The sequence below is a fragment of the Peromyscus maniculatus genome, chromosome 2, assembly GCF_049852395.1.
Source record: "Peromyscus maniculatus bairdii isolate BWxNUB_F1_BW_parent chromosome 2, HU_Pman_BW_mat_3.1, whole genome shotgun sequence".
Taxonomy (NCBI): Eukaryota; Metazoa; Chordata; class Mammalia; order Rodentia; family Cricetidae; genus Peromyscus; species Peromyscus maniculatus.
In genome coordinates this window covers 52,769,767-52,913,945 of record NC_134853.1, presented here as the reverse complement: position 1 = coordinate 52,913,945, position 144,179 = coordinate 52,769,767, and positions in this window count along the sequence as shown.

Below are 144,179 nucleotides of genomic sequence, written 5' to 3'. Positions count from 1 at the left end.
GCTCAATCTGAAAGCATTAGGACCTGTGTTTGAATCCCTAGGACTCATCAAAAGCTGTTTGTGGCTGTATGAGCTCATGATATCAGCACTGGGGACTAGAGATAGGCAAATCACAATAATTTGCTGACTAGTCTTCCAAGTTGAAATTGGTGAGCGTTTGTTCACTAAGAGTCACTGTCACAAGGCAGTAAGGCAGAGAGAGTTAGATCAAGATACCAGATATACTGCTATGTTCTTTGCATGTGTGAGCATGGGTGAATATACTTATGCACTCAAGTGTAGATAGCATACACACCTACCTCATGTAGCACCTATCACAAAACACACAACATGCACACATTAAAAAAAATGAAGATTTTTTGTGAAATGTTTTTAAATATTCAAATATCTGTAAGTGTAGCTTAGTCATAGGGTAATTTCCTAGGACAGGAGTATTTACAATAACATGAGCTTAATTGGCAGCACAAAATAAAATAATAAGTAAAATTGTAGAAGTATCTTTTAATTACTATAAATTATTTTTGATATAGTGCAGAAAGTCCTTTCCAGTGTTACTTTTATTGTCATCTTCATAATTCCTGTGGAAATCTTCTATATAGCTTTAAGTATTGGCTTATGTTCCTTCACTTATAAATCTTTTTCTGAATCAGATTAGTTTTTGTCAATACAAATGTTCTTAATGGTGAATCGTTTATCTAGGCTGTTAATAGGATTCTCAATCTACTAAGTCTTTTTCTATGTTGTTGTGTAAAGCTTTCAACTTCTTATGCTTTTTCTCATTTCATCTTAGATTTTATCATTTATTTTGGAGGCATTGTGACGGAAAACTTTTTCCATTATGTGTTCTTACTGGTGACTGATGGTGTATGGGGAAGATAATATGTTTTATATGATGGTCTTGTACTGAGAAATTTTTCTGATTTCTTCCATTGTTCTCTTGGGTAGCTATTTAGGTGATAGTATCTTCTATAAATAATGGCAGTTTTATCTCTTCTCTTATGTTTGTATACTTCCAATTTTGTTTGTTCTGAACATTAGCTGAGACTTTACTCCATTTTCTTAACCTTCTACTGTGTAATTTTAACAGCCTTGAGACAGAATACATTAAAAACATACAAACCAATGTTCTGAATGTTGATTTGTTGAAAATAAGGATTAAGGTGATAAAATTATAAAAGTTTTACTACCCCACTAGGCATTTTGTGCCCAGTATTGCACCCTTGTGAGGGTCATCCACTGATTTCATTACCACAACGTATCAGCCAAACTTGCCCTATTTTAGAATTTTTTAATTTGCTTGTACTTATGTGCACATTTTTATTTGTGCATACAGGAGGGCATCAGGTACCCTGAATCTAGAGTTGCAGTCAGTAGAGACCTGCCTGTTGTCTCAATCCTAGGAACCAAACTGAGGTCCTCTGGAAGAACAGTGGGTGGTCTCGCCACTAAGCCATCCTCTTCTGTTTCATTTTTGAGTATAAATAGCATTTCTTTTAAGTTCTAAAAATGTCTTTTTGTTTGAATTTACCAAACAATTTAAAATTAGGAACCTAGTTTCAGTTTCCTCCTTTTTCCACAGTCTCTTGAAATAACAATATTTTTTCACTGAATATACAAAATTTCACAAATGGTTTGGGTTAACTTATATTTGATCTGCCACCCCAACTTTGGGTAAACTTATACATAAAGAATCTAAAACAATCTGTTCTATTTTAATTTCTCACATGACTGCATGAAAAATAGCTTCGTATAGCAATAATTATTTCTCATTTTGCATGATTTTTGTTGAATAAAAAGCAGATTAACATCTCTGATAGTACATTCTAGCTCATGATAATAGCTACATATGGTGGTGATCAGGTCTCCACCAGGCCTGGGTGGTGATCTTCAAATCATCCTCTTCATGTGGTTCCTATCCAGTGGCAATGACAACCATTCCCTTACTCTTTGGTCATTTCGTGAAGATGTCTTGTCTTGTACCAATTCACAGTGTGGAGATTGCAATGTACAGAATGATGGGTGCAGAGAAGCTTCTAACAGGGGTGTTTCTGTGGACTAGCTTTGGAAGTCATTTACATCCACTTCTGAATTAAAAGTGCTTTCCAATTCATTTTATAAATCATTTAGCATTTTCATGTGTCCTTACTTTGGCTTATTTTTTATATCTTATATAGAGTGCCTGACTAAAGATAGTTTTATTATTTGACTTTATTTAATTTGTTGGTAATGAGGGTATAGGGTTAGAGTCACCTGTTTGATATTTGAATATTTTTATGCCCCAGGACATTTCTGAAATGCTTTCCCTTGAAATCACAAGGTAATTCATTTATATAACTTTTGACTCAGCTGTAAGGGAGGTATAGTTATGGAATAAAATAAGAGTTTGAGGAAAGAAAGGTTATTTCATTGTGTACTTGAATGAAATTACCTAATACAATGAACGATTAAGAAAGAACTCACTTCATGCCACATGTTAAAATTGTTCTTTTGCATTACTGGTATTTGCTGATTTAGCTTTTATAGATTTTGCTGCCTGCATGAACTTGCTCTTATTCCCATGCCCATCCAAACAGGATGTTTTCACTATCTTCCTTTGTAACAGTGATTTGATATGGGACAAGGTGAGGTGAGTGTGATTGCTTTATTGCTGTGATTATTTGATTATTCCAATTTAGGCTCAATTTATTTTTCATTTTATGACTTCCTAGGACTTTAGTTTTTCTTGAATTGAATTTAATTAGGTTTTTTTCACTCACTTCCAGACGATTTTCCTTGTGTGTGTGAGCTTGTAAAATTATACTTATCTTATTTTTAAGTTCATTGAGTCAGTATACATTTATATTTTTCTTCTATCATTAACCTAGTTTTTTCTTGTATCATTTATTTACAGTTTAAAAATACTCCCTTCATTCATTTTTTCTTTTATTTCATTGCTAATATTTATTTACCTTTCAATTTTTACAAGTGTGTTTTTCTCTAATAAAAGTTTTTGGTGCACACATTTGATCCCTTTCCTGAAAATTCTCTTATCTGGTATTCTCAATAGTTGGCCTACATTAATTTGTATTCAAATTAACCAGTTATTTTCTATAAGGTATAGTTTACTATTCTTTTATGGTTAATAACCATACCTTTTAAATTAGTGTGTAGTTCAGTTTTCCAATGTCTGTTTTCTTCTTTTTAGTACATTTACTTTTCTCATTGAGTATTCACATCCATTCATTAACTTATAATATCTTTAACTTATTGAAATACTAGATTAATTGTACTAATACCCTTTCTTACTTGAGTTTATTTCCATTTATTTCCTCATTTATCAGGTTTATGAGTTATTTCTTTACATGTAAAGTAGTTTGATTTTTCAGCAGAAATTATTTATAAGTATGCATTGCACTTTCTGAACTTGCTATATTCTCCATTTGATTATTATTTCTAATAGGTAAGAGATATTAGCTGATCCACTCAATATGGTGTATGACTTGTTCTCTACTTGCTTAGTAATGTCATCCTACAGCATTGAAATAATTTATTATGTGTGGAACACAAGCTTCATGGAAGAGACTGCTGTGTTTATCAGATGCCAGCATCTCAACAAATTTCAAATTAAAATTTAAGTCTCTCTAGTACTGAGAATTAACTTGCATCACTGTTCAGAAATATCTGTGTGGGGGTGAAGCATTTGTTAAATCCTTAAGTGCTGCACACAGGAAACTGACCGAAGTTCAGTCTAAGATATGTGTACATAGCAAATATAGAAATTAAGAAATAAAAATATGAGTCAGTTTCATTTCCAGAAATGGTATACTCTGTTTTTCATTACCTTGAAAGTTATGGTCCCAGAGGAAGCTTTTATTGTTTGTTTGTATGTTTATTTGGTTTTATTTTTGTTGGAAGTTTTTTTTGTTTTTTATTTTATTTTACAATACTATTCAGTTCTACATAACAGCCACAGATTTCCTTGTTCTCCCCCTTCCTGCCCCCCTCCCCTTCCCCCCAGCCCACCCCGCTTTCCCACCACCTCCAGAGCAAGGCCTCCCCCAGGACTGAGATTCACCTGACAGAATCAGTCCAGGCAGGTCCAGTCCCCTCCTCCCAGATTGAGCCAAGCATCCCTGTATAAGTCTCAGGTTTCAAACAGCTATCTCATGCAGCGAGCCCAGGACCTGGTACCACTGCCTAGATGCCTCCCAAACAGATCAAGCCAATCAACTGTCTCACCTATTCAGAGGGCTTGATCCAGTTGGGGGCCCCTCAGCCTTTGGTTCATAGTTCATGTGTCTCCATTCGTTTGGCTATTTGTCCCTGTGCTTTATCCAACCTTGGTCTCAACAATTCTCGATCATATAAACCCTCCTCTTTCTCTCTAATTAGACTCCCAGCGCTCCAGCCGGGGCCTAGCCATGGATGTCTGCATCCAGATTCCTCAGTACTTGGATGAGGTTTCTGGCACAACTATTAGTGTGTTTGACCATCCCATCACCAGAGTAGGTCAGTCCCGCTGTCTCTCGACCATTGCCAGCAGTCTTTTGTGGGGGTATATTTGTGGATTTCTGTGGGCTTCTCTAGCACTTTGTTTCTTCCTTTTCTCATGTGGTCTTCATTTACCATGGTCTCCTATTCCTTGTTCTCCCTCTCTGTTCTTGATCCAGCTGGGATCTCCCGCTCTCTTTCCCTCGACCCTCGCCGTTCATTGCTCCCACTCAGTAGCACAGGCATTGAGAGAAACAATCAATCAATGGGACCTCTTGAAACTGAGAAGATTTTGTAGAGCAAAGGATACGGTCAACAAGGCAAAGCGACAGCCTACCGAATGGGAAAAGATCTTCACCAACCCCACATCTGACAGAGGACTGATATCCAGAATATATAAGGAACTCAAGAAATTAGACATCAAAATGACCAACAGTCCAATTAAGAAATGGGCTCTAGAACTAAACAGAATTCTCAACAGAGGAAACTCAAATGGCTGAAAGACATTTAAGAAATTGCTCAACATCCCTAATCATCAGGGAAATGCAAATCAAAACAACTCTGAGATACCACCTAAGATCAAAAACACTGAGGACACTTTATGCTGGAGAGGATGTGGAACTAGGGGAACTCTCCTCCACTGCTGGTGGGAATGCAAGCTTGTACAACCACTTTGGAAATCAATATGGCACTTTCTTAGAAAATTGGGAATCAATCTCCCCCAAGATCCAGCTATACCACTCTTGAGCATTTACCCAAGGAGTGCTAAATCATACCACAAGGGTACTTGCTCAGCTATGTTCATATCAGCATTGTTTGTAATAGCCAGAACCTGGAAACAACCTAGATGCACTTCAACTGAAGAATGGATAAATTGTGGCACATATACACAATGGAATACTACTCAGCAGAGAAAAACAATGACATCATGAAGTTTGCAGGCAAATGGATGGATCTAGAAAAAATCATCCTGAGTGAGGTAACCCAGACTCAGAAAGACAAATATGGTATGTACTCACTCATAGGAGGATACTAGATGTGGAACAAGGATGACTAGACTGCTACTCACATCACCAGTGAGGCTACCTGGAAAACAGGACCCCAAGAAAGACACAGGGATCACCCAGTGATGGAGAAATGGATGAGATCTACATGAACAACCTGGACGTGAGTTGTTGGAAGTTTTTATTTAAGTTCTATGAGAATTATGTAATATTAGATATAGAATACCTCATACTTCCAGGTTCCTTGTTTGCCTACTTTTGGTTTTGGCCCCATAGTTTTAAATGGTTAGCTGATGAAAGTTAACCAAATACAAGCTACTTTAGAAAGAAAAAAAATATTTACTTATATGCATGTGTGAAATAAATGCACTTAAATTAAAGAGCAAAGAAATCTGGCAATTCATTCAATAGGGCATATGAAAATGATGAAAATACTTTAAAATTCTCATAATTATGGGTTCAAGACAGGACAAATGATCCCTCAAACTCAGCTTGCTCACTTTCAATATCATTGTAGTCCTTAGTGACACAGATGCAAATATTATTCTTCTTTGAACGACATCTTGGCAAGACAGCATCCTTCTTATTCAAATTCCCACTTTACTAATCAAATCCAATGGCATACCTTCAATCCTGTCTAACCAGTTTTTCCCACAAAGAGGATTAGAATCAAGGTTTATTGTGGTCTTGAATTATTAAAAAAAAACAAATATGAGAACAAAATATGAGATCTTTTTAAAAGAGAGTTCAACAGAGTATAAAACATTTCATTATCAAATAATTACACCCTGAAGTCCTTTGGCACAGATACAACCTGGTTTACCAGTTCTTCATGCTCTCTCTGTAAAGACAATCAATCTCAGGGTAGCACAGATGATGAACAAGGATTGAAAAATGGTTCTATGGAAGCAAACACAAATAACATTTCATTTAAAATTGAGTGTATTATGCCTCAGTTAAAAATGATTTGTTGTTTAAGCCAATTCTATTATTATTAACAATTCTACTACTTAAAAGTACATTTATTTTAGTGCAAATGTATATATTTATGTGAGTATGTACATATAAACAAATTACACACATTTGCAAATATTGGCAAAATTTGCTAGTATTATTGTGGGGCTTTGATTACATCCTTTAGAGATACAAGTTATTGAAGGATGTCTCACTCATTGTTTTCTTCTTTGAAGCACAGAAGTTTATTGGATGACTGGAGACTATGAAGTCCCATTTTTGTCACAATTTTCAACTGTTTATGAACACAGAGTTTTACATAATTGTAAATGTTATGATGTTTTGATTTAATACATGGATAATAAAGCTAAATCAACATTTAAGTGTATTTAAGATCTCAGATGCAAAATTGGGAATAAGTCTTCCTCAAGAACCAGCTATACCACTCTTGGGCATATACCCAAGGAATACTCAATCTTACTACAAGGACACATGCTCAACGATGTTTATGTCAGCACTATTCGTAATACCAAGAACCTGGAAATAACCTAGATTCCCCTCAACTGAAGAATGGATAAAGGAAATATGGCACATATACACAATGGAGTACTTACTCAGCCATAAAAACAATGATATCATGAAATTTGTAGGCAAATGGATGGAACTAGAAAATATCATCCTGAGTGAGGTAACCCAGACTCAGAAAGACAAACATAGTATGTACTCACTCATAAGCTGATACCAGATGTGAGGGAAAGGATGGCCAGACTGTAACCCACAGCTCCAGAAAGGCTAGCTAACAGGGAAAAACTCTAGGAGGGACACATGGATGACCCAGCTACGGAGAAGTGGATGAGATCTACATGAGCAGACTGGGTGTGGGGAAGTGGCAGAGGGCAAGGAGTGGGGAATGAGAACATAGGGAAATAGGAGGGTCGAGCTGGAACAGGGACAGAGTGGGAAGGCAGGGAGGAAGATACCATGATAGATGAGGACATCATGGGAAAAGGAAGAGGCAGGGTGCTGGGGAGGCTCTCAGGAACTCACAAGGATGACACTACCTTGGACTGCTGGCAGTGGTCCATAGGGTGTCTGGAATAGTCTACCCTGGTGACCAATCTACCAAATACCCTAACTATCATCATAGAGCCTTTGTCCAGTGACTGATGGAGGCAGACGCAGAGATCCATGACCAGGCACCGGGCTGAGCTACTGGAATCCCATTGATGAGAGAGAGGAGGGATTCTGCAGGTGAGGGACACCATCAAGATCATGATGGGAAGAAGTGAAGAGATGACCAGACACACTATTGGAGGCCCATTAACTCTAGACTAGAGTCTGTGAAGTCCCCACGGTACTGGACTAGGCTCTCTGGATACAGAAGACAGTTGTTTGGCTGGAACTGTTTGGGAAGCACCCAGGCAGGGGGATCAGGATCCATCCCTGGTGCATGGCCAGGCTTCTGGGAATCTGGTGCCTGTGGTGTGGTGCCTTGCACAGCCTTGGTACAGTGGGAAGGGGCTTGGACCTGCCTAGGCTCAGTGTGCCTGCCTCTGCTGACTCCCCATGGGAGACCTTGATTTGGGGGATGTGGGGTGGCTTCTTGAAGGAGGGCTAGGAGATGGGTGGAGGGAGGAGGTGGGACCTGTGGGTGGTATGTCGAGTGAGTAGAAAATTTCTTAATAAAGAAAAATGGGGAAAAAGGAAAAAATAAATAAGTTATTTTGAGCTTTAAAAAAACTCTCAGATGCAATTAATTGCATTGGTATATATACATGCCTTTGTTCATGTTCTATTTGTACGAATTAAAACAAAAGATCATTTGTTGGGTCTGGTGGTGCATGCCTTTAATATTAAAATTCATAAAGTAGAGGCAGGTATAGTCCAAGGCCAGCCTGGTCTACATAATGAGTTCAATGTCAGCCAGGGATACATAGTGAGACATTTCTCTCTCTCTCTCTCTCTCTCTCTCTCTCTCTCTCTCTCTCTCTCTCTCTCTCTCTCTCTCTCTTCTCTCTCTCTCTCTCTCTCTCTCTCTCTCTCTCTCTCTCTCTCTCAAAAAGCAAACAAACAAGAATCATTAGCAATGTAAACTAAATAATGTTTTAGGATTTACTTGGTTCTTCTAAGTACATGTCTTAAAATAAAACTATTAATTATAAAAAAGTCTATTTAATTTTGGAATATATTACAACCTGATAGATGTTGTAAAAAGAAAGTTTTCTGGTACTATTTAGAGGTAGTTTTTGACAGTTGAAAAATGAACTCTGTGTCATGAGAAAATCAGAGTTTTTGAGATGATTAAATGGCTAAAAATAAACTTGCAGTGCTTTATAAATGAGGATATAATAATACATAGCTGATCCATTGGCTGGGCAATGTTAAGGTGGTGAGCTAAAGTAGTTATAAAAGAAAATCACCCCCAAAATATAGCTTTATGTGTTACCTGGAAACTAATTAAGAAATTCAGAACCTACGCAGTTACTTTAATGGCAAAAGTGCACGGCTAATGATATTAAATACACTCCTTTGCTTAAGCCAAGTGTATATTTGCCAAATGAGAGCCAATTACCACTTGCATCAAGAAAATTATACATTTTATATAATGGCCATTGTCATAGTTACGGTTACTATTGCAATGATGAAACACCATGACCCAAAGCATGTTGGGGAGGGAAATGTTTTATTTGGCTCACACTTCCAAATCATAGTCCATTGCTAAAGGAAGTCACAACCAGAACTCAAGCATGGCTGAAGACTGGAGGGAGAAGCTGATGGAGACGCCATGGTGGGATGCTGCTCACTAGAATGCTCCCTCTAGATTACTTATTCTGCTTTTGTTAAATACCTCAGAACCACTAGCCCAGGGATAGCCCTACACACAAGAGGTTGGACCCTCTCCTATTAGCTAAGAAAATACTCCCCCCATACACACACAAAGAACATGCCCTTCCAGTTTGCCTATAGCCCCATTGTATGGAAGAATTTTCATAATTGAAGCTCCCTCCTGAAAGATGACTTTAACTTTTGTCATAGAACTATCCAACAGCCATCGACACTCTCAGCAGTTATGAAAAGTAGGAAAAAATAGAGCAGAAATACAATATTCATAAATATTCAGAAACAAATTCATAAAAGCCATAAATTTAAAAAAATGCAGAAAATAAAGCAAGGTGGAAGAAAACATGGAATAATATTTTATTGCTCTCTCTATAACAGCAAACAATAACATCCACTGGTCTATAAACCTATACTTTCTAATGAAAGAATATTGAGGAATAAATAATGCATGTTGACTCTGGGAAACATGTTTCTGATGGTGGATGGATACAGACAATGTAAACTGACATGTCAATTCTACACGTTCTAGCTTCTGTTTTCCCAATGTACAGTAATGGAATATTCTGAAAGCTGACTCAGGTTTATTGGCTTATGAGGATTATGCTCATAAGTAAGAAGTAGGGCTACAGAAACCAATATATGAGAGAAAATCAGAAAAAGTTTTTGTTAGAAGTCTCACCAACATTGAACCATGGTATATTCTTCATTGTTTAATCAGATAAACATTTTGAATTATTGACAAAATATAGAACAGTTACAAAATGACTATTTGAAGATTATTAAAGGAATGGTTTTAGAATTAAAAAAATTCAAAATCATAGAATCCAACCTAAGACCAATGAAAGATGAATCAATAAGCAGATAAGCTAATAGTCAGAAATATATTTTGGATACTAACTCACCTAATTAAGAAATTAAAGGATATAATGTTGAAGATAATGGAAAAAGGAAATAAACAAGTTGTGAAATTCTTGTCTTAGGAGAGAATGTGGACAGTACTGTGGCCTCTTTCTTGGTATCTTTCTTATCAGTTATTTTACTCAGACTTCCTTTCAGTTCCTCAAAGAGCAAAGCTCATCATGTCCCAGACACAAATAAATCTAGTCTGACTAAATAACTTCTCCTAACACTCTGTTAAGGGTTCTGACAGCTAATGCTTCTAAGTAGACTCCATGGCCTGTTGTCTGCCAGTGCCCTCTGTATTCTCACGGGGCTTATCATTAGGTTTATTTACCTATGTACAATTTATAGACTGCATTTCTGTTACTAAATAACAAGTTCTAAGCAATATGTATATATATATATATATATATATATATATATATATATATATATATATATATATCTTATCATTTTTGGTCATAAATGTACCATAGGTCTAAATCCATACCAATTGACAGATAAGGAAGAAAAATATGATGGGATTTACCTGTCACCTTATGAAAAATTATATGGTTCACATGTTTCTTTTCTAATCCAAAGACTATAGTAGTAATGTGACACTCCAAAGGTAACTATGAAAGTAACATTAAATATCAAACAGTGAAAGAATTGGAACTTTCTGGTAGAAAATCAGAATTCATTAAGAAAATCTAACCCAATATTCATTATAATAATCCAATGAGATGTGCAAACACTTACTTTCTTTATTCTCTATGAGAAATAAAGTTTGAGTTAAATATATAAAATAGTAAAGAATTAGCCTTAGCCTATATTGAGTATTAGGGTGATAATTTAAGGAGAGAGGGGATATGCTAATTATCTTCTGCCCTTGTGGGGTCATATTTAGTTCTATTGGTGATTATCTGTACATATTGGATGCAACTTTGATAAACTTAATTTGTAAAGGAATATGGTTCAGAATCATCTAGGAAGTGTCTAAGTTGCATTAGATACTATGACCATTTGCTCTCATTTAAATAGTAAGCTTCTACCACAGCATCCAATGTATAGTAGGAGATATATAAATTTGGTCACAATACATAAAATTTTGGAAAAACGGGGAAATTGAAAACAGTAATTCTTTGTTGAAATTAGGAGAAAGTATTTAAAATTATGCCACATATCATTTTGACCAAATGATGGATAAAACCACAAGTAAATTTTTTTATTATTAAGAAATTTTCTGTTCATTTTATGCTCCAACCACAGATGCCCCTCTCCTCCCTCCTCCTGCACCCCCTCAGCCTTCTCCCCCAACCTATCCCCCATTCCCACCTCCTCCAAAAAGAATCTACAAATTCAATAAAAATCCCCATCAAAATCTTGGCACAATTCTTCACAGACCTTGAAAGAACAATATTCAACTTTATATGGAAAAACAAAAAACCCAAGATAGCTACAACAACCCTGTATAAAAAGCCACCTCTGGAGGCATTACCATCCCTGACATCAAGCTCTACTATAGTGCTATAGTAATAAAAACAGCTTAGTGTTGGCATACAAACTGACATGTGGACCAATTGGATTGAATTGAAGGCCTTGACATTAATTCACACACCTGTGAACACCTGATTTTTGATAAAGAAGCCAAAACTATACAATGGTGAAAAGAAAGCATCTTCAACAAATGGTACTGGCATAACTGGATGTCTACATGTAGAAGAATGAAATAGATCCATATCTATCACCATGCACAAAACACAAGTCCAAGTGGATCAATGACCTCAACATAAATCCAGTTACAATGAACTTGATAGAGGAGGAAATAGGAAGTAGTTGTAAATTTGTTTTAATTAATTAAATATGTTATATTTTTTCTTTTTCTTTTTTAAAGAATAAATTACATTTTTAATAGGAAATGATAATCGAAGTTATTAGGAAACAATTTCCTTAATACAAATTTGCTATTCATAATTCTGAAGCATTTTATTAAGAGAGGCAAAGGAGAGACTTGCTTAGCTTAATAAATGTGAAACTAATATTAGAATAACTGGTTAAATATTTTTAATAAATAAATATTTATTTATTTATTTATTCATTTATTTATTTATTTATTTATCTATCTTACATCCTAGGCATAGTTTCCCCTCCCTCCTCTCCTCTCCTCCCAGTGTCCCCCATCCCCAACCCCATTTGTTCCCACTCCTCAATCCATTCCTCTTCCATTTCTCTTTAGGAAAGGATAGGCCTCCCATGAGAATCAACAAAACATGGCATATCCAGTTGCAGGAATAATAAGCACCTTCCCGTGCACCAAACCTGGGCAAGACAACCCAGTATTAGGGTCCCAAGAGGCAGTAAAAGATTTGGAGATAGATCCTGCTACCCTTGTTAGAAGTTCAACAAGAGGACCAAACTACTCAACTGTAGCATATATGCAGAGGGCCTAGGTCAGTCCTGTGCAGGCTCCCTGGTTTTCAGTTCAATTTCTGTGAGTCCTTATTATTATGATCAACCCATATGTGTCTATTTAATGGCTAATAGAGATTTATTGAGATATAAATTGAGGAAATACAGAACGGAGTAGAAAGCTGAATTCATTCTCTGATTTGACCCGAGTGAATCCACTATGCTCCTTCTCCCTCTTCTCTTAAGAGGTCACATATAATGGCAGGGGGCTGTAACACGAATCTTAAAAGGTCTTATAATAATAAAAAAGAGTCAGATATTGGGGTGAAAGCTGAAAGATCAGAGAAGCAGAACAGCCAGCCACTAGCCTACCTCTATAAAATCCTCAGCCTCAAGAGAGCTAGTTCCTCATGTTGTATATACCTATTCCTGTCATATTATTTCCTGGGATTAAAGGAGTGTGTCACTACTGCCTGGTTGTTTCTCTCATGTATCCCAGTGTAGCCTTGAACTCAAAGAGATCCAGATGGATCTCTGCCCTCTGGGTGGTAGGATTAAAGGTGTGTGCCATCACTGTCTGACCTCTATGTCTAATTTAGTGGCTGGCTCTGTCCTCTGATCCCCAGGCAAGCTTTATTGGGGTGCACAATACCCAAGATCATGGGCAGAGCAAAGACTACTATGCCCTATGAGCTCAGGTTAGTTGATTCTGTGTGTTTTCTTGTGGTATTCTTGACCCCTCTGGCTCCTACAATTCCTTCTCCCCCTCTTTCTGCACTAATCTCCACACTTTGCCTAATATTTGGCTTTGAGTCTGCATCTGTTTTCACCAATCACTGGATGAAACCTCTCTGATTACTGGGACAGGCAACAATGTGGTCACAAGAAATGGCCAGTTCAATCTATGTATCCACTATTGCTAGGAGTCTTAGCTGGGGGTCATCCTTATAGATTCCTGAGAGTTTCTCTTGTGTCAGGTTTTCATGTGATGCTGAAATGCTCCCCACCATCCAATAAGTAGTCTCTTTCAAAACTTTTCCCTTCTGCCACCCTCAGAACCTAATCTCTGGGGAGATAAGGTTCCCATTCCCACCCACCCTCAATTCACTCACAAAATACCTTCTATTTTCCCTTCCCTGGGAGATTCGGGCAACCTCTTTGGCACTCCTTGTCATCCAGTCTCTCTGTGTCTGTGGATTGTAGCATAGTTATCCTTTATTTAACAGTTAATATCTACTTATGAGTGAGTGCATGCCATATTTGGTCATCCCACTGGATACTAAAAAAGCCTCTGACAAAACCTAAAAGCATCTCATGATAAAAGTTTTGGAGATATCAGGGATAAAAGAGATTTACCTAAACATAATAAAAGTAATATACAACAAGCTGATTGCCAATATCAAATTAAATGTTAGAAACTCAAAGCAATTTCACTAAAATCAGGAACAAAATAAGGTTGTCCACTCTCTCCATACCTATTCAATATAATACTTGGTCTAGCTAGAGTAATAAGTCAATTAAAAGAAATCTAGTGGATACAAATTGGAAAGGAAGAATTTAACATATCATTATTCACAGATGATATGATAGTACATATAAGTGACCCCAAAAACTATACCAAGGAACTACTATAGCTGATAAGCACATTTATTCAAGTGGCTGACTGCAAGATTAATTTAGCCAGGTGGTGGTGGTGGTGGTGGTGGTGGTGGTGGTGGTGGTGGTGGTGGTGCATGCCTTTAATCCCAGCCCAGCACTCAGGAGACAGAGCCATGTGGATCTCTGTAAGTTCGAGGTCAGCCTGGTCTATAAAGCAAGATCCAGGAGAGGCACCAAAACTACACAGAGAAACCCTGTCTCAAAAAAAAAAAATTTTAACTTAAAAAGCATCTGTAGCCATCCTATATACAAAGGCTAAACAGGTTGAAAATGAACTTAGAGAATCAACACCATTTACAACAGCCTCAAACAATGTAAAGTGCCTTTGTATCTTGGGGTAACTCTAACGAACAAGTGGAAGATCTGTATGACAAACCTTCAAATCGTTGAAGAAAGAAATTGAAGAAGATATCAGAAGATGGAAAGATTTCCATGCTCATGGAATTGGTAGGATTAACATATTAAAAAATGGCCATCTTACCAAAATCAGTCCACAGATTCAGTGCAATTCCCATTAAAATACTAACACAATTGGATCACTCTTTGTACACTGTAAATATGTATTTCTCTCATTGGTTAACAAAAAGTGGATTGGCGTATAGTTGATAAAGAAGTGATTGCACTGGAGAGCCAGACTAGGAGGTTGCTGGGAAGAAGAAGGCCAGAATCTTGGGAGTCTCTACCCAGATGCAGAAGAAGTTCATAGATGAGGTAAACAAGCCTTGGAGCAGCACATAGATTAAGAGAAATTCGTTAATATAAGTAATAAAAAACAAACAAACCCAAGCTAGATAAATAATCCTGAACAGTGAAAGAACTTCCCAAAGTATCACCATAACTGATTTTTAAATGTACTACAGAGCTATATTAATAGAAACTGCATGGTATTGGCATAAAAACAGACAGTGGATCAACTGAATTGACTGAAGATCCAGACATAAATCCAAGACACAGAAAAAAATCCAAGACACAGAAAAAATTCCACATACCTATGGACACCTGATTTTCAACAGAGACCAACCAAAATTATACAATGGAAAAAAATAAAGTGTCTTCAAAAATGATGCTGGTCTAACTGGATATCTGCAAGTAGAAGAATGTAAGTAGATCCATATCTATTATCCTGCACAAAACTCAAATCTAAGTGGATAAAAGACCTCAACACAAATCCAGATACACTGAAACTCATAGAAGAGAAAATGGGCAATAAACTGGAATATATTGGCACAGGAGACAACTTCCTGAACAAAACACCAATAGCACAGGCACTAAGATTGACAATTATTAAATAGGACATCATGAAACTAAGAAGATTCTTCAAGGCAAGGAAATCCATCCAAAGGACAAAATGTCAGTTTACAGAATGGAAAATGATCTTCACCAGCCCCACATCCAACAGAGGAATAATTTCCAAAACACAAAAAGAGCTCAAGAAACTAGATATCAACAAACCAAATAATTCAATTAAAAATATGGTACAGATATAAACAGAGAAAACTCAGCAGACGTATCTCAAATGTCTGGACCTACCCTCATCTCAACCTCACCTTCAAAATCTAATAATCAAAAAGAGTCCTATGCACCTACCCCAGATCACACTGCCTAACCATGCTGCAAAACCAACCCCAGTAAGCCCCACAGTGACCCTAGTAAGCCCCACAGTGAACCCAACTCTCTAGGAATCCAGACTCAACAAGCCATAATAGTACCATTAAGATAATTCTGTGATCATTTCACAGGATTCTGAAGGCCTGGAGTCAGAATCAGCTCATTGAAATGATTGCCCCTGTGCTCAGAAGCCACAGCTAGTTCTAGTTCTGCTGGGTCCACTCCTAATACCTCTTTTGATTATGAATGTTGACTGACCCTAGAACTGGACCCCAAGAACAATGTAGGTGGTCCAGCACCTGTCCAATTACAGTAACAACAGAGTTTCGACAAAGGTGTGACAGCTACCTATAGCACTACTAATAAGCTAACACCAGAAGTCTTGCTCCTGTTGAAAGAACACAAGCAACATGAATAATTAAGACAATATGTCTCCTCCAAAACTTAGTACTCTATGAATAATGGCACCTTATCTCAAGCTTTCAAGCTCTCAGAATTACGATAGGTACATTTCTGTTGCTCAGGAGCTGACTACTCTACAGTATTTTATTATGCCAGTCTATGTAGAGTAGGGAAAGTTGTACAGTGGAAAAGGGATACTAATAAGATTTTTAATTGCATAATTTCTTATGGTAGTAAGTATGAAACTATCTGCTTACTGAAATATAAGCCTGCACAAGTAAATAGTAGTATACGACTATTCAAAGTCATAGCACTGTGTAACTATAAATACCAGGTTCAGAAAGTAGGCTGTGAGAGTACAACATTTGGTAAAACCAGGCATATTTAGGCACAAGTGTTAACAATTGAGGGTGGATGGGAGAAACATGGTTAGATAAATTAATTTTCTCTTTTAAATGACTTATTTTTCACTGTGTTAATTGATTTCATATTAAATGACATCAAAATAAAAAAAATTATAATGATCAAAATATTTTATGGAAATAATACTGTTAAATCTAAACTCCCTTAGGTCAAAACGCTGGTAATAAAAACTAAAACTTGAATATTACAAAATATTTTTCACTTCCTTTAGTAACCCTGAATTAGGAAGCAAATCTGAGATGAATTGATTTCTAATTAGTTTTAATTTGAGACTTGATAAGAATCTTTATAAAGCTTTCCTGAGAAACACAAATTTCATAATAAAAAGCATTTTATATTTATTATGATAGGAGGTGGAAAGAAAAATAACCAGCTAATTATGTAAATAGAAAACACAGTTTGTGGTATACTATGTGATTATCGAGTTATGTATAGGCAGCTTCTGATCCCTTCCAGCACAGTAACTGCTCATCCATAATTTCTAATGAAGTCTATTGAACTGTACACTGGGGATAATATTCTGTTTAAAAATGAATTGGACAGCTTTAAGGGCTGTTTTGATCTGAGAAATTGTCAGGTTCAAATTCATTATGCATACTTCACCTTTGCCCTTCCCTTCTAAATGAAAGACAACATAACAACAGTGTTTTTTCCTGTCAAATAAAATAAAACTGTCATTGTAAACATTAATAAAAACTTCATCTACTGATTTTATCTTTAGCTAAATGCTGTGGAGGTCTCCTTTTGGTCTTGTCACTTGGCTCTAAAGTCTGTCAGTATTTTATTGATTAGAAAATTGAAAGTCTATGGCTTTTTGTGTAACATAAAATATGTATTGTCTTTAAAATCAGACAATGTAAGAACTAATGAATATAAAAGTTACTATTTTTGAAGGACACCGCTAAGAATCATTATTATTTTTAAAATGGTATATACCACCATGCATGCACATATCCAAAGATTCAGTGCATGTATTTGATAGACTAATTGCACTAACAAGCCAATAAATTCCTAGTTATTTTAATGTTATGATATATTCCATTTCCATGAATCAGTATTGGATTTATGATGAAAATTTATTATTATCATTTGTTTGTATATGGAATGAATGAATCTGAGAGAGAGAGAGAGAGAGAGAAACATTACACAGTCCAAAGAAAGAAAGGAAGGAAAAGGCAAGGACAGAAGGAAGGAAAGAAGGGAGGAAGGAATAGGGCCAAATTTCCCAGCTATTGGGTGAAACATTTGGACTCAGGAAAACACTCCAACTTCTATTACACCTTATGCCTTTTAATGTATCGTGCTATTTAATCTCCTGTCTGGATCAGTGCTTGTATGTCCATTTCGAGGGTCTCTCCGCTATATTAGATGTTCTCTGGTTTAAAGGCATTCTTAGGTCATTAGTTTCCTAAGTAACACTTTTGCAGGTCACTAAGTTCTCAGAGATCCTTTTGAAGATGTATTTTGCTAGATTTTTCTCTATGTAGTCTCTTGACAGACTCTTCTGGGTAAAAGAGCAAAGGGGAACAGAAAGCAGAGTTTGCAGGCAGTAATCTAAGCAGCAGGATTAGAAGGCACTCAGTTCTATTTTATTTAAGCAGAGGGTATGCATAGGACAACTGTGTCTGCTTGAGAAGGGCTAAACTTTAAAAAATATGTGAATCAATGATTGTGTGTGTGTGTTTACACCCTTACGTGACTTTCACATTGCTGAATATATTTAATAAAATATTTTTTTCACTTCAAAACTTTGATTTCTGAGACACAGAAATCAAAGGAATCATTCAATTTAACTTTCAGGTTTATTGTTTAAAGGTGATAATGTGAAAAAAGAAAATATATTATTGTAAGCCATGATATTTCTAAGATGAATTTCTAAATGGTCTTATTAATAAAAGCACAGGAGCCCGATATTTAGGTGAACACTGAAAGATCAGAGAGACAGAAGAGACCACAGCTAACTTCACCCTGTGAACTCCTCAGCTGATCTTGTTTCCTCAGACTGGAAGCCTCTGAATTCTCATCTGAATGGATCTGAGCTGAACTGCTGCTAAAAGCTAAGTTTAACAATCCTCTAGTTCCTGGTCCTCACTCCTTATATACCTTTCTGCTTCTTGCCATCACTTCCTGGGATTAAAGGCGTGTGTCACCATGCCTGGCTGTTTCCAGTGTGGCTTTGAACTCAGAGATACGGATGGGTCTCTGCCTCCAGAATGCTAGGATTAAAGGTGTGTGTGCCACCATTTTCTGGACTCTATGTATATCTAGTGGCTGTTCTGTTCTCTGACCCAAGTTAAGTTTATTAGGGTACACAATATATTGGGGGATACAATATAACTATTGTACTTGTTGAAATAAATACAGAATGGCAATATAAAAAATAATTTTGCTGTCTTTCCTGGAAAAGGTGGAATGGAGGATTATATGCATAAAAAAATCTGTGCTGTCAAGTTGCTCATATCGTTATGGATGGATGGAACACACTGTTTATTCTCCTACTTTCCATCTCAACAATCATTAAACATTAATCTGAGGAGAAAAAATTTCACTGTTTGGAAAATAAAGTTTGAAATAAAAGGATTAGGATAAAGTTGAAGTGCTGCCAATAACAAAGTCATTTTGGAGGAACTGTAAAAAACATCACAGCGACATCTCTGTCTGTGTCTGTGTCTCTGTCTGTCTCTGTCTCTGTCTCTCTCTCTCCTTTTCTTTGTGTGTGTATGCATGAACACACACAAATCAACATCATACAGAAGCCAGAAGTTGATACTGTTGTGAAATGTTGATTTCCTCCAACTGATAACCAATTACAGATCAAAGTAAAGATTCTACCAAGGACAACCTTGACAAAGCGATGATTTTATTGGGGTTACTTACAAGAATACAGAAGGCAGAGGACTTAGAGCATAATGGACAGATCAAAGTCATCTGCATCACCAAGGAGGTCACCCAGAATAACAGGTATAACTCATAGAAAATACTGCCTCAGAGCTTTGTATGTACCTAAAAGGCAACTCAACAGATCAAGGAATGTCTTTCAGGGGCTTGATTCGTCAGAGGGTCTCCTGGAACTGTCTTTTAAATTTCATTTTTGACATTTATTTATGTATGTATGTATGTATTTATGTATGTATGTATGTATGTATTTATTTACTTATTGGTGTGTGTGTGTGTGTGTGTGTGTTGTGTGTTGCACATAATCACATATTCTAATTTTGTGTGAAGCTCCAAAGCATAAGTTGGACTAGCTGATTCGCTTTGTAGCAAGAAAATCTTGTAGACTAAGCTAAGATTGTCAAACTTGGCATCAAGTGCCTTTACCTCCTACCATCACATCTGCTCCTATGCCCTGCTTCAAACATTGTAGAAGTCTGTTTTGGTTTGAGTCCCATGTCACCCATAGACTCATGTGTGTGAATGATCAGTCCATACGGAGTAACACTATTAGGAAATGTCTGGCCTTCTTATATTAGGTGTGGCCTTGTTGGAGGAAGTGTGTCACTGTGGAGGTGGACTTTAAGGTAACTTTAGGGTATCGTATATGATCAAGCCATGCCCCAGTGTGACTGTTCACTATATGTTGCCTGTGGATCAAGATACAGAACTTTCAGCTCCTTCTCCAGCACCATGTGTACATGCACACCACCACGTCCCCCCATGATGATAGTGGACTAAACCTGTAAAACCTTAAGTAAGCCCCAATTAAATGTTTTCTTTATAAGAGTTGCCTTAGTCATGGTGTTTCTTCACAGCAATAGAAACACTAACTAAGGAAGGGTCTTAATATACCTTATAAGAATCAACACCCTAGAACTCAAGGTGTTTACTTCCTGAGTCTCATGAGCCCCCTTCTGGGACAAAGTGTGCTAGTTTAGTTTCCTGTAGAACAAAATGGTGTACCTCTCATCACTCTGACTTAACAAAACAAAAACAAAACAATACAAACAAACAAGCACACAAACAAAAAATTTGCACCAAGCCTGGAGCTAGATAGGCTAGTCTAACTGACCACAAGCCCCAGGGATTATTCTGTCTAGTCATCTATCTACACCACAGCTCTGGGGTTATAGGGCCACCTTTCTAGCAGCTTTTCACATAGATGCTGGGGATATAACTCTGATGTTTGTGCTTGTTCAACAAGCATTTCTCCATCACTTAAGTTCCCCTTTAAAAAATTAGCCTCCAAGAAAACAAATTTTGTTTTGACATCTCCATATGTACTTTCTGTTGGCTGATTATCACCACCCCAGTCTCTGCTGTTCTCCCTCTATATTTCTGCTCCCTCTCTTGTAACACTACTGCATTCTCTTCTACCCCAGTACTGATATCCCATGCGTTCTATTTTCCTATCTACTGTGCACTTTTAAATCAACTTTATTCTTATCTCATGGGCTCCTTTTTCATTTTCTGGCCTCTACTCACACTAGCACCTTAATACACATATTTTAAAAAGAGAAGCTAAGACTCCTGTATGAGAGAAAACACATGACATTTTCATCCTGAGCCAGGGTAGCCCCACTTAATATTTTCCAGTTACATCTATTTTGCTACAAATTTCAAGATTTCATTTTTCTGTATGACTAAATAAAAGGATATTGTGCAACATCTCATTTTACAGAGCATGAGGATAGAGATGATGAGACAGGAAGTTCTGGAGAACAGGATAGCACTTCATATTTGTCCAGAGACAGAATCTGAACAAGAACTAACTGCATATGTGAGTGAAGCCCAGGCCAGCCGCAGAACATATTTAAAGTATTTGTTAGTACTTCAGTCTTTTCATACATATTTCTACTATATGCATTTTCTGGATAAAATTTAATAGGTGAATGAGCAATAACAGCCATTAAATATATCAAGTGTAATTTCTATGGCTAAAATAAAGTACACTTTTCAAACTATACATTTCAGTACAAATTAAAACAACCATTTGGGAGACAGTTAAGTAAAAATAATTAGAATATCTTAGTGTTTTCTTATAATGTTTTACTTTGTTTTTATTGAAAATAAAGTTTTTTAGACAGACAGGACAATTGTTTAGGGCAGTTTACTACATTTTGTCAAAATAAAAAAATCAAAATCCTCTCTCTGCCTGTCTCGATGTCTCTCTGTCTCTGTCTCTTTCTCTCTCTCTCTCTCTCAACACACACACACACACACACACACACACACACACACACACACACACACACACACTTTTAGTCAGACTCTGCAGTGGATGTCAGAGTCAGGTTGCTGAACTAACTTTGCATTTTCAATTCCCTTTGGTGCTGATCATTATCTAATGCAATATCTGAAATCCCTTTTATGAAAGAAGTGAAAGAATTGGGACCCCAGTTCAGATTACAATTAATAATAGGTGGTTATCAATATATGAAAGTCCATTTTCTTTTTCTTTTAGGTAATAACTGAGCAGGGATAAGAGTGGCACAAAGGCCTCTTAGCTTAGCAAGGGCTGGACCAGATGCACACTTGGTTGCACCTACTACTTTTCCAGTTCCAGAATTGACCTGATAAATATACCATCAAATCTCCTCCACTATCGAACCCAGGAACGTCCTTTACTCTTGGACTGCCGCTGCCGCTGTTGCAATGAAAGCAGCCACAGCCACAGCGTTTAAAACAATGTTTTACCCCAGGCAAAGTAGGCTGAAGGACTTCTGCCAGGAAATCTACAAAAGATGCCACCTGTGGGGGGTTCATAGTAAGGATTCTCAGTGACTGCTGCCAGGTCTGTCATCCGGGCCTCAAAGCTGCTTGAGCTAAACATGAACTTTGAATAGCACATTGGGCACCTTCACAGCCACCAGCTGCTCCCTACCCTGTGAGATGACAGAAACTGTAGCCGGGAGGAGTTTGGTTCTTCACAGTGCACAGAACAGAATCATGAAAAAGCCATACATGGGGCGAGCTTGGAGCCCACACAAGAGAGGGACTGTTTAAGAATAACATAGAGTCTAGCCCAAAGCAGAACCAAGGAAACAAAGCAAGGAAAGAGGAAATCAACATTTACGACGTTGATCTCATTTTCTTCTGTTTCTTTCTAGCTCTACTTATCCATATTCCTGTATTTTATCTGCTGATTCCTTCACCTTGCATCTTCACATGACTTCCATCCCTCTTCTGCAGCCATTTCTTGTCTATGCAGTGCAAGAGAGCCTTGCAGCGGGCCAACACTACTTTCTACTCTGTGCATTGTACTATTTTATATAGCAGCTTTCTTCCTACATTTACTGACCTTCTGCCTTCCTTTCTCTTTTCTCATATCAATTAAATCCCAGAAACTAACTTCATTTGTCCCATCTGGGTGCACATCTTTACTTCCTTCTTTTACTCTAGTGTCTACTCAAATTTCTATACATCATTCCATGTTTTTCCTTTGTCTAATTATTCTCACTACGGTGTCACTACCCCTACCTCCCATCTAGCAACCTAACACCTATCATTATGCTCAACCTGAATAATTTAATGTCCTTCTGCACATTTATATTAACATATTAGTACACACAGCTTCTTTGGGGTCCCTTTACTCCCTAAACTAATTGGTAATTAACAAGAGTCTGTTTTATAGTCACTTGCTGCTCTAAAGTTAAAGTAGGTTAATTACTGGATAGTGATTGCTGTTGCATATGGTATTTTACCCACAAGGGTAGATGGGAAATTCAGTCTCGTAGTGAAATCCAGTTTAACAGATAAAAATCACCAATATTGTATTAATTCTTAGTCTCTGCTGATTAAAAGAAAAGAAACAATCTGAGTTAAGAGAACAAAAACAAACAAATCTTAACCAGCCATCTAAATACAGATGGGCATGTACCAGCACATGTAAGTGACACAGAACACTAATATGACTTGTATTCTACAAAAATAACCAAGCCCATACTAATAACCACTGATCAAAATAACTTAAATGTAGAATTCTACAGAATTATTATGGGTATAGTAAAATAACTCAGAGGACTTTAATGTTTTCCAAAGACACAAACAGCTGAATAAGAGAGTCAGGCATGATATTAAACTGGAATTAATAAAGAAATACAAACACTGAAGAAAACTTATAGTGAAATGATGATGGAAATGAAAAACACATTAGGTCAAATACAAAGTACAGGGGACGGTATCTCCAATAGAACTAATTATATGGAAAATGTATTGGGGTATGAAGACAAAAGAATTTGATCATTCAGTCAAGACCAATGAAATTTTTCTTAATTGAACAAATGAAACATAAAAACCTTTGAGGCTCTACAGAGTTAAAACTCATGTATTACAGGTCTATAGGAAAGAGAAGATATTAATGCAAACTATTTAAAAATATCCCAAATAAAATCATAGCTGACAATTTCCCAAATCTGGGGAAAAAGAAACCTGTCCAAATTGAGAACACACAGGACCCCAAGCAGTCAAGACCAGAATAAAAACATCTTTTTGTATGACAGTCAAAATATTAAATGATGAAACAAAGTAAATAAATTGAAAAAAGCTGAAAAAAGAGAATGGCAAGTCACATACAAAGGCCAGTTCATCAGAATAACTCATGGATTTCAGTCCAAACAGAGAAAGCAACAAGGGCTTAGACTGGTATCATTCAAATTGTGAAATACAAAGTCTGCCCACCCAGTTTCATATACCCAACAAAACCATCTGTTATTATAGACAATGAAGGAAACACAGGTTTTTTTTTTTTTTTTTTTTTTTTTTTTGGTTTTTCGAGACAGGGTTTCTCTGTGTAGCTTTGCGCCTTTCCTGGAATCACTTGGTAGCCCAGGCTGGCCTCGAACTCACAGAGATCCACCTGGCTCTGCCTCCCGAGTGCTAGGATTAAAGGCGTGCACCACCACTGCCCGGCTCGAAGGAAACACATTTTTAAATAAAAGTAAGGTAAAGAAATTCATGACTACCAACTCAGCTTGACAGAGGACACTGGAAATGATATTTCAGACTAAAGATAAAGATAACCACACTCTTTAGACTACAGACAGAAAGAAAATAAATAAATATTGCTATGACATTAAACAAAAGAAGACTAAAGGAGTCCCAAACACTACAAAGTAAACAAAATAACAGGGAACAATACTTATCTGTTTATAATAATAATAATAATGATAAATGATTACTCTGATTACCCATTGTCTCAAATAATTCATAAAGACATGAACTAGCAGATTGAATTTGAAAACTGAATTCTTCTCTGCCTCTAGGAAATAGTACTTATGACCAAAGATAACACTATCTTATGGTACAAGAAAAGGGAAAAACTGTTTCAAGGAAACCAAACCAGGATACAAACAGACATTGCTATTCTAGTATTTGACAAAGTACACCTCAAACTAATTCTTGTCAGAAGAGATAAAGAGGGATACTTCATACTGATAAAAGGATAATTCCAACAAGAGCAAGTTATAGTTCTAAATATATATATACATGAAATAGAAAGTCAGCTCATCCAATTTCACAAAGCAAACAGTACTACATTAAAAATTACAGATTATTTCCAACACAGTAATCGTGTGTGATTTCAATACCCTAGTCTCAGCATTAGACAGACCAACTGTACAAACATGAATGAAGAGACAGGGGAATTAGGTAATATCAAAGGTCAAATGGAACCAACAGATATCTTCAGTACATTCTGTCAAACTACCTAAAAATACACATTCTTCTAAGCACTCCATAGGATGTTCTCTAAAACACATCATCTATTAGAACACAAAGCGAGTATCAGCAAATATAATAGTTTCAATTAACACCTGTGTTCTCTCTGACCACTGTTATATGATATTTTGTTTGTGTTCTGAGAAATAAAGCTTACCTGGATATTGGAGGGCAGAGCCACTAGTTAATCATAGAGACTAGGCAGTGGTGGCACACACCTTTAATCCCATCACTTGGAAGGAGGAAGCAGGAAGATCAGGTGTTCATGGCCACCCTGGGCTACAGAAGATTGAACCAGTCTAAAAGGGAAACACAGCCAGGCAGTGGTGGTGCATGTCTTTACTCCCAGCACTAGGGAGGTTGAGATAGGAAAATAAGGTGGGTGGAGACAGGATCTTGGGGCCTCCATTAGGTGTAAGGATTCATGGAGGTAAGAAGTCTAGAGGCTGCTGCTCTGCTTCTCTGATCTTTCAGCTTTCACCCTCAATATCTGACTCTGGGTTTTTATGGTTAAGACTAATTTAGATTGCACATCAGAACACAATGCAACAAAACTAGAAATAGACAGCAAGAGAAACTACAGAAAATATATAAATTAATCAAGATTGAACAACACACTATTAATGAATGGGTCATTGCAAAAACAAGAAGGAAATATAAATATTACTAAAATTAAGTGACAATGATACAACATTGTAAATCTATAGTATATAGTGAAAATAGTTCTGAAAGGTAAATTTATAACCCTAAGTACATGTTAAAACAAAATAACAACAACAAAAACTGAAGAGATCTCCTCAAATAATCAAACCAATGACAACCTTAGGACATTAGAAAAACAAGAACAAAACAATTCCAAAAGCCAGAGGTGCCAATAAATAATGATGAACACACCAAAAATCAATCAAATAGAAATAAGGGAAAAAAATGATAAAAATTGTAAATGAAACAAGAGAGGTGGAAGTTTCTTTAAAATGATAAATAAAAATAAGAAACCCTTTCTTCCCTCAAAAATAAAAGAAGACATGACCTTAATTAATAAAATTGGAAATAAAAATAGAGACATTGCAACAGACATTGAGGAATTTCAGAGATTTTCAAGACACTCTTTTTTTTTTTTGAGACAAGATTACTCTGTGTAGTTTTGGAAGTCGCTCTGTCGACCACTGGGCTTGAAGTCACAGAGATTGGCCTGGCTCTGCCTCCTGAGTGCTGGGATTTAAGGTTTGTGCCACCACCACATGGCTTAAAGACACTCTTATAAATTAATATGCTAATAAAAACTGGGAAAATCTAAAAATAAATGTTTTTAGGTGCATATGGCCTACTAAATTAAACCGAGATGAAATATGTAAATTAAACAGATCTATAACTGCCAATTAGGTAGAAGAATTAATTAAAAATCTCCCAAATAGAAAAAGTGCAGGCACGATGGACTCAGACATCCATTTTCACCTAGGTGTAGCTTTCCATAGCAGAGATAAAGAAGAATAAGAAGAATCAGAACATGCCCCAGAGACAAGGCAATAGTTTCCACACCTGGGAGGAGACACGAGGTGTCTGGACTTTGCCTGCAACCCAGCACCAAGAGGAGCACTGTGCTGTCTGAGAGTGTCAGACTCTTGTGCATGCCAATTCAATTGAGACTGTGGGAACATGAAAGTAATCTGGGAAAACATCAAATGCATAACAATTCAGGAGAAAGATTAAATTCTGTCACAGTTTTTCAGTGTTTCTGATGTGAGAATCCAGTCTCCTTTACTGAGATTTAGAGTCCAAAATGTGTTCTGTGAGCCTTTCTCCTTCCTACTTCTGGGCCTCATTCTTTTTTTTTTAATTTTTAATTTTTATTTTAGAAATTTAATTTAATTTTACATATCAGCCACAGATTCCCCTGTCCTTTCCCCCACTCCCCTGCCAACCCACCCTCATTTCCATCTCCTCCTCCAGGGCAAGGACTCCCCTGGGAATTCAGTTCAGCCTGGGAGATTCAGTCCAGGCAGGTCTATTCCCCTTCTCCCTTCACCCAGGTTGAGCAAATTGTCCCTGCATAGGCCCCAAGATCCAAACAGCCAGCTCATGCACTAAGGACAGGTCCCGATCCCACTGCCTGGGGGCCTCCCAAACAGTTCAAGCTAATCAACTGTTTCACTTATCCAGAGGGCCTGATCCAGTTGGGGGTTCCTCAGCTATTGGTTCATAGTTCATGTGTTTCCACTAGTTTGGCTATTTGTCCCTGTGCTTTTTCCAATCATGGTCTCAACAACTCTTGCTCATACAATCCTTCCTCTTTCTTACAAATTGGACTCCCGGAGCTCCACCTGACTTCTACAGCCACTTCGGAAATCAATACAGTGCTTTCTTAGAAAATTGGAACTCAATCTTCCTCCAAGACCCAGCTATACCACTCTTGGGCATATACCCAACGAATGCTCAATCATACCACAAGGGCCGCATTTCTTGTAATAGCCAGAACCTGGAAACAACCCAGATGCCCTTCAACTGAAGAATGGATAAATAAAATTTGGCACATATACACAATGGAGTACTACTCAGCAGATAAAAACAATGACATCATGAGGTGTGCAGGCAAATGGATGAATCTAGAAAACATCATCCTGAGTGAGGTAACCCAGACTCAGAAAGACAAACATGGTATGTACTCACTCATAGGTGGATACTAGATGTAAAACAAAGGATGACTAACTAGACCGCTACTCACAACTCCAGGGAGGCTACCTAGTAAAGAGGACCCTAAGAAAGACACAGGGATCGCCCTACAACAGAGAAATGGATGAGACCTACATGAGCAAACTGGACGTGAGGTGGGTAATGAAGGACAAGGTTCGAGGGAAAGAGAGCTTAGGGGAGCAGGAGATCCCAGCTGAATCAAGAACAGAGAGGGAGAACAAGGAAAGAGAGACCATGATAAATGAAGACCCCATGGGATTAGAAAGAAGCAAAGTGCTTGAGAGGTCCCCAGAAATCCACAGATATCTCCACAATAGACTACTGGCAATGGTCGAGAGACAGCCTGAATTGACCTACTCTGGTGATCGGATGGCCAAACACCCGAACTGTCATGGTAGAACTCTCATCCAATGACTGATGGAAGCTGATGCAGAGATCCATGGCCAGGCCCCAGGTGGGCCTCATTCTTTAGCATCCTGTTGTTGCCCGCTATGCTCAGGACTCACTGGCTCTCTCCAATTCTCAAATCAACAAAGATCCTTACAGATTTCTAGTGCTTTCTGCCTTTAGCTCAAAAAGTGAATCTCAGCCCAACTAGGCTCAGCTACAGAGAGTAAAGCCAGATTTTAAATAAAGTCACTAACACTAATTCCCACACATCTCTGTCTCATTATGTATTTCTCTCCTAGAACTATCATAAATAATTTTGCATCCATGCTTCTTGTGGTTTAGTGCATTACTTCCACAAGATTGAATAACTCTTATACATATTATATATTATATAATATACATATTATACCGTAGTCCCTAAGAAATACTTAATGATGGGAAATGCAATGCTAGGATTATGGATTGAGTTCATGGGTGTTCAGTGTTTCTTTTAGTTTCTATGTACATTTCCAACATTTCATGATAAAGCTAAGAAAAACAAAATCAGCATTTAAAAGAGCATTAGTAATTGACAGCCTGTCATAGATTCATCAAAATTTAGAATTACTTGCTTTGGGTCTGAAAGCTACAATTGGAAATTTTTATACTAGAAATGCTGCAAAGAATCTTCTGCCTTTCAAAACAAAAAGTTCCACAGGGTGATAGGTCATAATGATGATAAACAATAGAATAATTTTCTGCACTTCTGCCTTTTTTATTTTGGAGAGTAGACCAGGAATATGCCATTTGTCAATTAATGGATAAATGTATTATAGGGAATATCTGGTCAAACAGTGACAAGATATTTTATTATACATTGGACTTGTCCAATAGAAATTAAATAATAGACATATTCATAATTTTCTTTCCTAATAGCTAATTTAAGAATTTAAAGGAATAAAGAGTAGATGCTCAAATAATTTTAATAATCTTTTATCTAATTATATGTTTTAAATATAATTTTTACATGAGGTTCTAAAATCCTTATTAAGGCATTTTTATTTCTTAAAAATTTAAGTTATGTGTTTTAGTGTTCAGTTATTTTTAAATAATTAAATTGAATACATATATTTAGGAGGTGCAATGTAATGCTTTAATAAATGTATAGTAATGGCCAACTCAGGAAAAGCAACATTTTCATCTTCATTTGTCTAGGTTATACTTCTTGAATAATAGAATATAGTTCTTCATATTTATGAAATACAAGGTGAAGTTTCAGTACATGTATTTCATATGCTCTGAAAGTCAGTGTTATCATTATCACTGCCCAAAGGGCAACTAAGAATGGATGAAACACCTGAATAGATCTGAGTCTATAAAACTGATAGGCAAAAACATATGGGACACATTTTAAAACATAGGGAGAGTAGATATAGGGGATAACTGTATTTAATTATGTATTTTTGGCCAAGATTCCTAAAAAGCACAGGAAATAAACAAAAAATAGACAGACAGGCTTACATAAAATAATGAATTTCATCCCAATAGAAGAAACAATGAAGAGTGTGGGGAGGCAACCTGCAGAATGAGTGAGGGTAGGGCTGTTTTAGAACTATTAATCTAGAAGAAGATCAATGTCCAGAAGATATAAATAACTTTAAAAAGTCAGTATATAGCTATATATATATTTTTTCTAGGCCAGCTCAGGTCATGCCTGTTTTACATCAACTGCAAGATTACTATGGGAGACTGTGATTACTCTTGTTACTGCAATTTGCTCAGTTCATTTTGTGCAAAACACAACTTACCATCTATGGAATGACCAGCAGTTGTCCATGCATCAGAGTCCTTCTGTTAGTGCAAACACCCATCATTCTAGTTTCTAAATTCTCTTGGACTTCACTTCAGCCAAACAGCTTACCCCAAGGTAAAACAAACTCAAAATCAAAGATTCCTGAGTTTCCAGGAAGAGGAAGTCCAGGCTCTATTTTCAATACTGCAAACCTGTAGCTACAAAGCATCCTGAGTATTTGACAAATTTATGAAGTATTTGTTTATCTACTACTTTTTGTATGTGCCAAAACTTAGACATCTATGTCCCAAATCATGATTACTATACAATTTAAGAGATGAACATGAGACTCTCCAAGATGGCTTTATTTATCATGTCTACCTTTGCTTTTGTGAGACAGTAAGGAACTCACAGTATGCATAACATCCCATGAGTGTCTGACAAGTTTCTTCCTTGCTTGACTTCATGTAGTCCTAGGCCAACACTGGCAAAGGTCTTCCTTTCCCTACACTACAGTCTGCAAAATTAGAAATGGAGAGAAAAACTTCTACATTTCCATAATTGGAACCAGGAAAACATTCTATTTCAGTTATTGTGGATTTTCTTTTCTACCATATATTCTAAATGATAGGAAGGAAGCAACCTTACTAGTTTTAAAAAATAATACTGCTGTATATTGACAAGTTAAAATAATATATATATATATTTCAAGATGGTCAATGCATGCTCATAATATAGAAAATATGAATTATTGGTTTTAAAGTAAAGGGTTTATAAAATTTAGAAACAAATTTAATTCAGTGCAACATCTCTTTATTTTTACAAATATGGTATAAACTATATCTCAAAAACTTTTACTTTTTTCAGTTTGTGTTTGTCCCTTTTATCCCACTGACAGGAAGGAAAAATGTGAAACCAAAAGCCAATGATCTATTTTTGTTTGCTTGCAGAAAAAAATGTAGTAATGTGATAATGTGACAAAGACTTAGATTAGATAATTCAGAAAATGAAGGAAAGAGGAGTCCAAACCATGAAGGGTTCATTTACTATATTGAGATAATCACTAGAGATACTTTAGCTCAAAGAACCTGAGATTGGACTAAAGAAGTCTAGGAAGAACATATGTGAGATATAAAGGGAGAGGACATGACATTAAATGCACATGAGATAGAATGAAATGAGTCAAAATGATCTCTGACAGTTTTACAACATCCAATAGAGGTCGGGGGAAGGCTTATGCTAACATAAAGAGAACAAAGAAGGAGTGAATATTGTCATGTAAGGAGTTGGATTTCTATTAGAAGTGCATACAGAGATATTAAATGGGTAGTTTGGTTGAAGGGTTTACATGTTAAAGAGCATGTTTACTCTAGTTATAGGCTCAGTGGTTAAGAATACTTGCTGAGCTTGAAGATGTTAACTAAATACATTTTCCACTACTCACATTGAAGATTACACCAATCCATAAAGCAAATTCCAGGTGATCTGACACCTTCAGCCTTCAGGAGTACCAGGCATGCACTTGATACACATACTTATATGCAGGCAAATAATTATATATATATATATATATATATATATATATATATATATATATATATATATATATATTAAACAATTTTTTTTAAAAAAAGAGTTTTCTATAGCAGCTGAAAGGGGTAGAATAATATGATTCAGGAGTGTCTGACTTTAAAAGATGTGATTAGAGAACAGTATGAGAGACACTATATTTTATACATATATTCACTGGAAGGCCAACACATGACTTTTTATTCAGTAAAATGCATTTCTATCAATCAATGAGTTTTTATAGAATACTGTTGCCTAGAAGCATTGTGTGGTCAACTTCTTCAGTTACACTGGAAAAGGTATGCCTGAAATTCAGTTCAGATACAGAGGTGGACAAGAAGATGGCTAGTTCATAAACACTTGGGGAGTGGTACAACTGGATGGATTAACTTCCCTGTACTCCCCTCCCCTCCCCAGATGCGCAGCCATACCCCAGGAAAGACTTGTTAGCTTCTATTAGGGAACTTTGGTTGCAACTTCTTTTTATGCTTTATATTTTATATTTTTAACTATTTCAATTTTTCTGTGTTTTGTACCATACCAAACATATGCTTAGCAGAAGGGAAAAGAAAGTATGGTACAGTTCACAGGACCCAGTGGTAGGAGGTAAGAGGTCATAGAAACTGTCCTGACAGATACTAATAGTTGGAATGCTAGCATGTAGCTCACCGCTGTCCAAGTGGTAAATTTTCATCTTAACATGAAGCAAGTAAATACTTCCCTAATTTTTATTCACACTTAAGTGGCATGAAAATGACTTTTCTAATTATTGTGTAACAAAGTAATTTTTAACTGGAAAAAATGAAGAACATTTGAGGTTACTATTTCAATGTATTCCTGCTTAGCAGAAAGATCATTGTGCTTTAGTATATATTTGGGCATATATTGTCCTTGATGATATAGCAAACATGACTAGTGTACTTTCCTTGTTTTCTTATAAAAAAATATGGGGTGGCATTATATAATAGATATTTTGTCACAAAAAAGTAATCAAGTATATAGGCATTAATGACTGACCTAGCCTAAAATCCATTCCAAGAGAGTGAGCCCACTCCTGACACTACCTGGAGCTCCAGGACACACATGCTAGTTGACCCAGAGACCAAGGGCAGAACCAAACATGACTGGATGATATAAAATGTCAATGTAAGGATGCCTAATGACTTTCTGCTATGCTCATAGATTGGTGCCTAGCCAAGTTGCCATCAGAGAGGCTTCATCCAGTAACTGATGGAAATAGATGTATGCCCACAGTCAAACATTAGGTAGAGCTTGGATAATTCTACAGAAGAGGGGGAGATAGGATTATAGGAGCCAGAGGGGTCAAGGACACCACAAGAAAACACACAAAATCAACTAACCTGGGCTCATAGAGGCTAACAGAGACCGAACTGACAACCAGGGAGGGGAGCCTGAATAGTTCTGACCTGGGTGCTCTGCATGTATGTTACAGTTTTGTAGCTTGGTCCTCTTGCGGGACTCATAACAGTGGGACCAGGGGCTTCTGACTCTTTTACTGGCCTTTGGGGCCCTACTCCTCATACTGGTTTGTTTTGCCCAGCCTTGGTATATGAGGTGGTACTTATTCTTCCTACAGCCTGATATGTTATGTTTTGTTTATTCTCATGGAACCCCTGCATTTTCCTAAACAGAAATGGAGGAGTTGATTGCAGGGTGGGTGGCAGAGGAGCCTGGGGAGAAGGAACTAGAGGAAAGGAGGGGAGAGATGCAAAATTACTCTATGTCTCTGTCCTTTCCTCCCTCTCCCTTTCCTTCCACTTTCTCTCTAGTTTGTATATATGGTCCTACAAATGTGTATTTGATTTGTACCTGTGTATCTCTCTCTCTCTCTCTCTCTCTCTCTCTCTCTCTCTCTCTCTCTCTCTCTCTCTCTCTCTCTGTGTGTGTGTGTATGTGTGTGTGTGTGTGTGTGTGTGTGTGTGTGTGTGTAAGAGAGATTTCAATCTTCAGTAGCAGTGTCTGCTTTCCACTTTGTTTGAGTCATGTTCACTGCTTTATTTGCCACACTAGCTGACCAATGAGCTTCCTCCCTTAATTTGTTTTCAGCTTCCCATCTCCCAGTAGGCATAGGGCAGAATTACATATTCTTGCACTTATGTGTCTGGTTTTCATGTAGGAGATAGATTTCTGAACTTAGGTCCTTAGGCTTGCAAACACTTTATTAACAACTCATCACACCAGTCCTGGAAAATCACAGATAGACTTATCTGTATTTTTCCATCATGATTCTAAATTCTGTCATGTTGACATCAAACATAATCATCACAATAATCTTTTCATAAATAATCTTGTAATTGTTCTTAACCTCAGAAGCATATTCTAAAAGACCAAATACAACAATTACTGTGGTGTATTTTGCAAAACAAATGATGTCTACATATTTTAGAAATGGTGGTTATTTCAGAAACCATCAGTCTGGGAGCAAAAGAGTAGTAGGCACAAACAGAAGTTTATATAAATAGTCACACGTGGTTGTACATACATCTGCATTCTTATTACTTATCGAAAGATGGACTTAATGGGCTTTTATAAAGTGGAGAATATTGCCAAAAAACATATCTTGAAAATCTTAGAAGATTAGCAATCCATTTTCTAATTGGCTGTTAGTTTTCTTGATTTTGTTGTTGTTGTTGTTCTTCATGTGTCCTCTGTTGGATGCTCACCTTGCAAAGATTGTTGTCATTTTCTAGGCTTCTCCTTTTATTTACTGTTCGGAAGCATTTTGGTTCTAGCAGATCAAATTTTCCAGTTGTATTTGTTGACTGACCAAAATCCTACTTAAAATATTCCTTTCTGTCTTAGTTACTGTTCTATTGCTGTGAAACAACATGACCATGGCAATTCTTATAAAGAGACCATTTAATTGAGGCTTTCTTACAGTTTCAGAGGTTTAGTCTATTGTCAGCATGACAAGAAATATGGCAATATGCAGACAGAAACGGTGATGGAGGATTAGCTGACAGTTCTACATCCAGATCTGCAGGCATAAAGTAGAGACATTGGGCTTGGCCTGGGGTTTTGAAACCTCAAAGCCCATTGTTGGAGGCATGCTTCCTTCAACACAGCCATACCTACTCCAACAAGGCCACACTTCCTAATCCTTTCAAGTAGTTTCACTCCCTAGGCAATCAAATACAGGAGCCTATACAGGTCATTCGTTTCAAACTACAACATTATCTCTGTCTACCTTATAACATATGTTCGACTTTTTCTTCTTGTGCTTGTTTTTGTGCCAGTAACATGCTGTCTGTAAACACTATGGCTTTGCAATGTAACTTGAGGTTGGGCATGGAAAAGAGTGATATTCTTTTCTCATTTTGTTTGGGTTTGCTTGGAGTTGCTTTGGCTACTCTAAGTCATCTCTATCTCCATATAAATTTGAGTTTTTATTGCTTTTACTGTTTGTGTGAAAAATGATATAAAAATTTGGGGGGCATTGCATTAAATAGGTAAATTACTTTTAGTATGATAGTAATTTCACAATATAACTTCTATCAATCCATATGGAAGGTCCTACAGAGAGTTATCCAAAGAAGAAATGCAAATGGCTAAAAACCACTCAAAGAAATGTTCATCCTCATTAACTATTATGGAAATACCAATTAAGAGTGCTTTGAGATTTCAGTTTATCTCAATCAGAGTGACTATCATAAAAAAATAACAATAAATGCTGGAAAGCATGTAGAGAAGGGAAAAACTTTTGTTTGTTTTGTGTGTCTGTTGTTGTTTTTCTCTGTCTATAAATATACATTTCTTGCCTGCTTTTAAAGTGGTGATGAATGCCTTTCATCCCAGCATTCAGGAGGCAGACAGGCTTTGTGACCTTCTGTTTTCCTTTTTTTTTAAATTTTAAGTTCTGGCCCTCTAGAGGCTAGAAAGCATGGAGAACAAAAACGACTCTGAGATACCACCTTACGCCTATTAGAATGGCTAAGATCAAAAACACTGAAGACACCTTATGCTGGAGAGGATGTGGAGCTAAGGGAACTCTCCTCCACTGCTGGTGGGAATGCAAGCTTGTACAACCACTTTGGAAATCAATATGGCGCTTTCTTAGAAAATTGGGAATCAATCTCCCCCAAGATCCAGCTATACCACTCTTGAGCATTTACCCAAGGAATGCTAAATCATACCACAAGGGTACTTGCTCAGCTATGTTCATATCAGCATTGTTTGTAATAGCCAGAACCTGGAAACAACCTAGATGCACTTCAACTGAAGAATGGATAAATAAAATGTGGCACATATACACAATGGAATACTACTCAGCAGAGAAAAACAATGACATCATGAGTTTTGCAGGCAAATGGATAGATCTGGAAAAAATTATTCTGAGTGAGGTAACCCAGAGTCAGAAATACAAACATAGTATGTACTCACTCATAGGAGGATACTAGATGTGGAACAAAGATGACCGGACTGCTACTCATATCCCCAGGGAGGCTACCTGGAAAACAGGACTCCAAAAAAGATACGGGGATTGCCCAGTGACAGAGAAATGGATAAGATCTACATGAAGAGCCTGGACATGAGTGGGGTAATGAAGGGCGAGGGTCAAGGGAAAGAAAGCTTGGGGGAGCAAGAGATCCCAGCTGGATCAAGAAAAGAGAGGGAGAACAAGGAATAGGAGACCATGGTAAATGAAGAGCACATGAGAATAGGAAGAAGCAAAGTGCTAGAGGCCCACAGAAATCCACAAAGGTAACCCCACAATAGACTGCTGGCAATGGTTGAGAGACAGCCCGAACTGACCTACTCTGGTGATAGGATGGCCAAACACCCTAATTGTCGTACTAGAAACCCCATCCAATGACTGAGGGAACTGGATGCAGAGATCCATGCCTAGGCCCCGGATGGAGCTCGAGGAGTCCAATTAGCTAGAAAGAGGAGGGTTTATATGAGTGAGAATTGTTGAAACCAAGGTTGGATAAAGCACAGGGACAAATAGCCAAACAAATGGAAACACATGAACTATGAACCAACGGCTGAGGGGCCTCCAACTGGATTAGGCCCTCTGAATAGGTGAGACAGTTGATTGGTTTGATCTGCTTGGAAGGCATCCAGGCAGTGGGATGGGGTCCTGTCCTCAGTGCATGAGTTGGCTGTTTGAAACCTGAGGCTTATGCAGGGACAGTTGGCTCAGCCTGGGAGGAGGGGACTGGACCTGCCTGGAATGAGTCTACCAAGTTGATCTCAATCCTCTGGGGAGGCTTTGCCCTGGAGGAGGTGGGAGTGGGGAGTGGGCTGGGGGCAAGAGAAGGGGGCGGGAGGAGGGAGAACAAGGGAATCTGTGGCTGATATATAGAACTAAATTATATTGTAAAATAAAATTAAATTAAATTTAAAAAATAAATAAAAATCATGAACTTTAAAAAAAAATTAAGTTCTGGCTCTCTAGAGGCTAGGAAGCACAGAGAACAAAAAGTCAGTATTAAATGGAGTATCAGCTAGTGCAACCACTATGGAAATCAGTATACATGTTCCGCATAAAATTAAAATAAAGCTACTATGTGACCCAACTATACCATTCCGGGACACATACCCAAAAGAATCTGATCCTATGGCAATACCTGTCCATCTATGTTCATTGGTTCCTTGTGCATAATAACTAGCAAGTGGGATCAGCCTATATGTCCACCAAATGATGGATGGGTTATGAAATTGTGGTACACAATGGAATTTTATTCAGCATTGAATAATTATGATTTAATGAAATATTCTGGTAAATTAATGGAACTGAAAAAAATAAACTAAAAGACAAATACACTTATTTTCTTTCATATAGAGATTATAGGCCTGAATTTCTATTTTAGCAGACTGTCCTCTTTTAGGATTAGGTAACATCATAAATGAAGGGGTAGAAAGAATTACATAAGAAATAGAAGATTAGGGATGGATAGGAACATGGTATCTTCTGGACATGATACAGCAATTGCATCATAAACTCACGGTAGCTGTGGTTGCTTTCTCTCTGCTTACACAAGAATGTGGCTTTCACAAGTAAAACATGGGTGAGATGGTTGGATCATGAGACGTTATCCTTTTCTATTAGACTCTGGGAAAGGGGTAGTTACTTCCTTGAACTATGTACTTGAAAAGTTGGTACCTCTTACAAAGCTCCATGGGAGAACTCCAAACTTATGGTTACAGATTAACCCTAGTCAAACTCATTGCATTATAGAACAAAACAAAAAAACTGAATATAAGAGGGAGACGAGAACACATGCAGCTGGTTAACTTTGGTGTTGGGAATATAAGAGAATGGGAGGCCAATAGAATTCAGAATGTGTTTACACATGTATAGACTAGCCAAAGAAGAAACTTATTTAATAAAATCTCAAAACTTTTACATCACATAAACATTTCCAAAAGAACAACCAATTGGGACATTATCAGTCAGGAACTTCCATTTTTCACAAATATTAAGATATGTTAGCGATCATGGTACTTTTCTAAAAGTAGCTGTAACATGCTTTATTTCTCCCCTCTTTCAGTTGGCCAGAACAAATTCACTCTTTCAGAGAGCTGAATCCTCTTTTTCTGGTAAATGAATTGTACAACTACTGTTTTCTCCATGTAGTCATTTCAAGTGCTAGAAAATTTGTCTGTCATTTGCCTCTCCTCTTTTCAGTATGATATGTATAACAGCTAAAGCAAGCCATGCTGAGCTCTTCCTGCACCACTTCTGAAGGCTGAGCAGTGTATTTCCTCTGATATTCCATTCAGAGACTAATCAGAATTCTATCCAAATGAAGTCAATTTGAGTGGCTGTAACAAATGTTGCCAGTTTCATGAGAAAATTATGATTGTACAGAATGTGTCTTAAGAGAGGTGTAGTCTTAAAAGAGATGAACATTCATAATTATTAAAGGTTCACTATAATGAACTATAATGAAAGGAGTATTTTTCCATTATTGTGTACTTGAATTTAAAGAATTATTTATATTGAATCAGATAAATATATAGTAATTAGAGAGTAAATTCAATGTGATTATTTTTAATGAGCTTTGGATTTGTGAACCACTGACTACAGGCATTTTTTGTGTTGGTGATTGAGAGTACAGACACATGCATAAAAGGCAAACACCTTCATAATGAGCTGTATCCACAGCCATATCACATGTAGTGTTAAGTTTCAAAATAAGTAGATATCTCTCTACACTAATGCTTTCTAAACATTGTAGTAAATATGATCATAGATATGTGTTTGAGAACTAAAATTACAGATAACTGTCCAAACTTACTGTGTTCATTTTGAATTTCTGTCCATAAAATAAAATGATACCACTTTTGCCATCAAATGAATATATAATGGCTGCTTCTTTTGTTTTACTATGAGTAAATAATCTTTCAATAAATTTGAGTGAGTAGATTGTTGAAACGTTAAATATATTAGTCATTGAAAAGCTCAATTATGCAATATGAGGTTTTATCAGAAAGGTATATATGTGGTATTATGATTAGAAAAACAAAGCAATCAAACATAAACTAGATATGGATTAAATGGTGGCATGGGACTGATTAATAGTGAATAAAACTTCAAAGGTATAAAATGACTAGTCAGTGTTGAAGTACATGTATGAATCATTACATTTTTATACAATGAAGTTCTAACATAATTTTACTGAAAGTCTTCCTCAAAAGCTTGACATGATAATAACACAATTTTTGGCTTATTCCTCTACAAATCTATCTCCCAAACTTGAGTATCAATGTCTCTAAATATTTGCCATCCCATTTGGTTTCTAACCACTTTCCTTTCATCAACTATTACTAGAGTGTTCAATTATCAACTGCTAAATATCTGAACAATATCTTTTGTCTGGCCAGCTGCTAAAGCATCCAGTTGCTGGGTTTATTTTATCTCAAATATATAGGCAGTTTGCCAAATAGCATCAAATCTCAGCATCTTTCAATGTTCCTGATACTATTCTTTCACTGACCAGCTGTTGTAGTTGCTGTTAAATGCCTGCCAATACAAAGGCCACAATAAAACAATGGCTAGTCTATTATTGAGTGAGAAGCTTTTATTTTTTCCATGCTTCATCAATATCTATCTTATTGCTAGGAGATATCACCAGCATCTTACAGACCTTCAGAAAGCTTTTCAAAGTCATTATGCATTCACGGTAGATGACCATAACGAAAGCAATCTAACTGCTGTAGGATGGTTCTCTGTCAACTCTGATCTGAGTTTTGGCATGAATGTAAAAGCAATTTGATTGTTATAAATTTGGATATTGTTTGAAGATGACATGAAAAGTACACATTTAATGATATGATTCCATAGGTTGTTTTGCTCTTAAAAATATGACTTACCATGTTACAACATCAGTATTCATGATGGTATTTCCACATTATTTCTACCTATTTATTTCAAAATGGAAAATGTTAACTTGAACTTTAATTGGAAGAAGAACATGAACTAAATGTAGAAAAAATATGTTATGTGAAATATAAGGGAATCTATTATTCACCTTCTGTATAATAAAATAACCACTTTGAAAACTAGATTTTAAAACCAGTGTTTTATTATGTAGACAATAAAGATAATATATGTGTATATAATTTATCATTCTGCATTTGTGGTCTTTGGGTGGTTGTCTATTTTTTTAATTGTGTAAAAATTTTCATAAAACATTCTGATCACTGTTTCTCCTTCCAAAGTCCATACAGATCCTCACTACCTCTCCATCTGTTAAGTTCCATGGCCTTTCTTTCTCTCTCTCTTTACAAAACAAACTGACAAATAAAACAAACAAGGATATCAGAATAATAATAAAAAGGGAAAATAATACAAACAAGACACATACCACACAAAAGTAAAAAAGAAATAAAACACTATGGTGGTATTGTGTTCCCAAAAATATTGTGTACTCTAATAAATTTATCTGGGGTCAGAGGACAGACAGCCACTAAATACAAAGGCTAGAAAATGGTGGCACTCACACCTTGAATCCTAGTATTCCAGAGATAGAAATCCCTCTGGATCTCTGTGAGTTCAAGGCCACATTGGAAATAGCCAAGCATGGTGACACACACCTTTAATCCCAGAAAGCCAGCCTTTAATCCCAGGGAGTGGTGGTAGAAAGCAGAAAGATATATAAGGCGTGAGGACCAGAAACTAGAAGCGTTTGGCTGGTTCAGCATTTGGCTGGTTAAGCATGTAGCTGGTTAAGCTTCAGGCTTTCGAGCAGCAGTTCAGCTGAGACCCATCCTGGATGAGGACTCAGAGGCCTCCAGTCTGAGGAGACAAGACCAGCTGAGGAATTGGCGAGGTGAGATAGCTGTGGCTTGTTCTGTCTCTTTGACCTTCCAGTATTCACCCCAATAACTGGCCTCGGGTTTGATTTTATTAATAAGAACTTTTAAGATTATTGTTACAAAAAACATAAAACAACAAAGCCAGAAATCATAATATGCAAGCATAAGACCAATAAGGAGAAAAAAATAATGCCCAAACAAAGCAATATTATACAAGATATCTCCAAAAATCCCTTTCATTTCATTATTGTTTATTGTGGAACAATCTTTCTATATACTGTAAAGATTTGTCACTTGGATTGGTTTAATAAAAACCTGAATGGCCAATAGCCAGGCATGATATTTGGGGCAGAGAGGATGCTCGGACAAAGAAAGGCTGAGACAGAGGAGTCATCAGCAAGATGGAGAGGAAGCAGGGCAGGGAGTACAGAGTAAAGGTAACAGAGCCACATAAGTGAATATAGATTTGAAAATTTGGGTTAACTTAAGCTTTAAGAGCTAATTAGAAACAAGCCTTTTCTAATTGGCTGATCTTTCATATTTAATAATAAGTCTCTATGTTGTTACTGTGGAGCCAGTGGTCCCAATGAAAAGGTCCAACTACAATTGTTGGTCACCTACTGCTGTGCATGGGGTCTACTTTTATCTATGGTTTATATATATATTTAAAGATTCCATTGCAGAAAGCTAATTGTTCCCTTGAAAGCAAAGGCATTGGTTAGGGATGGGAGCTCATGTCCACTGCCCCTCTTCACTTTCTGTGGTAGGACTGTACCTGACATGGACCTGTGCATGCTACTACACTCTCTGTAAGTTCATATGTGCATCAGTCCTGTTGTTTCTGTAAGACTCCATTTCCTTGGTGTCATCCATCCTGTCTGGCTCTTACAAACTCTCTGCCTCCTCTCCTGAACCCTAAGGAGAGGGAATTTTACTTTCTTGCCACTTTCATGACTGAGTGTTGCAAAGTCTCTCACTCCATATATTGTCCAGTTGTGGATCTCTGGGTCAGTTCCCATTCACCAGTTTACACTCACACCAGTATAGAACAAGTGTTCTCCATTCCCTGCACTCTCAACTGAATTTGCTATCACTTGCTTTTTGACCTTTGGCATTCTTACCAGGGAATTATAAAAATCTCAAAGTAGCTTTAATTTGCATTCCTCTGATGGCTACAGATGTTGAGTGTTTTAAAAATATTTCTCAGACTTTTTTTTTCATCTCTTGAGAACTCACAGTTTATTTCTGTACTCCATTTTTAAAATTGAGTTATTTGTGTTCTTGTTCAATTTTTAGAGATTTTATGTATTCTTGACTCTAATCCTCTGTCAGATAGAAATTGGTAAATATTTTCTGACATTCTCTTGGCTATTGCTTTGCTCAGATGATAAAATTTTTTGCTACCACAGAAGTTCTTGCCACATGGGGTAGAGTTTATTAATTGTGATGGTATAATCTGTGCTGTTAGTGTCATGCTCAGAAAGTCTTTCTCTGCCAATTAGGTTGCTCTAATTTCCACTTTCTCTTCTATCAGATTCATATTATCTCATCTTATGTTAAGGTCCATCATTTTTTAGTTGAATTTTATGTGGCAAATTAGATTTACGCTTATTTTCATTTTTGAGAAACAGCTATCCTGTTTGATCGATACTTTTAATCAGTGCACTTTTCTAGTTTCTTTTTCAAAAACCATGTGTCCATAGGTAGATGGAGCTATGTCTAGGTTTTCAATTCAATTTCATATATCAACATGACTATTTTTATGCCAGTATTATACTGGCTTTATTAATATAGTTCTTTAATAAAACATGAAATTCTTCATGATAATATCTCTATTTTCCTTTTTTCTTAACATTCAAGATTATGCTGTCTATCCTGTTTTATGTGATTGGTATGAAGTTTGACATTTTTTTTTCATTTTCAGTTAAAAAAATGTGTAGAAACTTTGATGAGGATGGTATTGAACCTATAGGCTGCTTTTTATCAGTATAAACATTTTTAGAATATTAATCCTAGTGATCCATAAGCATGGGAGGTATATCCATCCCATGATGTGTCTCTTAATTTCTTCCTTCAAATTTAAATTTAAAGTTTAAATGAAAAAAAAAACTCTCTTACTTTTTGTGATTATAATGTAATTATCTTATTTATCTCTTTCCTTTCCTCTCTCCAAACTCTCCCATTTACCCCTTCTTTTCCTTTTTCAAATCCATGTTATCTAATGACAAATTGATGTGCTTTCCTTGGGGAAGACTATGTCTCCTGATCTCAGCTTTCTTTAGTTTCATGTAGTACTTTGTGTAGGGTTGAGGCGTCCTAGTCTCACCCCGTTCACTCTGGCGTATCTATTGTTGCACTTCTTCACTCCTGTGTAAGCAGAGAAGCTGATGAGACTTTGTGGGAGGGTGCAGTTTCTGATATTACTAGGACACATAGCCTCACAGGGAACTTGTTCCTTTGGCTCCGACATTATTTCTCTCCCCTCTTCTAATTTGTTCCCAAGACCTTGGATATATCTTCTGAACTGGATCAGCAACTCTGGATTTTGATTGGTTTTGGTTTTCTGTAATGGTCTCTGTCTGTTAAAAAGGAGTGTCTTTGGTGAAGAGTGCAGACTAGAGTTAATAGAATGAATAAGGCCAAATATTTAAAATACAGTTATTAATTCTGCTGATTTAGTAAAGTGGAATGTGTGTGTTTTCCTCACAAGATTGGTAGTTTCACTAGCCCTAGGCGGTTGGCAAGATTTCCAATAGTAGGTATAGTTTCCCTCCTTTTGAGCTGGTCTTATATCCAATTAGAGAGAGTTGTTGGTTACTGAAAAGGAATCCATGCCATGACTACACCATGCTGGTCATTGTTGTGGTTCATAGGTGTCATGCTAGGTAGGACTATTAGTTTTTCCTCTCCTTTGGAAGTTTCAGGCACCTCCTTTTACCAGAAAAGCTAATTCTCAAAAAGGAGGCTTTCAGGTCAATTCCAGTTCAGGGGTTTCTGTGCCCTGTATCTGAAGTGCATAGCATATTCAGTAATTGTCCACCTCTAAGCACAACCAAGACAACAGCCTATAAAACAAGAATCCCTTAGATAACCCTTCTCATGACATTTGTTGGAATTTTTGTTAATTGGTCTTGGGCTCCTGGAAGGAGCATTTTCAGGCCAGAAGAAGAAATTTTATTGAACCTATGTTTTCATTTGTATATATATCCATGTATTACAGTTTTTAACATAGATTGTTAATAATATGATAAAATTTCTTAAGACATTTTTCAGACAGCCATAATATTATATTATCCACCTCCTTTTTTGTATTTATCTCCCTTCTCCAATTCTTAATGAGAATCCCCCATTTTGAATTTCCCCAGTCAGATTATATGTAGTGTGCTAGTCCCTTCTATATCCACCCCCCCACACAAAACAATGGTTTCTTGGCTTTGTTGTTACTTCAGGATATGTATGAACATCTGAATATATGGAGTGAGGAAATTCAGACAAGAAACAACATGTGATATTTGACTTTATAGATCTGAGTTACCTTACTTGACATGATATTTTCCAGTTACATTCATTTACCTAGATAGTTCATTATTTCACTTTCCTTTGCAGATAAATAGGATCCCATAGTGTATGTGTACTACATTTTTATTATCCCTTCATGTTTTATAAGACATTTAGGCCTTTTCTATTTCCTAGATTTTATTAATGAAGCAGTAATAATAATGACTGAGTAAATATCTGTGGAGTGGGAGGCAGATTGATTTTTGTGAATCTTTTGAAAATTCTTCACACTGATTTCCAGAGTGGCTGGGCCAGTTTTCAATCCCACCAACAGTAAATGAGGGTCCTCTTTTCCTCACATCCACTGTAAAATTAGTGGTTGGTTGTTTTGTTGAACTTTTTCTATTCTGACTTACATAAGGTAAAAGTCAAAGTTGTTTTGATTCTTATTTTCCTTACTGCTGTGGATAAAAACACTTATAGGTAAATATTTAGCCATTATTATTTTCTTAAGAACTCTGTTCTGACCCCAAGCTCAACATATTGTTTCTCTCTTTTTTTTTTTTTTTTTTACTGTTTTTTGAGAAACAAATCCTCTGTTAGATGTATAGCTGTGAATTCTCTCCCATTCTGTGGCCTTCCTCTTTGCCCAGTTGAAGGAGCCCTGCCACACTGCCAAATAGTACCTTGATTTGTTTTGTTGTTGTTGTTGATTGGGGAAGAGAGAGGAAGAATATGCTATTAGTGCTAGCGAGACGGGGAGGATCTGGAAGAACTTCATGGAGTGGAAAGAATATGTTAACAACAAATTATGTGAAAAAATTTAAAAATAGTAAAATATGTAATTAGAGAAATCTGTAAGTTATAAGAATTTAGAAAATGTATATAAAGAAAACTATTAGATAAGTATTAATTGTGGTAAATTACTAATTTTTATTTCAGTAAATTTTGTTCTGTGCATAAATTAGGTACAGTTTTGAGTACTAGAATAAGCAAACATGCTTATTTCATTTAATGTATGTTTGTTTTTTAATATACTATTAAAATGTTTACTAAAAATAACCTTTATTTTCTCTGGATGACCTATCTTTTATTTTATATATACCAACCACAGATCCCCCCTCTCAAACTTTCTCCAGCTACCCTCCTCCCCACCCCCAGACCCACCCTTCATTCCCTCCTCCAACAGGGTAAGTTCTCCCATGGGGGGATAGCTAATTCTGGTACATTCAGTTGAGGCAGGGCCAAGCCCCTCCTCGCTGCATCAAAGGTGAGAACGGTGTCTGACCACAGGTAATGAGATCCAGAAAGCCAGCTCATGCCGCTGGGATAGATCCTGATCACTGCCGGGGGTCCTCAAACAGACCCAGCTACACAACTGTCTCCCATACAGTGGATCTAGTCCGGTTCCATACCGGTTACATAGCTGTTGGTCGAAAATTCCTTAGTTCCTTTCAGCTTGGTTCAATTGTCTCTGTAGATTTCCCCATCATGATCTTGACCTCCCCCACCTTGCTCATAGAATCCCTCTTCTATCTCTTAGACTGGACTCCTGGAGCTTGGCCTGGTGCTTGGCCTTGGATCTCTGCATCTGTTCTATTAGTTACTGGATGAAGGCTCTATGATGATAGTTAGGGTATTCACCAATCTGATTACCAGAGTAGGCCAGTTCAAGCACCCTCTCCATTATTGTTAATAGTCTAGTCTGGGGTTATCCTTATGGGTCCCTGGGAATTTCCCTAGCTCCAGGCTTCTCCCTTACCACATTTTGTCTTCCTCTATCAAGATATCTCTTTCATTGCTCTCCCATTTTATCCCTCCCTAACCTCAACTATCCCATTTCCTCATGTTCTTATCCCTGATCCCCTCCCCTCTATTGCCCTCCCTCATCCCCAGTTTACTCATGGGGATTTCCTCTATTTCCTCTTCCGAAGGTGATCCCTACATCACTCTTAGGGTTCACCTTATTTCCTAGCTTCTCTAGAGCTGTGGGTTGTAATCTGGTTATCCTTTGCTTTACATCTGTTATCCACTTATGAGTGAATACATACCATGTTTGTCTTTCTGAGTCTGGGTTATCTCACTTAAGATAATATGTTCTAGTTCTATCTATTTGCCTGCAAATTTAATGATGTCATTCCATTTTACAGCTGAGCAATACTCTATTGTGTATATGTACCACATTTTATTTATCCATTCTTCAGGGATCTAGGTTGTTTCCAGGTTCTGGTTATTAAGAATAAAGCTGATGTGAACCTAGTTGAGCAAGTGTTCTTGTGGTATGATTGAGTATCCCTTGGCTATGTGGCCAAGAGTGGTATCATTGGATCTTGAAGTAGATTGATTGCCAATTTTCTGAGAAACTGCCATACTAATTTACAAAGTGGCTACACAAATTTGCATTCTCACCAACAGTGGTGGAGTATTTCCTCGCTCCACAACCTCTCCATCAGAAGCTGTCATGAGTGCTTTTGATCTTAGCCATTCTGACAGGTATAAAATGGTATCTCAGAGTTGTTTTGATTTGCATTCCTCTGATGACTAAGGATGTTCATCAATTCCTTAAATGTCTTTCAGCCATTTGAGATTTTTCTGTTGAGAATTCTCTGTTTAGCTAGCTCTGTAGGCCATTTTTTATTTGGATTGTTTGGTATTTTGCTGTCTAATTTTTTGAGGTTTTTTTTATGTATTTTGGAGATCAGCCTTCTGTTAGATTTGGGGTTGGTAAAAATCTTTTCCATTCTATAGGCTGTCATTTTGTCTTATTTACCATGTCCTTTGCCTTACAGAAACTTCTCAGCTTAAAGAGGTCCCATTTATTAAGTCTTGCTCTCAGTGTCTGTGCTACTTGTGTTATATTTAGGAAGTGGTCTCCTGTGCCAATGCATTCTAGGCTACTCCCTACTTTCTCATCTATCAGGTTCAGTGTAGCTGGATTTATGTTGAGATTTTTGATCCACTTGAATTTGAGTTTTGTGGATGGTGATAGATATGGATCTATTTGCAAACTTCTACATGTTGACATCCAATTATGCCAGCACCATTTGTTGAAGATGCTTTCTTTTTTTCCATTGTACAATTTTAACTTCTTTGTCAAAAATTGGGTGTTCATAGTTGTGTGGATTAATATCAGGATCGTTAATTCAATCCCATTTGTCCACATGTCGGTTTTTATGCCAATACCAAGCTGTTTTTATTATTATGACTCGATAGTAGAGCTTGAAGTCAGGGATGGTGATGCCTCCAGAAGTTGATTTATTATAAAGGATTGTTTTAGATATCCTAGGTTTTCTGTTTTTCCACATGAAGTTGAGTATTGTTCTTTTGAGGTCTATGAAGAATTGTGTTGGGATTTTGATGGGGACTGCAATGAATCTGTTGTAGATGTAACCAACCGTCTTATTAAATAAGAAACACAGAACCAATGTAAAGAAGAAAGCCAAGAGGTCAGAGCTCAGAGCTAAAACATTACCCTTCCTCCTGTGGTGGTCCTACCTCTCCAAAAGAGACCTACTTCCTGTGTGTTTGTCTTGATATAATCTTTCTGTTCTGCCTTCTCATTGGTTGTAAACCCAAATACGTGACTGCCTCGTCACTGCCTGTAAGTACAGCCCTCCAGGTCTTAAAGGTGTGTGTCTCCAATGCTGGCTGTATTCCTGAAGACACAGAGACTTACCTAGCTCTGTCTATCAAGTGCTGGGATTAAAGGCAGAAGCCACCACCACCACTCTCTTGCTATGGCTCTAATAGCTCTGACCCCCGAGCAACTTTATTTATTAACATACAATGAAAATCACATTTTAGTACAAATAAAATACCACCATAATCTGTAGATTGTTTTTGGAAGGAACAGAGGACAAAGATGAGATAAAGGCATAGGAGGTAACTAAAACTACGAGGACAGGAAAAGTGAGGACAGAGAGGAGCTGAATATGAGGACAGAGCTGAAGCTGTATAGATAGAATTTTGTTATAGAGGAATAAAGTAAATGGACAAAAAGCATGATGTACGTAAATTGTTTTCCCTCAGATAATCCCACACTGGACATTGTGTCTTCTCCAGGACTCTGGGAGGAATTTTCCCAGGGCAGGGACTTGAGAAAATTCCGTTTTGGTAAGATTGACATTTTTATTATGTTGGTTCTACCTATCCATATGTATGAGAGATCTTTCCATTTTCTGATATCTTTTTTAATTTCTTTCTTCAAGAACTTAATGTTCTTGTCACATAGGTCTTTCACTTGCTTAGTTAGAGTTACCTCAAGTATTATAAGGGGTGATGTTTCTCCGATTTCTCTCTAGGCCCATTTATCATTTGTATATAGGAGGACTACTGATTTTTTTGAGTTAATCTTGTATCTTGCCACATTACTGAAGGTGTTTATCAGCTGTAGGTGTTCCCTGGTAAAATTTTTGGGGTCACTTCTGTATACTATCCATATCATCAGCAAATATGAAAATTTGACTTCTTCCTTTCCACTTTGTATCCCCTTGATCTCTTTTTGTTGTCTTATTGCTCTAGCTAGAACTTCAAGTACTATATTTAATAAATATGGGGAGAGAGGACAGCCTTGTCTTATTCCTGATTTTAGTGGAATCACTTTGAGTTTCTCTCCATTTAATTTGATGTTGGCGGTTGGCTTGCTGTAAATTGTCTTCATTATGTTTAGGTATACTTATTATATTCCTGATCTCTCCAGGACCTTTATTATGAAGGAGTGTTGGATTTTGTAAAAGGCTTTTTCTGCATCTGATAAGATGATCATGTGGGCTTTTTTTCTTTCTGTTTGTTTATATGATGGATTACATTGACAGATTTTCATATGTTGAACCATCCCTGCATCTCTGGGATGAATTCTACTTGATCACTACAGATGATTTTTTATGTGTTCAATTTACCAGTATTTTATTGAGTATTTTTGCAGCAATGTTCATGAGGGAGATTGGTCTTTAATTCTCTTTCTTTGTTGCATCTTTGTGTGGTTTGGGTATCAGTGTAACTGTAGCCTCATATAAAGAATTTGACAATGTTCCTTCTATGTCTACTCTGTGTAACAATTTGAGGAGTATTGGCATTAGTTCTTCTCTGAAATTCGTGTGGTATTCTTCATTGAAACCTGCTGGCCCTTGGATTTTTTTGATTGGGAGACTTTTAATAACTGCTTCTATTCCTGTATGAGTTATAGGTCTATTTAAATTGTTTATCTGGTCCTGATTTAATTTGGATATATGATACCTATCCAGAGAATTGTCCATTTGTTTTAGATTTTCCAATTTTTTGAAGTATGACCTGAAGATTCTCTGGATTTCCTCGTTGTCACTTGTTATGTCTCCCTTTTCATTTCTGATTTAGTTAACTTGGATGCTCTTGCTCTCTGCCTTTTGGTTAGTCTGGATAAGGGCTTGTCTACCTTGTTGATTTTCTCAAAAACCAACTCTTTGTTTCATCAATTTTTGTACTGTTCTCTTTGTTTCTATTTTATTGATTTCAGCTCTCAATTTGATTATTTCCTGGTTTCTACTCCTCCTGGGTGAATTTGCTTCTTTTTCTTCTAGAGCTTTCAGGTGTACTGTTAAATAGCTACTGTGAGATTTCTCCAACTTCTTTATGTAGGCATTTAGAGCCATGACCTTTCTTCTTAGTGCTGCTTTCATAGTGTCCCATAAGTTTGGGTATGTTGTACATTCATTTTCATTGAATTCTAGGAAGTCTCTACTTCCTTTCTTTATTTCTTCCTTGACCTAGTGATGATTCAGTTGAACATTATGCAGTTTCTTTGCATTTGTAGGCTTTCTGTAATTTGTGTTGTTGAATCCTAACTTTAAGGCATGGTAGTCTGATAAAATACAGAAGTTTATTCCACTTTTTTTTTCTATCTGTTGAGATTCATTTTGTGACTCAGTATGTGGTCAGTTTTAGAGAAGATTCCATGGGGTGCTGAGAAGAAACTATATTCTCTTGTGTTTGGGTGGTATATTCTGTAGATATGTATTGTCCATTTGAGTCAAAGTGTCTGTTTGTTCCCTTATTTCTCTGTTAAGTTTCTGTCTGGCAGACCTGTCCATTGGTGAGAGTGGGAAGTTGACGTCTCCCACTATTAGTATGTGGGGTTTGATATGCAATTTAAGCTTTAGTAATGTTTCTCTTACATATTCGGTTATGCTTTCATTTGGGGCATAAATGTTCAGAACTAAAACTTCATGGATTTTTCCTGTGATAAATATGTAATGTCCTTCTCAATCTCTCTCAATTTATTTTGGTTTGAAGTCTATTTTGTTCGATATTAGGATAGTCATACCAGCTTGCTTCATAAATCTGTCTGACTGGATTGACTTTTCCCAGCCCTTTACTCTGAGGTAGCTTCTGTCTTTAAAGTTGAGGTGTGCTTCTAATATACAGCAGAAGGATGGATTCTCTTTTCGTATTCATTCTGTTAGCCTGTGTCTTTTCATAGGCAAATTGACTCCATTGATATTAAGGGATATTAGTGACCAGTAATTGTTAATTCTTCTTATTATTTTATTTTGGTGGTAGTGTTGTGTGTTTGTCTTCTTTGGGATTTGTTGGTGTGGGATTATCTATTGCCTGTGTTTCTATGAGTGCATCTAACGAGTCGAATTTTTCCTTCTAGAGTTTCTGTAGGGCTGGATTTATGGATAGTTATTGGTTAAATCTGGCTTTATCATGGAATATTTTGTTCACTCCATCTATGGTGATTGAGAGTTTTGCTGAGTGTAATAGTTTGGACTGGCATTCATGTCTCTTAGTGTCTGCATAATGTATGTCCAGGACCTTCTGGCTTTCAGAGTCTCCATTGAAAATCAGGTGTTATTCTGATGGTTCTGCTTTCATATGTTACTTGGCCTTTTATCTTTTCAGCTCTTAATATTTTCTCTTTATTCTGTATGTTTAGTTGTTTGATTATTATGTGGTGAGGGGACTTCTTTTTTGGGTCCAGTCTATTTGGTGTTATGTAACATTTTTGTATCTCCACAGGCATTTACTTCTTTAGGTTGAGAAAGCTTTCTATAATTTTGTTGAATATATTCTCTGTTCCTCTGATCTGCCATTCCCTTTCCTCTATCCTTATTATTCTTATGTTTGGTCTTTTCATGGTGTCCCAGATTTTCTGAATAGTTTGTGTTAAGATATTGTTGACTTTAATGTTTTCTTTGACTGACGAATCCATTTCTTCTATTGTATCTTTAACGCCAGAGATTGTCTCTTCCATCTCTTACATTCTGTTGGTTATGCTTGCATCTATAATTGCTGTTCATTTACTCAGATTTTTCATTTCTACCATTCCCTCAGTTTTTGTCTTCATTATTATTATTATTATTATTATTATTATTATTAAAAAATTTCTATTCATTTTCATACCAACCACAGTTTGTCCTCTCCACCTCCTCCTTTCCCCCACCCTTCCCCCGACCAACCCACTTCCCATTCCCACCTCTTCCAAGGCAAGGCCTCCCATGGGGAGTCAGCAGAGCCTGGTACATTCAGTTGAGGCTGGTCCAAGAACCTCCCCCTATACCAAGGCTGTGGACTTCGCCCTCTGCATAGGCGAGACAGATGTATAGCTTGACCTGTTTAAGGGCCCCCTGGCAGTGAGATCAGCATCCATCCCTGGTTTGTATCTTCTTTATTGCTTCTGTTTCAGTTTTCAAATCTTGAATTGTTTTCTTTACCTGTTTCATTGCTTTTTCTCAGTTTTCTTGGCTTTCTTTAAGGGAGTTATTGATTTCTTCTGATTTTTTTTGTTTGTCTTTTCCTTGATTTCTTTAAGGGAATTTTTCATTTCCTCTTTAAAGGCCTCTACCATCTTCTTAAAGTTATATTTAAGATTGTTTCCTTCTGCTTCTTCTACATTGGGATGTTCAGGTCTTTGTGATGTAGGACCACTAGGTTCTGGTGGTGCCATATTGATCTTTATGTTGTTGAATGTATTCTTGCACTGGTATCTACACTTCTCTTTCTCCCATCACTCCAAATGGTGTCTAGGTCTCAGAGAGTCACTCTTGGTCCAATCAGCACTCCTAGTCCAAGAGGAGCTCTTGGTCCATTTGGAGCTTGTAGAGTCTGTGTCTCAGGGAGCATTTGCGATCTCAGAGGATGTGTGGATTTGGGGTTTTGAGTGGGACTTGTAGGTTACAGGGTCTAATGATGGGGGTGGCGGTTAGACCTGCCTGCTGGCCTGCAACCAGGATTGCAAGGGGTGGGGTATATGGGGGCACTGGTTGTGCCTCTGTGCCTAAAGCCTAGAGGCTGTGGTAAATGGCCTAGGAGAACAAAGACTCACCTCTGGGTCCAAATAGAGCTGCCAGAGTCTGTATGTCAGGGAGCATCTGTGGTCTCAGAGGATATGGATGACCAATCTTAATGTTTCATAAGATAGATAAAATTTACTCACATTACTATATCCTTTTCCATGTTTGTAGAGAACAGTACAAACTCACACAGACAAATATTCACCCACTATGATTTAAATGACAAATAGTCCATCTTATCATGTTCTGTATTCATTTAATAAATATTGTACGATTTTGTTTAGTAATTAGAGCATTATAATAAAAAACTTTCTTTAAATATCCTTATGTACAAGTATCCTCAAAATATTTTATGAATCAGTAGAAATGAGTCTTAATGTTAGAGAATTTGTGTACAATATTGAAAGCCATGGTTTTATTGCAGGTCAACCAATACAGCACATTCACATGTAAATATAAATGAGAAAAAAGGAACAGAAGGACAAAAAAACTATTATTTATAAAAAATGCACAAAAATTAGTAAAGATAATTATATTTTATAAGTATATAATTATATAAATATAAATGACAAGTGCCAACTTACACCTATGTACTTATAAATACAATCACACATAGAAATGCAAGACATACCATACATATTTTACAGTTTCTCACTTTTTACAAATGTACAATTGTACTCTACAAACTGTTGTATAACACAATAGAAAGTATTAGTACAAAAATAATCTATTCAGTAAACAGTATTAAGGAAATTGAAATTTTTATATTATATGCATTTGGTTTATTATGAACAAAAATAAATTCCGTACAAATTTAACATTTAAATACAAATAAGATTGAACTTTGAAATAATGAAAGGCAAACAAATTTCTGGCTTCTGCTGAAAACCATATGGTGTTAAATGAGATATAGAAAGAAGATAAATAAAATGTATTCTGAGAACCTGAGGGTATATAAGTGTAGAAAAACAAACACACGTTATTATTTTAAAACTTAGTTTAAATAATAAAATAGTTGAGTTGAAAGTGTCATAGAAACAGAATTTTTATTAATGTGGTGTTCAATTTGTTACAATCTCTTTGGAGTGCAATTTGACAGGATCCAATTTAATGACTCATACATGCAAGCCTAGAAATAAAAATTCTACTCACAAGAAACCACTTTAAAGAAGCTTTAACACAGCTCTACAGAGTTACAGAAAACAAGAAGAGTGTTTTGTATGTCTAAGTGGTAGAAATGAGTGTGGGAGAGAAACATGAATCAGGAGATGAAGTAGTAAGGGAATTTGTGTTCAGTTCGTGGTGTTTGTTTTTAGTTGAAGGAATTCTTTAGCCTCCAAAATTTATATTTGATTCGTTATAAGACTTTTTTTAAATTTTACAGTCCTTAAGAAAACTATTAAAAAATTAAAAACCAGAAAACTGGGATGTCAAATTGCTTGATGCACCCAGTCAGAGAATGTGAAAGCCTGAGCTGCAAGGTATCTGCTCCGAGGGACTAGTAAAGCACTGCAGAGCAGGAATCTGCTTCCCTCACATTCTGTGCTGCAGACCTGCCCTAGAGTACACATTAACAGTTATGAAGACTCACTGCACACCCTAACTGATCTCCTTTCAGTTGATCCCTCCAATTTCATTCTAAGAAAGAGACTAAGGAGTCAATGACCAAAGATGAGAGCAAGAGACGTGTTATTATTAGACTGTTTATTACAGGAAAATAGTCATCTGAGTAGAACATTCATACTCATCCCAAGGTGAAAACAGGTTTTAAAAATGAAAATCTACACAACTGTCTCCCACATACAGAGGACCTAGTCCAGTTCCGTGAAGGCTCCACAGGTGTTGGTCTAAATTTCACAAGTTCCCACTAGTTTGGGTTGGTTGTCTCTGTGGGTTTCCCCAGGGTGATCTTGATTCTCCTTGCTCATAGAATCCCTCTCTCTTTCTTCAACTGGACTCCTGGAGCTCTGCCTTAAGGGGTTCCTTGGCAGTAGAATCAAGAGCTATCCTTGGTGCAGAGCTAGCTTTTTGGAGCCCACTACCTAAGATGGGACACCTCTCACAGCTTTGAGGCACGGGGAGGGGCTTGGACCTGCTTCCACTGAATGTATCAGGCTCTGCTGACTCCCCATGGGACCGCTTTACCTTCTTGTAGGAGGGAAAGGGGAGTGGGTGGGTGAGGGAAAGCTGGAGGCGTGGGAGGAGGAAAGAGGGGAGATCTGTGATTGGTATGTAAAATGAATAAAAAACATTTAATAAAAATATGCTTTCCTACATAGACTTCTAATTTTTAATATATTGTATTTCTTCTAACTGTATTTGAAAAAAACTGACATGCGATAGTAAAGAACCATGTGCTAATTAGAGGAGAGGGGAAAAATAATTGGAGGAGGAAATCTGTGAGGAAAACAAAGAGAAAGAGATCATTACTAAACAAGGGAGAGACTTTCTGTTTGTCATGAAGAAAATGTCATCTCCTACACTACTGTGGCCATAAGCTAGGAGAGGTGACAGCTTACCTCTGTTGGTTACTTGCGTGCAGTTCTGGAAGCTGTTGTTTAGCTCAGTGTGACTTGCTTTTCATTTTACAATTCTTGCAGAAATCCATCTACTTCAGTCTACCAGCGATCAGTTTTGTAGTAAGCAGCATGGGTGAATAATTATAGATATGCTTTTCTGATGAACCAAAAAGGAAAGAATGTCCTTTAATTTAAGATGCATTGTCCATACATAAAGACCATCTCCTTCTCCACAACTGGAAGTTCAGACAGAATGATTTGTTGCTGTCATTTTGCTAATTTTCTGAAATATTGATAGCCATTATTTTCATAGATTATGCAAAAATGCCTCTTTGTTCATTGTAGGAAACACAATGCTTCTGGAATGTATCTGTGTTTGTCATGCTTGTTTTTCTCTAAGTGTAGTAGTAATGTAATAAATTTTATCCTAAGCACGGTGCACTGATTTTCCTTATTGATCTATGGTTTTCTAATGAGCTGGTTTGAAGAATGACTATAGTCAGTTTCAATACAACTTACTTATCACTTCTCACGTATTGACTCTCCTTACTTCATATAATGGTTATCTGTAATCACTTTATGTGCATATTATATTTTAAATTTCTTTCCTTACTGTGCTTTAAGAAGAAATTCTTTCTGTATATTTATTAAATCATTATTCTCAAAGGCTTTAAAATTTATCTATGCTTCACATAAAGATCTTAAGATTTTTATATTTTCAGATATGTGGAAGATGACATGATTTTTGCATTTATATTTTTCCTATTTGAATAATTTTTTGGAATAATGTAGCATAAATCAATTGATATTCCATGAGCTTTGCCTAATATCTGGGCGTGGATTTCTGCATCTGCTCACATCACTTGCTGGATGATGACTCTCTGATAACAATTGGGTTGGGCAATTATGTATGAGTATAGTGGAGTACCATTAGAATCATTTAATCTATTTTATTCTTCTTTTTCTTTTCTTACTTCCTTTTTTTGGCAGTTATATTTGCTTCTATCTGGGGTCTCTAGTTTCTGGCCATCCATGAAGTGTTAGGCATCGCCTCAGGTCAGGCCAGTCATTAGTTGTCCACTCCCACAAGTTCTACACTATCATTATCCCAGCATGACTTGCAGGCAAGACAAATTGTAGGTGGAAGTTTTTGTGGCTGGTTTGATGTCCCATTCCCACTGCTTGTAGCCTTTACTGATTAGGGAAGTCACAGAATCTATGAGAGTGACCTAACAAATTTTTTCTAGTAATGGGAGATACAGAGCCTCAATAAAACGATTCTAAGGAGAATAACATCTCTAGCAGATTCAGGCTCGCATGACAGTGATGTGACAAAGTGTAATATTTTCCCCCAAAATTCTACCAGGCAATTCTACTCATTATCTAATGTTGAACTTATTTAAATCATTTGATAGTGTCCTCAATTGGAAATTGTTTATCCTATACTGTATATTTTAACTAATTAATTTCTTTTATTTAGAAAATTTGAAGTTTTTTTTTATATAATAGTAAAATAAGCTGGGTCTTATTCTCATATCTTAAGACCACTTCTAATCCAATTCACCCAGATAGCAATATTAACCTTATTAGCCACAGCTTCATATCATTTTACTTTATTGGTTATATATTGTGAATGTTTGTACATGCATATAAAAGGATAAAGAGATAGCTCAGCAGATACAGCTCTTGAACAAACCTAATTTCCCATCCAGGAACACACATGGTGTAAAGAGAGAGTCATTTCCCACAAGTCCTGTATTCTTGCCATCATAAAGGCATTTACACACAAAAACATACATATACACAAATAAATGAACATAAAAATGAAAAGCAAATACATATATATATGTATATATATATATGTCATAATATCTTCAGCAATTATATATTCAAAACTTCAATGTATAGGCTATAAATCATAACAGACACTAAATATTAAAGAAAGAGTAAATGGAATGTACACAAGTTAAAAAAGTAAATCAACCTCTCTGAGAGAAATTGAACATGTTTCCTTTGATAGCTATCATTAATTTAAGACAATACAGTGTGTTAATGAAATATTTAAGATTGACTTTAATATAGAAGTACATATGCACATATGTACCTAAGAATGATAAAAGAAGGAGAAGTCATGAATATGAAAGAGAGGAGGTTGCATGAGAGGGCTTAGGTGCAAAAAGAGAGAAAATGATGCAATTATATCATAATTTAAAAAAATTAAAAATTGACAAGATTAAGCCAAGAAATCCATTGTTTAGATCAAATATGGTTTAGGTAATTAGGTGATGCTATGAAAAATAGTTTCAATATGTAGGAAAGCAGCATAGCTAATATGTGCAATAAGTCTATACTCACAAAATTAGAATAGAAAGAAGGAAAGTGTTTACAATGAGCTTTCTTCTTAGAGAAAGTGTAGCAATCACGTCATTGGAATAGAAATAAAATTCTCTGTGAATACTGATGACCAAGTCTTCATATCTCTATCTTTCTCTCACATAGCTATCTTTTTTTATAATCTCTTTCTTCAACCTGATGCCAAAAATACAATTATGTTAGAAATTGTTTTATATCTTTATAAGTGAAAAATGAAAAAGATAATTCTACTGCTGTCAAAGGGAGACACAGGAGCAGCATCTTTTTCAAATCTCTACAGAGTAAAATGTAGCAGGGGGAGGCCTGCTTCCGTGAAGAGAATTAACAGATCTCCGGGATCCTACATTCTCTCACCCCTGTACAGTCTTATTAGAGGCTTAATTTCAGCAATAGCTCTGGGGACACAGACTGTGTCTCCAGCAGACAATGAGTATGTGTGAGAATGAGGAATTCTTTCAAGTACTTACAACTATTTGAAGATGAAACTTGCATTGCTTTTTGAGTTGTTTTTGTTTTAGTAAATGCTAGCTAAGAGTTCATAGGATATATGGTTTAAGAATTAAAAATATTAAGATTATCACTATAAGAAATTATTTTTCAAAATGAAATAGATTGCAATGATTATATAGTGAAATATAGATGATAAGTTTTGAAAATTTCTATTTGAGGGTAGTCTAAAATTATTTAAAACAATATAGGAGTCCAAAAACAAATGTGAAATAATTATTTGAATACTTTAAAAGAGAATATCTGGAAATATATTTCAGAGTACTTCATCCAGTAGACTTTGCATCCAGAAGAAGAAATATAGGTTCTAGGTAACATAGTAAAATTGTTTCTCCAAAAATTAAAATCTGGTCTATTTTATGGCCTATAAATCTCACTAATGTACACGTATCTAAAGAAAATTAAGTCTTTATTCAGAAAAGACATTTGAACCTGGAAATGTTAAGATTTGGGATCCTGTAGCTAAGGCAGTAGGTACCATTACAATGAGCAAGTACCGAACTATAGAAATGATCCCTGAAAGTATCGTCTTGCTCAACATCCCTAATTATCAGGGAAATGCAAATCAAAACAACTCTGAGATATCACCTTATGCCTGTCAGAATGGCTAAGATCAAAAACACCGAAGACAGCTTATGCTTGAGAGGATGTGGAGCTAGGGGAACTCTCCTCCACTGCTGGTGGGAATGCAAGCTTGTACAACCACTTTGGAAATCAATATGGCACTTTCTTAGAAAATTGGGAATCAATCTCCCCCAAGATCCAGCTATATCACTCTTGGGCATATACCCAAGGAATGCTCAATCATACCACAAGAGCACTTGCTCAGCTATGTTCATATCAGCATTGTTTGTAATAGCCAGAACCTGAAAACAACCTAGATGCCCTTCAACTGAAGAATAGATAAATAAAATGTGGTACATATACAAATGAAATATTACTCAGCAGAGAAAAACAATATCATGAGGTTTGCAAGCAAATGGATGGATCTAGAAAAAAATCATCCTGAGTGAGGTAACCCAGACTCATAAAGACAAATATGGTATGTACTCACTCATAGGAGGACACTAGATGAGGAACAATGATGACTGGACTGCTACTCACATCGCCAGGGAGGCTACCTGGAAAACAGGACCCCAAGAAAGACATGGGGATTACCCAATGACAGAGAAATGGATTAGATCTAACATGAACAGCCTGGACATGAGTGGGGGTAATGAAGGGCGGGGGTTGAGGGAAAGAGAGCCTGGGGGAGCAAGAGATCCCGGCTGGATCAAGAACAGAGAGGGAGAACAAGGAATAGGAGACCATGGTAAATGAAGACCACAAGAGAAAAGGAAGAAACAAAGTGCTAGATAGGCCCACCAAAATTCACAAAGATACCCCCACAATAGTCTGCTGGCAATGGTTGAGAGATAGCCCGAACTGACCTACTCTGGTGATGGGATGGCCTATCACCCTAATTGTCATTCTAGAAACCCCATCCAATGACTGAGGGAAATGGATGCAGAGTTCCATGGCTAGGCCCAGGGTGGAGCTCCGGGAGTCTAATCAGTGAGAAAGAGGAGGGTTTATATGAGCGAGAATTGTTGAGACCAAGGTTGGAAAAAGCATAGAGACAAATAGCCAAACAAATGGAAACACATGAACTATGAACCAATGGCTGAGGGGCCTCCAACTGGATCAGGCCCTCTGAATGGGTGAGACAGTAGATTGACTTGATCTGTTTGGGAGGCATCCAGGCAGTGGGACCAGGTCCTGTGCTCAGTGCATGAGTTGGCTATTTAAAACCTGGGGTTTATGCTGGGTTGCTTGGCTAGGCCTGGGAGGAGGGGACTGGACCTGCCTGGACTGAGTCTACCAGGTTGATCTCAGTCCTGGGAGGAGGCTTTGCCCTGGAGGTGGTGGGAATGGGGGTTGGGCTGGGGGGAACGGAAGCGGGGCAGGAGGGGAGAGAACAAGGGAATCTGTGGCTGATATGTAGAACTGAATTGTATTGTAAAATAAAATAAAATTAAATTAAAAAACAAAACAAAACAATGAGCAAGTATGTGATAGAGAGATGGGATGGATAGAGAAGCAGAGAGTGTGTGCACTGTGGAGAGAGGCAAAAGGGGAGCCACCACAATGGTGAGGAGCAGGGTGATGTGAATAACTTGCACTGCCATCTGAGGCCATGGTGATATGTTACCCTCATGAGCCACATCGAGGGTCGAGATCCTACTGCAGCCTGGGTTTGTGTTGATGTCCATGGGCCGTGATACTATCAAAGACCATTTAGATGTTCATGGTCTGTACTGCCTCGTGAAGTCATGTTGAAGTATATGTGAATTGTTGCCAGGGAACATACTAATATGAGTAGACTGTGCTGTCACCTGAGGTCATGGTAGAGTCTAGGCCCATGCTGCCACTGAAGGCCTTGTCTTGGTCAATGTCCTGCTGCAGCCAGGGGCCATGTTCATGGTCTGTGCTGTCACCAGAAACCTCATGGAAGCCATTCTCCCAGAGACTTTAAAGAGCAAGGAGGATACTTTTGCAGTAATATCAATGATTGCAGACACACAGATGAGAAAGAGGTACATGAAAGCCTTCTGTGACAACCCCTATATCCCCAAACCCCACTCTGACAAAACGGTAGTAGCCTTTGAGAAGAGAACTCTTAAAAAAAAAATGATGGCTTCTGGGGGTGGAAGGGAAGAACTCAATTCTACTTAAGGGGTAAGCCACTGAGAGTTTGGCCATGATCCAGCAAATATGAAGATAACATAAATTGGACCTTTTTACTTATTTTATTTAATTTTTGTTTTTGTTTTTGAGAGGGAGGAGGGTAATGGCATACATGGAAGGACTGGGAAATGAATGTGATCTGGACACAAGATGTGAAAATCTGAAAGAATCAATAAAAGTATAAAAAGAAAATGGGTCCTAAGTGGAGAATGTTGCCAACAGGGGACATGTCTTCAGAGGCTGGGCCCGCTCCAACCAACATGCATCTTTGTCTCTCTAGGTCCCCAGGCCCAGAAGACAATTGACTCTGCCCTATCATATGTAGCTAGAGTTTTCCTGCCTTACCCACAGTCAGGACAAATCTTTGTCACCCGCCAGTCCCACAGCCGCTCAGACCCAACCAAGTAAACACAGAGACTTATATTGCATACAAACTGTATGGCCATGGCAGGCTTCTTGCTAACTGTTCTTATAGCTTAAATTAATCCATTTCCATAAATCTATACCTTGCCACGTGGCTGGTGGCTTACCAGCGTCTTCACATGCTGCTGGTCATGGCGACAGCTGGCAGTGTCTCTCTGCCTCAGCTTTCCACTTCCCAGAATTCTCCTCTCTCCTTGTCCCACCTACTTCCTGCCTGGCCACTGGCCAATCAGTGTTTTATTTGACATACAGACCATCCCACAGCAATCATATTCTTTCCAGCATGATGAACTGAAATTGCTCAAACCCATGAGTGAGACAGCTACTTCCTCTCCTAACTTGTTTATATCAGTTGTTATGCCACAGTGATGAGTATGTAACACAAACAATTAGTACCAAAGAAACAGTAATTTTTGTGACTCAGCCTGGACATGTGATTCTGAGCATCAGAACAGGTTCGGAGAAGTATGGAGACTTAGGAGATGTAGGTTACCAATATTCATTATTAATGCTGCCAAGAAAGTTCGGTTGGTAATTCTGGTAGGAACTCAAAAGATCAGGATTCCCAGACTAATTGGGGCCATGAAGGCTACACTTGGGTTTAAGGTAGAAAGAAAATTTCTATTGAAAACTGGACTACACACAGTGTGTAATTCATTCTGACAGATTATTGGTGTTTTGCTTCTCCTAGAGACTAAGGAAGGCTAAATTTAAAAGTGGTATGCTAATGGACTTGGTAGAGACAGTGTTAAAACAGCCTACCATTCAGAATAATATGGATATTACCATCTGCTTTTAGCCAAGCTTATCTTATGAACTTGGAACTAAGTCAAAGGGGAAAAATGATTGAAAGATTACACTTTGGACAGAATATTAATGTGTTTAAAGTTGATGAAAAGAGGAGTATGATTGGTACCCAAACTGAAGCCGTTAAAAATAGCTACACACTTTGGGCTTCAATGGTAGGAAAGGGAGCTTAAGACCATATGAGGAATTCATTAAATCCACCTGTAAAAAGACAGGTAAAAAGAAGAATTCAACTTATTTCTAATATTTAGCTTTGTCTCTGGTACTTCTACTGGCACAAAAACACATAGGGGGTGTTGGCCCATGCTGGATACCTACACACTCAAATATTTCTGTAGCCATGATCCTTAAGATATTTCTCTCACTTGAGCTCCTTGTTCAGTATCTGATAATCTTTGCCTTCTATGTTCTATATTCACAGGTTCTCATGAAACTGACCCCACAAGTCATATGTGTTCCTTGTAGGCCTGACACATTACCCATGGCAAACAAATGCAAGGAAATTGATGACAAGCATGAAATTGTCATTGTAAGTACTAGAACCAAGAGTTTTTTATTATCGCAAGAAGTATAAATCTGGAGTAATATAAACTGTGAATTCTAACTGAAGGAAAATTGTCCACCTAATTTATCTACCTCAGTATTTTGTGATCTTTTCTGCTAACTGTTTCTTAAACATTCTAAAGAATTCAGGTTAGTGGAACTTTCAATTGAGCCCCTGATGATACTATGAAATTGCCAAAACCCTTAATCTCTACACCTAGCCCATCTTGGCTCTTGTAGGAGAGATGTGGCACTTTGAATCAAAGCTTTTCCCATGCCTTTAGCAATGTCCTTTGGTTTCCTTAAATATTTTAATCCAATTTAACAAGATCTTGTCCATCTAACATCTTCATATCAGACCCCTAAACTAGATTGCTGTGATCAAATAGTGATATAATAACTTGTGAGATTTTCTATAAGATCATCATGGTTGTTAGAGGTTAGCTCATGTGTCTCAGTTTTTCCATCTTTTATATCTTAAGTTTAAAATTCTGCTGGGAGTATACCTTAATGACAAACAGCTATGATAATTGCCCATTGATCTCTAATTTCCACTTTTCATATCAGACTTATTTTTGGAAAAAAAAAAGTCTCAATGATTCTCTAATTAAAGAAAACAAAGGTAAAATAACTCTCCTTATACATTTGCTTAAGCCTTGTATGATGGTTAGCAGGAGTCATTCTTAGGATGCCCAGAATGCTCTTGATAGTCACATATACACTGAAACCTTTGATTTAGTTGTAATAGGAACTGATCTCCACCACTGAACTGGAGAGACCGGAAAAATCTACATGGAAAGATGATGTGAGAAACAGCAGAATCTGGGCCAGAAAGCAGCAGTGCCCAGGTATAAAATTAAGGAATATTTCTGCTTAAGATATGTTTAGGTTCACTTATTCCTTGACTTAACTTGCTTAATGACTGCTGTTTATGATGTAAATGATTCAAATTTAGCCCATTGCTCTGCTGTTAACTCCCCAGAAGAGTTGAGGAAAAGAAGACTTTCTGTAGTGGTGGGGGTAAAGAAAGAATATAGAAGCTGATAAAGCAGTTAAGTAGAGAGAGTGTGGACATTTGAGATCGAGTGCTCTAGGACATTGGCAAAGAAAGTAGAACAAAATTCAAATACTACATTTACTGATGACTACATGTGATGAATCGTTCTTCCCAGAAATGGACACACAGACTCTATAGGAGAAAATTATAGAAGCAGCCTATATTCCCAACGGATGTTACAACCACACCGATATTACATAATGTTGACTCATATTTGGGCATTATGACTATGACAAATTATACTTTCTACTGCTTTAAACCAGAAGGCAGCATACACACAAACAAACACACACACACACACACACACACACACACACACACACACACGAACATACACATGCTTTGTAAACACACACACATATATTAAACTTTCTCCACACTCATTTCTACTTTCTGCTATGAAATATCATCCATGACACACATATTGTAGGGATTAGACATTCTTGTCATTTTTAGGAGTCTCCAGACATCTCTAGACTATAGTTTCTATAAAAGGGTATGGGTTCCACCAGTGAAGGTGTTGCCCCATAACTGCATGATTTTCTTTAGTCATTTCATGTAGAGACATTTACATTACATTCTTCAGAATTAAACATAGACTTTTAGTTTATTTTACAGTGTCAGCTTCAAAAAATTATGCCAACATTGGTTGCTAACAAGATTTTTCTCATAGATCTTAAATAATTTCCTAAATTCTAGGTTCTGTGATAAAGCAGCCTGAGGATGCTAAGAAAGGAATCACACCACTCATTTTTCCTCTAAAATGTTAAGTTTTTTCCTAAGGAAGTTCACCTGATTACAGGAAAATTCCTTCATCTTCTGTATACCAGACAATCATTTGGTTGAGTCCATTTCCTTTGTAGATACTTGTAAGTATAGAGAACAGAGTGGCAAATAAAATTTTTAAATGATAACTGAAAAATAAAATTATTTATTCAGTAGTGAGTGGTAATTTGCTATTGCCTCATGGTCATTAAGATCACAAAGAATATAACTATTGATTCCCCTTATCTTTGACCCCCAGTTCCAGAATATTAATGTAGAGACTTTATCTTTTCCATTCCCTTTTTAAATATCAGTAAATAATTTGAAACCTGATGTTTGGTGAACAAAATCAAGTCATGTAGAATGATGTATCTACTAATAACGTCTTCATTTAGTAAATGTCTTCTCAAAGAGAAATATTAAACTGAGGTTGGTAGATAAAAATTAATAACTAATATCCATGACATAGCTAGTAGAAATAGAATAAGATCCATTTTAATATCAACATCAATTCTTCAGAGGAATTCTAATTCCTTTCCTTTCTAGTGATATTTTAAAAGTGTGCACTTCCTGGCATAATTAGTTTTCTTTGTACAAAGCAAAAGTACATAGAATGTATTCTCTGGAAAGAGTACTGAAGTAGAGCTGTAGACAGACCTGACCTCAAGAAGATATTAAGTTGAGAGATGCTATGTCAGAATAGCAGGGATAAAGAAGGGAAAAGTATTAAAACTTGTGTAGAACATAACATTGGGAGAATTTTCAATGCTTCAGAGAAAATTTAAGATTAGAATACATACACACACATATATGTATATATGTATATATATATATATTACATATGAAGGGAGATGTATATGTAAATGTAGGAGAGAAATAGATGGCTTGTTTAGCCTGTCAACACAATGTATATAACTTTTTGTCCTAAGAAGTGCTTAAAGTAAGTTTTGAATATTGATCAAGTACTTAAAGTAATTTTTGAATAGTGATATGTGGCATGCCTATCAACTGGTTACAAGTATATAAGATTATTCGTATGTGTTTACATATAGGCAAAAAAGCCTGGGAATATTAGATGGAAGAATACTATAATTTGGAAATAAATATATGCACAAAAAGCACTAATAACTAAGTATTCTAATTAATTATGTGTAATATTCCTCTTATGGGGATAGACTGTCTTTTAAAGCATGGATCTAATAACTCCATTAATATTTACAGTAGCCATATGATCTAATTTTGGAATTACTACTTTTTTCCATTTCTTATTTATTTATTTATTTATTTTACATCCTGACTGCATTTTCCTCTTCCTATTCTCCTCCTCTTTCTTCCTCACACCTACCTCAGCACCCCCCACATTCCACTCCTCCCCTTTTTTTTGTTCTGAAGGGAGCAGGCCTCCCATGGGTATCAACAAAGCATGGTATATTAGGTTGTGCTGAGTCTAAGCATCTCTCCTTGAATTAACTAGGTAAGGCAATCCAGTTTGAGGAATAGGGTTCCAAGAGGCAGCCAAAGAACTAGGGACAGCCCCTGCCTCTACTGTCATGAGTCCCACAAATAGACCAAGCTGCACAACTTTCACATATATGTAGAAGGCCTAGAACATTCTCTTTAAGGCTCCTTGGTTCAGACTCTTTGAGTTCTCTGAGCCAGATTAGCTATTTCTGTGTTTTCTTGTGATGTCCTTGACACCTCTGGCTCCTACAATCCTTCCTTCTTCCCTTCAGGAGGATTCCTTGAGCTTGGGCTAATGTTTGGCTGTGGGTCTCTGCATCTGTTTCCATTAGTTATTGACTAAAGGCTCTCTGATGACAATTGGAATAGTCACCAACCTGATCACAGGAGAGGGCCAGTTCAGGCTCTGTATCTACTATTGCTAGGAGTCTTAGCTGGAGTCATTCTTGTAGATTCATGGGAGTTTTCCTTGCATCAGGTTTCTTCCTGATCCCCAAATGCCCCCTCCCTTTCCAGTAATCTCTTTCCATACTCTCCAACTCCCTTCTCCACTCTAACTGGATCCCTCAAGTTCCCATCCCTATTCACCCTCTGAGCACCCAGGAGATCTCTTCTATTTCCTCTTTCCAGGAAGATGCATGTGTCCTCCCCTTGGGCCCTTCTTATTACATAGCCTCTCTGGATCTGAGGATAACAATAGTTGTCCTTTACTTTACAACTAATGTCCACTTATGAGTGAGTACCCACCATATGTCTGCTTCAGGTCTGGGTTTCCTCCATCAGGATGATCTTTTCTAGGTCTATTCATTTGCCTTCAAACTTCATGATGTTATAGTTTCTAACAACTGAGTAATACTTCACTGTGTAAATATCTAGACCTAAGCAGATAATTCCAAACAGAAGAATCTCAAATGGCAGAAAAACACCTAAAGAAATATTCAACATCCTTAGCAATCAGGGAACTGAAAATCAAAATGATTCCAAGATCCTATCTTACACCTTTCAGAATGGCTACTATCAAAAACAAATGACAGCTTATACTGGAGACATGAGGAACAAGGGGAACACTCCTCCATTGCTGGTGGGAATGCAAACTTGTACAAACACTTTGGAAATCAGCATGGTGGTTTCTTAGGAAATTGGGTATCAATCTACCTCAAGAGCCAGCTATAGCACTTTGGGGCATAGAGCCAAAGGATGCTCAATCATACCACAAGGACACTTGTTCAACTGTGTTCATTACTGAAGGCAGGCAGGCATGGTGCTTAAACAGCGGCTGGGAGACAACATCCTAATCCACATTTAGGAGAAAAAGAAAAAGACACTGGGTCTCCTGTGTGCTTTTGTAACCTCAAAGCCCACCCCAGTGACACACCTCCTCCAAGAAAGCCACACCTCTCAATCTTTCCAAAACAGTTTTGGGTACCAAAACAAACTGGGCACTAAACACTCAGGTATATGAGCCTTTGGGGCCATCTTTATTCAAACCACCACAACTATGAATTTTTACTGTTTAGAAATTGTTTGTTATAGTGCAAATTAAGACAAATCTGTTGATTATCACCTGGGGCCTTCCCTAGGAATACTTATGATTGGTATTTATACCAATTCAATTTGATATTCTTTATAATATCTATTCTGTGTAGGGTAAACAGGAATCTCAGTGTATTTTTGATATCCATTTTCAAAATTATTAGACATACTGAAAGGCTCTAGTAGACTAGAGCCTGTCAAGCATGGCTCTTGATGGCTTTGTTTTTCTCCCATTTCTTCTTCTCCTTGCTGAACTGTTAGACTACATTCCTAGAGCTAAACACCAAGGTTTATTCCCTTATTTGGCCACTTCTTCCTCCTGAGGCTGACCACCAAGGAATAGCTATCAAAGTACTGAGGTCCAGCAATCAAAAGCCCCTTTTGGCTACCCTAATTAATACGTCCAATCAAAGCAAAGGCATCTGAACACTGGATTTCCCTTTTCCCTTTCTAAATCACCATAAGTCCATGACTTTCTATCCAGAGACAGTCCTCTGTCCCTGTGGGACAAATAATCCTTCCTCTTCTCCCTCATCCCTTTATCTCCTGTCTTTGTCTCTTACTCCCTGCCCTTTGTACCTCTGGAGCAAATAAACCTCCTATATCCTGGGAACTTGGTCTTGGGATGTCTTGTGCCAATTCTGGTCCTTTCACATCGAACACTTCAGTATATATATTTTTTGATAATTTCATATTAAAATGATTTTACCTAGAGGTATAACACTTCTTAAAGCTTTTCTCCCAGATCCCTTTTTCAATTTTATCATAATTTTACAGTGTTATAAGCATGTGTGATTCTCAAAGAAGAGAAACTTGAGGACAGTGTCTGATGAGAAGACAATTCCTTTTATCATTTTGATAGAAACAGAATATATAAATTATTAAAATAAACAAAGTTAGTCCATAGTATGAAAATCAATTTATTGTACATATGCCTTTAGAAAACTTAAAATGGGACAGCTATAGATCCTTCAGCTTTCAGGAGGTGCACATTCTGCAAATTTCTTTGAAAATAGTGAGGTTTTAAGCACACATGCATTGGGATAATCTGAAGGGCTGCCTTGTCCACTTGGCCAGAAATTCTGACCCAGTCGTTTTGCTATTGTTATTTATTTTTTGTTATTGTTTATTTTTTATTTTTATTTTTTTGAGACAGGGTTTCTCTTTGTAGTTTTGGTGCCTGTCCTGGATCTTGCTCTGTACCCCAGGCTGGACTCGAACTCACAGAGATCCACCTGGCTCTGCCTCCTGAGTGCTGGGATTAAAGGCATGCACCACCACGGCCGAGCTCTTGTTATTGTTTTTCTGTTCTTTACTCATATATTACATCCTGACTCCTGTTTTCCCTTTCTCCAGTACTCCCAGTTCCCACCATATACCTCCCATTGTGGCCTGATCTACAACTCTCCATTTCCCTTCAAAACAGAGCAGGCCTCCCAGTGACAGCAACTGAACATGGCATACTAGGACCCAGGAAAGCACTGAGGAAGTAGGCTGGGGGTGTGTGTTTCTTTCAAGGACAAGCTGAAGGAACCTTACCAGCTCACCATCAAGACTAGGAGACATCTCAGTGATGTGAACCCAAGTCAATGTGGTTAAATCCAAATATGAAAATAGTCTGACCATTCATAGTGTACATGTTTATTTGTCATCCAGGAGACAAGTTGCTCATGAAAGCTACTTGTGGAGGTGGTGGGGCAAGAGGGGACGAGGCAAAGCTTTACTGTCTCTGAGGCCAGGCATTTTTCCAGTCAGCCTGTAGAAATGATCTACTCTTGGTCATTTACATTTAAATTTTCTCTCACTTTGGGCAAGCTACTTTCAATATAGCCCAAACACACTAATTGTGTTCACTAAAATTAGAATCTTTAATAGAAAAAGATCAGGCAAAGGCCATGAGAACCTGAGATCTTAGAATTATAATTTGCACTCCAGTGGGAGACATGTATAGATAGACTTATTTTAATTTAATCCTCAGGTAGGGGTCCTGTTTTAAGATGAGAAAAAGCACAATGAAATAAGCTCTCTATAAGCAATGATAATTTCTTATATCACCAGATTATAAGGTAATAACTTTGCAAGCTCATCAAAATTTACACTTGAACACAGTTTTAACTGCCACAAACCATTATCTGGTAACATTTTGGTTGGCGAATATGTGTTAAACAATAATTTGAATTGGCTATAACCTATTTAGTGTGTAAACTGTGTAATTTTCTTAGAAAATTATTTTTTTTCAAAAAGGAAGAAAACAGTATGTAGTTTAGTATTTCTCAAATACCTTATTCTAAAATTATTTGTTGGTTGAAAAAATTATCTTGAACCTAAGAGCAATGAGGTAAATTATCCAGATTTCCTTTTTGTAGTTTTTTCCCCCCAAGGTTATTCAGATACCATGTTAAAAGTTCAAAATGAAGCCAAATGCCTGCGGTTTTCCTCCTCTCCAGCTCAGGCTCAATAGTAAACCCTCAAGCTCATTATTCTCAGTTCAAGAACCCAGAAGACATAAGCTGTCAGAACTAGCTTCTTTTCATTCAGATAACAAGAAGTAGGGGTGGGGTGGGGGGAGTTAGGGATGTCTTCCCTAATCTTTCTGTCCTATTAGAGTTACCTATAACAGTCATTGTATCTTCCTGCCTCAGTACTTCACAGCAGCTTAGTAACTAAGATTCCAGGCTCACTGAAGTGAAGTAGCTAGTTCTTTTTTTCCTTCCACTTTTTAAGATTCCTCGAATGATAGTCTCCTACTCATTTCTTATTCTGTTGGTTTCTCAATGTTTATTGCTTCTATCCTTTAATCATTCCTTTGGTTCAGCACTCTTTTTATGTATAAGTCAGTAACACTGCTTTTATCAGAAGTAACCAAATTAATCAATAATGATCAAATATATCTCAAATGTTTATTATATGTTCTTTGGGAGACAAAATACTGGAGTTCAGCTGAAGAGAGGGAGGAAGGATTATAAGCAAGGGGTGTCAGATCATGATGGAAATAGCTGACCCAATGGACTCTGGACTGACAGTGGGGGAGACTTCATGGGACTGAACTATACCCTCTGAATGTGGGTGAAAGTTGTGTGGTGTGATGTGTTTGTGGGTACCCTGGCAATGGGACTAGGCTTACCCTGGTACACAAACTGGCTTTTTAGACCCTATTCCCTATGGTGCAATGCCTTACTCAGCCTTGGTTCAGAAGGGAGGGGCTAGGTCTAGCCCCAACTGGTATGACAGTCTGTGTGGACTACCCAAGGGAGGCCTTACTGTATGAGGAGGGGATGGGGGTGGGATGGTGGCAGGTGGGGGAAGAGGAAGAAGAGGAGGGAGGGGAATGGGTTGGTATGTAAAAGGAAAGAAAATCTTTTTTTAATAAAAAATTACATAAAAAAGACAAAGGTGATCCATTTAAAATTATTTTATTTGTGTTATATTTCTTTTAAGAATTGGAGTCTAATCTCTATTCCTGTCACAGAGTAATTAATTTTAAAACTATGAAAATATCAGATATTATAAAAGGATAAGTAATTAAATTGTATTGTAAACTTATATAATACCAATGAAGAACTTTAATTTTTACCAATACAGGAAATAGTTTGTAAAGGACTATGAAATTTAATAATTTAATGAACAAATAATAATTACAATTAATTTGTAAGTAATAAAAACTAATATTTCAAAATAAAAAATAAAAATAAGTTTGACAAACATACCTATGAATTTAAATTAAGCTAAAACATTTTTAAGAATCAGCTAACAAGTTAGTTTATTGTTAATTTACCATCCATGATGAAGGTATGATAAAATGCTACTTATCATCATCTAAGATGAGATTTAATTCCATATTAATTCAAAGGGAAATATTTTTAATCACTTAAACAAATTAAAAAGCTAATATTTGTATCACATTATTCTTTGTGGTTTAAGAGAGTAAACTACTTTGCAATTAATTCTTTCTAAAATTATAAATTAATCCTTCAATTATTAGTTCATCTACTCTCAGCCCTTGAGAATTGTATAATGTTAATTCTGCTAATTGTAGCTGGTTTGAATTTCAACTTCATATCATTTAAATCCCAGTCCAGTAATTTTTTCAAACATAACTTCTTTCCCAGCTTTTATACTTTAATTTATAGATCCTAAATTCTGAAAGAAAATTATATCACCACATACACTACTAAAGGATATAAGCTAATACTTTAAAGTGTTCACAGTCAATAATGGGCAAAGTGATCATGCAATATACAAGTAATTTTCATATGACTATAGAAGATTTTGTTCTTGCTGTTCATGTGATATTGAAAAAGACACCTGAAAAAAATCAATGATGTCTTTTCCTTTTTCAAGTTCCCACTCACATGTATCAAAACTCAAGTAGCTTAACCATAGTTTTGTAGAAACAAGAAGATATAAATACAAGTAATGTAATGTAATGAATCTCCTGCTAGTTTAGGTGTTTTCCTTGCATTGCCATGAAGATGGAAATGGAATGTCTCAAAGATGTTCAAGGTATAAATTAAACTCCAGGTAGACAGAATATACAGCTGCTGAAATGCCTATAGAAAATTTGAATTTATCGTGTTGAAAGTGACATGCAGAGATGACTGGCCACACTAGTGGGAGCCCATGAACTGTGGACTGGTGGCTATGGAGCCCCCATCGGATTGCACTAGGCCCTCTGGATACGGAAGACAGTTGTTTAGCTCTAACTGTTTTGGGGGCCACCCAGCACGGAGATCGGGATCTGTCCCTGGTGCATGGGCAGGCTTCTGGGAATCCAATGTCTGTGGTCTGATGCCTTGCACAGCCTTGGTTCAGTGGGAAGGGGCTTGGACCTGCCTAGGCTCAGGGTGCCTGGCTCTGCAGACTCCCCATGGGAGACCTTGATTTGGGGATGTGGGGACCTGGGGTGGCTTGAGAGAGAGGGCTGGGGGATTGGAGGAGAGAGAAAGGGGGATCTGTGGGTGGTATGTGGAGTAAGTAGAACATTTCTTAATAAAGAAAAATGAAGAAAAAGAAAACAAAAGGGATTCATCCCCAATATTGATTAATTTCAATGTGAATATTTTGAGAACATTGTATAGTTGTAGGAATCAGTAAATTAGTGGATCATTAGACCTACAATCATGTAAAAATGAGTATAGATAAAAAATAACACAGGAAAAGGTCCTGGAAAAGGAAACATCAGTGATGCTTATTAAAGTTCTGAATTTTCCTCAACAGAAGCTCCCTTTTAATCAAAAATGTCATTTTATTAGTATCAAAAATCTTTTATGTCTAAACAATGAATGAAAATTTAGAAAGGTCACTAATATAGAACTGTTTCCTCTAATACTATACTGTCATAACATTGCCATTGTATAAATACCATTACAAGAATGCTACCAAAAATAAAACCATCACTCCTGTTGAGAGGAAGAAAAAGGATAAACACATATGCACTCTCAAATCAAGATTCCTATGTTATGATTCATGAAAGAGTATTATTTTCTTGTGTACATTTCTATATGTATCTGGATTCTCTTTAGGTTTAAAAATAGATATTTGATTTATTGCAATTTATCGCATTTGTAAATCAACACAATTTAGAGAATGTTTACTTTTGAAGATCATTGGGTTTTAGGTTTCAATATTATTTCTTCTCCCACTCATTGATTTTCGAAAAGCAAAACCAAGCCAAACCAAACAAACAATAACAAAAACCTAAAATGCTGTTGCACATTTTACTCCACAGATCCTTGCTCAACAATATTCACTGCTTCCATATCCATAGTAGATAGGAAGGGGAAACAGTGCAAATGTCCTTCCACAAAAGAATGGATAATATAATTGTTGCACATATACAGGTTGGTATAACTTTTGCCTGCAAAAAAGAATGAAATCATAAATATTTCAAGTAAATGAGTGGACCTAAAAATTATATTGAATGAGGTAACCCAGAAAGGCAAATGCCACATGTTCTTCCTCATCAGTTCATAGCTCCCAAACTTCAAATGTAAGTATGCAGCATGATAGTAAGCAAAAACACAAAGAAGGAAAGTATCTAGGGACCTTAGTTAGAAAGGGCTAGGAATAGACTGGTAGGATACAGGTAATATGAAGTAGGAAACAGTAAATAGAGAGGGAGTTCCAACTAGAGAGATGGGAGGATAATATAGAAGAAGGAGGAATGAGGAATGACCAAGGAACATGTTACATCAAAGTTGTTTCATAAAGCTTCAAGGAATCATTATTTTGTATTTACCTAAAATTATCTAAAATATACACAAGTATATGTGGATTGTATGTGTGTGCATGTGTGTGTGTCTATGTGCATATTGAAGTTAAGTCAGTTGAGTTGACAATGCTCCTCACAAGAACTGTTAGAAAGATAAAAAAATAAATAAACAATAAACAGTAGTACCAGGCACAGGAAACCTCTTTTTGAATGATTGTCAGGTAGACCAAATGACTTCCAAAACAACATACAGTATAGATGTAGGTCTTAGTTGCATTTCCGGGCTTGAGATTAGGTCCCTATTGATAAAGACAGCATGCTCTTAGGACCAGGACTCAGATGATTCTAGATAGATCAGATTTGAAAGCCTCTTTGCTGTAGTTTAGCATTGATGGTATGAAATAGTATACCTGTCTCAATGCAAACTAAGCAATTCCACAGTCCCACCTAGATACAACACCTTTGGACCACAATAATTACTATTATGGCATGGTATTCATAAAGGTGTAATAAGCAGCAAACACATTTCAATTGCAGCCAACAGCTTTTTAATCCAACCTAAGGTTCATTCAATAAAAGGGAAATCCTGCCTGGAACTGGAAATCTAGCCAGCTTCCTAGGGCTAGCAAAGTCATGGACCTTAGAAAAGTGTCTACTGCCACCACTCTGCTAGAAAAAGCATAATACCTTACTACATTCTAAATCTTATCTTTATATCCTAAATAAATTTAGCTAAAACTCCTCATCAAAGAAATCTCTTTCCAGCAAAAGCAGAAAATCATAGAAGACCAAAACTGGGACACACAATGAAGAAATCCACATACTGTGAGGTGCCCAGCCTTAGTGAATACATCTACATCACAGTTTCTGCAACTATGGCTCTGGAAACATCAAAGAGGTGTGGAAAGATTGTAAGAGCCAGAAAAATTAGGAAGCCTCCAGTGACTTGGTCTCTCCTAGAAATGGCTGCTTAAATAAAACCAGAAAAATGTCAGCATCCATGGGCATGCTAACCTGTAGGAGGGAGATTTCCACAGGGTCCCATTTCTAGACAAGGAACTACAGACAACTAATAACTTCTGAGGGAAGGAGAATTAACCTGTCTTGGGAATGAGCCCCCTTATTACTGGTTTTTCAATGCCTATTTGTATAAACACACAAAGAACAAAAGGATGTAGTCAATTATATGTATGGTAAATATGTATATACATATATATACACATATCTGTATATATAATATATATGAACATGTGTATGTGCATTTGTGAGCACATACACACATACATATTATATATATATATATTATATTTGTGAAGACACATATATATTTGTATGTAACAATAATAATACAAGAAAAGAGGCTATCAACTTGACAATGGGAGGGTAAGGGAGGTGTTCACGGGACAGTAGCTAAGAGTGGCTAGAACGGAGGCAAGGAGGAGGGAAAAATGAAATGATTCTATTTCAACTAAAATCACATTAAAAAAAATACTGCCCCACACTGTAGCAGAATAGCCTGATGAGCAAGACGCTAGGAGTAATACCAGAGACCATTAAACCTCATACAAATGATGCCAGCAAGGTTTGCACAGCAGCAGTGCTATATTCAATTATAAGTAATAGCAGCACTGCAAGTGCATGCCCTGGGCTTTCAGCTGATTAAATATCATAACTACGCAGGATCTAGTACAGAGACATCAGAGAAGAATTCCCAGTTTTTACCTAGGAACCAAAGCTCTATCATTTACGTGTTAATTGGTGTTACATTGTGCAACAATACTATGAACTGAGAGGCAATGCCCAGGCTCCCTGCTGTAGTGCTAAAATGCTATGCATCTATTATCAGCTGCCTAAATTACCAGTAGTTTGTTCTCCATCTCATCTAGTTGAAATAATGCTGGGCCACAGCAGGGAGTGAATGGGCAAATCTGCAGATTGATGAATGATTCAGTGCACGGATATCTGAGTTATATCTCACAACCTTCGCACAGCCTACCTTTTCTCCCTATAAATGATTAATAAGGGAAGCTAATTGAATGTGATTTGGTATGTGATGACATGTAGATGTGAGACTTCATAATTAAATTATATGTGAATTATTTTGTATATATTATATACAAATTAAAAGCAAAGGTTGGGCATTGCCAATATTTATATTGACTTGTAATGTCAGAATTCTGGGGCTTGTTCAGAGAAAAATTTAACAAGAAATAGTTGGATAATATTCAGCTTCTTTCACTCCCAGAAACCACATGGCATATAACTCTGTCTCTAATTTGTATAAGAGATAAATGATATCATGATAATTAACACTACAGATAGGTCCCCAATATGCCAAAATGTCCACGTCTAATCATCACATTGATCTCTGCTGACCATGACATTGTCCAGAAGTATATCAAAGTTGAGAGCAGTGTACAAAATAGATTTTTCCATTTGTATCAAGGGAGGTTTCTAAATTTGTCCACACTTCATTATATGACAAATAAGCACCAGCAGGGTAATGGCCTAGAACCATATTCCAAGGAATATGTAGATAATTAAAGTAGACTGTTTAAACTTATGTGACAGTCCATTTTTATTGATCTGAAAAATAACTTTTTGCCAAATATGGATAGTTCAAATTAGTGTTCATAACTCAGAAAGTCCTATTTGTATGTTCAGCTATATTGACTCTTTACCTGCAAGGAATAAGGGCATTTTCATGCATATCACTGAGGATGGAATAATCTGTGTTGAAAAAAATTTTCTTTACCAAAATCTGTAAATTTAGGTTTGATAAATTCTAGAATTCAGCTGTTTAATACAGCAACAGTCATCTGAATAAGGCTATTTAAATTTAATCAAAATTAATAAAATTTAACACTTATTTCCTTAGCAGTACTGACTGTATTTCATATAATGCTGCAGACTAGTGGCTATTAGTCATCAAAATAAATGTTATTATATGCTGAAGTTTGTAAAGAGTTATAGTTTATAAACCAAATAGTTTATAATACATTGAAGGATTTGTGTAATATTTCATGTCAGTTGTATCTGAAACACTGATTCATATCTTCATATGAATTTTAAATACATGATAGTTATGATTCAGATGCTGAAACTCTAATGTGGAAACATCAAAATTAATAGGGCTAATATATTAAATAATCAAGTTGATAAAACAAAATCAAATAGAAATGAATAAGAAGAATTCCTTTGACTGGTTCCTAGAAATAGAAATGTATCTAAGGAATGTATTTGTGACTTTGGAACCAGACAGGTGCATCAATGTTCCTAAAATTGAAACAGAGAGGAAAAAGTGTTAAAATTATCATTATCATGGACATCATCTACATCATTATCTAAAATGATTGTTAATAAAGCACTGTTTTTACACTACATGTATAAAGAGAATTAGAGAGGTTGAAGGTATTAGAAGAAAGATTAGAAGAATGAAAAAAAAATGCCAGAAATAATAAGCAGCACAAACCCAGTTTCAAATCAATCTAAGAAGCAAAAAGAAATAGTAGAAGATGGTGCCTGAGGGTATACAATTTTATTGAGAAAAAAAATCAGATTTATACAAGGACCCTGTTGAGGATCCAAATAAACAGCCATTGAGGAATTGTTGAAAATTATTTAAAGCTAGCAAATAACTAAACTTATAAATTTCTAAATTATAAGTAATGTAGCTTAATATGCATAAAGGGCTATATATATTGCTTCTCACAAGAAATGCTAGAATTCTCAAAGGTAAGGGGACAATATGCCAACACAGAAGGATCATGCCTTAGGCATGGAGTATTTAATTGTAGAATAAACGGAGCTCTAATAGCAATAAGCCAGAAGAGCCTGGCAGGAATGGAGAAAAGGATCTTTGTGTAGTTTTTAATTCATGAATCACAAGACATAGAGAAATATTAGTAGGTGATGCATAAAATCAGAATGCCTAGCCTTTAATAAGAATTACAATATGAAAAGCTGACAAATATGAACCAGATTAATACACATCAATAAAAATTACTCCAAAATGTAACAAATGTTAAAGTGTAAATACTAAAGTTTAGACATTAAAAGTATATTCTGTAAGATCAAAGTAAACATAAAAATTATACCAAACTACTAGAGGCTTAAAACATATGAGATGATGCAAGAACTACATTAAAGTAGAAAAAAAAATAAACATGAGAAGAAAATGTTCATACATCTACTATTTCATTCGGTATACTATAATAATCAAAATGAAAATAAGATCAGTATAAAGTGGAGTAATTTCAGAAGTGCTAATATACTTGGATTTAAATTCCTCAAGGGAGGCCAGAAAAATATGTGAGAAAATAATGACTGAAAATTTTCCGTATATGAAACTATGACAATTCCACATTCATAACATTTTTGGAAGCCTCCCAAAACATCACCAAATGACACCATAATCAAATCAGTATATGCTATTGAAAATAAAATTTATTCAAAGTAAGCAGAAAAATAGGTAAGTTATATAGAAATAAAAGGAAAAGATTATAATACTGTTTTTTTCCCCTTTAATTTAAAACAAAAAAGAGTCCATAAATGGCCTGAAAGGAAAAGCAAGCCTCCTCAGAATCCTGTACTGGAGATATTTTCTTTAAATAGATAGTAGAATAAGGAATTCTATACACTCAAGGGATATTTAAAAGCAAAGATTTGCTTCTTAAAATATCTACAATAGAACTTATGGCATTCTAAGGGAAGAAAGAACAAAGGAGACCGGAAGCAGAGCTACAGAAAGAAAGACACCAAGTTAGCAAGAGCAAGTGCAACTCTGTGACAGAGAGCCAGCATTTTGCCTAATGTGAAAGTAAACTGCACATGAGTCAGATTTAAATTTCATGAAGAAAAGGATGGGAGTATAGGAACTATATAAAACACATAGGAAAACATTCACAGCCTGGTTTTCACAAAGTTTTCTTCTATATGAAACAATATTAAGAAAACTAACAAATCAATGTTATTATTAAAATATTTGATTTTATAAAAGGTGTTAAGAATATTGTCTAAAGAGCAGCATTAAGAGAATCACAAAAATCTTTAATGAAATATTTTTAAATATAAAAAAATGAGCATATTCGTAGGTAAGTAAGAAACCTGCCATAATTCCCAATGGGTTAAATGTATCCAGTGTCAGGCAGAGGGTATTATGGTAGATTTATCATCTTCTGCTGCAATGGAATAGTCGCTGCCATTCTGTGATCGGTAAAATATAGGCAGAGAGAAAAGAAATGATGTTTCTTGGACTCTTCAATGTAATGGGCAAACCACCAACTTCCCCTCTGGAAGGTACCCTCAGAGTGATGCCCAGAAAAAAAACACACAAGCAAGCAAGCAAGCAAGCAAACAAACAAACAAAAAACATAAAATAGATATTTTAAAGACTAGCAGAGGCTGAATGTAGAGCAGTAAGAAATAAAAATTCTCCTTAAACTGTCTTACATTGCTTCATACCTGACTCTCCACGGAGAGCTTTCAACTGACCCAGACCTCCCTGTCCCAAAATGCTGACAGTGTAATGCCCTCAAATCAGTGGGGAAGTGTTTACAACAGTCCAAATTCAATTTCAGTCTCTTCCCTTCAATTCTTCACCTCACTCTGGCTATCCTCAGCTACAAAGCTGGAAAGAGCTGCACTTTGTGGACCCTCCTGTCTGGTGCAAAGGAGCCCATGCATCCCAGGCACCATCTGCGCAGGGCGGCTTTCCAAGCCTTGGCGGACCCGCTTACAGCCAATCTTGGCATTATGCTTATCCTTGCTGCTTATGCATCAGTAATAAATCCACTTCATGTGACATCTTACAGTTAAGTTTGCTGTGTTTCATCTGACTTGGAGGAAGAGGAGAATGTACACTGTGAAACTGCTGTACAGAGGTGAGCACCAATGTGGGCATGAGCTCAAACAACCTCATCTTCTCAAGGTGAAATTCTGAGAAACTTTTTTTGTTTGTTTCTGCCAGAAAGGAAAAAAAATAAACCAATCATTTCCAGAGATTTCTCCATTAAAAGGTCTTACTTTGAAGCAGGGGAGGTAGCCTAAGATGTACCCCAGGTCAGTAATAGCCCCTTCTGCTTTATGAGTGGATTGGGGAAATTGCTACCAGGAAATGGGCTTATGTTTAAAGTTCACATCCTGAAGACATTCAAAAGATTGAGATTCATCTCAAAATTTTTCTGTTTTTCACACACCCCAACATCAACAGATTTCTAGTGTGAGAAATTAAAGCTGAGAGAGCAATAGACATAAATTCAGGAAAGACTGAACTCAAGAGGGAGGCTAAAGGAATGACATTAGAGGAACCTTAAGCACCTGTAAAGAGGCAAAGGAACACTACAGACTGTCAGTTCTTATTCTTATGAACAGAAATGCTCACTTTATACATACCAACTTTTCCATGAGAGAAACAATGATGGCTTTTTCATCCAGAATCATAAAGGATGTTCTCTGAAAAGAAAAGGCAATTATATTCTTATTTTCCTCAAACCATGACCTTGAAATTACTAGGGGATTCACAATGCATGGTAAGAATAAATATAGTGGGGACCAAGATGCCCCAGTGGGTACATGTTTTCAGTTAAAGTTTGAGGACTAGAGTTTGGATTCCCAGATCCTACATTAAGATTGGACCTGGATAGCAAGGGAGGGGGGGTTAGGAAAGAAGATAAAAGACATTGGCTATATTTCTCAAGGATTAGTAGACATACTGTACTAGACAAAAAGATGCACATTATTCACACACACAGATGCCTAAGACAATATATACATACCTCATGACATAATATTTAAACTCTAGAGAATAAGAAGTAAGAATATCATTTTGGAAATTAAAATAAAATTGCATCATCCCCCATTCCCTTTCCTTCCTCATTGCCTCCCAAGTACCAAACCTTGCTCTCTCATAGATTCATGGACTCTTTTTCTTTAATTTAATATAAATTAATTTATTACATATTTTCTATTAATATTTATATTGTATATAGGCTTATATATAAACACACTTAGTTCATTCCATACAATGTTACTTGTATGCATATAATTTCAGGGTTGACCACTTGGTATTGAATAAACAAATAGTTAACTCTTCCCTGAGAAAGACTATTTCTCTTTCTCACCATTACTTGGTTGCCTGCAGATTTTTTTTTTAAACAATATACTTATTTATTCTTTGAAAAATTCATTCATGTATACAAATATGTTGATTATATCCACCATCTTTTTCCCTGGGATCCCTCCAAAATATCTTTCTCTCAACTTCATTTTCTCTTTTTAAATTTAATTTTCATTAGTTAGTTAGTTCTTTGTTTGTTTTATTTTGTTTTTAACACACTGAATTCACTTAGTGCTGTCAGTATGCACACGAAATGTGGGGTCATCCAATGGGACATTGGCATACTAGTGACTACCTGAAAAGTAAAGCTGTTCTCCCTTGCCATCAACTCATTATAGCTCCTCTGTAGGCTGGACCTCTGTGTCCCTCTCCAATTATGCTAGAATTTTAACTAGCTTGACCATGTGCAGGCCTTATAAGGTAATGGCAGCTGCTGTGAGTTGGTGTGTGCATCATCAACCATGTCATTTCCAGGAGATAGCATTTCCCACAGCTCTCCATATTATCCAACTCTTACATTCTTCCTGCCCTCACTTCCACCATGTTCCCTGATTGAGATAGGACAAACAGGTTGATAAAGATAAGCAGTCCAGGGCTGAGCACTCTCAGCAGTTTGAAGGATGATGAGTCTATGATTCACCACTACCCACTTCAACACACACCAATACCCAGGAAAACTGTATATTTAAATTGAATAATGTGAAATTTTTCTAAGAAATGCTTTTATATTTTATTTTACTTATTGATTTTGAGATTATATTATATCATTTCACTTTTCCTTTCCTTTCTCTAAAGCCTCCTTAATACCCTTTCTTGCTCTTTTTTAAATTCATGGGCTATTTTATCATTAACTTGTTACATACATAAATGCATTTATTTATATATTCCTAAATACATGAATGAACCCCATTCAGTCAACATAATCTTGCTTGTATGTATGTTTTCAGGGCTGAATATTATCAATGACCATTGGAGTCCAGCCCCTTATAGCCTTTTCCCAGGGTATGTGGAAGAATCTAACAACCAGCTGGATCTAATTTTAGGAATATCAAATGAATCTAAGTACATCGAGCACTTTAGTCAATTCATTTTATTCTTCTAAGTCAATTCTCTCTACACAGCTTCTTTTCTGCTATCATACTTAGCTCCTCTCTTGCCTGATCCTCTGTACCTCTTTCTGCTGTTCTCATTGTTCTTAGCTCATTTATCTCTCATTGCTATAGCTTAGTTCTCTCTCTCTCTCTCTCTCTCTCTCTCTCTCTCTCTCTCTCTCTCTCTCTCTCTCTCTTTTCATCTTAAGTCTCTGAAGTATCCAGTTTATATACCCATACAATCAGCATTTCTCTTGCCAAAGCAAGGTCACAAGGCTTGAATTCTTTCAGGGTTGTAAAAGCAGGTAAGAGTTTACACCAGACTGTGACTATCAGGCTTTCTTTATGACTCAAGGAAGAACTCTTAAAGGAAAAAGGTCAAATGAGAGGGAGAGGTACCTAGAATCAATTAGGGAAAACCAAGAAGGCAAAATGGAGGATCTGTATGTAATATGCCATTCATAAGTGTGGTTAAATAATAAGCTGATTAGTAAATCAAGGTGAAAGTAAAAGGAGTTAAGAATTTGTTAGTTCAAGGTTAACTTGAGGCCACACTTCCTATTTACTGGCAGGAGAAGTGTTCTGGGTTGCTAGGCAACCTGTATCACAGCATGATGCACTTGGTTAGTAAAAGCCCTTTTGTGCTGAGTTAATGCTTAAGAGGGAATCTTTAAAACTAAGGGTAACATTTGGGCTATGGGAAAAAGGAAGGAATTAAGCTTAATTTGCACAAGAAACAAAACTTTATACCTAACATCTTCCTGGTCATGGCTGTTGTCTCAGTGTAAAAGTTTACCTTATCTCAGGAACTAGCAGATAGTCTGAATGCTTATCTATTTGCAGTCTGTCCTTGGATATTTGAGAAGTATCTCAGATAAAATACTTTTGTCTGGAGATGGCCGTGGCCAGATGTTTGGTAATGATAATTACAGAAAGGCAGACTTCTGAGTTGAATGCTAAAAGGGAGAACAACACAGTTAGGGGATGTTATCTGAACACCTCAATAGTATAGGGAAATTTTGCCCAAGTGAATGATTAACCACACTGGTAGGAGCTCTTGGGAAAAGAGTCAAATGTGAAAACTAGAATAGCACACAAGAAATTTGCTGCAAGATACATCTAATACATAAAGAGGCCAGTATCACCAATACTCCTTGAGTTTTGGCTTTATCCTCTGCAACAGCCCATGGCTAGTATCAGCTTTGTTAGTGTCAGCTGAATTCCTACTCCGTATTTCTATGATTATTGCAGTAGATTATTTGGTATTGGATAATCAATTGGTGTAAAACTTAAAGCAAGAGGGAGGCCACATGGAAGAGCAAGATTCAGAATTACAATAGGTTTCTTAGCAGAAGTGCCTTGAGCAGCACCAGTGCAGAACCTTAAAGCAGTGACATTTCTCAAATTAGAGTTCTATATCTTGTACTGCTGTCCTTAAAAAGAGAGGACACAGATGTTTGCAGAGAAATTATAAATGAGAAAAAAACTATTAGTTACATGTCTATTGGATAAATGGTAAAGTAGATTTTACCATAAGAAAATAATGTAGGTAAACTATACAATGCTACTGGAAAACAGTAAGAAACACCACACAGAAAAAATTATACATAAAAACTGTATTTTATAATTTTATTTTTTTCTTATCTAATTATAAACTTCTGTCTAATGAAATGTTATTGAACACTGGATTACTAGAAGATGAAATAAATAGCAACAATGACACAAGTAATATTATACAATATGATAATTACTGACTATATATATATATATATATATATATATATATATATATCTTTAGGGAAACTTTACAATATTGAAACAGTATAATGAAGTTAAATAGAAGTTAAAAAGAAATAAATATAATAACAAATCATCTATGGAAGACATATAGAGCAGGAGAGTCTATATAAATATCCAAAATGGTATATGCCCAGTTGAATAAAAGTAAGGAAGGTCTTAAGGAAATTATATAACTGTAAGCCTCCATTAGGCTGCCTCTGGGTGAGTGTGTGGGGGTGGTCTGATTGGTGTTTGTTGTGGAAGCGCTCAGCCCACTGAGGGCAGTGCTACCACTGGGCAGGTGACTCTGGGTGTTATAAAGAAGCACGTTGACAATGCCACAGAGAGCAAACTTGTAAGCAGTGCTTCTCTTTGGCCTCTGTTTCAGCTCTTGCCTAGAGACTCCCGCCTTGAATTCCATACATGATGGTTTATAACCTGTATGGTGAAATGAACCCTTTCTTCTCCAATTCATGGTCTTCAGCAGAGCAATAAAGAGTAAGTTAGAAGAAATTCTGATGAAACTGCTTTTATCATATATGTGTGTGTGTATGTGTGTGTTTGTGTGTGTGTGTATGTGTATACATACCACATGGAAATAGAAAATGGACAAGTAGAGAAGAGAAAAGTGATTAGCATGAGGCAGAGGGGGACAAAAAAGGGAAAGGTAGGTTGAACATGATCAAAATACATTATATACATTTATAAAAATGAAATAATGAAACATGTTATTATGATTACAACTAATATTGATTAGTAAAATTATTAAATTTTTAAGATAATCTGAGCAAAATAAGGTTTTAATATTATTAGTATTTAATTATTAATCATGCATTAAATCAATTAAAAACGAAGAATGCATTACAAGATTTCTTTTCAGTTATACAGCTGCTTCAAAACTGTTGTAATATTTCTACAGTCCAGAGAACTGGCTGAGCCTCAGGATGCCACACCACTCCACATTAAGAATTCCTTTGTGTGTGTGTGTGTGTGTGTGTGTGTGTGTGTGTGTGTGTGTGCACGCGCGCACATGCCATATGACTTCCATAGATGATTTGTTGTTATATTTATCTTTTTTTAACTTCTAAATTATACTGCATTAATATTTTAAAGGTTCCTCAAAAATATACCCACAAATACATACAGGCACCTTATTCCCCACATATGTGAGTACACACACACAGGCATGTATGTGTGCTTGTGTGTGCCAACACATTCCAAAATGTAATATTTTAATGTGTTAAATTTGTAATAAGAGTTGTCTTTGAAAGTTCAATTTCCGGTCACAGAGACACTCAGTGGGGAGAACACTTGCTGTGCAAGTCTGACACCCTGAATTCTTTCTCTAGAACCTCCATAAGTTGGAAGAAGAAAACAGACTTCATAAAACTGTTGTCTAACCTCAAGACTTGCCCTAAATGACACCCCCACACATACAAAAAGCATCATATATATGCACACTATAGTTAAGGTATATATTCTTACAAAAAATTCCATTCCCCAATTGAGTATTTACAATAAGTAAAATTCCAGTTATAATGAGTAATATATGACCTAAAATAGTACTTGCACCTCAATAAAGTATATTTCAGTTGATAACTATTAAAATATACTTACTTCCAGCTCCACGATGTAGCAACAGCTCCCCACATGACATACATCTGTCAGGAGCAAGACTCAACCAAAGCTGCCTGGAAACTCTAGTTCTGAGCCCAGACACAGCAACAGCAGCCTGCTACATCGTGTGGCTGGCAGGGGCAGGACTCAACTAGGAGTAAGTGAGTATAGCATGGTGATATTGGAGAGAGAGAGAGAGAGAGAGAGAGAGAGAGAGAGAGAGAGAGAGAGAGAGAGAGAGAGAGAGAGAATGAGCCATGTGCATGAGAGAGAGGCAGATTTGAAAAGTCATAAGAGGTGAGGAATGGACTGATGGACACGCCCTACTGCAACCCAGGGCCAGATGTCTGGGTCTGGGCTGTTGCCAGGTGCTGGGATTTGGTCCGGAACCCTGATGAAGGCAGAAAGACTAGAGCTGAACCTTGATAAAGGCAGAAAGGATAGAGCTGTACAGAGTTAACCCAGTCCTTCACTGGTTGAAGCACTCAGGAAGAGAGGGCTCTACACCTCACCTTCGCAGTACAATAGAGCTGACTCTGTTCTCAGGGGCATTGGCAAGGTGACCCTGAGAGCATGAGAATGGGAGAGCAGGTCACACCCCTCCTGTTTGCCATTTGGTAGCATGGGTGAGGGCAAGATGCCCTCCTCCCCTCATTGCTCAGCATCTACAGCAACTGAGGGCCCTGGCCTAAGTCCTCACCAGTGGCAGCACTGTGGAGAACAGGCTGTCTGCCTCACCTAGGCAGTGCTGTTGAGTTGACCCTAAAGACAGAAGCTTGAATGAGCCAATCTTTAGGGCATGAGAGGGGCATAGCTTGTACTACCCCCCTGGAATGTGATGTAGTGGTAGGGACGAGGGATATATGCCCTCTCTCCTTGCCCTACCATCTCCAACTGGTGAGGGAGTTGGCCCTTTTGCCACCTGCAACATCCGGGAAAGTGATCTTTGCACCTTTTTTGAGCAGCACAGCAGAGCTGGCCCTGTTCACAAGAGCACAGGTGAGTCAACCCAGAAAACATGAGCGTGGGAGACCTATCCCACCTTCCATCTGCCATATGTCAGCATGAGCAGGGAAGAACACCCACCCCAGGCCCATCAATGCCTCTGTCAGTTGGGAGAGCTGGCCCTGAGGTAATAAGAGTGGGAGGACTGCCCTGCTGTGGGATGGTCTGTATGTCAAATGCTCTGATTGGTCAATAAATAAAACACTCATTGGCCAGTGGCCAGGCAGGAAGTATAGGCGGGACTAACAGACAGGAGAACTGAGAGAACAGGAAGGTGGGAGGAGTCACTGCCAGCCACCATGACAAGCAGCATGTGAAGACATGGATAAGCCATGAGCCACGTGGCAAGTTATAGACTTATAGAAATGGGTTAATTTAAGCTATAAGAACAGTTAGCAAGAAGCCTGCTACGGCCATACAGTTTGTAAGCAATATAAGTCTCTGTGTTTACTTGGTTGGGTCTGAGCAGCTGTGGGACTGGTGGGTGACAAAGATTTGTCCTGACTGTGGGCAAGGCAGGAAAACTCTAGCTACACTGCCCCTGCCCCCCACCAGCTGTAACACTTAGGAGAACAGGCCCTGCATCTTGTCTGGAAAGTATAAGAGAGCCAACCCTGTTGGCAGAGGTGTGGGTGAGCCAGCCCCAAAACTATGAGCATTGGGGAGCTATCCCCACTTCCCATCTGTCATGCAGCGGTGTGGGCAGGGGAGAGATGTTCCCCTTACCCTTTGCCTCTCACTGCCTGCAACAGATGAGGGGGCTGACCCTCCCCTTACCATCTGCAGCACTCAGGAAAGCAGACGCTGATCCTATCTTAGGAAGTCCAGTAGAGATGACACTGGTAGCAGAGGCACAGTTGAGAAAGCTCTGAATGTGTGAGAGTGGGATAGCTGGCTGCAACCTTCTTCTCTGCCGTGTGGTGGTGACTGTGAGAGAAAGATGCCTCCCCACCCCCACCTTTGACCATGCCACCATAGTGGGCCAGAGAGCTGACCCTCCCCCATAATAGCTACAACACTCTGGAAAATGAGCCCTGCACCTCACCAGTTCTATACAATAGAGCTAACCCTGTTGGCAAAGGTGTGGGTGAGCCAACCCAGAAGTTGTGAGCATTGGACAACTGTCCCCATTACTCATCTGTCTTGTGACAACATGGGCAGGCGAGAGATGCCTCCCCCCCCACACACACACTGCCCATCAACACCTGAGGCAGGTGGAAGACCTAGCCCTCAGGTCATAAGAGTGGGAGAGCTGTCCCTGCTGCCATCAGCTACAGCACTCAGGAGAGTGACCCCTACATCTCGCCTGGACAACATAGTAGAGCTGGCCCTGAAGGTATAGGTGTTGGAGAACCGACCCTGCGGATGTGAAAACTGAAGAACTGGCCTCATCCCTTGTTCATTCCTGCAAGGGGTAAACTAGCCAGGGCAACACTGGAAAGCTCCCCCTGGTGGTGAAGACGGGAGAGCTGGCAGGCTGACAAACCTTGCAACTACCCAGTCCCAGAACCAGGTTTAGGTATCGGCCCACCCCAACATCCACACCATCTGTGATCTGCTGGATCGGGGTGGGGGGGTGAGGAGTCGGTTCTTTGGACCCAGGGCTGCAGGATCTTCACAACATGGGCCAGCATCAAGATATCCAAGGAGAGTCCCATTGAGGGCCTAGTGTCGATGGTCTAGGGTCTAGCACAGACCAGGGGCCTCGAACCAGACCCCAAAGATTCTTTCCTATGAAAGCCTTCATGTACAAATATATGGACAAAGGGGTTTACTGCGTGACTTACTGTGTCACACTTCAGCTTGCACGATGAGATTTTCATTCTCTCTCTCTCTCTCTCTCTCTCTCTCTCTCTCTCTCTCTCTCTCTATCCTTTTTCTCTTAAATTTTATTTTGTTGTATTCTGGGGGAAGGGAGATGGGTGGGATCGAGAGGCATGATGTGAAAAACACAAAATAAGTAAAAAGATAGTTAAAAAATAAAATAAAATATACTGACTTATATGAGGAAAGAATAATAAAGAATGTGAAATTTTACTGAATTTCACTTAAATAAAAAACCTTTTTCTTTTCAAAAAATTTTTTTATACTTTTATTAACATGTGTGTGCCTGTCTGTGCACTCTACTTTTGCATGACAACTGGATTAGTATATGAATTAAAATACCGCTAACACTCCAATAAAGTATATTTCAATTGTTAATTATTAAAATACATGAACTGGAATGAGATGATAAAACAAACAAACAGAATAACTGAGATGTTATTGTGTTTATCCCAGATAAAACTTCTTTCTTTTCAAAAGATTTATTTTTATTTTTGTGTATATGTCTCTGTTCCTGTGTGTATAAGTAAATTGTGTGTGGTAACTGACAGGGGCTACACATTGGAGTCAGGTCCTCTGGAGTCTGAGCAGTTCTTTGTTGCTAGGCAAGGATGCTGAAAACTTACTCTAGAAGAGCAGACAGTGCCCTCAACCACTGAGTGTCTCTCCAGCCCTATACTCTTATTTTTAATATGCATTCTCACTATCCATATTAAAAAAAACCATGAATATATCTTGGTATTATAAATGTATCTATAAGTGAGGAAAATTAAAATAAACACATAGACGCAAAGAAAGAACAGATTGAACCAATCAGTCCCTACCCATCTAGCTAACATACTATCATGTAGGCTTTTAGCTGTCATTCATATGGGATTATATTTGTCAGAAATCACTGTAGGGGGTCCTAAAAGAAGCAATAAGCAAATGCTATCATTAAATGAAAAAAACCAAATCACCCTGCCAATTCACATCAGGAACTTCCCAAACACCTGGAAACTTCACTTCTAGTTCACCGCAGACCAGCTTCTTGTGGTATTTTAGCAGCTACTTTACATTATAATGACATGGTAAGGAAGACACAAAACGGTTGTTTCCCTGCTGACGGTGTAATGGTGTAATCAATACACACCTGTTTTCTGCTGGGAAAACTGCAGCAGAAGATGTGGTGGCTTTTTCACCTGCGAGACAGTGACAAAGTATCATGCTGAAAACACATGAATCTGACAAACTTTCACATACTGTTTGCAAATTGAACACTAGCAGTGGGATGCTGGCACATGTGACTATTTTAGTGATGACAGATTTTGATGCCTCAGGTAAGTCAGCATCACTCAGGAAAGGCAAGAGAAAATGCAGTCACCAGTCAGAACTGTGCTTTGTGCTATTCTCACTTTTGTAAACATATTTTATTTCTAAAATGTTCCCTCTAAAATGAGTTCAAGTCAATAGCAAATATAGATGTGAGAAATGGAGAGTAAATTAGATTTTTACCTGAATTCTTTTGCATTAAGATATCATAGAAAACATTAAGATATCTGAATTTGGTGTTTCAAAAAGTGTTTCTTTTTTAAATTATTCATTTATTTAATATATTCATTGCAACTGTTATTATTTCTCTGAATTATCATGTATTAGCCACATTAGGTTAGTTTTATTTCAAATTCACAAAATTCAGTCATATAATTAAATTTCTTCATGATTTAGAATGACTAAAATGAAGAGAGTAAGAGTTTGGGAGTCTGATCAAGTATAATTTGTAATTTATTGAGAATACTTTAAAAGAATATCTTATTCTTTTGAGTGTGGGAAATTCAAATCACATTTGAGAATATTTGAATGATACCATTTGTATGGGAAATTTTAAGTGTATCATTCAATATTTATTCATTGAACAGTTACTTCTGATGTATGATCATGTCAATTTTTTTTGTAATTGAGAAATGTTTTTGTAAAGATGATATAAGCAAAATCATTTGATTTTTAAAGATATTTGAATTGTAGCAAATGACTATTTAGAAATTACAATCTTTGCCATTTTTTCCTTCTAAAAATATTCAGAGTTTCTTTAGTTAGTGTTTGCTGCTGTGTTTGTTTAGTAGCTAATGCTAATTGGTCACTTAGTAAATAGCTTAATGTATTTGTTATCTGTTCTATTTATGCAATATTTTGAGCAACATTGCAGAATAAATTGGTTTAAAATTCTACTTGAGATTCTGATTATGTACTCTAGTTATAGCAGAAAATTCTGGATGATATTTTTCCATAAGGAGAAAAAAAGCAAGATGACAGTAAAGATTATATATTCTTTTTTAAAGTATTTTTACTGTCTAATAAAATTGATCAGTCTCCCAGAGGAGACTCAGCACATTTCTCCTGTCTGTATTAGCTAATAGAATACTTATCATTAATAAATTATAATTTGCTATTTACCAACACCAATCAATTATGCTATTGAATTGTCTCTAAGCACCACTTATGCCTAAGCAGCAAGCTCACCTCTTGTGGACTTTGTCTGGGTTGGTCTTCTTTTGTTCATAAGTCTCAGTCTTATTGTGAACTCTTGTTTCTTTGCTCTTTAAAAATACTTCACAAAGATATGTTGTTTCCTTATTACATACATCTCAATAAACCCAACTATTTTCCTTTTAATTTTAAGGAAGTCATTATTCCTTTCTTAAGTAAATAATATAAAGGCCAGTTTGGTTAAATGAGAAGCATTATCAGAGAGTTTCAGTTGATATTTATTCATATGAATTCAATCCAAGGATATGAAAGGTCATGGCAATCTCTAATTTCTCTAATTTTCAGTGGAGAAAAAAAAAGAGGAGATACTTCTCTGCACAGATAAACTTCACATCTCTTAAGTATAGAGTTCCACTTCATACCAACACATCAAATCCTCCTTTCTCCAAAGATTGCAGGCTTTAAGTAGGCCTTGACTTGAATTCAAGTAAGATGAGATTGAACAAAGCAGTACAAACAAAATTATTCTTTGTGTTCTTATTGTATGTGTTCATTTTGATACGTTTATTTAGCCAGTCAGTGCTTGACTTGTGTCTGGTTCTTTCTACTTCCTTGGATCCAACTGTCATGGGATCTGCCTCTGCCAGTGTCTGGTCTACACCATCTGCCCTTGCTGACTGCCAGGATTCCCATCAGCCCTGACAAGCCTTGGGGACAATCTGTTTTATAGATCTCTCATGAAAATCAGAGGTCCAATTAAGTGACCATCAAATAAATGGAATATTTCAGTGTCCCAAGATGGACAGTCATACTTCTACTTCATTGATTTTTAAGGTAGCTGTTGGATATAGAACTTACAATATTTAAAGTATGATATTCAGTCTAATATAACCTTGACAATAAAATTGAAAAACTGAAGTATACTCATAGTGAACCATCAGAATAATGATAATTATTGGAATGATCTTTGATGAAGAATACCCAAAGAAAATGAAATATATATCAAGGGAAACAGAATTATTAACTAATAACATACATATATTGATATTATGAGAAAATGCAATGTAAGGAAGAGGGTTTTTAGAGAAGTATTTCAGTCAATGTTTATGAAGCAAATACTGTAATTCTCTAATTTAGCAAATGTTGACTAAATACAACCTCACAATACTCTAGAGACTTTCAATCTCTTAAACTCAGTGTCTTGACTGTATAGTGTCTGAGAGTTATTATAATAGATAATGAATGTCTTTGGACTTTCTGATGCATAAAACCTTATCAACCATTACCATTATCATTATATAGCATAGCAAGTAGAGGACAAACTACTGCACATCACATGTTATTTATTTAACTTTGTGCCTCTGTGGAGTTATTATGAACATTACCATCGAAGACCAACATTTAGAAAATATTAGTTTAACATTAATAGTACTGAAATGATAAAGAACAGATAGATAAGTGCTTTGAGCTGGAAAGTCAGTAAATATAAACTAGTTTCTTATTCCTACACCTGTCATCGGTATATAAATTAGATTAATGATGAGGAAATATTTGACTTAATTCTAATATGCTGCTTCAATTTCTATCTCATTTAAAGTTGGACAATTTTAAAAGGATTAAATTCGAGTGATTTTTGTTGAGCTTATATTTACAAGGTGCACAAATTCCAACTCTTTGAGCTCATTCACTACAATTAATGAATGACAAGACTTTGGGTTGATTTTGTTTAAAACTCTTCACAACTCTCATTTGAATATATTTTCCATAAAAGGAAATTCATATTCTATAGTATTTATGTACATTGAAATAGACTGTAGAACCAAATTGTGTGTAAAAATGTAAAAGGCGATGTCATTGATTAAACAGTACACTTATTTAAGGTAAAATAAGGGTTCATTCCAACAAGTACTTCATATTTTTATAGATAATGAGTAGATTTAATGAATATGTTATAGATGAAAGTTTAGGAGATTGTCTATTCAAGGAAATATGAGGTTATTCCATAACTTAAAAGTCTTCTTTCTCTGGGATGCAACAGTGAATCTTACACACACACACACACACACACACACACACACGCACGCACACACACACACACGCACGCACACACACACACACACACACGCACGCACGCACACATGCACACCTGCACACCTGCACACCCACACATATACAATAAAAATTACTAAACATGAGATCAGGGAATTGAAAGAGAGCAAAGAGAGGTATATGGAAAGGATTAGAGATAGGAATAGAAAAGGAGAAATGTTGTAATTATAATATCCAAAAACAAATGGATTTTGGAATATTTCAATTAAAGATCCTAAGTTAGGATCTCATGTTCTCAACTTCTAAAATGATTACATTTTCATTATGTAGTAAATATTTAATTATTACAAGTCCATTTTTGTTTTTAAAATCTGTTTTTTTTTTAGTATATTATTGTAGCTGAAGTTTTCCCTGGTCATGCCCAGCCCCATGGACCCCATAGCTGCTTATAAAATAATCACTCAGAAGCTTATATTAATTAAAACTGCTTGGACATTAGCTCAGGCTTACTACTGACTAGCTCTTACATTGAAATTCAGTCCATTTCTGTTAATCTATATGTTGTCATGTGTTCTGCAGCTTTACCTGTGTGCTGTTACATGCTGCTCCCTGGACAGTAGGCTGGTATCTGCTGATTCAGACTCCTTTTCCCAGAATTCTCCTTTCTGCTTATCCTGCCTATACTTCCTGTCTGGCTACTGGCCAATCAGCATTTTATTTATCAACCAATCAGAGTAATAAATTTTCACAGCATACAAAAAGACATTCCCCCCATCACTTCACCTTTTATTTCTAAGCAAAAGGAAGGTTTTAACTTTAACCTAGTAAAATTATATATAATAGAGCAGTTATCAAGCAAGAATCACAGTCACAATATCCAGTCCATTTTTATTTGGCAAATTCAAAGAAAATATTCTATTTATCCTATATTAGTGAGTCTAGGATTTCATATCTAACTTATCTTTTTATCATAACTAAGGAAAATTATAGTTATTACTACCTAGTCTTCAATTATATCAAAGACCTCAGAAGGATACAATATTATCTAAGTAAACAGGCAGAACATTGTAAGCAACTTCCAAAAATCTAGAATGACAGAGACAGGGGCCTGCCTGGATAGTCATCCAAAGTTCCCATGCGACGTTGGGGCATCATCTGCAGATCACAGGCCTAGAGTCTCACAGCCACTTTTCTCTGTGTCCTGTAGAATGTCTGGCAGTTTCTTCTGCAAAGCAGGAACCTGAAGGATCATCTCCCCTTGCAAAGTTCAGTGGTCATTTTCTATGGGTCCTGCATGTCCAGTTGATACAACATTTTTTTCAAGCAGTCCAGGCAAGAACAGTTTCTTGCCCAAATGTCTATTTTTGCCAAGAAGAAGATAAACTCCAGATAGAGTGTCTTTGATGTCCATCTTCCTCTTTGAAGTCAATTGGTGCTGCCAGGAGGAGACATGTCTCAATGTCCAGAATGACTCGAGTTTTCACCTGAAACCTGAGAATATTTAATAAGCAATTCTAAACAGAGCCCAAAAGAGGTTCCTACTTCATGTCTCATGTGGACAGCGAGACAAGACACCACAACATGTGGGCTTGAACTACAGTATAGTGGGTTCATCAAGCATGGGTGCTTGATGGCATGGCTTCTGTGGATTCCGGCCACAGTACACAGAGGCATCTCCAAGCTGCACAGTGTGGTGCCTGGTGGATTTAACCTTTGCTAATACAGAAAAACAAGGTTTCTGGGCTGTAAGCTGCTGGATGAAAGTATAGATCCACTGCTTCCCAGAGTTGGCTGTGAGCATGGTTCCCAGAGCTGGGTAAACATAGTTCTGCCATGTAGGGAAGCTGGGGTGGGCGGAGCCACTAACCAAAGCTGCTATTTTAGCCCTAGTGATGCTGCAGTTTAAAGCAATAGATTCACAATAAGTCAGATTCAGATTAAATAAACCTCTAAATGGTTTACAAGGTGTGTAAAAATGTATATAACTATAAAAGAGAGAAAAGGGAATATAGACAGTAATATTAAAGAAATAGAAAATTTAAAAGAATAAAGTCTTTAAAAAGAAAGTAAAAGTAATATAAAATATAAGCTACATAAAGATGGAAATCACACAGAGAGTCTGGATTATATTGTCTTTGGGATTGTTACCTGCAGAGAGACATTTGATTGTAAAAGCTACTCAGTTAAACCAATATGTATATTTTAAAGGTATCTTGACTTCAAAATTTTGATCTAAGAATGCATTGCTTTGGAAAGGAGGCTCTGCTTTTGTTTCCACAGGAAGCAAGAGGCTATGGATTTAGATTAAGATTAAGATACATTAGGTTTGACCAGCCAAGACCCCCTGAAAGGTCTCCGATGGCACCAGGTGATTCAACATGCAGAAGAACATCTTAGATTACGTGAGAGTCTATTTCAAAATAAGGTTTATAAAAGAGTTGTACTTGCATATGTGTCTTAAACAATAGTCTATGTATAAATATTGTCATAGTTACATGTAATTACATTGTATTCTAAAACAGTTCTCTGATGTAAGTTTTATTGCAAAACAAGGATAATAGTAGACTCTTGTAATCTAATATAAAATATCCACTAATTTTAGGCTTTTACATTTCTCATATGAATTACATTGATTAATACTGAAATATAGCTAATCTAATGTTAGTTATTAAAATTATTTTAAGTTAAAGTAGCTATATATGTTAATTCCCTTGTTGGTTCCAAACACATGAGAAGAAATTTGAAATAAAAAGGATGAATTTGACCTTCATTTCAAAAAATATTCGTTTTCTTTCTCCAGCAAACTGTATGTCTTTCATACATTTCTGCTGCACTGGCTTCTTTCAGTCATTGTAGACCTGGTTAAGAGCAAGGAGTGGTAGTAGAACATACCTCAATATACTTTGTCAGGAAAAAGCTTCCATGAAATGGATTAGTTTTTACTTTTGAATTCTACCTGACTCAGTTTCTCAGGGCAAGTACAGAATTCTGGCAGATTCTTTCCTATAAAGTTCTTTTTTTTTTTTTTTTTTTTTTTTTGTTTTTTTTTTGTTTTTTTGTTTTTTTGTTTTTCGAGACAGGGTTTCTCTGCATAGCTTTGCGCCTTTCCTGGAGCTCACTTGGTAGCCCAGGCTGGCCTCGAACTCACAGAGATCCGCCTGGCTCTGCCTCCCGAGTGCTGGGATTAAAGGCGTGCGCCACCACCGCCCGGCCCTATAAAGTTCTTTACAGAGTTTGTGTGCCCTCTGAATTCCCATGAAACTTCACCTTTACCATCCCAATTTTTTCTCAACTTACTGGACTTTCCAAACCTTTTTCCAGTTCTCATGTACAAGTCCAAAAGCTCAACAAATCACAATGCCTCGTTTATTACAGCTATGTCCCCCCACTCCTTGTTATCAATTTCATTGTATCAGAAATTTCATTTAGTGCTATCGTCAAACACCTGATAAATAATTTAAGGGAATAAGGATTTATGTATTCAAGAGTAAACATTACATCATGACAGTGTAGGCACCTTGGCAGAAACCTGTGGCTCTTGGTCACATTTCAACTGAGGTTAGGAATAGAGAATAGAAAGGAAGTAGGAACACACGATAAAATCTCAAGGCTTGGCCTTAGAGATCCAATTTCTTAAACAAGGCTTCAATTCCTAATGATTTCACAACCTGTCAAAATGGCACCACCAGCTGGGAACCAACTAATCAATCAAATTAACTTACCGCAGACATTTTCTACGCAAGCCATTAAGGTAACTAATCTGTTACTGGAGAAAGGTTCTATGATGACAGTTAGGGTACCCACAGATCTGATTACTGGGTTAAGCCAGTTCAGGCACCCTCTCCACCATTGCTTGTAGTCTAAGCCGGGGTCATCCTTGTGGATTCCTGGGAACTTCCCTAGCACCAAGTTTTTTCCTATCCCCATGATGTCTCCCTCTACCATGGTATCTGTTTCATTGTATACACAGCCAAGCACAAGGCTGAGCTCCTGGAGTCGAGTTGAGGAGAGAGAAGAGAGATTCTGTAGGCAAGGGGCATCAAGATCGTGATGGGGAAATCTACAGAGACAACCAAAGCAAACTAGAGGGAACTAATGAAATTTAGATCAAAGACTGCATGGGACTGGTCTAGGCTCTCTGCATAGCAAGACCATTCTGTAGCATGATCTGCTTGGGAGGCCTCCTGGCAGTAGGATCTGAGTCCATCCCTGGTGCACGAGCTGGCCTTTTGGAGCCCAGTTCTATGATGGGACATCTCACACAGCCTTGGGGTTCGGGGAGGGGCTTGGACTTGCCTCTACTAAATATACCTCCCCATGAGAGGTCTTACCTTCTTGTAGGAGGGAATGAGGGTAGTTTGGGAAGGGGAGGCTGTGGGGCAGAAGGAGGGAAGCGGCAGATCTTTCGTATGTAAATGAATAAAAAATTTTTTAATAAAAAAGTAATCTGCATTCAAACACAATATAATTATACAGAAAAAATTAAAAGCATAAACAAGAAGTACAAAGTTAAAGTATTTTGAAATGACTAAAATTGCCAGTTAATTTTATGATTTGCCCTTAAGTCTATTTTTATACAAAGCAATAAGATAACGGTAACACTGCATGACACAGTACTCCAAGTACTATTGGTACAAAAAAAATGATTCCTTACAATTTTATGGTACTGTTACAGACTTTTGTTTTGTAGATATTGGAGAAGATATTTGCCTTTAATTACTGATTCACATAAAACAATTACTTGTTCATTTTTATGAAATTACTCTAAAATGTTTGTTTTCAAGCACTATTTCCCAAAAGTAAATAAATATTTATAAGTAAAGAAAAATTAGTTACTTGGACACTGTTTTTCACTGTGAATTTCTTATAAATAAGCCTCATGGCATTTTTAAGCCTATGTATTGGTTTGATTTCATTTACTAACTATTTAAGTCAGCTTCTGCTCTTTAAAGAGGTTTAATTATCTCACAGCTGCATCACAATTTTTTGTATAATACCTTAGGATAACAAAGCAACTAAGAAAACTGTAATAACTAGTTGATCCTGCAACAAAGCTCATCTCAAAAGGTTTCAGCCTACTCCCATGGGGTACCTACTTCCCTACTTAAGTGATAAGTGCAAGGTATCATTTCCCTTTTTAATTCAATTAGTATTTCTACCTAATTTATCTAATTGTGACAGAATTATTAGTAGGCGATGATTGCTTTTAATAAAGCCTTTATTATCCTTCAGCAAAATGACCATCACTGATCAGTCAGAAGTATTCAAGAAGAGAAGAAATGGAAGATCAATATCTGGAAGTCCAGTTGCTTGAGTCTGACTTCGCCATGGTCGCTGAATCTATCTAGACAATATCCTTTCCACTTCTGATTTTTGTTCCTGATAAAACAAAACCAAACAAAACCTCTCTATTTGGTCTACTGTGTCCAGCTGTGAACTTTTCTCCATCAGGAATGTAACACCCAAGATTGGAGTAACTATAGAAGACATACCACTGTCTATAATACATTTTTTTCAGTTGGTAAATTACTTCACTAGTAATGTTTTAAATACTTAATGTGTTATTTATTTTGTTTGACCTTCCTGAAGTTTTAGTGATGAAAACATGAAATTCTCTCTTTCAGTATAAATAACTCTTTCACTATGAGTGAGTTTTCTCATCTAATAAATTCTATCGGATGATTGAATATCTTTCTATGTTTACCTTGTTTAAAATATTTATACTCCTCCAGTGCTATAGGATAATGCTAATTCGTGTCTATGTGAGTCTTCTATCAAATCAGCCCTTAGTTAAATAATGTCTGACAGTGCAAGTACTGACAGGGTATTATATTTGCATATATTAGATGATGCTGGGTATCCTGACAACGTTACTCAACGCCAACAGCAGTGCTTACAAATTGCTGCTTGCTGCAATTGGCCATATCTGTCACTAAAAATTCTATTTCAAAATGCCATCCCCAAACTCAGAGCTGTATAAAGAGAAAGTCAGAGGCGTAAATACGATGGAACCACCACCTCGTTTTCCCTCATGAGGCTTCTGGTGAACTAGTTACAGCAGTTATGGAGCTGTCATTAGAACAAACCACAGCTTATGCACATGGACTTGCCTGACATTATCCATAGGGACACAAATGATGTAGCCTTACTATTTGATAAACAGCTTGGGGAAAAAGATTGTGCTTATTTCATTATTCTATTTCTCTTTATACTATTAAGAAATATCTGGACATATTAGTAATGTCAAAATATTCATATTTATATTTATTACATTATGTGCTTTCCCTAGGTACCCATCCATTTCTCATTTTTCTACGATTTTCATCCTTCAGGAGAATGTCTTGGTTTGTTTCCCATTCTGAAGAAGAATTCTAAGTTTGATGATTTGCAAAATGAGCTCTTTAATCATTATTTTTTAAATATAACATCAGTGTCTAATAAAAGATTGATGACTTATTAATGCAAAATTTGATCATTCTATGGAAAAGACAAATAGTTGATATATGCTATCTCAGGAAACTAGATACCAATAAACCAAATAATCCAAATAAAAATGGGATACAAATCTAAACAAAAAATTCTCAACAGAAGAACCTCAAATAGCCAAGAAACACTTAAGTAGATGTTCAACATCTTTAACCATCAAAATGACTCTGAGATTCTGTTTTACATCTGAATAATGCCTGAGATAAAAATCACAAGTGACAGCTCACACTTGAGTCATGCAAAGGGAACACTCCTCCATTGCTGGTGGGAATGCAAACTTGTACAGGCACTTTAGAAATCAGTATGGCAGTTTCTCAGAAAACAGGAAATCAATCTACCACAAGATCCAGCTATATCACTCTTGGGTATATATCCAAAAGGATGTTCAATAATACCACAAGGACACTTGCTCAACTATTCTCATAGCAGCTTTATTTGTAATACCCAGAACCTGAAAACAACCTAGCTGTCCCTCAACCGAAGATAGATAAAGAAAATGTGGTACATTTACACAATGGATTATTACTTGCTGATAAAAACAAGGGCACCAGGAAATCTGAAGGCAAATGGATGGTATTAGATAAAAAAATAATAATCCTTAGTGAATTTGTGTTTCTCAGTCATGGTAGAAACACAAACATAGTATGTACTCACTCATAAGTCGATATCGGCTATAAAATAAAGGATAACTATGTTGCAATCCACAGACCCAGAGAAACTATGTAACAAAGAGGGTACATGGGGGGATGCCAAGATTTTTCTGGGAAGAGATTTCCTGAGTGCACTGAGGGCAGGTGGGGATGGGAACATGAGTGTTCAGGGTGGAGGAGAGGGAGAGGGAGAGTACTGAAAGAGACTACTGGAAAGGGCAGGACATTCCTGCTCAGGTAAAAACCTGGTGCAAGAGAATCTACCAGGAATCTACAAGGATGACCTCAGCTAAGACTACTAGCATTAGCAGGTACATAGAGCTGGCCATCTCCTGTGACCAGACAAAACTTCAGGTGGAGGGAGTGGGAAACCAACCCAGTCACAGAACCTTTGACCTACGGTCTGTCTTGCCTATGGGATGTGGTGGGGTAAGGGTGTCATAGAGATTGAGGGAGTGACTAACCAATGACTGGTCTAACCTAAATCCCATGCCAGGAGATTAAGACCACCCCTGACACTGCATGTAGCACCAAGATGCACAGGCTAGATGACACAGACACCTGGGATAGAGCCAAACATGACTGGATTAAAAAAAAATAAAAAGAAAAGTCAATGTAATGGTACCTAGCAACATTCTGCTATACACATAGATTGGCGACTAGCCCAACTGTGGTCATTGAGGCTTCAACTAGCAAATGATGGTAACAGATACAGAACCAAGCCAGAGAATCATGCACAAGAGGTAGAGAAGCGATTGTAGTAGCCAGGAAGGTCAAAGACAACTCAAGAAAACTCACAGGATCAACTAACCTGAGCTCATAGGTGCTCACAGAGAGTGAACTGACAATCAGGGAGCCTGCATGGGACTGACCTAGGCCCTCTGAATATAGGTTGTGTAGCTTGGTCCTCTGGTTGGACTCCTAGCAGTGGGAACAGAGGTCTGGCTCCACTTCTTTTACTTTTGGGACACTATTCCTCATACTGGGTCCCCTTGGTTAGCCTTAACACACAGAGAGGTGTTTAGTCTTACTGCAACTTGATATGCCATGTTTGGCTGACACTCATGGAAGGCCTGCCCTACCCTAAACAGGAATGGGGGAGGGAATTAGTGAGTGAGAAGAGAGTGGGGGTTCGAGGGAGGGATTGGGAAGAGAGGAGAGAGGGGAGAGAGGGGAAACTGAGGCCAGGATGTAATATTAATAAATAATAGATTTATTTAACAAAAAGAAAAAATATTGTCAATTAAATCCTCAAATTGCATCTAGAAACAATTTTATTATTGTTAAGAAAAAACCCTAAAATTTAAATACATTTAAATAAAATAATTACTTTTCAAAGTGAACTTTTAATGATATTTGAAGGGACTCTGGCCAGCTAAATCATGGCAAGCATGGCTTGGTCAGCCCTTTCCCTACTTCCCATTCATTCTACTTTGGTAAAAGCCATTTGATTGCATTCCTAAAGTTAGCTACCAATGTGTATTTCCATATTTGGCCACATCCTTCTCCTGAGGTTGATTCCAAATATAAAAATATTGAAGTTCACATATCTAATATCAAAATATTAAATTCCAGCAAGCAAAAGCCCCTTTTTTTTACCTAGTTAAGATACCCAATCAAAACATCCCACCACAACCTAACCCATTCTAGCACAGACCTCCCATTTTCCTCCTCTTAAAAACGACACCAGTAAGGTCATTTGCTGTTGATGTTCCGCCTGAGTCAGAGAGCTGTCACTTCATCTTCTCTCCTCCACTTAATAAAGGATCTCTCTGAAAACAAACAAACAAAAAAAAACAAGCAAAAACAAAGACAGGTGTTTGGGTGTAGTTTGTGTCTAATCCGGGGCTCGTGAAGGAACCTCATTTCTGCTTGGGTCTCCCTCAGTGTTCTTGATATTTTTGAAAATATTTGAACTAGTTTTAAGACAGAGGTTAAAATGAGTTGGTACATAAATCATAGTGTGAGAGCATTAAAACTTTTATGTTAGTAGCAATTTCAGTTTCAGTATGTATTAGAGAATTTGGGACATTTCAAGTTTTTTTTTATAACCTCATCATATTAAAATTCAGTTATTTAGTTCACAGTTGAGAGCACAAATTAAATATGCGAGAAAAACACTTATTCTTTGAAATTCAAAGAAAATGGGGATGGGGTGGAGGTCTATCTGAGAAAAAAGGGAGGTAGATCGATACACAAAGAGATGCAACAAGGAGGCAAATATAACACTAAGGATGTTTGGAAAAACTATAAGGAGTTGTACTGTTTTTATTTTACACAAATATATATTTATACATTAAATAAAGCTAAGCAACCTGGATTGACAATACTCCCCACCCTAAGAGACTTAGACAGCCTAATTAAAACTCTAGGACCAAGTATGAGAAACTTCCTTCTGAATTATTGATTGGGGGAATCTAAGGAACTATCCAAATGATATAGGCTATGCCCACTGTCCTTGGTTATCTCTCAGAAGTCCCCATCACTGAAGACACCACATACTTTGAACACAGACATCAGAGAATTTGACCTGTGTACCTTCTCGCTGAGAACAGGCTTTCATTACACCAAGTGATGCCAAACAAGCTACCAAGGGCCAGAAGCAATACCCGGCTATGATGCCTGGGAAACAGAACAATGACCAGAATGGCAAAACATCCATAAATGTGCAATACTGGTGGCATCATATCTTGATTGTAACCAGCAGCTGTCTAATTGGACTTAAGGTCCACTCAATATGAGGGAAATCATGCCTGGCGCTGGAAATCACGCTAACTACCCAGGGCTAGTGGATTCATGGGTCTTAGGGAAAAATCTACTATAGCCATCTAATTAGACCAGCCTAATTCCAGTGTCCTAAATCCACAGATAAAAGTAGTTCTCACTGCTCATAAAATAAGCTTATCTTGGCAACAGAAAAACCATTACAGAAAATTATTACTGGTCGAAATTCAGAGAATAAGTGATGAAAAAGTTCCTTGCCTGAAAGGAAAAACATCTAAACTACAACTCTGCACTTAAGGCTTAGGGAACATCATGGAAGAGAAGATGACAAGATTCTGTGTCCTAGAATGACAGGAAAGCTTTATCATGATGCCTCAACAGTATGGCTACCCAAAAATGACCTGAACAAGGACAACACCAATAAACATACTAAAGTGGAAGTGGGGAAGCTCACAGGGCCCTATGCCTAGACAAGGCACTACAAGCAACTAAAGGATGACGAGAGCAGGAGAGTAAGTCTTCCCCCAGGATGGGGCAACTAATTACTATTCCAATACTAAGTAGTAAGCCATAAAATCATATAGTGCAACACTGAACAGATACAGCATTATACATATCTAATGTATATATGAGAGAATGTATGTATATGTATATATATGTGTGTATGTATATATATATAGAGAGAGTGCATATATATTTATGTCTGTGTGTGCATATAACAATAACAACTAGAGAAAAAGAGGATGACAGGAATTTGAGAATGAACAAGGGGAGGAGAATGGGAAGAAGTGGAAAAAGGGAATTAAGGGAAATGATGTAGTGATGCTTCAGTTAAAAACCTTGCACAGTCTTGATGCAGGGGGAGAGGCTTGGACTTGCCTCAACTGAATGCTGACTCCTCATGGAAGGCCTTACCTTTTCAAAGGAGGGAATGGGGATGTGAGTTGAAGGGAGGTGGGGAGGGGGAGCAGGAGGAGGGAAGAGAGAGGGATCTATGGTTGGTATGTAAAATGAATAAAAAATTTCTTGATAAAGAAAAAACAATAAAAAATATTGATTACATATAAAACAATTTCTGACAAGGATACAGAAAAAGGAGCATTTGTACACTCCTTATGTAAATTAAAATTTGACCAACAACTATGGAATTCTATATGGGGCTCCATAAAAAACTAAACCAGAACTATTTTATGTTTCTGCTGTACCACCTTTGGTAATGTATTCTAAAGGCAATTAGCTCACTAACATGCTACAGAGACATCTGCCTATTCATGTTTCCATAGCATTATGTAAAATTACTCAATGTGCCAGTCAACAATTGATTCAATAATGAATATATCATAGAGCTGGGTGGTGATAGTGCAAGTCTTTAATCCCAGCACTTGGGAGGCAGAGCCAGGTGGATCTCTGTGAGTTCAAGGCCAGCATGGTCTACAGAGAGAGATCCAGGACAGGCACCAAAAACTACATGGAGAAACCTTGTCTCTTGTCTCAAAAAAACAAAACAAAACAAAACAAAAAGAATATATCATATTATACACAGTAGACCTTCATTCATTGATAAATAAGCATTGGGCTTAGGTAGTTATTAAATAAAAGATGATGTGAAGTTGAGAAAAAGATGTGTTGCATGAAATCTGGGATATGGAAGGGCAAAATGAATGGTAGATAGAATTTTATTTCATTGTATATATTTATGAAATGCCAATTAAGAAAATAAAAAATTAAAACTTCAAATGAAAAGTAATGAAATGTTATCATATTCAGGAAAATGGTTGCAAATGGGGAGCACATTAAGCAAAGCATATGAAACTCAAAATGACACGCAGTGCGTATGCTGTTATGAGTCTGAGCTTGTGTGCAGATGTATAAAATCATTTCTCTACAGGACTTTAAATAAAAAATGAGACTGGAGGAATGAGGATAAGTTGCAGGTATGTTATGTTTAAAAAAGTGGAGACTATGGGCTGTATATAGCCAAAATACATTTTATTTACAAAAATGTTCTCATGACATCAAGCATTTGTGAACAATTAGCATATGCCAATGCAAAAAGCAAAACAAAAACAAAACCAATCCAACCACATGGAATGGAAAATTTAAGTGAGTCCATTATTATCGTGTATTGAACAGAAAGAACAATCAAACCTAAAAAAAATGACTTATATTTCATCTTTTGATTAGGAATACTGAATTAAGCTAATGACACACCTCATTGTTTTTCACATGTATAGGTTTACTGAGTGCGGAAGTATGCATGTCTGTGCCCACACCTATTCCAACATACATGTGTGGAGATCAGAGAACAATTGAAGTATTTGGGTCTTTCATTCTTCTGTATGGTTAGTCAGGTTGCTGGTAAATGCCTTCACTCACTGAGACATGTTCCTGGCCCTCCACTGTCTCTAGTAGATCCTTTGTTTTAGTTGTTAAATCTTGAGTTGGCTGAAAGGAGAAAAAAGCAATAATTTGTTCGTAGCTAGTCAGTAGCAATGTTCTGTAAAGGGATTGTGAAATAGTAACAGAAAAAGCATTGGATATACTTATATCCAATTTATACATATATGTGTAGATACATATATGTATGTTTTTATCCTATATATATAAAATGACAATGTATACAATATCCAATATACATATATCCAATGATATTTAAAATATGCAGTTCAATTATTTTGTCTATACCACCATGTCTTCACCATACAATATTGGAGTTTTTGAGAGGTTTTAATTTATAGAGTCCATATTTAATTTTAAGGAAAATAAAAACTAAAAAATAAAATTAAGAAAATATTAAACTTATTATGAATATGAACATTTTATTTATTGCTTTGCATACTTTTCATTCTATTATTGTTTAATGTCTTGTGAATTTGAAGTGGAAGCCATTTACTTTTCATAAAATAACTTTTTGTAAAATTATATGAAGTTTTGAATATATTTTCCTTTTCCAACTATCCATACAGAAGTTGCTAAAGTATTAATTTTTACAATTAAAGCAGCACCAATATCCAATTTCAGCTTCCTTAATTCACTTTCACACCTCAAATTTTGATATTTAGTGTTTTATTGAAGGTTACTTTTTCTAATATTTTATTGGTTCATCATTTATAGATAAATGATAGGTATTGATATGGTGAGTTTTTTAATACAGGTTATTTGTAGGAAAAAGAGATGTGGATGATTACAAAATACAGTTATACTGAGGAATGGACATAATTCTATGTTCATTGTTTTCTTCCTTGATAATAAACCAAATTTTTCAGAAATGCTAGGATTCCGCAATCTGTATGGCAAGTTGTTAATTCTCTGTGTACAGGGCCTGTTGGAATACTATGACACTGATACTATTGATCATATTTTTGCACTGAAAGTTGATTCTGAACTTCTTCCATCTTATATGGGAAATTACTTTGGTTTAAAAATGCCAGTTTTTCTTTTACAGACACTTTAGGTTTTACAAGTCATTCACATCCATTAAAAAGTGGTCTTACTGCTTTAGAAAGAATAACTATAGTAAAATTATAATTTGTTCCTGTGTTCCTTCTGTATATGACACTGATACGGTTGATCATATTTTTGCACTGAAAGTTGATTCTGAACTTCTTCCATCTTATATGGGAAATTACTTTGGTTTAAAAAAATGCCAGTTTTTCTTTTACAGAATATAATTTATGCATTTTAATCTATAATCTCCCAAAGGCTTGAATTATGTGGTTTGACTTTACAAAGTACTAAGTATAAGTATTTTCTTCTATTCCTTTTAAATTAACCTTCCATTAGTTTTGAGTGATTGGTCCAACGTCTGTTATGGAATAGCATATACAAAAAGATTTTTATCAATTTTTATAATACCCTTCGAAATCTTAAATAACTCAATTATATTCTCCCTATCTCTTCACATTTGCAGGCTAAATAATCTTAGCATCCCTTCTTCTTTTCCAGGCATACATTTTATTCTACTTTAACCATTGTATGTGTCCTTTTGTGAACTCTTTCATTCTTATCTTCCCCCACGGGATAAATCCCAACTTCAGACAGTGCTTAACATTGGAATGTTCTATATATAATTATAACATACATTAGTTCCATTAATTTGCATTTATATACCATTTCTTTTACGCAAAGTGCTTTTTAGTTTATCTTTATAATATTTCTGGGAACTTATTAGCATATGTTTTTGGAAAGAGAAAGAACAAAGTGGTTCAAACTAACCCCAAATCACTAGAGGTACATCTAAATCATCCTTTTAAAACAACAAAAATGATGTTTCTCATTTAAATAATCTATTTAAAATGCAAATTTGATTGATGGCAACTTACAAAAAGGCCTTATTAATTTTCTAGTAACAGAAGGAACATAGGAACAAATTATAATTTTGCTATAGTTATTCTTTCTAAAGCAGTAAGACCACTTTTTAATGGATGTGAATGACTTGTAAAGCCTATATTTGTCATTTATGTTTTAAACCAGTTTTCTAGTCTTTTTCTTCCAGGCAGGATTATATATCCCAGGTTTGCTTAACTTCCTAGGTAGGTAAAAATGGCCTTGATCCTCCTGCCTTCCCATCCTAAATGCTTAGAATACAGAAATGTTCCACAATATTCAACTACTCCTCTAGTAATTTTGTCTATAGAAGTCTGTTATAACACTTGGTGAAAAGTCACCATGGTAATTCTTAGGCTTTCCTTCTCTTAAGATTGAATATCTAGCCGGGCGGTGGTGGCGCACGCCTTTAATCCCAGCACTCGGGAGGCAGAGCCAGGCGGATCTCTGTGAGTTCGAGGCCAGCCTGGGCTACCAAGTGAGTCCCAGGAAAGGCGCAAAGCTACACAGAGAAACCCTGTCTCGAAAAACCAAAAAAAAAAAAAAAAAAAAAAAGATTGAATATCTAAAATTACAGTCTAATCTAGTATTTTCTGCTTTTTTGAGTGGTGAAATCACAAGTGCCACATATAATTTAAGCATAACTTTTGAGGCTTCCTTGAGCTCCTTCAAACTAAATTTCAGAATTCAAGGAACAGGTAGGCAATTGTTTATATCCAGCAGCTTGAAATTCCTAATCAGTCCACAGAATAATTTAAAAAGGCATGCCCATGTGCTTCCTGGAATACTAGAGACACCTGACCGTCTTGTGTGTCTGAGCGGCATAGCGCCGGCATCTGCTGTCAATTACAGCTCTTGAATACAGTACTAAACCTGATCATCTGGATGCCAGGGTTTTAAAGATTGTAAACTGCTATTACTTTTGCTTCATTTCTAGCCAAGTTTGGTGCTTCATATTTATCCTTCTCTGCAACTATAATGCAGGAGTCTTTCCCTTATCAAAAGTGTGAAAAGAAGTCAAGTATAATCTTAAATTATAGCAGTTACACATCACAATAATATGTTTGGGTACTTCTAAATTCCCCAGTGACTTTTCACATATATCTCATTTTATTAATTTTATCTAAAACTTCGTGTCTTTATAACAACATATTTAAAATTTTGAAACGTATTAACCTACATTAATCACATTAAATAGAGATGATTAAGTAAATAGAAAGGTTTTTATTCTACCTATACCTTGCATAATTTTTAGGAAGCAAATAATAATAATAATAATTTCTAGTAATATTCATTGCATTTTCTAGGGAAAATTATTAATTTTATAATAATTATCTTGTTATGCAACCAATTCGAGTTATATATGCAGATAAACCAAGAGAAAATATAAAAAAATTCCAAGAGGAAGAAGGAATATTAATAAATATTTAAATTACTAGGAAGGTGCACTTAGACATCATGAATTTTAAGTTATGTTCACATTAAATGTTCCCAGCAAACACAAGAAACAGATACAATCTCCCACGTTGACTCTTTAGTTACTGGAGAGTTTGTAGTCCTACAAACATATTTTGTTTATATTCATCCCTCTATCACTGATCTTACTAGACCTACGTGCACACACACTGAACATTGTCTCCTTTTAAATTTAAATCCTTCAAGACCAATTTGTGATGCCCCAATATTCTTGGTTATGTGGTCTTCTACTGAATTATGATAAAAAAAAATACCAGTTATTTATTTTTTTTAATGCCGAATGCCTTTTACTGAAGGAGGGAGGTCTTAAATACAGGCTTACAGCACAATGGGAGAACCCCGGAGTGCAGAAGTTCACTACTGATGTTAAAAAAAAAAAAAGCCAAATTACAATGCAGTAACCAGACATCATGGGAGAATCCATGCCACCAAGCCAGACCTCCTCCAAGAATATAGAAAGCATTCAACATTGTGTAAAATCCTGTAGCAATGCAGGATTTTTTTCTTTTGTTCTTTCTCTGTTGTAGAATATTATTTTGAGGTTTGTTACTTTTGTTTATGTTGCATTTGTTTAACTCTGTGAAGCAGTGATACTGTGTCTGTCTAAAACACCCGATGGTCTAATGAAGAACTGAATGGCAAAAACAAAAAACAAAAAACTTAAGCTAAATTGGATTCTAAGGCTAAACAAGTGATCAGCAACTCTCAGTCCATCTCATTTGTTAAAAAGAAGCAATAGAGGCTGGGGCTGGAGAGTGCTCAGTGCGTAAGCATGCTTGCTATTCTTCAAGTGGACCTGCATTTGGTACCCAGCACCCATGTCAGATGGCTAACAACCATTTGTAACTCCAGCTCCAGGGCATCCAATGCCCTCTTCCATCCTCCAAAGACTCCTGCTCACATGTAGCATAACTCCCCCACAGTCCCCATAATAAATAAAAACAAGTCTTTTTTGTAAAGAAAAAAAAATACCAGGGGGTATACCATCAGATAGCTATCTGACCCCTCTGCAAGAAATAAAATTGCCTTTCACTCTACCCTTTGAAAAAACATTATTTCAGAAAAATATGCAACTTTTCAAACTCTGTAGAGCACTTTTCTCTCAATTTTAAAAACATGTTTATTTCATTTTTTTAACTGAATGCAAACTGCATAAGATTTGAAATAAAAACAAGAAGGAATGAGAGAATATATTTTATTTTATTAAAATAAAAAATGACGAGAAGGGGAGAATACTTCTATTGGTTTTTATTAACAGCAATTATACTTTTTAAAAAGACTGAATTTGAAAGGGAACAAAGAGGGATACATGGGAGGGTTTGGAGGAAGGAATAGAAAGAGAGAAATGATGTAATTATATTATAATCTCAAAAATAAAAGAATTTCAAAAGAAAATTAATATATTTTATCTTATAAAACTGAATTGCTAATGCATATTTTTAAAATATACTTTTAATTAAAACACAATTACATCTCTTCACCCTTTCCCGGTTCCTCCTCCCAGCCACTTCCAAGCAGCACTCTCACTCCTCAAATTGACACCCTTTTTCTTTTACTGTTATTGTAACATTTATTTTGTGCATATGCAAGTGTGCCCGTGTGTGTGTGCATGTGTGTGTGCACAGATACATAAGTACAACCTGCTGAATCTCTTTTGCTTTTCAAGTTGTATATAAATGATTTCAAGGCTGACTGCTGTGGGATGTCCTTCTGTATGCTGTGAATACATGTTGCTTTAATTAGTTGGTGAATAAAGCTGCTTTGGCCTATGGCAGGGCAGAATATAGCTAGGTGAGAAAGCCAAACTGAATACAAGGAGAAAGAAGGGTGAAGTCGAGAGTGACGCCATCTAGTTGCCCAAGGAGCAAGATGCCAGCAGACCAGTAATGACACGGCCATGTGGCAAAATACAGATTATATAGAAATGGGTTCGTTTAAGTTGTAAGAGCTAGTTAATAATAAGCCTGAGCAATAGGCCAAACAGTTTGTAATTAATATGAAGACTCTGAGTGGTTATTTTATAAGTGTCTACAGGACCAGGCGGGACACAGAAAAGCCTCCAGCTACAACTGACTATTCTGTATTTTATGACCATTTAAGGAGCATGCTATTTAGTCTCTGTGAATTCATGTGTGCTTTGGTCATATATATTTAGAGGGTCTTGTTTTCCTGGTGTCCTTCATCCCCTCTGTCTCTTACTCTATTTCTGCCTCCTCTTCTGTGGTGTTTCCAGAACTCTGAGCAGAGAGATTTGATGGAGATATTCCACTTAGGACCAGGTGTTCCATATTATCTCACTCTCTAAGTAATGCCTGGCTGTGGATCTTTATATTTGTGCCCATCTGCTACAGGATGAATATTTTCTCATCAGAGCTGAACAAGGCACTCATCTACAAGTATTGTCAGATATCATGAGGAGTCATTTTATCACTATATATTATTTTCTTTTTCTTTTTTTTTTTTAGACCAGTATTATTTGGTTTTACCCTAGGTTTCTGGGCTATCTAGTCTCAGTTTCTTGCTCACCCAGGCTTTGGCAGCTAGATAAATCTCTGCATGGTACATGGATTATAGTTATGATATTTACTATTGTGTATTAGTTATTAGAAATGGTGTTTTAAAGCTCAAAAAGATAAAAATATACAAAGCTTTAATTCTAGAAATAGGAAATTTCTAACTTAGTGATTCTTTTAATCTTGTATAAAGCTATAATTTGTCAAAATTTTCAATAATTATTTGGAGCCTGGATATTCATAAATGGAAAGGAAATGAAGTGGATATGATCATATTCCATCATACACCTATACGGAATTCCCAAGAGTCAAGAAAAATGTTTTTAAAGATAACTGTTTTGAAAGTCAACTATCTTCAAGCTGAGAAGTTACAAAGAACAAACACAATGTCTGTTTCTCTCCTGTGTGCTCTTGGAATGTGAAACACATCTCTTGCTTTATTTAAGTGATTTTTATGTTATGCCGACTGAATAGACAAAAATAATAATAAACAATTATGAATATTTTAAGAATTATTTATTTCCAGAGTTATGAAAAACTGATCAGTCTCAACTGTCTTGTACTTGGAGTTTTAATAAGTGTTGGTTCTGGGAAAGGCACAAAACTACACAGAGAAACCCTGTCTCGAAAAATAAAAAAAAAAAAAATAAGTGTTGGTTCTGGCGGCCATTGCTCTTTCTCCCCTTCATATTTAGACCCTTAACTTGAATGCAGCATCATTCAAACTCTCAATAAATACTGCTTATTATTCAAGTGGGAGTCTATAGGAATTACTCTTATTCTCATAAAACTATAATATGCTTTCCTGTCTGTGAAGAAGGATTTAGTCTATCTTCCTATATAACTGTATCACTATGTATGACTATGTCAAAATCAAAATGGTGTAGTTAACATATTGTCATAGTATAGCAATTCAGTGTTTTTATTCCTTCCAAACATCATGTTAACTATACACATGAATCATAAAATCACAACTCAGAACTTATAAGCTCCTTAAATGCCTAATGTAATGTTCTATGAGCTTTCTGTAGAGTAAACATTTAATGCTCACACTGCCTGTTGAGCTGCATTTTGTCAAAGAAAAACTTCGGTTAAGGATATTTAATATTTCCCTCCATGAAATCATGTACAAGGCATATTTTCCTAAGGGTGGTAACAAAGATGCCTATGTCCACTCATAATCATATTTAGCTTGGTAAATACTCTAATCAATGATGCTATAAGACAAGAACACCTAATTGGAATTCTGCAAAGTAGCAATAAAAACATACTTTCTAATATTTTTGTCTTCATCTCCTTTTTAAAATGTGGGAAAAGCGTGATTTGTATTGGATTTTTGTACCAAACAGAAGTCTCTCCAACTTCCATAATGACATTCTGATGTGCTTGTGTAAGCCTGAGACATTATTCCAAAATCATGATGAATGAATTTGCTGTCTCCTGATTTAAATTAATTGGAGAAAAATGAAAATTGTAATTCAACCTGCTTTGCACGCATAGTGTGCACTCAATATAATTCACTAAATACATCAAAGGGAACTAAATATTTTGGGATGCTATAAAAACAAATTTGAAAGAAGAAAAAACTTTCAAATGAAATATACAAGTATATTCTTTTAAAAATGCACTAGAATTTGTTTGTAGAATCTATTTTTACCATGTTTTTCCCTTCCTCAACTCCTTCCAAGTCCTGCCACCTGCCTCCCAACCCTACTTCCTCTCCCCCCTTCTCAAAAATCTTAAATGTATTATGATAATATTATCCAAGTTAAAACAGGATTTTGATCATTGTTTTAGCAAAGTTTTTTCTTAAATATTAGAACCTAAAGTCCAAAATATTGTTTCATTTTATCCAATATTCTGAGAAGTAGCAAGCTATTATATACACTTTTTCTTGATTTCTGTTTGTTTGTAAAGTGAACTGACTCCTTAGCATAGTTTTTACACCATTTCTCCATAAGGGCAAATCAAATGGACTTCAACTGGATGAACTGCTTTGATGTATTTCAGAAAAAGGTTTCTGTTTCCCTGTCTCATTAGGAAATGCCTCGTTGGAATGGGAAATCTGGTTTGTCTTAGGTTATTGATGTCGACAATTTATCTAGATGACATGTAGTACATTCAGCATTATATATTGTAGGTGGTCATTTTCAAGAACACTACTTTTCTGAGATTATTTCTATATCATATGCAAAACATATCTATAGTTTAGCTTGGAATGCTTGTTTCTTTAAATATACTCAGTAGCAGTAAGCTTTGGGTCATCCATCAGCATGAATTAAGAAACTATGGTTTTAGATCTTAGCCGCTCTGACAGGTGTAAGGTGGTATCTCAGAGTTGTTTTGATTTGCATTTCCCTGATGATTAGGGATGTTGAGCAATTCCTTAAATATCTTTCAGCCATTTGGGTTTCCTCTGTTGAGAATTCTCTGTTTAATTCTAAAGCCCATTTATCAATTGGACTGTTGGTCATTTTGATGTCTAATTTCTTGAGTTCCTTATATATTCTGGATATCAGTCCTCTGTCACATGTGGGGTTGGTGAAGATCTTTTCCCATTCCGTAGGCTGTCGCTTTGCCTTGTTGACCGTATCCTTTGCTCTACAAAAGCTTCTCAGTTTCAAGAGGTCCCATTGATTGATTGTTTGTCTCAGTGTCTGCGCTACTGGTGTTATATTTAGGAAGTGATCTCCTATGCCAATAAGTTCAAGACTATTTCCTACTTTCTCTTCTAGCAGGTTCAGAGTAGCTGGATTTATGTTGAGGTCTTTGATCCACTTGGACTTAAGTTTTGTGCACGGTGACAGATATGGATCTATTTGCAGCCTTCTACACGTTGATATCCAGTTATGCCAGCACCATTTGTTAAAGATGCTTTCTTTTTTCCATTGTACACTTTTGGCTTCTTTGTCAAAAATTATATGTCCATAGGTGTGTGGGTTATTGTCAGGGTCTTCAATTCGATTCCATTGGTCCACATGTCGGTTTTTATGCCAATACCAAGCTGTTTTTATTACTGTAGCTCTATAGTAGAGCTGGAAGTCAGGGATTGTGATGCCTCCAGAAGTTGTTTTATTGTACAGGTTTCTTTTAGCTATCCTGGGTTTTTTGTTTTTCCATATGAAGTTGAGTATTATTCTTTCCAGGTCTGTGAAGAATTGTGTTGGTATTTTGATGGGGATTGCATTGAATCTGTAAATTGCTTTTGGTAAAACACTGAAGACACTTTATGCTGGAGAGGATGTGGAACTAGGGGAACTCTCCTCCACTGCTGGTGGGAATGCAAACTTGTACAACCACTTTGGAAATCAATATGGCGCTTTCTTAGAAAATTGGGAATAAATCTCCCCCAAGATCCAGCTATACCACTCCTGGGCATATACCCAAGAAATGCTCAATCATACCACAAGAGCACTTGCTCAGCTATGTTCATATCAGCATTGTTTGTAATAACCAAAACCTGGATACAACCTAGATGCCATTCAACTGAAGAATGGATAAATAAATTGTGGCACATATACACAATGGAATACTACTCAGCAGAGAAAAACAATGACATCATACGGTTTGCAGGCAAATGGATGGATCTAGAAAAAATCATCCTGAGTGAGGTAACCCAGACTCAGAAAGACAAATATGGTATGTACTCACTCATAGGAAGATGCTAGATGTGGAACAAGGATGACTAGACTGCTACTCACATCACCAGTGAGGCTACCTGGAAAACGGGACCCCCAAAAAAGACACGGAGAAATGGACGAGATCTACATGAACAGCCTGGTCATGAGTAGGAACAATGAAGGGCGACGGTCGAGGGAAAGAGAGTGGGAGATCCTAGCTGGATCAAGAAAAGAGAGGGAGAACAAGGAATAGGAGACCATGGTAAATGAAGACCACATGAGAAGGTGAGAAGGGGAGGAAGCAGAGAGGTAGGGAGGCCCACGGAGATCCACAAAGATACCCCCGCAAAAGACTGCTGGCAATGGTCGCGAGATGGCAGGAACTGACCTACTCTGGTGATGGGATGGCCAGACACCCTGATAGTTGTGCCATAAACCCCATCCAAGGTCTGAGGAATCTGAATGCAGACATCCACGGCTGGGCCCCTGGTGGAGCACTGGGAGTCTAATTAGTGAGAAAGAAGAGGGTTTATATGAGCGAGAATTGTTGAAGCCAAGGTTGGATAAAGCACCGGGACAAATAACCAAATGAATGGAAGCACAGGATCTATGAACCAAAGGCTGAGGGGCCCCCAACTGAATCAGGCCCTCTGAATAGGTGAGACAGTCATTTGGCTTGATCTGTTTGGGAGGCAGCTGTGCATTGGTGCTGGGTCCTGGGCTAGTTGCAAGAGTTGGCTGTTTGAATCCTGGGACTTATGCAGGGACACTTGGCTCGGTCTGGGAGGGGGGGAATGGACCTGGCTGGACTGAGTCTACCAGGTCGACCCCGGTCCTCGGAGGAGACCTTGATCTGGAGGAGGTGGGAATGGGGGGTTTGCTGGGGGGAGGGTGGGCGAGAGGGTGAGAACAGGGGAATCTGTGGCTATTATGTTGAACTGAATGGTGTTGTAAAATAATAAAAAAAAAGAAACTATGGTTTTAAAAAATCAGTGTAGTTTTATATTTTGTCTTAATAATGAAGTACTAAGTATTATATCAAGACAATGTTTTTATAGTTAGTGAATTTGACCCACTTTCTGGTATTAAATATGTATATGAACACATTATTGTATGGTTGAAACATATTGTGAATCAGAGACGTGGTCATCAGGTATGTAAGTGGGTATGAACCAGACTGGAGCATTTCCTAAAACACCTAATTTGTGCACAAGGCTGCTGTCAAGGTCACCAAAATAAGGAAAGTATAAGCAATGTAAATTTTTTTCTTTCGTTTTTCTTTATTAAGAAATTTTCTACTCACTCCACATACTATCCACAGATACCCCCTCCTCCCTCTTCCCAACCCCCAGCCCTCTTTTCCAAGCCACCCCACATCCCCACATCCCCCAAATCGAGGTCTCCCATGGGGAGTCAGCAGAGCCCAGCACACTGAGCCTAGGCAGGTCCAAGCCCTTTCCCACTGCACCAAGGCTGTGCAAGGTATCACACCACAGTCACCGGGTTCCAGAAACCTGCCCATAGACCAGAGACAGATCTGGATCCCCACGCCTGGGTGCCCCCCAAACAGTTCGAGCCAAACAACTGTCTTCCATGTCCAGAGGACCTAGTCCAGTCCCATGGGGGTTCCACAGCCACCAGTCCACAGCTCATTGGCTTCCACTAGTGTGGCCGGTCATCCCGTCATGATCTCGGCATCCCTCACCTGTAGTATCTCTCCTCTCTCTCATCAGTTGGATTCCCAGAGCTCAGTTTGGTGCCTGGCGGTGGATCTCTGTATCTGCCTCCATCAGTCACTGGACAAAGGCTCTATGATGACAGCTAGGTTATTTGCTAGGCTGGTCACTAGAGTAGACCGATCCAGGCACCCTCTGGACCACTGCCAGCAGACCAAGGTGAGGTAAACCTTGTGGATTCCTGAGAGCCTCCCCAGCACCCTGCCTCTTCCTATTCCCAGAAGGAGAAGTGGATGAGATCTACATGAGTCGACTGGGGGTGGGTGTGTCGGGTGGGGTGGCAGAGGGAGAGGAGTGGGGATGAGAACATAGGGAAATGGGAGGTTCAAGCTGGAACAGGGACAGAGTGGGAGGGCAGGGAGGAAGATACCATGATAGATAAGCAATGTAAATTTCAATAAGATCTTTGAAGAACCTGTACATGTACAAGCAATGAGAGGTCATGAATGGAAGCTCAGAACAGAAAAAAAGCTGTTAAAAATTTAAAGCAAAAAGGGGAAGGGCATATAAGTACCGCGCTCTAACCGATTGCGCCACTGGAGCTCAGACACTTTATGCTGGAGAGGTTGTGGAACTAGGGGAACTCTCCTCCACTGCTGATGGGAATGCAAGCTTGTACAACCACTTTGGAAATCAATATGGCGCTTTCTTAAAAAATTGGGAATCAATCTCCCCCAAGATCCAGCTATACCACTCCTGGGCATATACCCAAGAAATGCTCAATCATACCACAAGAGCACTTGCTCAGCTATGTTTATATCAGCATTGTTTGTAATAGCCAAAACCTGGAAACAACCTAGATGCCATTCAACTGAAGAATGGATAAATAAATTGTGGCACATATACACAATGGAATACTACTCAGCAGAGAAAAACAATGACATCATACGGTTTGCAGACAAATGGATTGATCTAGAAAAAATCATCCTGAGTGAGGTAACCCAGACTCAGAAAGACAAATATGGTATGTACTCACTCATAGGAAGATGCTAGATGTGGAACAAGGATGACTGGACTGCTACTCACATCACCAGTGAGGCTACCTGGAAAACGGGACCCCCAAAAAAGACACGGAGAAATGGACGAGATCTACATGAACAGCCTGGTCATGAGTAGGAACAATGAAGGGCGACGGTCGAGGGAAAGAGAGTGGGAGATCCTAGCTGGATCAAGAAAAGAGAGGGAGAACAAGGAATAGGAGACCATGGTAAATGAAGACCACATGAGAAGGTGAGAAGGGGAGGAAGCAGAGAGGTAGGGAGGCCCACGGAGATCCACAAAGATACCCCCGCAAAAGACTGCTGGCAATGGTCGCGAGATGGCAGGAACTGACCTACTCTGGTGATGGGATGGCCAGACACCCTGATAGTTTTGCCATAAACCCCATCCAAGGAAGGTCTGAGGAATCTGAATGCAGACATCCACGGCTGGGCCCCTGGTGGAGCACTGGGAGTCTAATTAGTGAGAAAGAAGAGGGTTTATATGAGCGAGAATTGTTGAAGCCAAGGTTCGATAAACACAGTGACAAATAACCAAATGAATGGAAGCACAGGATCTATGAACCAAAGGCTGAGGGGCCCCCAACTGGATCAGGCCCCCTGAACGGGTGAGACAGTCATTTGGCTTGATCTGTTTGGGAGGCAGCTGTGTGTTGGTGCCGGGTCCTGGGTTAGTTGCATGAGTTGGCTGTTTGAATCCTGGGACCTATGCAGGGACGCTTGGCTCGGTCTGGGAGGGGGGGATTGGACCTGGCTGGACTGAGTCTACCAGGTCGATCCCGTTCCTCGGGGGAGACCTTGATCTGGAGGAGTGGGAATGGGGGGAGGGGGAGGGGGGCGAGAGTGGGAGAACAGGGGAATCTGTGGCTATTATGTTGAACTAAATGATGTTGTAAAATAAATTTACATTAAAAAAAGATAAAAAAAAAGGGGAAGGGATGAAATAGTTTGTATTTCCAAATATTACTAATAGTTTGATTCTAATTGTTCCTTATGAAAATATACTGTAATAATGAGTAGAGTTATTAATCAGGACTTTTGCTGAGCATATGGGAACTTGTTGATTCTACCTTACATAGCTAGCATTTTACAAATTAAAAATTTCACAGTAAAAATATTCTAAATATTTTATCACATAGAGTATATTTCTAAATAGTAGCAGCTATTTTTTCATGAAGTGGTATATTAAGGTTTATTTAAAAAACTACTACATCAATGGTAGTATTTTAAAGAAAACTTCAATTAAAGTCCATGTTTTCTACGTTTAAAATTATGGTTTTTTTCATATCATTTAAATGAAAACTTACACATGAGCATATTGCCACTTTCTATGTCCAAGGATCAAGTTCACAAAAATTATGATATATATGTATATATTTATATGTATACACATATATTCTAATATATACCACATAATGTTAATTTCAATATAATATATTATGATTGTAATATCATATAATTATATGTGTGTATTATTAGACTAGAGAGACAAAATTGCTTTTCTGGTGTCTTTATTCCAGAGTAATTATTCCCTGGAACTGAATGTGTATATGATATTTCTTTTGAGACACTACAGCAAAATAAAACTTTTCTATACTCCATATTGCAAATATGTTCATTATTATATCTTGTAAGAAGTGTCTGTATAATATATACTTTTTATATTAAAATAGACATATTTTCACAATATTAAATATTGTTATACATTGATTTCCATTTATGTATTTAAATTTATTATTCTAAATTTGTAGAAATACATAATTCTCCATGATGTGGATATTTCATTCTTACTCATTAGCTTTTCTAGTACTGCAAGGTGCTATGTACTCTACCAGAAGAACAGCATAATTATCCATATCACTCAGCTGTGAACTTCCTGGGCTACAATATGATTCACTTGGCAAGACATAGCCCACTCTTGAAACAGTTCCATAGTTCTCAGGAGAGTAAACAATAACTTCCTAAACTAAAGTAAGGCCTATTCTACAAGATAAATTTCATATCTGGTACCATTTATCACTCCAAGAACCTATGTTTAGACAGATCATAGACCTTCAGAAAAAAATCTAATACTATTTACATAGTATTCAATCAACTATTAATGACATCATTATACCCATTAATTAAGATGTTTCTTACTCTCATCAGAGAATCTCTGCTTGCAATATATGCTGATCAACAAGACAATCCACAACTGGCCAGGGTGGAAATAACAGAAGGCAAAAACTTCATCCCTGAGTGGAACTGTTTTAAACTTGATCCTCCAAAGGCATCATTGCTGAAGAGGGGAAAGGAATTGTAAGAGACAGAAGTTGTGCTTGACCATGGGGAAATAGTATCTTCTGAACTATCAGTATCTTCTGGACTATAGCAGGACAGCTATACATATGGAGTTATACCCATTGAGACACTATTCACAAGACCAAGCAAGCCCAAGTGAGACCCAGCGTGTACATAGTCATCAGTCCACACTGATGACATAAGAAAAAGAACCCTGAATTGTGCATATATAGCTGGAATAAGGGCAGAATTCTGACAGTCATACCCATTGAGACACTATTCACAAGACCAAGCAAGCCCAAGTAAGACCAAATCCCAGTTTGGAGAGAGGGGTCTAGATAAGAATTTCCATTTCTATCTGAGAATTTACTAGTAATTCAGGGGGATGGGGGCTTGATTTTTTTTCTAAGAGTGTACTTTTAATAAGTCTAGCATACTTCAGTGACAGACCACACATCCAAGAATATATGGACAATGCAAATTGATGAGGGAAAAAAAGATGCACAGCTGTGTGTGAAGGGGAAAGAGAGAAATCTGGGAAGAGTTTGGGAGTGGAGGGTGAACATGACCAAACTATAAACAAATATTTTAAAGAACTAATATATAAAAAAGAAAGAAGCATTAGAAAGAACTCTAGTCACTGTACATTTACCACTTAATTTTCTGAAAATGAATTGGTGACTGTTGCTTTCTATGAGGCATGCTAATGGATTATCTACTGAATGATGAATTACTTCAGTGAACTGAGCATCTTGTTCATGTTTATTAAAGAAAAATATAACTTCTTTCCATTAAGGATTATTTTAATACTGTAGATTTATTGGAGCAATTTTCAGCTGTTTAAATTCACAATAGTTATCCATCTAGGAAATGTTTAAGCTACACTTTATCTATCTTTGGTTCCAAAGTGAAAATTAACAATAGAACACAGGTCAAGCATAACACTTGCTTGCTTTCTGTGGAGTTGGCTTTCAGTTGGCATCTTTTTTGAACCAGATTATGTGTTTGGGATAATTCTACTGTGTCAGTCAAGACAATTTGTCACTTAGATTCATATTATGAACACCTCCTAAATTATTCCTGTACATTAGTTTCAAATTGCTTCATTACACTGATAGCTTTCTTAAGGGAGATGTAACACCACTTTTATAAGTTGATATGTATATATTCCTTTCTTTTCTAAAATTACTTTTTTATTTTTGGAGGATGCAAATACTTCATTTGACCCTTCCCTTTCCTGTCTCCAAATCTTCCCATATACTGTTCCTTTCTCCTTTTCAAATTCATGATTTCTTTTTTAGTTAGTTGTTTTTAGACTTGTAGATAGATATGAATATATAGTCCTAAATACCTAAGTATAACAACCTTCTCAGTCATACCCAGGGAAGAGCATACCAAGCGATTATCTAATACTAAACAGTCATTCCTGAAGGCATACATACAAGTAACACTACTTTCTAACTCTGAACAATTTTATCTCATTCAAAAAAGTGAACCTACTCTGTTTCATTAAGCTGAACCTACGCTGTTTTCATAACCGGAATCTACGCTGTTTCTGTAACCTGAATCTATGCTGTTTCCGTAAGGACTGTGCCTGAATCTACGCTGTTTCCTGTTTCTGTAAGGACTGCCCCTGAATCTACGCTGTTTCTGTACAGACCTCAGCTCCGCCATCACTGTCCCTCTGCTCAGCCCAGGTCTAATGGGACTTCTGGGTCCCGCCAGAACCACCTCTGCCTCTGTAGCCAAATACAGTTTTTAGCTAAGTTTCTTAATTCTTTACCAATAAGTAATGTACAAATAAATAATTTTCCTATCAGTAAATTTCACTATTCTCTGAATTTGGTGGGAAAAAAATATGTTTCTCCTAATTACATTCATAAAAGTGTGTCTTGTGGCATATTTGCAAGATACACCATTTAAGTTGGATAAACTGCCAAGACTAGTATGTATGTTTGTTGTCTAAACAATCTTGGATATTCTACTGTGCTGTGTGTTGTGCATTGTACCTACTCTAGTGCTACAGAAAAGCATTCCTCTCAGTTGTGTTTTAAAGCTGAGGTGAGGTGCCCCTCTGTAGGTGATCTTTGATTACATATAAAGTGCTTCAGTAGTCCATGGAAGCAATACAATTATCCTCCTCTGTCTAGCCACAGAGAACTGAGTACTATAAAATATATATTTTAATTTGTCCTTCACATTAGTATAGATTTTACCACTTATCTAACCTTTTGCTGCAGATTAGACCTCCTCCTTCCTCTGCCTTCAGAATCCTATTGTGAAGGGACTCCAGATGTCTTGTTAGTTTGAACTTGGTTGCTCTGGACTCTTGTTGAAATGATATTTGTTATTATGCTGTCTCACTCTAAGCACAAACTACAGTTCTCTCTCTCTCTCTCTCTCTCTCTCTCTCTCTCTCTCTCTCTCTCTCTCTCTCTCTCTCTCTCTCTTATGTGTGTGTGTGTCTGCCTGTCTGCCTGTCTCTATGACTCTGTCTCTCTGTGTGTCTGTGTCTGTCTCTTTTTGTCTCTGTGTCTGTCTCTCTGTCTTTCTCTCTCTCCAATGTATTTTAAATACATCTACCTATCATCCCCAAATCCTATCCTAACCACACTCTCCATTTTTTCATGCATTCCCATCCTAATTGAGGAGACAGCAGTAGCAACTTCTTCTTCTACTCCTCTTCCTTTTCTCCTCCTATATCAAGTATAGATTATATTTCCCAGAGAGTCTTGGGAGTGGGTCCTGCCATTGCATATAGTTGATGTACAAGGTGTCCTTGAATTAAACAATCTAATTCTCTTTCTCAGTAGCTGTAAGGTGCCTATAACTCCTGAGCTGGCATTGAAATTTCACTCACACCTTCTCCATTCAATACTGGTATTTAGTTTGAATTGAGCTTTTATACATCGTGTCTATGCTGTTATAACTATTATGAGTTCCCATGTGTAATTTTCTTCTTATATCAAGAAAATAGTGTGTTCTTGGTGGTATCTACTACATTTGGTCTTAAAATCTCTCTTCCCCATTTTCTCTGAAGATCCCTAGGCATTGGGAGGAGGAGTGTGGTATACATGTCCCATTTGGTGATAAGCACTACACAATCACTTTGTGCCTTGACCAGTTGAGTTTTTTGTTGTTGTTGTTTTTGTTTTTGTATTAATTGTCACCTCCTATAAAGAGAAGTTTCTCTAATGAGAGTTTACAGTTATTTGATGTATGGAAACACCAATAGTTCATTAGAAGACATTTCAATATTATAACCATTTACCAGAACAATGCCACTGGGATTGTCCCTGAGGCCGATGGTGATCTATCCAACCGCAGGTTCTGGCCCCTTTAACCATAACATCTGTGGGTTCTATCTCATGGAATGACATTTGATCTAATTAGAAAGTGGCTGACTACTCTCACATACATGTCACTATTTAACCAATTGATATATCATGTCAGGCTAGTGATTGCTGGAGTCCACAGGACTCAAAGCTGGTGATGATGATATTTATATTGAAAAAAACACATATGTTAGAACACCATGGAAGCTAGGATGAAACTTCCAGGTGAGTGAGTACCAGCTCAATTTCTTCTTTGTGATCTGATGCTTACAGATGTGCTGTCTTCAGCAATAGAGTATTATTACCAGGTTCTGGAAGGTTTTCCAGAGTACTGATAGTAGTCTGGCTATCATTTTGTTCTTCAAATTAAATTGTAATCAGGAAAAATAAAAGTTGTACTTCACAAAATGGATAGCATTGTTGCAAAATGCTTCCATCAACAACCCTAAGTACATAATAACCTGAGGTCAAGCAGATTCTAAGTATCCTGTTTACTACAGGAGACTTGAACTTGAAATCATCAGTCATATTTTCATTCAACAAAGGCTTGGAAAACAGAAATTTAAGAAAGAATTCATTTGTAGATTAAGCAATTTCTCCTTTGCACCCTTCTATACTTCTTCATTGTTTTCTCTTTACATAAACACATAAGGACCCACAAATCACAGTAATCAGAGACGAGAACTATTAAGACAAAGGGTAAGGTGAAGGTGGTATGTACATGGGAACATCCACTCTAGTACTTCCTTTCCCCCATCAATTTCAAGAATCCCCTTAGTGTAACACAAATTGCTAAATGGTCTTATTAATTAAAAAAAAAAACAGAGCCATATATTGAGGTAAATTCTGAAAGATCAGAGAGGCAGAGAGCAAGCCACTAGTTCTTACCCCTATGAAGTCCTCCACTGAAAGAGCATGAGTTCCTATTTCCTCACATCTTATATACTTTTCTGTGTCCTGCCATATTACTTCCTAAGATTAAAGGGGTGTGTCCTTCCCAAGCAAAGACATGAAATCTCAAATACTGGGATTAAAGGTGTGTGCCACCACTGCCTGGCCTCTATGTCTAATCTAGTAGCTGACTCTGTCTTCTGATCCCCAAATAAGATTTATTTGTTAGAGCAAAAATAAAATATCATAACACCTTAAGACTCTTACTTCTCAAAAATCATAGCACTTTTGACTTATCAAATATGTCCATTATTTGGCAAAAGTTTACTGAGGAATAGCTATGTGCTGGTAAATGTAAGGCACTGCATGACACACTGAATAAATGATGCACAGACTAACATAGAATACAGGAATCTTAGCAAAAGCAATTTGGGGGGGGTCCCAAAATCTTGTCTTCAAATATACTGGAGTTATCATTACTCATTAATGACAATTAAAATAAGGTTTCTTCTTAAATAAATTGTGCATATCAGATGCTCAGAATAAAAGGACAATTAATGTTTCTGCTTTCTTCACTCAGATATACCTTAGTAAATAACAGCAAATAAAAAGCAAGCCCTTATTACTTTCTTTTTTAAGTGGAATCACAAAAGAAGGAATATTAAAGCTTCTGGCCAGGCGGTGGTGGTGCACGCCTTTAATCCCAGCACTCAGGAGGCAGAGCCAGGAGGATCTCTGCAAGTTCAAGACCAGCCTGGGCTACCAAGTGAGTTCCAGGAAAGGCACAAAACTACACAGAGAAACCCTGTATCGAAAATTAAAAAAAAAAAAGAAATAAATATTAAAGCTTCTGTTGTTGTTTGCTTTAAAACTCAATTTTGGAACAACTTCCATGTATAATTCATCTATAATAATATAAAAAAACCCTACTATCATAACTAAGTCTTTTTAACTGAACTATAAAATAAAAATTGCATAACTGTTCATTTAAAGTAATGATGATAGAATAACTTGAAGTTTATAGGCAAATGACAAGAAAAATATTAATATGTCTAATTTAATACATGCTCATCACCAATTATGGTGTTTCTGTGGGATACAACCAGTACGATACATACTACAACTATCTACCTTACAAATGTGAAATAATTTATTTTAATGCAATTATTCCAATTATGTTAGTTTCCTAAAACTTATATATAAAATATCAAAATTCCAGAGGATTAAAACAATAGCTATGTTGGTGGGTGCATGTGTTACAGACCTGGAAACAAGGCTTACAAAATAACTGCCAGGGATATCAACTGTCATATTTCTTCCCAGCTCCTGGCTAATGCTTGCAATCCTGGGATTCCTTCACTCAAAGATACAATGCTGTTGTATTGTACAACATATGTTGTAGATATGTTCCAAGAGTATTTTTGTTCTGGTTACTCTTTATATGAACACCTGTCTCATAAATAGAATTTGCTTATTAGTATGAATTCATATTATTTTGATTGCATTGTCCTATGTGTATTTTCAAATGAATCACATTTGCAAATTTAAGGGGTTTATGTCTTAAAAATAACTTTCCGGCTTGAGAACATAGTATAATCTTATAAGGCAATTATTTATTAAACTTAACATATTTATTCCATAAATAACCACTGAAAACTTGTAATTGCAAGGTCATTTCATCAATTTCTTTTGAAAACGAATTCTAACACCTTCAGAATATAAACTGAAAGAAACACTAAATAAACATAACATCAATGGGATCAGACTTATGTTGATTAATTAATGAATAATGTATCCAAAGAGAACCATCTTTTACTGACAATTAAATTCATATATTAGAGAGTAAATTGAGTAATAACACAAATAAATTCTAACATGGTTATAATGCAGCTCAGATTATTGTTTGTACTTTGTGGTTATCAGATGTCAAGTACTTAAAAATATAATTTGTAATTAAATTTAAAAAAACACAGTAAGAGTGAATTGCAAGTAGGCTTATCCACTCCTATTCCATTATAGTCTTGTCCCTATTTGTTTATGAAAATCTTTTATGTATCATTTGGTAGAGTCATACCATAAAAATACATGCTTAAGGTTTATTTAATTTTGCTGATAGTCACTATTTTTAAGGCTAGAAGCAATACAGTATGAAAATAATTTTAAGTATTTTTAATTAATCTTGAAATTTAGTAAAATAAATGCTTATAATCTATGAACTCCCAAAGTTAGTAAAATAAATGCTTAGAATCCAGGGCTTTATCTAATTTGCAAACTTTTTAATATATGCACTAGTAAATCTTATTAATACTCGTCATTATTCTATGTTATTTTCCACAGATTTCTTTCAGAAAGTCAGAGATTGATTTTTCTTATAAAGTCATAATAACACTAGCGGTGATATATATATATATATATATATATATATATATATATATATATATATATACACATATGGTTAGTTAGAATTACTATTTTTTAATCCAGTCTGTTAGTTTTGTTTTTTTTTTTTAATTGGGGAATTAAGAACATTGATATTGAGAGTTACCAATGAGTGATGTTTGCTAATTCTGGTTGTTTTGTTTTTACAAATAATGAAAAACTGAACAACACATTACTGAATGAAAAACCGGTCAATACAGACATTGAGAATAGAAAGAAAAACGTTTTAGAATTGAAGAAAATGAAGACATAGCATATCTAATCTTATTAGGCACAATGAAGGCAATTCTAAGAGGGCAATTCATAGCACTAAGCACCTACATAAAACACAGAAAACCAAAATCAAAACAATGGTGAGATCTCATACTAGCAACAAAGGAACACATCTGGAAGTTAGAAATAAAAATAGAGGAAATCACACCCAAAAGCAGTAAGCAGCTGGAAATAATCAAACTTGGGGCCAAAATCAATGACAAGGAAACAACTGCAGCAAATACTAGGGATCAGTAAAACAAAGTTGGTTCTTTGAGAAAATCAGGAAGATTGATAAGCCCTTAGCCAAAAATAACTGAAAATCAGAGTGAGGATATCCAAATAAACAAAATTAGAGGTGACAAAGGGGTCATAATAACAGAAACTTTGGAATTCTCAGGAATCACAGGGACATACTGAAAAACCTGTACTCTGTCCAATGGGAAAATCTAAAATAAATGGATAATTTTCTCAATATATATCACAAAGTTAAATAAAGAAAAAAATAGGTAATTTAAAGAGATCCTTATAACACCTATTGAGATAGAAACTGTCATTAAATTTTTCCCAACCAAGAAGAGCCCAGAATCAGATGATTTTACCTCTGGTTTAGCAGACCTTTAAAGAATAATTAATGCCAGTACTCCTCAAATTACTCTACAAAATAGAAACAAACGGAACATTGCCTAATTCTTTTTACAAGACCAAAGTTACCCTGACATCTAAACCACATATAATTCTATGGTGGCTATTCTTGATTGTCAATTTACATCTTGAATTATCTAAAATCCAAGTCCTAGATACACTTGCGAGGGATACATTTTTAAGTTTAATCATTTGGAATCGATTACCTCCCTCAGAATGATTGTTCTTTCTGGATATATCGATTTACCTGTGATTTTCATTATTTTATTTTTACCAGCTGAATAATACTCCATTGTTTAAATGCACAACGTTATCTTTGTTCATTCATTTGTGTAACAGCATTGAGGTTGTTTCTAACTGTGGCTATAATGACTAGAGAAGCAATGAACATGGTTGAGAAACTGTTTCTATAAAAGAATGTGATGTCCTTTGGTATATGCCTTAAACCTCAAACAATATTACTGTTCTGCTAAGGAAATATAACTGTAAAATAACTGCTAAGAACATCCTGCTGTAGTCAGAGATCAGTGCCCTGCTACATCATCATCAGGGAAGCCTCCTTTGACAGTAGATTAGGAACAAAATCAGAGACCCAGAGCTGAAATATGTGCAGATTGAGAGACCTTGGGACACTCAATCCAAAATGGGATGTCTCCATCAATCCCTCCTCTCAGTGCTCAGGGGACACTGCAGAAGTGGACTGAGGAATATTGCAAGAAGCAAATGAGAAGGAAACAAGGCCTTCTAAACACAGCAGAACTGAGGCATGTATGAACTCACAGAGCTATGGCTCCACACATAGGGCCTTCACAGGTCTTTGTAAGATGGGTTCCCTGTGCTGTGAGGAAAAGGGAACACAGTCCTCATCCCTACTATAGAAACTATCTCTAATTGATAACCACTTGCAATGCAAAACTAATTTTCTTCAGTGAAGTATCACTGGGGATACAAAGCACTCTTAAGGTCAGGAACTTTGCTCAGAAGCAGATAATCAACCTAAAATGAAATCTTTGGAGGTTCTTTGTTTCATAATATTTTTCTCAGGGAACTTTTTAACCTTAAAGGATCTTTGTGTATATATTATGGTTTCTGGGTTTGTGTTGTTAAAGGATTCCCATCTGTAGGAATGCCTGTGTCTCTACATCCATATGTGTGCCTTGTTATTTTTCTTTGGAACTTTATTTTTCCCATTCTGGTTTGTTTTTGTCTTAGCTTCTTTTATTTTATTATAATATTTTTGGTGTCTGTTTTCTATCAAGAGACAGAAAGTGTTGGCTTAGATGAGAAGATGGTAGATATGATCATAGAAGATTTAAGGGATGTCAAAATAGTAATCAGAATACATTGTATGGGTAAAATATTTATTTTCAATAAAAAAGAAAAGGAAAATCACGAACTTTACAAGTAAATAGATGGACCTAGAAATAAACATATTCAATGAGGTAACCCAAACCCAGAAAGTCAAATATCACTTTTCATTTCATTGGGAGCACCAAAAGCAAATCATCAACTGTGAGTACATATCTGGAGTAACTTCAAAAATTGGGAAAGTAAAAAGTGGTCACATTATCCAGTCAAGGAGGGGGGGGGGATAAGGAGGGTATAGGACAGGGAAAGTGTTATAGTGTAGAAAGTGTGAAAAATGAAGGTAGAACTTCAGGGATGGAGAAGAGAGATAAGTACATAAGGAGGGTAAAATAACAGTAAGGATTCTGAAAAAAAAAAAACAAGAATTAATGTCTACTCCCCAAAATACCCTATGCAATATACATACTTCTCTGAAAAATTATACACACACACACACACACACACACACACACACACACACACACACATATATATATATATATATATATATACTTACAATGCTCTGCCCAGATGCAAAGACCACCTAATAAACCCCATCAGCAGACATGAGAAGAAGCTCTCCTTTGATTTGCTGGTCAGAATTGTTCACAACTCCCAGAACATTACAGGCCATTGCTATTTTCCTTTGTTGCCTCCCAGATGAGGAATGTAAGTCCCTTTTTGCTGAAAGAGACCATGTTCTTTAGACACAAAGCCCAGAGGACTCTGCGCTAGGATTGACATGTGTGCCTCCTCCTTGAGAACTAACTCTTATAGGACCAGTAGGTGCTGTGCAAGTTTACACAGAAGGAAAATGAAGAACACTCACACTATGACACCAATGCACCACCAGCATGGCATGAAAATCCTAAGCGCACAGTGGTGGCAAACACACATACCTTGGCAGTAACCAACAATTCTCTGTTTGGATTTAAGACCCATTCAACAAAATGGAAATCATGACTGGTACTGGAAACTAACCAGGGCTAGTAAAGTCATACATCTTTTACTACCATCATTTTACAAAACCAGCATAATCCCTGCCTATGTTCTCAATATTTGTCCTTAGAACCACAGACAAGTGTAGTCCTTACCCCTCATAAAGGATAATTCTTTTTGCAATTGACAGAGGAAAATATGAAGAAAACCAAAACCAATCGAAGTGCAGAGATGTGGAGCACAGTCACAACAGATAAACACATACAAAACTCCCTTTTCAATGGCTCAAGGAACAGTGCCCAAGTGAGAGTTGGAAACATTATAAGAGTAAGGGACCCAGGAGTTTGCTGAGAAAGTGTCTTTGTAGGAATGCCAAAACCTACACTCATGGTATGTCTCTAATATGACTCCTTAACAAGAGCTGAATGTGAAAAAAAAAATGCCATGTTAAAGTGGATAGGGAAATACCGTGAATCCTCAGTTCCACCGAGTGAACTACAGGCAAATAAGGAATACTGAGAGTGGTGGAAATCGTCTTCCTCAGAGAAGAGCACACCAATTGGTTTTGCAATACCAAATTGTCATCTTTGAAAATGTACATACAAATAATATTATACAAACTTGGAATTATATATGTATATGTATGGTGGTATTTTATTTGTACTGAAATGTGATTTTTATTGTATGTTAATAAATAAAGTTGCCCGGGGGTCAGAGCTATTAGAGCCATAGCAAGAGCATGGCGGTGGTGGCACACGCCTTTAATCCCAGCACTTGGTAGACAGAGCTAGGTAGATCTCTGTGTGTTCAAGGATACAGCCAGCATTGGAGACACACGCCTTTAATCTCAATCCCAACCATAGAAGACCTAGAAGTCTCTACAGACAGGCAGTGACGAGGAAGTCATGTGTTTGAGTTTACAACCAATGAGAAGGCAGAACAGAAAGACTATATAATGACAAACACACAGGAAGTAGGTCTCTTTCGGAGAGGTTTTTTGGCTTAAGAGGCTAGCTGCAGTGGAAGGCTCTTAGCTCTGATCTCTTGGCTTTCTTCTTCGCATTGGTTCTGTGTTTCTTATTTAATAAGACAGTTGGTTACATCTACATATATGTGTATGTTTATATGTATATGTATATATGTGTATATACATATATATGTAGAGAGATTTATACATGTACACATATGCACAATTAATGAAATAAAAAGAGGACAAGATTTGAAAGAGATCAAGGAGCAGTATAGAGGAGGGTTTGGAGTAATGAGAGATATGGGGAAAATGATGTAATTATTATCTCCAAAATAAAAATTTAAAAATTCTTAAAACAAATGTAACAGTTAATTCAGCACAAGTTTGCCCACAGGTCAAACTCGTGGGTGTTTTTATTGAATTGAGACTCTCTCCTCCATGGTGGCTCTAGCTTGTGTCAAGTTCATGCAAATAGCCAGCACAAATATTACTTGAAAATATTAATTATACAAATTATACAATGTATTTAAAAGAAGTCAGAAATAGAATAAAGGATAATCTTGGTTTCTGTATTGTTGAACTGGAGAAAATGCATTAGAATGCCAATATTAAGACAGTGGCTACTCTTACCAACATAGTAGTTTGATGGACTAGGGAAGAATCTAATGAAAACAGAGAGGAGTTGGGACTTTACTACTGGGTATTTGGCTGCAAGGTCATTCTTCTTTATAAATGTAATCATTAAAGAAAGTGAGACATTGTGATTAACAATGACAGAATTTCCAGTGTTTCTTTCCTTCAAGAATAGGCCAAATGCATAAAGGTCAGTTCTGAACAAGATAGGAATCCAAGTCCATCAATATTTACCAAAGGCTCTTCATTAGTGGAAACCAGAGTCCATTAATAAAAACAAGAAATATAAAGAAAAATTATTCTTATTGGTTTGAGCATTTGAAAACTCTGTGCTTCTCTCCCCTTTGGGGTAGCATATGTGATCTCACCCAGCCAACTTCCTTAGCCTAGGAAAGAAAATGAACATCTCTTATTTCTGTAAATTGTGAATTTCTTAGATGGGTCTCTTGTTTGAAACTTGAGAAGGGGGTTTTGTTTCTATGATAGAAAGAAAAATCATGCCCTAAATTTTTAATGGCAAGACAGACATGATTTTCCATAAAAGAATCATTACAATGACTATTAAAACATTAGTTTTAAAGTCTAAAAAATATATTTCACATTTTCAAATAAAACATTAAATATCTTCCTATGAATTTTTCATGGTGTACTTAGAAAGGAAATAGTTAATGACAAAATTTGGTGACAGGAGCTTATGATCATTTGTTAGAATCAAGTATTTTAATATTTTACATGATTCTGACTATCATATAATCACACTTTTAAAAAATCACAGAAGTAAACTAAATATATTTGGAGTTATTATACTGTAAGAGAAGAACAATAACTGTTTATTTTCATAAACGGGCTCGTCTTTTAACGCTACTATACCTTTCCTTTATATGCCAACGGAAAGAACACCTCCTACAAGGAAAAGTCTAAATATGTTTAAAACGTATCCATATGATGGGATTTTAAACATCACCTTAAAAGTATATGAATATATAACCTTGCTTGAGCACAAACCTATTATATCAAATTATATATCATTTAAAATACTAAAAATAAAAATAAAATAAAAATACCATTTTACTGGTACTTGCAGCCAATGGTATAGTTTGAATACCTAGGAAATCAATATCTGCTTTACTCTGTGATTACTGTGAAGTAATTGAAGTATCAGACAAGCAGTGAGCCACAGGCTTTTCTGGGCAAACATCTAGTGGCTCACTGTAAATCTCTTCTCAGTGCTATTGGGCCTCACTTTGTAATTACCTAAAACTTTTAAATGCATTACTTTTTTTTCCAAAAGAGTCTGTCAGAGTAACCATTCAAGGGAAGAAAAGCTCTAAAAATACTAGAATTGACAGTTCATAGTGAGCAAGAAATAAGGAACTGTTTAAAGGTAAATTGATATGGGTGATTCAGAAAAGCTCTCATTATCGGCCTAACAGCCACAGTCCCAGTCACCTGGAGCATTTTATGCAGAGCGTGGAGTAACTTGGAAGTAGTCAGCTTTATTCTTCCCTTTATCATACAGGATTGTGCATTTCTACCTCGTGTCTGAAAGGTTAAATATTTCTTCTAGCCAACTCACATAAAGGTATATGCAAATGTAACATCATAGTAGCTACCTCAGGTGAGACTCAAACCTGATATTGTGTTAATGAACAACAGAGAGATCAACTAGATAACCAGAGTAATACATTTACATGATAGCTGGTAAATGTCACAACAGAAATATGAAATGATTTTTTTTCCAAAAGCAAGGAATCCTGCAGTGAATGTAGCACATGTCAAATACTTATTATTTGACAGGAAATTAGAGATTTGGTATAGTTTTCTCATGTTCAATACTCATGATGTTCTTGAAAGTGAGAATTTATGTCTTAAAAAAACAATCAATAGTTGCTGGCTACTCTATATGTCCTTCATCTTGGGATAAAGGTAATCATTTCTCATTACTTATTTTAGATGAAGAATAAAAGCTGGTTAGGTTGAGAAATAATAATATATCTTTCACCAAAAGAGACAATAATGCAAAGGACATATGTAAAATAGTAGACAAATGCTGAATATAAAAATGTAGAAATTACTTCTAATAACTAAAGATGAAGAAGATAAAATAAATAGTGTCATTTTTTGGATGGGAATTGTAATTATTTTAAGAGAGGAAAGATACAATTTATAAAGCATCATTCATTACACAACCTACCAAAATGTCACAGTGGAATAAAAGGAACACTAAATTGTAGACTGTGAGACAGTTAATAGCTAATAAAATTCCAGTCTAGTGTTATGGTGAGAAGAGAATCTGTTTTGAGTGAAACGATCCAGAGATTTTTTTACTGAGAAGAATAAGGTTTACACATGGCTTGTAGAATTCTCTGAATTTGATTAATTGAAAAGGTGGCATAAAATAATTTATGAAGAAAACAGAAAGATAAACAGTAATTAGCCAACTGCTAGTAAACTAAAATTTCTTAGTGAAAGAAATGTTAAACAAATATGAAGTGTCTTGAATTTCAGATCAACATATTTTATGTAGGGTAAAAATGTATATTTACTTTCTGACTCGTGTGATGAGCAAAGTATACATGAAACTATATAAAATATTTGTCTTACAGTCCAACTGGCAAGAAAAAGGAGGGTTTGAATGAGCAAGAATTGTTGAGACCAAGATTGGAAAAAGCAGAGGGACAATTAGCCAAACGAATGGAAACACATGAAGTATGAACCAATAGTTGAGGAGCCCCCAACTGGATCAGGCCCTCTGGATAAGTGAGACAGTTGATTAGCTTGATCTGTTTGGGAGGAATCCAGGCACTGGGACCAGGACCTGTCCTCAGTGCACATGCTGGCTTTTTGGAACCTGGGGCTTATACAGGGACACTTGGCTCAGCCTGGGAGGAGGGGACTGGACCTGCCTAGACTGAATCTACCAGGTTGAACTCAATCCTCAGGTCTTTGCCCTGGAGGAGATGGGAATGGGGGGTGGACTGGGGGGAAGGCGGGGATGGGGTGTGGTGGGGGGCTGGAAGGGGGAAAACAAGGGAATCTCTGGCTGATATGTAAAATTAAATTAAATTATAAAATTAAAAAAAAATATTTGTCTTACTTGGAAAAGTATTTGGAGACATGAAAAGCATCAGATATATGATTCTACCTCTCTCTCTCTCTCTTGCTTTCTCTCTCTCACACACACCTTAAATATTTTTATATATTCAATAACTGAATTAAATACACATTCTGAGAAAGCCAAACATGTTTCTATGACATTTTTTGGAAGATTTGTTTAATTAATGTCTCTTGTTTTCTGCAAGTCAGTTCCTCTGAATGTTGTTGAATAGGAAGAGAAATTCTTTCATTTCAAAATATAGATGACAAAATAGTAAATATTGGATTCTTTATGCTATTGCAACCACTCAGTTCAGCTATTGTGGAGACAGAATCTTCCAGAGTTAATATAAATAAATGTGAATAACTATATTCTGGTAAAACTTTACTTACAAAATATTTCTGTCAGCTGGACATATTTATGGACAGTTATGTTGCCTGGCTATACTTTATAATTCAGATTTATCAAAGTGACATTAATTCACTTATATAAAAGAGACAGTGAATTAACAGACAAATGATGGATAGATATGTATGTGATGTAAAAACGACAGCTATGAAAGTTTGATATCTAGAGGCCATGAGTAGGAGATGATATCTTTGTTCTGAAAACCTACTACACATGTTCTGTATATGAATGCTTGTCTTAACCACCCAATTTTCAGAACATAAGAAACACTTTCATTACTGAAATTGAATTTTTACAACATTACTTGTGGCTAAAATGTTACTGTTACTTTCATTTTAATATAAAAATCATATAGAAATAAACTGAACAAAAATTTACAATCATCAAATCACATTTTAAATACTAATATTTCACTGTTATTTTCCTTGACCTGTCAACAGGCTCTTTTATATTTTGTGGAAAAATTCAAACATCAATATAACAAGACCTACATTTATTAACAAAACAAGTCACATGATTGACATATAGTACAGCAAATCTAAAGAAAAAGCAATCTTTCAATGTGAGTTTTCTTTTACACATAATCCAAGTGAAGATCCAATGGTTCTGAACAGTGAACTAATTTTCTTACATATAGTAGTAATTTATTCAAATAGATGTTTGAATATAAAGTGAACCTTTTTCAATATCAACCATAAAGCACTAGTCAATTTTATGGTAGTAACATTTTCCTATTATATTCTCATTTTCACTTATCTTACTATTTTGCTTTATTACTATTTGGTTAATATTCCATTTGAGTTCCATTTGTACCTCTGAATTGAAGTTTCCTGAAAGACAATTTTTTATGTTTATAGTGCTACCATTTTGTTCATTGTCAATCATTCCTACTGACTACCAACATGCACATACATTCATGTGGATCATAGAACATATATGAGTAAGGAAGCCAGGAGACATGGAAGATGTTTATTGAGGGAACTGCCAAAAAGCCACATTTTCCTAAAGTAATAGCAAAATTAACAAATCTGAACAGTGGAAGCCATATGGCATATTACCAACATTAAAGCATACAAGGTCTTTATGGAATGAACAGAGTGAAGACTAGTATTACTATAATTTAACCTACTTTTATTATTATAAATCATACATTACAATATTTTTGTTAAATTAATTTATATAGTGACATAGATTATTAAATGTATGTGATATACATATAAGAATATTAAATTACTATCATTTAAAGAAATGTATCATATGCATATATTATATAAAAATGTAACATACTTTTAACAACAAAGTATATTAATGTTCATCATTCCCTATATCACTCTTACATCTACAGAAATATTGGATGTATTTCCCACTAAGTGGGACATATTTTAATTGAAATATATTTTATTAGTGCAGTGCAGATGAGACAAGAATAATTCATAGTTCATACCCCACTGCTTAGTGAAACATTATCTCTTAACTCTTAAATAAGTTGCGAGCTTAAAGCCACCAGGAAACATGTAGTTATTGCTAATTTCTTGAGAATTTCCAACAATGTATTTGCATCATATTCATCACCTTACTAACTCCTCACAGATCCACCCATCCCATCCAACTCTTCTATGTACTGAGTCTAATTCATACTGCCTGCATACTCTTAGAGGTATAGTCATCTACATGAGCATGATTAGTCTACCAGGGCAGACACTCTTAAATAAAACACCTCATTTAAAACTGCTCTCCCTCTATGTGCAATCACTTACCTATAGCGCCACAGCTAGGCATGAGATATCATACCTTCCTTCTGTTTCATGCTGGGATTTATTCTGTCTTGAGCTGTGGATGATGGTAAAATCCCTGTAGGTTCACATGTGCAAATGCCCTGTTGTGTCTGGAAATTACTGTTTCTTTGTAGTTATCTGCAATTTCTGGCTCTTATAATATCTCCTCCTTCCCTCACTCTATGATGAAAGCTGAGATTTGGGTAGATAGGGTGTGATACAGATGTTTCATTTAGGAATCCACATTCTGTAGTCTTTTATTCTCTGCACCTTGACTAGTGGGTTTCTGTGTTTATTGCCACCTATCATGTAAGAGCATTCTCTGCTGAAGGTTCTAGATGTAATAATTGTGGATCTAATGATAAGTCATTAGGAGTCAATGAAATATGATATCCACTTAGCAGAAAAGATAGAACTAGGTTTTGCTTGAGGTCCTAAAATCTGTCTAGCCATAGATTCTTGACCCCGTAACAGGCATTGGTTTCATTTTATGGAAGGGCCTAATTCAAATCAGAAAGTGATGAGTTACTACCATGACATTTATGTCACTGTTGCACCAGAGGACATGCCTTGCTATAGTGAAAGCTATTGGGGTTCAGCCCCTCGATAGCCTTCTCCCAGATTTCCAGAAGAGACACCACTAGCAGCAGATTACCCTGAGGGATTCTTTAATAAATCTACATACACTATACTCCTTAAGTTCATTCACTTTATTTTTCTGATTCAGTTCTTTCTCTACACAGTTTCTAGTTTGCTCTCTTACTTAGCACTTTTCTTGCCTGAATTCTCTCTATATTTATTTGCTCTACCTTCTAAATGCTATCTTAATTGCTTCATATTCGTTCTCCCCCATCTTGGTCTTTCTCATCTTGTTCTTACCTACCTAGTTCTTCCCCATCTGACTCTTCCTCATCTTCCCTCTCATTCTTCTAGTTCTCCAATCTAGTCCTCCCCCAAACTAGTTCTCTTCCAACCTTATTTGTTCCCCTCCAGTTCTTACCCATCTAGTTCTCCCATTCTCTTTTTTTCTTCTCTGCCCTGTCTCTGAAAATAAAACTGCCTTTTATACCTTTGTTTCTTATCTATGCAAACTATCTCTTCTCTGTCTGTTTCCTGGAAGGGCGGGGAAAGTATGCTCGGTCCCTAGGCAGCTTGACTAGGAGCCTTCAGTCACAGCTAGATATGCCTGCAAGTGGAAACCCTTTAGTTCTGTTTAATTGTTAAGGATGGATCTAAAACTAGAGTTAAGGCTTTGGAAAAGAGACAGTTAAGCTTAATTAGCACATCTGCAGGCATTCTCAATAGACTATCAACAGGTAGTATGGATGCTTAAATCTGTTTTTAGAGAATCTGTGAGGTATCTCAGATAAGATACTTTCATCCCTCCGGCCAGGTCCTGGCCAGATGCTGCTAACGACGATAATTACAGAAAGGCCTGAAATTAAGGATTTTGACTATCTGTTGTAGCATAGTTGAAGAAAGTTATACAAATACTCTAATTGTATAAGGGAAATTGTGTCCAATGAATGATGGAAAAGCTACAATAGCACATGAGAAATTCATAGCAGGCAATAGCTAATAATCAAAAGCCAATATCACCAAGACTCTTTGAGCCTTGGCCTCAACCTCTGGAAGAGTTCTTACCTCCTCCAGGTATAGCTTTGTCATAATCAGCTGAATTTCTACTTCATATATTTTTGTGGCCTGCAGCATTGTTGGAAAAATCACTATTGTAGCTCACAGGTTCAGAGTTGAGTAAATCATCACTTGCTTTTCTTCTCTAGTAGTGTGAATAGCATTTTCAACACTATGAAAGATACTAGTAGGGATGATGCTTATATACAAGTATTAGCTCGACTTCATCTTCCATGAGTCCAGTATGTGGTATCTGGAATGATAGAATATTATTGCTAAGTTCTATATGGTACAAGAGCATTTAAATTTTGGAGGTATGTGGAGCCTCAACAACTCCCATAAAGGAAACCCATTCTTGGCACTGCACTTTTAATTTCTTACTTGTAGTTGGTACAAGGGGCATTATTTCCCTGTTACATAGTGAATCCATTTAAATATCTGTCTGTCTATGTATCTATGTATCTATGTGCCTATCTATCTATCTATCTATCTATCTATCTATCTATCTATCTATCTATCTATCTATCTATCTACCTGTCTGTCTGTCTGTCAATTGATCTTCCTCCTTTAATATTTGTGTGTGCAGTATATGTAATGATAAATTGTACAGGAAAGATAGATAAATCATATATATATATATATACATAGACAGATAGATACATAGATACATAGATACATAGATAGATATAGATAGATAGATAGATAGATAGATACACACATATATACATATATGCATACATAATTTTGTATAGTATTATTTCAAATACTATGACCATCAACCTATCAATTGTAGATGTAACCAATCGTATTATTAAAATAAGAAACACAGAGCCAAGGTAAAAGAGAAAAGCCGAGAGGTCAGAGCTCAGAGATAAAATCTTACCTCCTGCAGTGCTCCTAGCTTCCCCGAGAGAGGGAGGTACTTCCTGTGTCCCTGTTTAAATAATCTTTCTGTTCTGCCTTCTCATTGGTTGTAAACCCAACCACATGACTGCCTCATCACTGCCTGTAAGTACCGCCCTCCAGGTCTTAAAGGCGTATGTCTCCAATACTGGCTGTATCCCTGAACACACAGAAATCTACCTAGCTCTTCTAACCACCACGCTCTCACTATGGCTCTAATAGCTCTGACCCCAGGGCAACTTTATTTATTAACATAAAATTAAAATAACATTTCAGTACAAATAAAATATCACCACATTTCCCCTTTTCTATTTTAATAAAAAGAAAAAAGGCAAAAGGTTATAACTAACAAAAGAAAAACTATATACAAAAGTACAATAACTATATACAATATATACAAGTAACAAATACCTAAACGATGTCTAGTCCATTTGTATTTGACAAATCAGAGAAAATAATTCCCTTATCTATCCTATTTTAGTAAGTCCAAAATGTATCTAATTCACTTTCTATCCTAATTAATCTTCAACTATAACTAACTAATCTTCAACTCCCTCAGAGACCCAAGAAGGAAATAATATTAGCTAACAAAAATAAAAACAGGAAGTGCACAAAAGCAACTTCCAAAAATTTTGTGAGTTGACAGAAACAGCCAGCTGCCTGGACAGTCACCTGAGGTTTCTCCACAGTGTTGGGGCATCATCTTCAGCCTATAGGCTTAGCGTATCTGACAGACTCATTTGTGAAGTAGGTTGTACACAAGGTCAACAGTTCAACCTCACACTGGGTGAGAGCAGTCCATGTACCAGAAACACCTGAATTCCACTAGTGTCATGTCATGATTCAGGATTTTAAATTCTGGAAATTGTTGATGGTTTTTGAATTCAGCTGTCCATTCTTCTTGGCTGTGTATATATGGCTTCATCTAAGCATGCCCTTCTCCACATCCCTCTATTAAATGCCAGTCTACTATTGAGAGGCGTGAGCTTTCAGTTGCTGTTCCATTGCACAACAGAAGCCATCGGCCCACTGCCTGTTCAGCTGCCTTCAAAGAAAAGGGCACTGTACCTTTTCCAGATTGTGAAGGCCACTTCAGGGATGGTGCCATATTGTCCTGGCCTCAGAAGATGCCTTCTGATAAAGCCATAACCATACTTGTTTTGGCAGGAATCGGTAGTCCTTTGTTTCGTGTTCTGTCTGTCCATTTTGTCCTGTTGATTTGAGGATACTTTGTTGTCCAGTGGCTAACTTTTGCCACAATGAAAATTAACTCCATATGCAGTTTCTTCAATGCCCATATTTTCTCTGAAGTAGATTGGTACTGCCAGGAGCTGACATGTCTCAAAAAAGAAAAATTTCTAAGTTATTAAAATATTTTAAATGCCATATTCGTTAGATCTCTGAAGGGTTTGAAGATGACCTGTCTAAAATATATCTGCTCAATTTTTAAAACATATCTAATATGACTACAATTTCTATTGTAATGTCTAACTACTAACTTTCATTTCTTTATATCCTAATAGTTGGTAATAATGTAAAGTATTTAAAACTAGTAATTGTCTTTTTCTTTTTTTTTTTTTTTTTTTTTTTTAAAAGAGAAAAGCCGAGAGGTCAGAGCTCAGAGATAAAATCTTACCTCCTGCAGTGCTCCTAGCTTCCCCGAGAGAGGGAGGTACTTCCTGTGTCCCTGTTTAAATAATCTTTCTGTTCTGCCTTCTCATTGGTTGTAAACCCAACCACATGACTGCCTCATCACTGCCTGTAAGTACCGCCCTCCAGGTCTTAAAGGCGTATGTCTCCAATACTGGCTGTATCCCTGAACACACAGAAATCTACCTAGCTCTTCTAACCACCACGCTCTCACTATGGCTCTAATAGCTCTGACCCCAGGGCAACTTTATTTATTAACATAAAATTAAAATAACATTTCAGTACAAATAAAATATCACCACAATCAATTCCTCAGATGTATATAGGAACTTTTACAATTGGCTTCAGTATAACTTTTCAAAATATTTTTGTGTTAGTTCTCTCTCTCTCTCCCTCTCTCTCTCTCTCTCTCTCTCTCTCTCTCTCTCTCTCTCTCTCTCTCTCTCTCTCTCTCTCTCTGTGTGTGTGTGTGTATGTGTGTGTGTATCAATGTATTATTTGTTTTAAATTTTTGTTTCTTACTCTTATCTATTGGTGGAATGACCCCAAATTCAAAGAATCAACATACTTGAACTTATGTTTCATTACTGAAATGCACAAAAGAATGATTGGCCACAAATATTGATTCATTGAGCAAAGTGTGGATATATTCTAAATAAATGATTCTAATGTCTTGTTCTTGTCAATCCATAATCCATCACATTTCTGTCATACTAATATGTATGAATCACCAGGAAAATTATTGATTCTCCAGATGTTGAGAATTTTTAGAGTTGTGTTTTTTAGATACAATGAATTAAATTCTTTGAAAGGGTAATGAACTCAGTCTCTGGGCCTCACTTCTTCTCATGTGAGTAAACTCACAACACATGACATAAAATCTCAAATCTCCAGTCACTTAGGTAGTTATTTTGGTACAAAAATCCCCATACAAAGCCATCTAGATGGTTTTGATGTGTCATCCCATTAAGATAAGTTCAGAAATGAGGTGAAAATAAAAAGACCAAATGCAGATTTTATATTAATTTTCAAGACGTGCACCATTATTCCTTTTACCTTTTAAAGGAAAGTCATTGTAACAAAATATTATACTTAGAATGAGTCAATGGACCTTAGCTATAATCTCAGTTTCAATCAGGCTAAGTGAAAGTTCAGTGGATGGTTTAGAATTGCCCAAGTTCAGTGGGTGGTTTGGAATTGCACTTTATGGCTACCACATTAATAGGGAGGTAGCACACTAATTCACTACAATGTGAATAGTTTCTAGCTTTGGAAGTATTCATATTTGTGTTGTCTAATTGAACATGGTCAAAGGTAAATTAATCTGTTTTCCTACATCCTGTTTTTACAACCCTCTGACCATAAAGGAGCTAGATTTTTAATCTCAGTGTTTGCAGTATCATTTTAGGGAGAAGATGCAAAATTTTAGAAAATATCTCTTTGCTCCAAATTTATCAACATTATTTGGATATATAAATCACTTAATTTCTAACTCCTTTCAGTCTAAAATTACCAGAGAGATTTTATTTATATCTAAAAATAAATATGGCATCTTAGCTACATAAAATGCATGAATATTTATAGAATATCTACACTTATAAAGAAATGTCTAGAATGTGAAGATTTGTGACAAATGATTTTAGAACATTTCTCTTATGTCCATAATTATAGATATCACAGAAGATATTTACTAATATGATTTTATTACTATAATGGTAAAATTATTAGACAATAGTACTTAATACATGATACACATTTTATCTGAAATAAATGAAGGAAATCTTATTTTATCTTATTGGTCAAAAAATCAGTTTTTATTTTCTGTAGGAATTTTTCAAATACTTATAAAAAACCTATTAATTCCACAGAAATGCAGTAGTAGTATTTGGTATTTAATGCATTATCACCTCTACCCACTGACACTAGATGTACAAAAATCACATTAATTTTTAAGTTTAAGCTCCTAGATTTCCAAATATAAGCATAAAAATAGCTGAATAGTAAGAGTTGACAGATACAATGATATGATCTCACTTTGGATGATATTTCATTATATACATCTTGATTTTTTAAGGTCTATAGGAGATATATATTGTTTTTAGTTTTCTATGTGGCTCTCTCTCTCTCTCTCTCTCTCTCTCTATATATATATATATATATATATATATATATATATATATATATATATGAAAGCAGTATTATTTGAGTAGCTATAGTTATTATTAAAAATCAAATATTGCCGGGCGGTGGTGGCGCACGCCTTTAATCCCAGCACTCGGGAGGCAGAGGCAGGCGAATCTCTGTGAGTTCGAGGCCAGCCTGGTCTCCAAAGCGAGTTCCAGGAAAGGCGCAAAGCTACACAGAGAAACCCTGTCTCGAAAAACCAAAAAAAAAAAAAAAAAAAAAAAAAATCAAATATTACCTCAGAAGTCATCAATCACAGTTTGAGGACATTTTGCTGAAAACGTTTTACAATATTCTGCATTCTGTTTAGCATTAACATGTAATGTTGGCCCAGAAGGATTATGTCTTTTGGAAACCACTAGTGTACCTCCATATTGCACAGATAACCATCAGAATAAACCACCCTGAAATTAATACAAATAATAACATATTCCAAAGGCACAGGATGACAGTATGACTTTACTGCTGTAACTACTTTTAGTGTTCTCGCAGTTAGAGGAGTAGTTACCCAGGGTCTTGTACTATCTACATCCGCGTTTTAGCATGGACTGCATCACTGTAGGGTAGTTTTAAGGTAATCTGATCTTCTTCAGCTTAAGTCTTTAGTGACCTCACTCAGAATGGAAAGAAATAATCTAGAATCATATACTGCAGTACCTTCCAATTATACACACTTGTGCATTTAGTGTTTTTAGTATCTATTATACTCAAAAGCTCTAAAACTGCTTATTTAGGAGATGATATAATCATTTGGCAAAAATGAAGTTGAAGTTGAAGATAACCTCAAATACCTGTGTCAAAAAATATTTAGTATGTGCTTTAAAGTATTTTGTCTACATCTCTCTGACTGAAGGTGTAGACATGTTGGTTTTGTTAGGATTCATTGTTCTTTATAAAGATTAGTTTGTACAACTTGTACAATTTGTGTCAGTAAGAGGGTAATGAAGTAAACTAAAGCACAAATGAGAAAATATGACTGCAGCATTCGATATCAAATGCACTATTTAATTTGTAAACAGAAGAGATGAAGAATTATGTGAAATGGAAGGAGAAAATGAAAATAAGGCTAAAATAGCCATGTTTTATGTCAAGCTCATCCCAAATGTTTATTGCATGTTTGATTTGTTTTATTATTTCAGAATCATTAAAAATTAGATAAAATATACAATAAATTTACAGCCAAACTCAGTATTCTATTCAGTGACAGTTGCTTTTAATTATTAAGGTAAATATAATCAGTCTTCCATACTGGCAGTTTCATATCCACAATGCAACCAACCACAGCTGGAAAACAAGAAGAAAACAAATTTAATCTCTATTGAAAATACACAGTCTTTCCTAATGTCATCGTTTTTTAAACAATGGAGGACAGATGCAATTTATTAATAACTACATCGTATTTATTATTGCAAGTGTCTAGATTTAGAAAGATATGTGTAGACTGTGAATAAATGTTAAAGAATTTGGGACTTAAGCATACAGGGAATATAGTATCATGGGATTTCTGAATCCAGTACCTTGCAAACACTGAGGGACAGCTATAAAATGATGGGGAACAGTGTATACAACTTCTAAATTTTATCTTGTATCACACTACAAATAATAATAAGAA